This window comes from Bombina bombina, chromosome 3, assembly GCF_027579735.1.
Source record: "Bombina bombina isolate aBomBom1 chromosome 3, aBomBom1.pri, whole genome shotgun sequence".
NCBI classification, from domain to species: Eukaryota; Metazoa; Chordata; class Amphibia; order Anura; family Bombinatoridae; genus Bombina; species Bombina bombina.
Window position 1 is genome coordinate 536,446,151 of NC_069501.1, and position 123,390 is coordinate 536,569,540.

Genomic DNA, 123,390 nt, shown 5'->3' on the forward strand with positions numbered 1-123,390 from the left:
CAAACTGAGATACTAACAAGGGTAGCACAGCTTCTTATGTAATTTCCCTAGTTTGTATATCAATTTGATTATAAGCATCATTGTATGGCTGTAGGTAGAGACCCAGGGAGGAAGAGACCTTGGGCGAGATTACATATGCGGCGTCGCCCGCAAAAGCCGGTGACGCCGGTGTTTAGTCCGGTTTTGCTATCACATATACAGCGCCGCGTTTAAATGCGGTGCGTATATTTCACCCGTCGCCCGCTAATTTTACTCCCATAAGCTAACATAGAACCGCATTGCAAGTTGGTATCACATATTCAGCGCAAGGATTTACGCTGTGAAAATGAAGAAATTTTACTCCATTTTCACCTCGCCACACATAGGCAGGCGCAGCAAGCCTTACGCTGAAAATGTGAGCACCGTAACTTCCGTAACTCCCTTAAAATATAACCTAACACCTAACGCATGCTCAATATCTACCTGTCAATCACAATCCCCCACCGCAATAACTAATAAAGTATATTAACCCCCTAATCCGCCAACCCCACATCGCAATATGCCTAATTAAACTATTAGCCCCTAATCAGCTCTTCACCCACATCGCAAACTACCTAATAAAGTATATTAACCCCTAATCCGCCAAACCCCCACATCGCAATATGCCTAATAAATTAATTAACCCCTAAACCGCCAACCCCCCACAACGCAATAAACCTAATTAAGCTATTAACTCCTAAACCGCCAACCCCCCACTAAGCAAATAACTAAATAAATTACTAAGCCCCCTAACCTAACACCCCCTAAATTAACCCCAATTACCTTAAAGGGACAGTCAAGTGAAGAAAAAACTTTCATGATTTAAATAAGGCATGTAATTTTAAACAACTTTCCAATTTACTTTTATTACCAATTTTGCTTTGTTCTCTTGATATTCTTAGTTGGAAGCTAAACCTAGGAGGTTCATATGCCAATTTCTTAGACTTTGAAGGCCGCCTCTAATCTGAAAGCATTTTGACAGTTTTTCACCACTAGAGGGTGTTAGTTCATGTGTTTCATATAGATAATATTGAGCTCAGGCACGTGAAGCTCCTAGGAGTCAGCACTGATTGACTAAAAATGCAAGTCTGTCAAAAGAACTGAAATAAGGGGGCAGTCTGCAGAGGCATAGATAGAAGGTAATTACAGAGGTAAAAAGTATATTAATATAACAGTGTTGGTTATGCAAAACCGGGAAATGGGTAATAATTTGGGATTATCTACCTTTTTAAACAACAAAAATTCTGGTGTTTACTGTCCTTTTAAATTTAAAAATACTAAATTACAATTAAAATAAAATACCTAACATTACTTTAAAAATAAAAAAACTGTTTAAATTAATCTAAAATTACAAAAATAATAAACCAAATTATCAAAAATAAAAAAATTAAACCTAATCCCTATGAAAATAAAAAACGCCCCCCCAAAATAAAAACACCCCTTAATTAAAAGGGCATTCAGCTCTTTTACAAGTGCCCATTAAATCCCTAATCTAAAAAATAAAAAACCCCAAATATAAAAAAAAAGCCTAAGTCTAACTCCCAGATAGGTACTCACGGTTCCTGAAGTCCGGTGGTGAAGTCTTCTTCCAAGAGGCAACATCTTCTTCCATCGCAGCAACCTTTTCTATCTTCATCCAGGACCACGGAACTGAAGACCGGTGACCGCGGAACTGAAGACCGGCGACTGCGGAACTGAAGACCGACTAAATATTTAAATTCAAGTTACGTGTTTAAATATGGTGTACCTTGCATTCCTTTTGACTGATTTGAATCTTCAAATTCAAATCAGCCAATAGGATGAGAGCTACTGAAATCCTATTGGATGTTCAAATCAACCAATAGGATTTCAGTAGCTCTCATCCTATTGGCTGATTTGAATTTGAAGATTCAAATCAGCCAATAGGAATGCAAGGTATATTCAGTGTCCGCGGTGATCGTACAAAGAGGATCCTTCACGCTCCATAGCTCCGCGGTCGCCAGTCTTCAGTTCCGCGGTCCTGGATGAAGGTAGAAGAGGTCGCCGCGATGGAAGATGTTGCCGCTTGGAAGAAGACTTCACCGCCGGACTTCAGGTACCGTGAGTTCCTATGTGGGAGTTAGACTTAGGCTTTTTTTTTTTTTTAGATTACGGATTTAATGGGCACTTGTAAAAGAAGAAGACTTCACCGCCGGACTTCAGGAACCGTGAGTACTTATCTGGGGGTTAGACTTAGGCTTCTTTTTTTTCTAAATTAGAGATTTTATTAGCCAGTAAAAAAACTAAATGCCCTTTTAAGGGCAGTAAAAGAGCTGAATGCCCTTTTAAGGGCAATGCTCATACAAATGCGCTTTTAGGGGCAATGGGCAGTTTAGGTTTTTTAGTGTTAGTTTTTTTTATTTTGGGGGGTTTGGTGGGTTGGGGGGTTACTGTTAGGGTGAATTAGTAATTTTTAAAGGTAAAAGAGCTGTTTAATTTAGGGCAATGCCCTACAAAAAGAGCTTTTAAGGGCTATTGGTAGTTTAGTATTAGATTAGGGGGTGTTTTTATTTTGGGGGACTATTTTATTTTCATAGGGATTAGGTTTTTTTTTGTTGATCATTTTATTATTTTATGTAATGTTAGACTTTTTTATTTTTGTAATTTTAGATTAATTTAATCTTAGTTTTTTTCTTAAAGTACTGTTAGGATTTTTTATTTTAATTGTAATTTAGTATTTTATGTAATTTTGGGTTAATTTAGGGTGTGTTAGGTTAGGGGGCTTAGTAATTAAATTAGTTATTTGCGTTGTGGGGGGTTGGCGTTTTAGGAGTTAATAGATTAATTAGGTTTATTGCGATGTGGTGGTTGGGAGGTTAAGGCAGTTGCGCTGAAGCCTGCGCTGGATATGTAATCTCGCCCCTTGACGTGGTTCTGGACTTAAATCATTTGGCTAAATGCTGTAACAAACTCTTCCATGTTTTCTTTTAATCTTGTTGTGTGCTTGTAAGAGAGTGCCAGACTTTCTGTGTGGTGTGTTTATAATTTTGTTTTGTAATTTTCCCTATGGGCTTTGCACCCAGGCTGGTTAGGGGTTAACTGCCTGAGTTGCTGGGAGCTGTACAGCTGTCTCTAAATGCTGGTGACATGGGATGTGTACCCAATCCAGTTTGAGAGTGTAGTCCATTTCCGTGTTTTATATAAATTTATCATGATGATTATTATAGATTCTGTAAAAAAAAATGATATATATATATGTATATGAATGTGTGTGTATATATATATATATATATATATATATATAATATGGATTATTTAGAATTTATTACAGTATCTATAATAATTTTTTAAAATAATTATTAATTTTTAAAAATATTTTATATGTAAAAGTTAAATAACGCAATGTAAGATTAGTAATTCTTCATGTGCGCTAACCCAACACCGCGTTAGACCTACATTGCGAAACACGAATCGCGTTACGCATATTTTACATTTCTATGTTTTTCGCATAGAAAAAAATTTAAATTGTATTTTTAAATATATATGTCTATATATATCTGATAATGTTCATGTAAAATAGATATCTATAGCTATATATCTATTTATAGGAATATATACAGTATACAGGTATATGTATATATTATACAGATATAAATAGAAATATGTATTTACAAAAAAAAATGATAGTGTTTTGTATGTGAAAAACATTGGAATGTGAACTATTCATAACTCTTGTTGGGTTAGCGCGCGAGTGATAGGTGTTAGGCTTTTATCTTCTGTGCCCGCCATTGACTTCTATGAGAAGAATGTGTTAACACGGTCCTGATATTTGGTTAGAGCGTATCGGGCTTTGCTTGTGCACAAACTTTTTACTTTCAATTTTTAATATGTATGCAACCTAATGTCTACAAAAAGATTACTTTTATTGAAGTTTACGCTTGAGCGAAAGCGCTTAATATCACACCAGTTGTAATCTGGCCCTTGTTGTCTTATAAATCTACTATATCTGCTGTATGTCTGTATATTTTATACTTACAATGCTTTTTAATCCAGGGAAGAGTGATGCAGATAGTTTGCTCAAAATGGAGCCATGATTGATTACCATATATAGTAGTATTGACTGTGTGAACATTCCATAGCTGAATAGCACCTCCTGAAATATGGGCATTGGATACATTTTTTATTTTTTTGTGTGAAAGGGAAATCAAAAAGTTTAGGATTTGGCAGACAAGGGACCCTCTTTTAGCACTTACACGTTTTGTGTAAAAGTAATCAGTTTACCCTCCTGGTTGTAGGGTAGCATGTACATAGCAGTAACTATGCTTTATTTTATTTCCACACACAATCCAGCAGCCCTTACAAACTTATTTGCTGGTAAGAGAAGCTAAACACTGGACATTTAAAGGGACATGAAACCCACATAGAACATACAATTTTAAACAGCATTCCCATTTACATCTATAACCATATATGCTTCTTTATCTTGATATTCTTTGTTGAAGGAATAGCAATGCACTACCGGGAGCAAAATGTACACATTGGGTAAATTGATGACAAGATATATGTGCAGCTAGCTCCCTAGTAGTGAATTGCTGCTTCTGAGCCTATCTAGGTGTGTTTTTGAACAAAGGATACAAAGAGACAAAGCAAATTTGATAATAGAAGAAAAATGGAAAGTTGTTTAATATTGCATGTTTTATCCTGAATTATGAAAATGTAATTGTGATTTTGCTGTCCCTTTATTAAGAGTCCAGTTTTTCTATAGATATTTTTACTGGTTGGACAGTTGAATAATGAACAACAAGCAGTCCTAAATTCAGATGACAACAAAGAAGAATATAGAGATGCACTCAAACCTGAGACCCAGAACAAAAGCTGGAAAAACTTCCTTGCTTTTCCTTCTAAACTCAGGCTGCAGTCCTTTTAAGCACACTATGGGGTATATTTATCATAGTAATCTCCAGCTGCAGTGAGCAAAGTGACTTTTATTTTTGATACAGGGTCAAACACAGCAACGTTTCGTTCTAACAATAAACCCTTTTTTCAAGCTTATTGTTAGCCCGAAACGTTGCTGTGTTTGACCCTGTATCAAAAATAAAAGTCACTTTGCTCACTGCAGCTGGAGATTACCTTCTTATTTGATTCATTTGGGCTTGGTAAGCCCCCTCTGTGCTTTTGTGAGTAGTGGGTGCTGTATTCATTTCTGCTTGTTCTAATAGTATATTTATCATAGTCCCAGCGGACATGACACAATGTAGCGTATCATGTCTGCTGCACAACGATAAATGCCGACAGCATACGCTGTCAGCATTTATCATTGCACCATTGGCCGCTAGCAGGGGGTGTCAATCAACCCGATCGTATTCGATCGGGTTGATTTCTGTCTGCAGCCTCAGAGCAGGCGGACAAGTTTTGGAGCAGCGGTCTTTAGACTGCTGCTTCATAACTTCCGTTTCCGGCGAGCCTGAATTTCACAAAGGAGAAATTTCCTATGACATATAAGTCTGATCCTGCCAGATAATAGTCCAGCCCAAAAATACCAGGCAAATTTCCTCTAGGGCATGTGTGCAAGGTGTCCATATCTGGTTTCCCCTTTTACTCTTAGGGAGACCTAAGAGTATTTGCATAGAAAAAAGAAGAATATAGAGATGCACTCAAACCTGAGACCCAGAACAAAAGCCGCTATGGGACTCCTTGCTCATATGCCTTAGAGGGATGCAACTGCACCTCACTGATGAGGCCCAGAAAGGCCGAAACATACATCTAGGGGTTATTGTTGTCTCTTGTTGGCCTGGATTACAAGTTGCGCGGTAAATCCGTTGCAAACACACCACATGCAATGTGGCTTTAACACAATCTCCATTGCGCCACCATTACAAGTTTCAAACAAACTTTCTTTTCATGTGCGTTATACTGTGGTAACCCGCATACCGCACATAAACCAAGTTCCGACTTGGCATGCGCATGCACGTATTACCCCATAGAGATCAATGGAGAAAAAATGTTGGGGAAAAAACATTGCATTTTCGTATTCACCATTGGATTCTATGGAGAAACATAGACTAACATAAGCCCCTAGTCTAATAACCCCTAAACCGCCGTCCCCCCACATCGCCAACACTAAATAAAGCTATTAACCCCCAAACCACTGCCCCCCACATCGCCAACACTAAATAAATTCAGCGGAGCATCTTCTCCAATCTTCATCCAGGCCGCGCTCCATCTGTTATCTTCATTCCGGTCGTGGCGGCGAAGTCTTTTGCAAAGTCATCAACGACGTCAGTCCTCCTCTTCAGAGCATCGAAACAGAGCTCCTCTTAATGTGGTCTCCAGCAGCACACTGAAGATTGAACGCAAGGTACCTCTTTTATATAAAAACATCTATCATCCTATTGGCTGATATGAATTTGTCAGCCAATAGGAATGCAAGGGTACCCCCATATAAAAGGGGTTGGGGGAAACAGATAGCAGACTTTTCTGCTTAAGTTATGACTAGCCATATTTCTAACAAGACTGTGTAATGCTGGAAGGCTGTCATTTTCCCCTCATGGGGACCGGTAAGCCATTTTCTTAGTCTCAAACAGAATAAATGGCTTAATATGGGCTTTTAAAACTGGTAGACACTTTTATGGGCAAAATCGATTGCTTTATTTGAGCTTTTTATACATGTTTATGTTTGAAATTCACACTTATAAGCTTGGGGAACGTTTTTTAACGTCAGGCACTGAGTTAGACACCTTTCCAGTCAGGAGGGGCCTTCCCAGTTGTAGGCTGAGCCTCATTTTCGCGCCATTACTGCGCAGTTACTTTTGGGAGCAAGACATACAGATGCATGTGTGTGGATCTGAAAGTAGTTGGAAAGGTTCCTAGAAGGCTTCATTTGGTATCGTATTCCCCCCTGGGTTTGGTAAAGTCGCAGCAAAGGCTGTAGCTGGGACTGTAGAGGGGTTAAAACTGTAACCGGCTCCGGTTTCTTTATTTTAAGGGTTAAAGCTCTGAAATTTGGTGTGCAATACTTTTAATGCTTTAAGACACTGTGGTGAAAATTTGGTAAATTTTGAACAATTCCTTCATACTTTTTCACATATTCAGTAATAAAGTGTGCACTGTTTAAAATTTAAAGAGACAGTAACGTTTTTGTTTTAAAACGGTTTTTGTGCTTAATTGACAAGTTTAAGCCTGTTTAACATGTCTGTACCTTCAGATAAGCTATGTTCTATATGTATGAAAGTCAATGTGTCTCCCCCTTCAAAATTGTGTGATAATTGTGCCATAGCGTCCAAACAAAGTAAGGACAGTACTGCCACAGATAGTAAAGTTGCCCAAGATGATTCATCAGATGAAGGGAGTAGACATAGTTCTACATCATCTCCTTCTGTGTCTATGCCAGTTTTGCCCACGCAGGAGGCCCCTAGTACTTCTAGCGCGCCAATGCTTATTACTATGCAACAATTGACGGCAGTAATGGATAACTCCATAGCAAATATTTTATCCAAAATGCCTGCATATCAGAGAAAGCGCGATTGCTCTGTTTTAAACACTGAAGAGCAGGAGGGCGCTGATGATAATTGCTCTGTCATACCCTCACACCAATCTGAAGGGGCCATGAGGGAGGTTTTGTCAGATGGGGAAATTTCAGATTCAGGAAAAATTTCTCAATAGGCTGAACCTGATGTTGTGACATTTAAATTTAAATTAGAGCATCTCCGCGCACTGCTTAAGAAGGTGTTATCTACTCTGGATGATTGTGACAACCTGGTCATTCCAGAAAAATTATGCAAGATGGACAAGTTCCTAGAGGTTCCGGTGCACCCTGACGCTTTTCCTATACCCAAGCGGGTGGCGGACATAGTGAATAAGGAGTGGGAGAAGCCCGGCATACCTTTTGTCCCCCCTCCTATATTTAAGAAATTATTTCCTATGGTCGACCCCAGAAAGGACTTATGGCAGACAGTCCCTAAGGTCGAGGGGGCAGTTTCTACTCAAAACAAGCGTACTACTATCCCTATCGAGGATAATTGTGCTTTCAAAGATCCTATGGATAAAAAATTGGAGGGTTTGCTTAAAAAGATTTTTGTACAGCAAGGTTACCTCCTGCAACCCATTTCGTGCATTGTTCCTGTCACTACAGCAGCGTGGTTCTGGTTCGAGGAACTAGAAAAGTCGCTCAGTAGAGAGACTCCGTATGAGGAGGTTATGGACAGAGTTCACGCACTCAAGTTGGCTAATTCTTTTATTTTAGATGCCGCTTTGCAATTAGCTAGATTAGCGGCGAAAAATTCAGGGTTTGCAATTGTGGCACGCAGAGCGCTTTGGCTAAAGTCTTGGTCAGCGGATGTATCTTCCAAGACAAAATTGCTTAATATCCCCTTCAAGGGTAAAACTCTCTTTGGGCCAGAATTGAAAGAGATTATCTCAGACATCACTGGGGGAAAGGGCCACGCCCTCCCACAAGATAGGCCTTTCAAAGCCAAGAATAAGTCTAATTTTCATTCCTTTCGCAATTTCAGGAATGGACCGGCCTCTAATTACGCATCCTCTAAACAGGAGGGTAATGCTTCACAAACCAAACCAGCCTGGAAACCGATGCAAGGCTGGAACAAGGGTAAGCAGGAAAAGAAGCCTGCTGCTGCTAACAAAACAGCATGAAGGAGTAGCCCCCGATCCGGGATCGGATCTAGTAGGGGGCAGACTCTCTCTCTTTGCTCAGGCTTGGGCAAGAGATGTTCAGGATCCCTGGGCACTAGAAATAGTCTCTCAGGGTTATCTTCTGGAATTCAAGGAACTACCCCCAAGGGGAAGGTTCCACATGTCTCACTTATCCTCAAACCAAATAAAGAGACAGGCATTCTTACATTGTGTAGAAGACCTGTTAAAAATGGGAGTGATACACCCAGTTCCAACGGCGGAACAGGGAATGGGATTTTACTCAAATCTGTTTGTAGTTCCCAAAAAAGAGGGAACTTTCAGACCAATTCTGGATTTAAAGATCCTAAACAAATTTCTCAGGGTTCCATCGTTCAAAATGGAAACCATTCGAACGATTCTACCTACAATCCAGGAAGGTCAATTTATGACTACCGTGGATCTAAAGGATGCGTATCTACATATTCCTATCCACAAGGATCATCATCAGTTCCTAAGGTTCGCCTTTCTGGACAAACATTACCAGTTTGTGGCCCTCCCATTCGGGTTAGCCACTGCTCCAAGGATTTTCACAAAGGTACTCGGGTCCCTTCTAGCGGTCCTAAGACCAAGGGGCATTGCAGTAGTACCTTACTTGAACGACATTCTGATACAAGCATCGTCTCTCTCAAAGGCAAAGGCTCACACAGACATCGTTCTGGCCTTTCTCAGATCTCACGGATGGAATGTGAACATAGAAAAAAGTTCCCTGTCTCTGTCGACAAGAGTTCCTTTCTTGGGAACAATAATAGATTCTTTAGAAATGAGGATTTTCCTGACAGAAGTCAGAAAGTCAAAACTTCTAAACGCTTGTCAAGTTCTTCATTCTATTCCACATCCTTCCGTAGCTCAGTGCATGGAAGTGGTAGGGTTGATGGTTGCAGCAATGGACATAGTTCCTTTTGCGCGAATTCATCTAAGACCATTACAACTGTGCATGCTGAAACAGTGGAATGGGGACTATACAGACTTGTCTCCAGTGATTCAAGTAGATCAGAAAACCAGAGACTCACTCCGTTGGTGGCTAACCCTGGACCACCTGTCCCAGGGAATGAGCTTCCGCAGACCAGAGTGGGTCATCGTCACGACCGACGCCAGTCTAGCAGGCTGGGGCGCGGTCTGGGAATCCCTGAAAGCTCAGGGACTATGGTCTCGGGAAGAGTCTCTTCTCCCGATAAACATTCTGGAACTGAGAGCGATATTCAGTGCTCTCAGGGCTTGGCCTCAACTAGCAAAGGCCAGATTTATAAGATTCCAGTCAGACAACATGACGACTGTTGCTTATATCAATCATCAGGGGGGAACAAGGAGTTCCCTGGCGATGAGAGAAGTGACCAAAATAATAGAATGGGCGGAGGATCACTCCTGCCACCTATCTGCGATCCACATCCCAGGAGTGGAAAACTGGGAGGCGGATTATCTGAGTCGTCAGACATTCCATCCGGGGGAGTGGGAACTTCACCCGGAGATCCTTGCCCAATTAACTCAATTATGGGACATTCCAGACATGGATCTGATGGTGTCTCGTCAGAACTTCAAGGTTCCTTGCTACGGGTCCAGATCCAGGTATCCCAAGGCGACTCTAGTGGATGCACTAGTAGCGCCTTGGACCTTCAACCTAGCCTATGTGTTTCCACCGTTTCCTCTCATTCCCAGGCTGGTAGCCAGGATCAAGCAGGAGAGGGCCTCGGTGATCTTGATAGCTCCTGCGTGGCCACGCAGGACTTGGTATGCAGACCTGGTGAATATGTCATCGGTTCCACCATGGAAGCTACCTTTGAGACAGGATCTTCTTGTACAGGGTCCATTCGAACATCCAAATCTGGTCTCCCTCCAGCTGACGTCTTGGAAATTGAACGCTTGATTCTATCAAAGCGTGGGTTTTCAGATTCTGTGATAGATACTCTGGTTCAAGCCAGGAAACCGGTAACTAGAAAAATTTACCATAAAATATGGAAAAGATATATCTGCGGGTGTGAATCCAAGGGATTCTTATGGAATAAGATCAAAATTCCTAAGATCCTTTCCTTTCTACAAGAAGGTTTGGATAAAGGATTATCAGCGAGTTCTCTAAAGGGACAGATTTCTGCTTTATCTGTCTTGTTACACAAACGACTGGCAGCTGTGCCAGATGTTCAAGCATTTGTTCAGGCTCTGGTTAGGATTAAGCCTGTTTACAGACCTTTGACTCCTCCCTGGAGTTTAAATCTAGTTCTTTCAGTTCTCCAAGGGGTTCCGTTTGAACCTTTACATTCCATAGATATTAAGTTGTTATCTTGGAAAGTTTTGTTTTTGGTTGCTATTTCTTCTGCTAGAAGAGTTTCTGAGTTATCTGCTCTGCAGTGTTCTCCGCCCTATCTGGTGTTCCATTCAGATAAGGTTGTTTTGCGTACTAAGCCTGGTTTTCTTCCAAAGGTTGTTTCCAACAAGAATATTAACCAGGAGATAGTTGTACCTTCTTTGTGTCCGAATCCAGTTTCAAAGAAGGAACGTTTGTTACACAATTTAGACGTAGTCCGTGCTCTAAAATTCTATTTAGAAGCTACAAAAGAGTTCAGACAAACAACTTCTCTGTTCGTCGTCTATTCTGGTAAAAGGAGAGGTCAAAAAGCGACTTCTACCTCTCTTTCCTTTTGGCTTAAAAGCATCATCCGATTGGCTTACGAGACTGCCGGACGGCAGCCTCCTGAAAGAATCACAGCTCACTCTACTAGGGCTGTGGCTTCCACATGGGCCTTCAAGAACGAGGCTTCTGTTGATCAGATATGTAAGGCAGCGACTTGGTCTTCACTGCACACTTTTGCCAAATTTTACAAATTTGATACTTTTGCTTCTTCGGAGGCTATTTTTGGGAGAAAGGTTTTGCAAGCCGTGGTGCCTTCTGTTTAGGTAACCTGATTTGCTCCCTCCCTTCATCCGTGTCCTAAAGCTTTGGTATTGGTTCCCACAAGTAAGGATGACGCCGTGGACCGGACACACCAATGTTGGAGAAAACAGAATTTATGCTTACCTGATAAATTACTTTCTCCAACGGTATGTCCGGTCCACGGCCCGCCCTGGTTTTTTAATCAGGTTTGATGAATTATTTTCTCTAACTACAGTCACCACGGCACCCTATAGTTTCTCCTGTTTTTTCCTCCTGTCCGTCGGTCGAACGACTGGGGTGGGAGGAGCCTAGGAGGGACTATATGGACAGCTTTTGCTGGGACTCTTTGCCATTTCCTGTTGGGGAAGAGATATTCCCACAAGTAAGGATGACGCCGTGGACCGGACACACCGTTGGAGAAAGTAATTTATCAGGTAAGCATAAATTCTGTTTTTTTTTGGGGGGGGGGTATTAGAATAGGAATAGTTTTTTTATTATTTTGGATAATTGTGTATGTTTTGTAATCGTAGCTTTTTTATTTTTTGTAATTTTAGTGTTTATTATTTTTTGTAATAGCAGTTTTTTTTGGTATTATTAGGTTTTATTATTTTATAGTAATGTTAGTTTTTTTTTTTGGTAATGTAGTTTTTTTTTGTATTTATTTTTGTAACGTAAGCAATGTTAGGTTTGTTTTAGTTTAAACTTAGGTTTTAATTTTGTTTCACATTTAAGTTTTTATTTATTTTAAGGTAGTTTAAACTTTAATTTCGGTGTATTTTAATTTTGTTAAAGTTAGGGGTTTAGGGGTTAATAGTTTAATTAAGGTATTTGCGACGTGGAGGGATGGCGGTTTAGGGGTTAATAACTTAATTTAGTGAGGCGATATGGGGAGACAGCAGTTTAGGGGTTAATAGCTTAATTTAGTGTTGGCGATGTGCTTTAGGGGTTAATAGTTTAATTTAGGTAGTTGTGATGCGAGGTGGTAGTTTAGGGGTTAATAGGTTTGTTTATTAGTTGTGATATAGGGGGATGGTGGTTTAGGGGTTTACAGGTTTATTTATTAGTTGCTATGCGGGGGAATTGCGGTTTAGGGGTTAACAGGTTTATTTATTAGTTGTAATGTGGGGGGATGGTGGTTTAGGGGTTAACTGGTTAATTTACTAGTTGCGATGCAGGGGGAAGGTGGTTTAAGGGTTTATAGGTTTATTTATTAGTTGCGATGCGGAGGGATTGCGGTTAAGGGGTTAATAGTGTAGTTTATTGGTGTTAGTGCACTTTGTAACATATTTTTGATGTATTTTGTGAAACTTTTTTGTTTTGCAAAACCCATAACTACAGGTCTTTGAATGCGGAATGGATCGTTGGGGTAAAGGCCATAACGATCATGGGAAAGCCATACCGCACAAGTTTTAATTTGGGCCGTTAAAATTAGATTTTCCTGGTTTTTCGTGGCTGGACTGTCATTTGGCAGGATCAGCCTGATATACTACAGGACATTTCTCCTTTGTGAAAGGCATAGTGTGCTAATAGAGATTGTACCTTGGCAGTTAGAGGGACTAAGCAAGGAAGTTTTTTCCAGCTTCTGTTCTGAGCCCAGTTGAGTGCGTCTCTCTATTTCTCTGTTCTAAACACAGATGACGTTTGTAAAATACCAGCTGGGTGGCAACCCTTCATCCATACTGGAGATCCACTGCCTAAGTCACTGTGCATCTAGGCTAGGTGCCACATCCTGCTTTTAGTATTACCAAGTTCACATCCAGCAGTACATTCCACCCCACATAAATTAGTCCTGGATGGGCAGGCAGTGCTAAGATTCATTCACTAGTGCATAATTACCCTCACAGTTTTAAGTTTGGCCACTTTGAAACAAGACTGACAGTGCCTCTGTTTAATTTATTTCTTTTTCTTTTTGGACTAGTATATCAGTAAAGAAAGTATTTGTTAGTCTAATTTACTAGTGACAACTATCTGTATTTTTTAAAAAAAATAAAATTATTGGGATTTTTTAAACTGTAACAAATATTCGCTATAGTATATAGAGGAAATAGAGACATGCTAGGTGCTAGCTATATACATGTTTGGGATCTGTATCTCAGAAGACATTCTTGTTTATAATTCATACAGTATCTTCTAATCTGTTCTCAATAATATGCCAAGAATAATATGTCAAGAAAAAATATAGAGCATCTATTTTAACCCTTTAAGGACACAGCTTTCAGTTTGCTCAATTGTTTTATGACGGAAAAATTCCGTCATATGTCCTTAAGAGGTTAAAGTCCATTTCCTGGATATGTTTTGCTATGGGTGACTTGTTTTGAATTTTATATTGCTTAAAGGAACATGAAACCCAAACATTTTCTTTCATGATTCAGATAGAGAATACAATTTTAAACAACTTTCCAATTGACTTCTATTATTTAATTTGCTTCCTTCTCTTGTTATCATTTGCTGAAAGGTTTGTCTAGGCAAGTTCATGAGCAGCAGAGAAACTAGGTTCTAGCTGTTGATTGGTGGCTGCATATATATATTGAATGTGATAAGTTAGAAACTAGTAGTGCATTGCTGCTCCTTCAACAAATTATACCAAGTGAATGAAACAGATTAGATAATAGAAGTAAATTAGAAAGTTGTTTAAAATTGTATTCTCTATCTGAACCGTGGAAGAAAAATTTTGAGTTTCATGTACCTTTAAGGTGTTTAATTTTAGAAAATACATACTTTTAATGCATTTAATCAAGCCTGTGGGATCCATTTATCAAAGTCTGGCGGACATGATACGCTGTAGAGTATCATGTCCGCCAAACATCGCTGAATACTGACAGCATACGCTGTCAGCATTTAACATTGCGCAACATCGTATAGGATCGGGCGGATTCATGTCCGCAGCCTCAGAGGCAGCGGACCAGTTAAGGAGCAGCGGTCTGAAGGCTTGCATGGAAACAGGGGCATCAGGGGTCATTCGGCCCTTGATAACTCTGCCCCTGTGAGTTAATCTTATAAAACAGATAATGGTATTTTTGGTTTTAAAAAAATATATATATATTTGTTAAATTATTTTTTATAATATATAAATAGAATTATCACTAACATTTTCAGTAAAACTAGGACTTTTACAAACGTATTTACTTTTTGTGAGCAGATTGAATGTCTTAAAGTGACAGTCTACTCTAGAATTTTTATGATTACCCATTCCCCAGTTTTGCATAACCAACACTGTTATATTAATATACTTTTTACCTCTGTGATTACCTTGTATCTAAGCATCTGCATACTGCCCTCTTATTTGAATTCTTTTGACAGACTTGCATTTTATGTTTAAATATTTTTTATTATCATTCACAATTTTAGTGATACATATACATCAAGGTTTGTGTAATACATTCCAGAACATATAAAAGATACAACATGTTCCCAGAGATGCCAAATCTCATATTCGTGGAACTCAAATATTCATAATTCTGACAACAGTATTCTGTAACTATGATGTAATACAGTACATTTATTATTACTAACCATCGTCATAAATATATCAGATATTAACTAAAGAATGAACAATGCTAGTAAATCCAGGTATTTGTGTGTGGGGGGAGGGTAGGGGGAAGGTGACAACAAAATAAAATCTAATAGTTTGCTCGTCAAGAAGATATTCCGCATTATACACCTAGGCAGCAGTAGTAAGGGGTATTTATTTAATCAACTTCACCCTACCAGTCCAGTAGTACCAAATCTGATTGACTGTGTCTCTATTGTTCAATATCCCAGATGCTAACTCATACATGTTATAAGTGTGTTGCATTTTATTATCTATTTCTGACCATGAAGGGATACCTGATTTCCAGTGTTTCGCAATGCAGGTTCTGGTGACTGTGCAAAGGATTCTGATAAAAGTACTGAGATATTTGTTGTATGCGACAATATGTTCGTGTAGCAGGGCCTGCTGTATTGTAAGTGTAAATTCTTTGTCTATTAGTTGGCTAATGGAGGACAGTCGTCTCCATACTGCTCTTACTTCCATGCAGTCCCACCACATATGTCTGTATCCACCTTCCCGCATCCTCTGTAGCACAATCTAGTGCCTTGTGGATACATATGTGCGGTTTTCACCGGTGTCAAATACCATCTAAAAAGTGTCTTCATAGTGTTCTCTTTCAGGTCCACACTCAGTAGACCTTTGTCCGCAGACTGAAATATTCGCTCCCAATCCTCTATCTCCTTAGATATATTCAAATCCTTTTCCCATGCTATCATTATGGAAGATTTAGACTTGTTTGGGCAAGATTGAATGGTCAAATAGAGTTTGGATATAGAGTGTTTGGTACGGTGGGGGCTGATACTATAAATTGCTAGGGTAGTAGGGGCCCTACTCAGATATTTTCTTAAAAATGATTGAAGGGAGGAACCTATTTGAAGATATAAATACCAGTCAGACTTGCATTTTAGCCAATCAGTGCTGACTCGAGAGTGAGCACAATTCAATCTATATGGCACACATGAACTAGTGCTAACTGTAAAAACTCTCAAAATGCACTGAGATAAGAGATTTATGCCCCTTGTTTCCGGCGAGCCTTCAGTTATGAAAGACCGCTGCTCCATAACTTGTGCGCCTGCTCTGAGGCCACAGACAGAAATCAACCCTAACGAATACGATCGGGTTGGTTGACACCTTCTGCTAGTGGACAATTGGCCGCGAATCTGCAGGGGGTGGCATTGCACCAGCAGTTCTCAAGAACTGCTGCTGCAATGATAAACTGCCGACAGCATTTATCGATGTGCGGCGGACATGATACACTACATCGTATCATGTCCGCTCGCACATTAATAAATATACCCCATAGAAATTAGCATATGAGCCAACTTAGGTTTAGCTTTCAACAAAGAATACCAAGAGAACAAAGCAAATTTGATGATAAAAGTACATTGTAAAGTTGTTTAAAATGCCATGCTCTATCTGAAGTCCCTTTAAAGATATATTATATAATATGGAGAAATACAGATCTAGTTTTAGATTTACTGTAGAATGTTTTAAATGGATATGATACTCAATCTTTGGTTTTCTGTTATAAAAGTATTTCAAAATGTATTGTATGAGTTGTCCCTCTCAGCCAATAAGCATTAGAATCCTGGGTCCCAGATGCACACAATCAGGCACTTCCGGTTAGTTTCAGCTTTAATTGAAATATTTAAATAATTGGTCTTTCATATGCACAATAGAACATTTTTGAGTAATTTGTCCATTTAACGGAACAAGGCGGTCAATGGAATTTTGGAGCTATAAAGCTACATCAAACTATTGCAAAGCACTGTGCACTGATGGTTTGACAGAGTTTTGACATCGTATCTCTCTGTGCAGTATTATTAAATAATCTTATACATTTTCAGTCTTAAAGCAAAGTTAAAGTACTTTTTTAATTTAAAAAAGAAAAGCAAAAAATAAACAGAGGTTCTGGTGCAGGAAACAAAAAAGTTGTTCTTATGTTCATGAGGCATGTAAGTGCCCACCAATCTTAGGGACCTTTCCTCACCAGCCAGTGATCATTTTGGCCATAGAGGTTGGGGGCAAACATGTATTTCCTATTAGTTTCAAAATAAAAATAAACAGATTTAAATTAACTTTTTTCATGAAAAAAATATTTTGAACATTTAAATAATCCACTTTCAAATGCATACTGTCCTTTGTAAGTTTAATGTCTGTTCAGGGATAGTTAATCAGTCTAATTTAAAGTGCCTTATATATGATTTTAGCTTGAGATCTGTTTATCTTGCTATTTAGAGTTTAGGATGTGAAGGAGAGACACCTACATTACTATATAATGCTATAAAATAAAGAGAGAATAAACAAAGGCTATGCATGATTTCTTTTCATACCGGCAAACTTTTAATCATTGACACTATGGGACTATATTTATCATCGGTCTGTTGGACATGATCCGCTCAGCAGATCATGTCCGACAGACATCGATAAATGCCGACAGCAATTTATCATTGCAGAAGCAGTTCTTGTAAACTGCTTGTGCAATGCCGCCCCCTTCAGATTCGCGGCCAATTGACCGCTAGCAGGGGGTGTCAATATGTCTGATCGTATGATATTGGGCGGATTGATGTCCGCAGCCTCAGAGCAGGCGAACCAGTTAAGGAGCAGCGGTCTTAAGACCGCTGCTTCATAACTGCTGTTTCCGGCTAGCCTGAAGGCTCACCCTGAAACGGGGCATCAGGGGCCATTCAGCCCTTGATAAATCGCCCCCTATATCTTCATACGAGAGATCACAGTCTGAACTAACAGCATATTCATTTGATTGAAATGATTTTAACTATTAAGTAGTTCCAAATATAACAATTTACCATATCAATTTTTAATTTTATTTTAAGCACAAGGAGATTAGTGGGTTAATGGTTTGTATAGTACATATTTATTCAACAGATTGATTTTATATGGCAATACAGTAAATTAAAAGAGAACATTATACATAAATATTATATGGAATGTAGAAATGTTTTTGGTATGTTTTTGCAATTTCATTTACACTTTTCAAGTAAAACGTAAGCTTTACATTTCTCTCCACTGTTTCAGTAGATAAGCCATGTACAGTGATGAGGCAACCATGGGCTTTTGTTTGATGAGTCCGGTTTCCTAGCTTCAAACCTCATATTTCCTTTGCATTTAGGAGCACAGCAATCCATGCTAGTACATACAGGTTTCAGGACCTTAGGTGGACAGTGAAATGCAGATTTTGAGATGAGAGGAACTGCGTATATCCTCTTCAAGAAGACTCATGCTGCTTCCTTGCTAGAAGTCTTGTTGCAACCATGCTGCATGCATCTCAGGAATTCCTTGCGGTTGTCCAGGATTGTGTCAAAGCTTTCTTGAAGTCTGTTTTGCTGATCCTTCACCCTCTGTTGAAGACATCTGATCCACCTCAAGAGAGCCAGTCGTCTGTACATTGTCAGCTGCACATGATGTTTCTCCTTCTCTTGTTCTTTAAGTCTCTCCTTGTCCTGTAGGCTCTGGAAAGCTTCTGAAAGTGTGATTGAGAGGGTGTCTGAGTCTGAAGAGGACTCGGCTTCCGAGTCTTCAGTCTCTGGATCATTTTGTGGAGTTTCTGTTTGTACAGGGGCATTGGTATCCTCAAATATTTTACCAGAAATACTGTCAGGACTATCTATGCTTAGTGAACTGCTGGCATATCCAATGTCTTCTAATGGTGAACCTACCCATGCATCACACTCTTTCTCTGTGTCTTCAGTCAAGTTATCTTCTCCTAGCTGCATTATCTCTGCCCCTTCTGGTGGACTCCTTACCTCTTCCTCTGATGAAGATACACTGATTCCCTCTGACCTGGCTGTCTTCATCTGCTCCATTGCTCTCTTCTTCATTAAGGTCCTGTTATCCTCCAAAGATGTCTTGTTATCTTCTGCCTTTATTTTTTCCTCTTCTTCATCCCCTAAGCTCTTCACTTGTCTCCAGTTCTCATTCTTGTCATATGCTTCCTCCAGGATGTTGAAATTGGTATCTTGCTTCCGTTCTTTGTCACTTGGAATTGGAAATGTCAAGCTTGCCATGGGCTTCACATCATGAAAGGGTGACTGGTGTGGAGTAGCCTCAGGTTTCTGTAAGGCAAACATCTTTTTCAGTTTCACTCTTTGACCTGTAAAACAAATAATATTTATGTTATGTTTAATAATGAATAATCCAAGGCTAAACAATTAAATCAACATTAAATTTCAGGTTTTTTATTTTTGGAATACATTTAAGATATTGCAGTCCTTAATTACAAGTGCCTATTTAACATGTTTCAAAAATAGTGGAGACGCCATTTTTTAACAAACATTTGGATACTTTTCTTGTTTAAAACTTTCTTCTACAGCATTTTATTATAATCCCCTTTCTGTGCTGCACATTGTCACCTACATTTTCCTCTCTATATAACACTTGAATTACAATTAATTTGCCAATCTTAGGCTCCAGTTTTCTGCTTTTCTATGTGTATTGTACAACCATTGTCACTCCTAAAGTTAAGCAATGGACAAGGGATCTGACTACCAGATTCAGAGCTGTCAAGACTATTATAAGGGTGTGGGTGTTATTGGGCAAATTCTTCAAATTCTAGGAGACTGTCAAAAATGAAGCCATTTAACCATTGCTTGTAGATAGTTAAAGTGATAGTCTAGTCAAAAATAAACGTCCATGATTCAGACAGAGCATGCAATTTTAAGCAACTTTCTAATTTACTCCTATTATCAATTTTTCTTTGTTCTCTTGGTATCTTTTTTTAAAAAAGCTGGAAAGTAAGTCTAGGAGCCAGCCCATTTTTGGTTCAGCACCTGGATAGCGCTTGCTGATTGGATGGCTACATTTAGACACTAATCAGCAAGCGCTATCCAGATGCTGAACCAAAAATGGGCTGGCATCTAAGCTTACATTCCAGCTTTTTAAAATAAAGATATCAAGAGAACGAAGAAAAATTGATAGTAGGAGTAAATTCGAAAATTGCTTAAAATTGCATCCTCTATCTGAATAAGAAAAGTTTAATTTTGACTATACTATCCCTTTAACTTGTACAATAATATTGGTACAACTTAGGAAACCATATTAACATACTGAATATAAGGTTTTAATAACATTTTAAGTACAAAATATCCTCTTGTTATTTAAATACTTTGTAGCAGACTTTCAAAATTAATGAGTTTATTTATAGAGTAAGTGGCCATTTCTCAGGAATAAAATCATTTCAAATCAAACAATATCACTGTAACAACAAATGAATCCATCCTAATATGTAATTATCTGTATTACTTGATGTATATATGTGATTATACTTAAAGGGACACTGAACCCACATTTTTTCTTTCATGATTCAGATAGAGCATTACATTTTAAGCAACTTTCTAATTTACTCCTATTTTCTCCAACATAGGTGTGTCCGGTCCACGGCGTCATCCTTACTTGTGGGATATTCTCTTCCCCAACAGGAAATGGCAAAGAGCCCAGCAAAGCTGGTCACATGATCCCTCCTAGGCTCCGCCTACCCCAGTCATTCTCTTTGCCGTTGTACAGGCAACATCTCCACGGAGATGGCTTAGAGTTTTTTAGTGTTTAACTGTAGTTTTTCATTATTCAATCAAGAGTTTGTTATTTTCAAATAGTGCTGGTACGTACTATTTACTCAGAAACAGAAAAGAGATGAAGAATTCTGTTTGTATGAGGAAAATGATTTTAGCAACCGTAACTAAAATCCATGGCTGTTCCACACAGGACTGTTGAGAGCAATTAACTTCAGTTGGGGGAACAGTTTGCAGTCTCTTGCTGCTTGAGGTATGACACATTCTAACAAGACGATGTAATGCTGGAAGCTGTCATTTTCCCTATGGGATCCGGTAAGCCATGTTTATTACGATTGTAAATAAGGGCTTCACAAGGGCTTATTTAAACTGTAGACTTTTTTTGGGCTAAATCGATTGATATTAACACTTATTTAGCCTTGAGGAATCATTTATTCTGGGTATTTTGATTTAATAATATCGGCAGGCACTGTTTTAGACACCTTATTCTTTAGGGGCTTTCCCAAAGCATAGGCAGAGTCTCATTTTCGCGCCGGTGTTGCGCACTTGTTTTTGAGAGGCATGGCATGCAGTCGCATGTGAGAGGAGCTCTGATACTTATAAAAGACTTCTGAAGCGTCATTTGGTATCGTATTCCCCTTTGGGTTTGGTTGGGTCTCAGCAAAGCAGATACCAGGGACTGTAAAGGGGTTTAAAGCTTAAAACGGCTCCGGTTCCGTTATTTTAAGGGTTAAAGCTTCCAAAATTGGTGTGCAATATTTTCAAGGCTTTAAGACGCTGTGGTGAAAATTTGGTGAATTTTGAACAATTCCTTCATGTTTTTTCGCAATTGCAGTAATAAAGTGTGTTCAGTTTAAAATTTAAAGTGACAGTAACGGTTTTATTTTAAAACGTTTTTTGTACTTTCTGATCACGTTTATGCCTGTTTAACATGTCTGAACTACCAGATAGACTGTGTTCTGAATGTGGGGAAGCCAGAATTCCTATTCATTTAAATAAATGTGATTTATGTGATAATGACAATGATGCCCAAGATGATTCCTCAAGTGAGGGGAGTAAGCATGGTACTGCATCATTCCCTCCTTCGTCTACACGAGTCTTGCCCACTCAGGAGGCCCCTAGTACATCTAGCGCGCCAATACTCCTTACTATGCAACAATTAACGGCTGTAATGGATAATTCTGTCAAAAACATTTTAGCCAAAATGAACCCTTGTCAGCGTAAGCGTGGCTGCTCTGTTTTAGTTACTGAAGAGCATGACGACGCTGATATTAATATCTCTGAAGGGCCCCTAACCCAATCTGAGGGGGCCAGGGAGGTTTTGTCTGAGGGAGAAATTACTGATTTAGGGAACATTTCTCAGCAGGCTGAATCTGATGTGATTACATTTAAATTTAAATTGGAACATCTCCGCATTTTGCTTAAGGAGGTATTATCCACTCTGGATGATTGTGAAAATTTAGTCATCCCAGAGAAACTATGTAAAATGGACAAGTTCCTAGAGGTGCCGGGGCTCCCAGAAGCTTTTCCTATACCCAAGCGGGTGGCGGACATTGTTAATAAAGAATGGGAAAGGCCCGGTATTCCTTTCGTCCCTCCCCCCATATTTAAAAAATTGTTTCCTATGGTCGACCCCAGAAAGGACTTATGGCAGTCAGTCCCCAAGGTCGAGGGAGCGGTTTCTACTTTAAACAAACGCACCACTATTCCCATAGAGGATAGTTGTGCTTTCAAAGATCCTATGGATAAAAAATTAGAAGGTTTGCTTAAAAAGATGTTTGTTCAGCAGGGTTACCTTCTACAACCCATTTCATGCATTGTCCCTGTCACTACAGCCGCATATTTCTGGTTTGATGAACTGCTTAAGGTGCTCGATAGTGACTCTCCTCCTTATGAGGAGATTATGGACAGAATCAATGCTCTCAAATTGGCTAATTCTTTCACTCTAGACGCCTCTTTGCAATTGGCTAAGTTAGCGGCTAAGAACTCTGGGTTTGCTATTGTGGCGCGCAGAGCGCTTTGGTTGAAATCTTGGTCGGCTGATGCGTCTTCCAAGAACAAGCTACTAAACATTCCTTTCAAGGGGAAAACGCTGTTTGGTCCTGACTTGAAAGAGATTATCTCTGATATCACTGGGGGTAAGGGCCACGCCCTTCCTCAGGATCGGCCCTTCAAGGCAAAAAATAGACCTAATTTTCGTCCCTTTCGTAAAAACGGACCAGCCCAAGGTGCTACGTCCTCTAAGCAAGAGGGTAATACTTCTCAGGCCAAGCCAGCTTGGAGACCAATGCAAGGCTGGAACAAGGGAAAGCAGGCCAAGAAACCTGCCACTGCTACCAAGACAGCATGAAATATTGGCCCCCGATCCGGGACCGGATCTGGTGGGGGGCAGACTCTCTCTCTTCGCTCAGGCTTGGGCAAGAGATGTTCTGGATCCTTGGGCGCTAGAAATAGTCTCCCAGGGTTATCTTCTGGAATTCAAGGGACTTCCCCCAAGGGGGAGGTTCCACAAGTCGCAGTTGTCTTCAGACCACATAAAAAGACAGGCGTTCTTACATTGTGTAGAAGACCTGTTAAAAATGGGAGTGATTCATCCTGTTCCATTAAGAGAACAAGGGATGGGGTTCTACTCCAATCTGTTCATAGTTCCCAAAAAAGAGGGAACGTTCAGACCAATCCTAGATCTCAAGATCTTAAACAAATTTCTCAAGGTCCCATCGTTCAAGATGGAAACCATTCGAACTATCCTTCCTTCCATCCAGGAAGGTCAATTTATGACCACGGTGGATTTAAAGGATGCGTATCTACATATTCCTATCCACAAGGAACATCATCGGTTCCTAAGGTTTGCATTCCTGGACAAACATTACCAGTTCGTGGCGCTTCCTTTCGGATTAGCCACTGCTCCAAGGATTTTCACAAAGGTACTAGGGTCCCTTCTAGCGGTGCTAAGACCAAGGGGCATTGCAGTAGTACCTTACCTGGACGACATTCTGATTCAAGCGTCGTCCCTTCCTCAAGCAAAGGCTCACACGGACATTGTCCTGGCCTTTCTCAGATCTCACGGCTGGAAAGTGAACGTGGAAAAGAGTTCTCTATCCCCGTCAACAAGGGTTCCCTTCTTGGGAACAATTATAGACTCCTTAGAAATGAGGATCTTTCTAACAGAGGCCAGAAAAACAAAGCTTCTGGACTCTTGTCGGATACTTCATTCCGTTCCTCTTCCTTCCATAGCTCAGTGCATGGAAGTGATCGGGTTGATGGTGGCGGCGATGGACATAGTTCCTTTTGCGCGCATTCATCTAAGACCATTACAACTGTGCATGCTCAGTCAGTGGAATGGGGACTATACAGACTTGTCTCCGAAGATACAAGTAAATCAGAGGACCAGAGACTCACTCCGTTGGTGGCTGTCCCTGGACAATCTGTCTCAAGGGATGATGTTCCACAGACCAGAGTGGGTCATTGTCACGACCGACGCCAGTCTGATAGGCTGGGGCGCGGTCTGGGGATCCCTGAAAGCTCAGGGTCTTTGGTCTCGGGAAGAATCTCTTCTACCGATAAATATTCTGGAACTGAGAGCGATATTCAATGCGCTCCAGGCCTGGCCCCAGCTTGCGAGGACCAGGTTCATACGGTTTCAATCAGACAACATGACGACTGTTGCGTACATCAACCATCAGGGGGGAACAAGGAGTTCCCTAGCGATGGAAGAAGTAACCAAAATTATTCTTTGGGCGGAGTCTCACTCCTGCCACCTGTCTGCTATCCACATCCCAGGAGTGGAAAATTGGGAAGCGGATTTTCTGAGTCGTCAGACATTGCATCCGGGGGAGTGGGAACTCCATCCGGAAATCTTTGCCCAAGTCACTCACCTGTGGGGCATTCCAGACATGGATCTGATGGCCTCTCGTCAGAACTTCAAAGTTCCTTGCTACGGGGCCAGATCCAGGGATCCCAAGGCGGCTCTAGTGGATGCACTAGTAGCACCTTGGACCTTCAAACTAGCTTATGTGTTCCCGCCATTTCCTCTCATCCCCAGGCTGATAGCCAGGATCAAGCAGGAGAGGGCGTCGGTGATCTTGATAGCTCCTGCGTGGCCACGCAGGACTTGGTATGCAGATCTGGTGAATATGTCATCGGCTCCACCTTGGAAGCTACCTTTGAGACGAGACCTTCTTGTTCAGGGTCCGTTCGAACATCCGAATCTGGTTTCACTCCAGCTGACTGCTTGGAGATTGAACGCTTGATTTTATCGAAGCGAGGATTCTCAGATTCTGTGATCGATACTCTTGTTCAGGCCAGAAAGCCTGTGACTAGAAAGATTTACCACAAAATTTGGAAAAAATATATCTGTTGGTGTGAATCTAGAGGATTCCCTTGGGACAAGGTTAAGATTCCTAGGATTCTATCCTTCCTTCAAGAAGGATTGGAAAAAGGATTATCTGCAAGTTCCCTGAAGGGACAGATTTCTGCCTTGTCGGTATTACTTCACAAAAAGCTGGCAGCTGTGCCAGATGTTCAAGCCTTTGTTCAGGCTCTGGTTAGAATCAAGCCTGTTTACAAACCTTTGACTCCTCCTTGGAGTCTCAATTTAGTTCTTTCAGTTCTTCAGGGGGTTCCGTTTGAACCCTTACATTCCGTTGATATTAAGTTATTATCTTGGAAAGTTTTGTTTTTAGTTGCGATTTCTTCTGCTAGAAGAGTCTCAGAATTATCTGCTCTGCAGTGTTCTCCTCCTTATCTGGTGTTCCATGCAGATAAGGTGGTTTTACGTACTAAACCTGGTTTTCTTCCAAAAGTTGTTTCTAACAAAAACATTAACCAGGAGATTATCGTACCTTCTCTGTGTCCAAAACCAGTTTCAAAGAAGGAACGTTTGTTGCACAATTTGGATGTTGTTCGCGCTCTGAAATTCTATTTAGATGCTACAAAGGATTTTAGACAAACATCTTCCTTGTTTGTTGTTTATTCAGGTAAAAGGAGAGGTCAAAAAGCAACTTCTACCTCTCTCTCTTTTTGGATTAAAAGCATCATCAGATTGGCTTACGAGACTGCCGGACGGCAGCCTCCCGAAAGAATCACAGCTCATTCCACTAGGGCTGTGGCTTCCACATGGGCCTTCAAGAACGAGGCTTCTGTTGATCAGATATGTAGGGCAGCGACTTGGTCTTCACTGCACACTTTTACCAAATTTTACAAGTTTGATACTTTTGCTTCTTCTGAGGCTATTTTTGGGAGAAAGGTTTTGCAAGCCGTGGTGCCTTCCATTTAGGTGACCTGATTTGCTCCCTCCCTTCATCCGTGTCCTAAAGCTTTGGTATTGGTTCCCACAAGTAAGGATGACGCCGTGGACCGGACACACCTATGTTGGAGAAAACAGAATTTATGTTTACCTGATAAATTTCTTTCTCCAACGGTGTGTCCGGTCCACGGCCCGCCCTGGTTTTTTTAATCAGGTCTGATATTTTATTTTCTTTAACTACAGTCACCACGGTACCATATGGTTTCTCCTATGCAAATATTCCTCCTTAACGTCGGTCGAATGACTGGGGTAGGCGGAGCCTAGGAGGGATCATGTGACCAGCTTTGCTGGGCTCTTTGCCATTTCCTGTTGGGGAAGAGAATATCCCACAAGTAAGGATGACGCCGTGGACCGGACACACCGTTGGAGAAAGAAATTTATCAGGTAAACATAAATTCTGTTATCAATTGTTCTTCGTTCTCTTGCTATCTTTATTTTAAAAGCAGGAATGTAAGTCTTAGCAGCCAGCCCATTTTAGGTTTAGCACCATAGATAGTGCTTGCTTACTGGAGGCTTACATTTACCCACCAATAAGCAAGCATAACCCAGGTTCTCAACCAAAAATAGGCCAGCTCCTATGCATCACATTCCTGCTTTTTAAATATAGATAGCAAGAGAACGAAGAAAAATATATAATAGGAGTAAATTAGAAAGTTGCTTAAAATTGCATGCTCTATCTGAATCATGAAAGAAAGAAAAAATGGGTTTAGTGTCCCTTTAAAGGCAGAGGGTCACAGTCAAAATGTTTTTAAAAAATCACCCATTTTTTTAATTTTTTCCAAATTAATTAAAGTTTTATTTTGACCATATGGGCCTCCATTACATATGCAGATTTTACGCGATTTTGGTATTACATATACGATGTAGCATACAAGTTGCGCGCGTATATTTCACCCTTCGGACATATTTTTTTTTACCTATAGACTAACATAGAACAGACGCGCAATCTGGTATCCAATATACAGCGTAAGGACTTACGCGCGCAGAATTCAGCAAATCTACTCCATTCTCATCTCGCCACAAATTGCAGGCGCAGCAAACCTTGCACTGACTAAAAAACCAACGTAACTCCCTGGAAGCCTTAACAAACACATACATTTAAGCAGCATCTCAAGGTTAAAGGGACAGTAAACTATGATATTGATTTTTAAGGTTTATTTGTGTATTTGAAATAGTTTGAAGCCACAACATAATCAAATGGATTGAGCTTGTAGGTACTTTATCACATTGTGGACATATACTTGCTTATTTACTTTATATTTCTTCTCAAAACAATCAACAATACTTGGAGGAGAGAACAATGGGAAATCATAATTGTATTACCTTCATCTCTTTATATATGGGTTTATATATGAATTTTGAATAGCATAATTATGTGTCGCATTTTTATATGAAATTGCGGTTCATTTTTACGAGTGTTAGCCTAATTTGCATAAAACTACTCTTTATTGACACTTTCCGTGGATAAAATACTGGCGTAAGTTACTTGCGATGACTAAAATGTGTATTTGCGCACATTTCAGAAGATCGCCAGTTTGTCCTACTTACGCCAGTTTAGCATCTAACGGCGCAGTACCCCGATGTGCAAGGTAAAATTACGGGCGGCGCGGGTTCCCACGCTTGCGCCGAAACCTGCGCCATATATGTGATCGCGCCCATGATGTGCTAAACCCAAACACTCAGTGACACATTAGTAGCAAAGAGTTGTGAGTGCTTCAAGATGTATCCTACATTCAGTGTTTTCACTGATTAAACAAATTGCAACAATATATTCCAGCCATAATTAAACCCCTACTGGTAATTCATGCCAGTCGCAACTTGTGATTTTATGCAACTTGTTGGTTATGCAGAAGATATCATCTATGTATTGACACTTTTTTATTTTAGATTTTCAAAAGTTTTTCTTCTACCTCTCACACCCTAACACATTTGGTAACATAAATATAATATTCACAACAAATGTCACTTTACCATAAAGTACATGAGTAGTTATTAACTATAAACTCACAGAGTAATCTCTATGCTGTTCAGTCCTGTCTCTGCTTTTCAACTCTCTCTCTTATGTTCAACTGCTCTCTGATGTTTAAAGGGACAGTGTACTTGAAAATTGTTATTGTTTAAAAAGATCAATAATCCCTTTATTACCCATTCCCCAGTTTTGCATAACCAACACTGTTATATGAATGTACATTTAACCTCTGTGATTACCCTGTGTCTCAGTTCTTTTGCACTGAGATAAGAGGTGGCCTTCAACAGCTTAGAAATTGGTTTATGAGCCTACCTAGGTTTAGCTTTCAACAAAGAATACCAAGAGAAGAAGCCAATTTGAAGATAAAAAATAAATTGAAAAGTTATTTAAAATTGCATGCCCTAGCTGAATCATGAAAGTTTAATTTTGACTAGACTGTCCCTTTAATTGCTCTCTCTCTCTCTCTCTCTGCAGATCAACTCTTTCTGTGCTGCTCAACTTTCTCTTTGCTCGCAAGCTGCCCGCCTCAGATACCAATTAAACACCACCAAAAAGGTATGCAGACTTCTGCCACCCCCTTTTACCTATGTCCACCACTGCTATTAGTTGTAGATATTGCACACCATAGTGCTGCCATGGACATAAATAATACCAGCATAAGTGCTGTGCATAAATAATAAAAAAAAATAAACAGTCATGAAAAAAAATAAAAGCTCTGGGGACAAAGGGACAGTGTGTTAAAAAATTGGACAATCCCATTAAAAACAGGACGTGGTCACCTTAACCTAAATAAAAATGTTAGTACCTAAGTATAGGCCTTTGTGTCTAAAAAGATTATATATGCAAGTTTGCTTTTCTTGCAGGCTCATCCAAATTGGACATGAGCCAAACCAGCTATTTCAAATACTAAAATAAAGTAATTTCCAGTTCATTTAAAGGGACAGTCTACTCCAGAATTTTTATTGTTTAGAAAGATAGATAATCCCTTTATTACTCATTACCTAATTTTGCATAACCAAAACAGTTATATTAATATACGTTTTACGTCTGTGATTACCTTGTATCTAAGCCTCTGCGGACTGGCCCCTTATTTTAGTTCTTTTGACAGAGTTGCATTTTAGCCAATCAGTGCTGGCTCCGAGGTAACTCCACAGGGGGTGAGCACAATGTTATCTATATGGCACACATTAACTAATGCCCTTTAGTTGTGAAAAACTGTTAAAATGCATTCAGATAAGAGGCTGCCTTCAAGGGCTAAGAAATTAGCATATGAGCCTACCTAGGTTTAGCTTTCAACTAAGAATACCAAGAGAACAAAGCAAAATTGATGATAAAAGAAAATTACCAAGTTGTTTAAAATTACACGTCCTATCTGAATCATGAAAGTTTATTTTTGACTAGACTGTTCTTTTAATACCCTGCATTTGCTATAACAAGTCATTGGGTTGAACTTGCCAACATTGGGAATAAATTAAGGGGAAACGCATTAAACAATACAGTGTCCCTTTAATTCTTCGCAGAGAAGAGTAAAACATATATATATATATATATATATATATATATATATATATATATATATATGTATATATATATTTTTATATATACACACACACACAAACATACATGTAAAGTTAAACTTTCCATTTAAGGTTCACAGATTTTAAATACCATGGACATTTATAGGATAAAAAGGGGCACCTTGTAATCCCTTAAAAGAGGGATTCTTCATCAAAAAGGTAACTTTTTATTCTAAGTCCATAAAAAGTTCACCTATTTTTATATTATGAACCTTCTCATGAGCTGTAGTATGTCATGTCCTGTGTGTTTATTTTGGGTTCTCATAGAGTTGTCTTTCACAAGACACATCTAAGCCTTTAATGTGAAAGTCACATGAAGAATACGATTCAGAAATAGAAGTTCCAGGAATTAACAAGAAGATGCTTTGTCTCTAACACACAAGAAGCATTGACATCCCTGTTCTCAGAGATAACCAATCTGACAACAAGGGGGCTTCTGTTTACACAAGTCTTCCCGTAACTATTTTAACGCCCAGAGGAGCAATATGCCAATCACATGCTTTCCTCTATATTGTACACAATGCAATATTTATTTGCTGTAATATAACCAATTCTTTAGATAATTAGCTTTATTTGATTTTGGGAAAATATTTATACCTATCTCAATACATTTTTGACCTTCTATACAATATCAAAACGACAATGAGAGATGGATTAACACATCTATTTGAGTCAATTGCAGGCTAATATTTATGTATGCACTGGTTTATGAACTCAGAGATAAAGTGAGTTATTTCCTAGTATTGCTATTTCTAAGTATTTAGAAACAGAAAACAAGAATCCTATTTGGTCTCCTGAAGTTTAGGATCAAAGTATTCATCTCATGATGCAAATTCTTCTTAAAGCATAGTCTGACATCAGACAAACAACACAGCAGATTATCTTTACTACTTATCTGCTAAACACATTCTAGCTCTGTGTTCACAAATGTTTTAGAGAGAAGAGTTTAAAAGCAAGAAAAAAGAACGATGGGAGAATCTCAAAGCAATGGGAAATATGGAAACAAAATGTGTGTGTTTACGCATGTGTATACGTACAGTATATGCATTGTCTGTGGAAAAAATTGCAGCTGTAACAGATATATTATTATAGTGCACATCTCATATATGTCCCAGCATTCCTGGGACATATATGAGATGGTAGTCCATTCAATCCATCTTGCTGTACATAGCACATTATTATATAACTTCAAAATCTAAATTACTGGTGGGTGTTGCATAAACCGAGTGTAATATGTCAGAGCGATCTCAAAGAAGCTGAACAATTTGTAAGGAGCAGCTAGTAATATGGCATGTGCTTTAATTGACCCTAATATCTTTATACATTTTTTTTATTTAAATATTTTTATTTAAATTTCACGTCAAACAATTCCAAAATTGACAATGTAAGTACCATGGAATTCACATAGATGATAGGTAGATATCACTGGACAATCAGGTCAGTACTAGGATGGGTCAGGATTCTAAGCTATTGATAGTAATGTTTTTTCAGCAATTGCATCCCAAGGTTCCCAAATGTAATAAAATAGTTAAATCTGCTATGTAGATCTGTAAGCATGTTCTTCCATGCTACTTAGATATTATTTTACCAAATCAATTATACCTTTCCAATGTGGGGCAGCATGCTTTCTCTAGTTTATTGCTGTGGCTAGCTTCTTAGCCATCAGTATGTAAATCAAAAGATACGGTTTAGCTTTAGGGGTCTTATTAAGTGTGAGGTGGAGGAGGACCACCTCAGGGGGCAGAGCTCCCAGCAGGTCAAGAAGTGAGCAGAGATTGTTGACTTTGGTCCACAATGGTTGAATAACAGGGCAGCCCCAACAAATATGCTAAGTATCATCTATCCTGATTACATTCTCTCCAGCAGAGTGGTAAGGAGGCTGGGATTTTTTTATGGAGTTTAAGAGGAACCAAGTGTCATCTCATTAACAACTTATTGAATCATTTTTATAATGTTACACAAAGGATAGTAGTTTTGGTATAAATAAATGTGTCTCTCCACCTCTCCAGCACTAAGAGGGGAGATCATTTGGGAGCCTATCTATCAAGCCTCCCTGGGGGTTAAAGGCAGTGTAGGCACTGACAAAAAAAACATTAAGGCTCTAAGGCGAAGCAGGTCAAAATGGTTTTTGACTGTATGCTTATTTTAGGGAGGCCATACAATAGACCGCGTATGGGATGAATCGGAGACGGTTGTGGTGCCACCTGTTTATTGTGGTGTAGTTTATACCACAGGTTACTACATTGTCGAATGATTCTATTGTTAACTTGATGAAATATGGGGAGTATCTAGAGGAGATCTTTGAGTGTGACTAAGGCTGGGAGTGAGGCTTGTTCAAGCTCAAACCATTGCGTTGAAGGTAAGGAGGAGGCCCAAGCTGTAACGTGTGTGAGCATAGCCAAATCTTTATCTTTTTAAAACTAATTCATCTGTTTCTGTACAGCATATCTTGACAAACCAAGGTACCATTGTACATAAAAAAAGACCCTGGAGACATTTGCTATCCTCTTTACCTCCAGCATGGATGCTGGGGAAAGGTGCAGTGGTCACATCTGCTTCATTCCCCATTTAGGGGCATATTGTGGCAGATCGGGTAATGACTTCTAGGTTGCAAAGTGTAATCATGGCAGCAAAGCACACTCTTCTGCTTCCCCTTTAAACTTTCTGCCTTTTTCAGTCTTATAGTTTCTCTCAGTGGAGGTAAATATGTGGTATACTGTCTCTAGCAGGATATTTATTGGCTTCTGGGGTTCCAATATTTTATCTTTCTAACGGCCTACTAGAGTTTTAATGGGACTCTATTATCAATGCTCTAAGTCTATAAGCTATATCACAAATGTGGTTTTTCTTTTATTTATTTGTAAAGCAGCCTCATTTTGCTCATCGTTATGAATATAGTTGCATACTTCTATGGTAAAATAAAAAAAAATGCAATTACAATTATAATGGTTCTACCACTGAGTTGCCATCTGATATAGGAGAAAAGCTGAGGTGGTCCCAGGTGAGACAATAGACAAACAGGTTAGTGTAGTTTGTATGAATCCTTGAACAGTAGTGTTTATAGAGAATGCTTGAAGCTCTGAAAATTTGTGGCAAATCTTGAGGCGTAAGGAAGACAGTTACATGCAAAACTCCTGTAGGCAAGAATTAGGGGGGTAAAAATATTGGTCAGTAGAATATGTTTGGACAAGGGCAGATATATAGGGGAATACACTGTTATTGAGGTCTTGTAAGTTATGCTCAGGATTTTGTATTTCTTTCTTAAGGCTAAATTAAACCAATGGAGGGACTGGTAGAAAGGTGCAGCAGATGAGGAATTCATGATGGATTGCAAAGGGGATAGTTGCAGTAATCAAGATAGGCTATGGCAAGTGAGTGTATCATAATCGTTTCTGTGTCTTGTATAACAAAGTGTTGAATTTTAAAACAATTTTTATGATGAAAGGTGAATCAACTGGCAAAGGCCTAGATGTGTAGAAAAAATTAAAGTTGCTATGCATCTTGTACTTAAAGGGACACTCAAGTCAAAATTAAACTTGATTCAGATCATATAATTTTAATCAACTTTCCAATTTACTTCCATTAACAAAATGTGCACAGTCTTTTTATATTTACACTTTTTGAGTCACCAGCTCCTACTGAGCATGTGCAAGAATTCACAGAATATACGTATATGCATTTGTGATTGGCTGATGGCTGTCACATGATACAGGGGGAGTGGAAATAGACATAGCTTTCAAATTTGTCAGAAAAAAATCTACTACTCATTTATGGTTCATACTAAGTGCTAAATATAATCACGCACTTGAGTAACTCTTAATGCCAATTTTATTAAAATTACTTGGGTATTTTATTTTTTGCTCCTTCCTGGAAACATTTCTGTGGAAGCCCATGCCCTCTATACAGATAATGGTTTAGTGAATGTGCACTATCTACAGTATGTGCCCATGAATAGAGTTCAGCTTAAGTCAATTTCACCTTCTGCTCATGCACCACCATGTTATTATGTTCTTAAACCAGGTGCAACTACAATAGCATTCTTACTACTCACCATATTATTGCCTGTTTTTGTAGCTCTCGCCAGAGCAATTCCTTTATTTTAACCCTTTACAGGTGATGGTTGGTGAAGCTCTGTATTTTTTATTGTAATTTTTGGGGGGGTTTCCCACATTTACTGGAAAGATTATAGTTACATTTGTTTTACAATACAAATATGTTAGTAAAATTAAGCAGAAAAAATACAAACATTAACACAAAGTATTGAATCCCATATTGCAGTAATCAATTATCTAGAAAAACATTTAGGGTGTGATATTCAAAAGCTCCCCGGCATGGAGCGAAATTATGCATAATTTTGGGGATTTTTTTTAGACCTTATATTGTAATATGAAACCCTGTATTTTTTGTATAGTGAGATAAATAGCTTTCAAATTAAAATTTGTGTTTCTAACATTTTTTTAGGGACCTCTCCATGCTGACGAGATGTCTTAGATCATCTCACCTGAGCAGAGAGCTTTTGAATATCATGCCCTATGTGAGATGTCATCACAAAGAGTAAAGTCTATGTAAGACAAGTCTTAGGGCTAGATTTATTAATGTGCGGGCGGACATCGATAAACGCCAACAGCATACGTTGTCGGCATTTATCATTGCACAAGCTTTTCTAGTGAAATGCTTGTGCAATGCCACCCCCTGCACATTCGTGGCCAATCGGCCGCTAGCAGGGGGTGTCAATCAACCCGATCATATCCTATCGGGCTGATTGCTGTCCGCCGCCTCAGAGGTGGCGGATGAGTTGAGAAGCAGCGTTCTTAAGATTTTGGGCAAGCCGGAAAGTACGGGGGATAGATAGCAGCATCCGCTGCTTGGTAAATCTACCTCTTTTAGTCTTTTCTAATTATAAACATTGTACATTCTCCTCCACGTTTGATTCTAGGCTTGCAAGGACGTAAAGCATCAAATATTACACATTAACAGACAGCAAGTGACTTATAATCGTCCCAGAGGAAACATATGGAAAAATAATTACTAAAACGCTTTGTTGCAAAATAGTGATATTTCCCCAGTTTCAGTGTAAGAGACTAAATATTCCTCCACACTGAAACGGAAGGCAGAGAAGCTCTGTATTTTTACACTGAGCGATGCCCTCTTACAGCTCACATATTCTTGCACTCTATGACACAAATAGTAAACATTTACAGATCAGTGATGTTGTCTGATTTTTTTACAGCTGTATCACATGCTTTAGGTTAGCACACACAATACAGAGACAGAGGATTACTTTATTGCTGTTTTTATACAAAAAGTTACATCACATTTTTTTTTTAAAAAAGGCCACATGAACAATAGAGAGCAATGCATCTACTGCAACAATGTAAAGCTCCCGTTCTGTATCATACAGCTATCAAAAAGTCTGCAATGCCACTAATCTGTGAATGCCCAACACTTCTGTGCAAAAATACCTAACCTCTAAGATGGCAATGCCTAAGCTCTAAGATGGAAAGCTTGTCATACCAGCACCAGTAATGGGTTAAAATAAACAACTTTGACGAGAGCTGCAGGCGCAGGAGGTAAAACACAATTGTGAAAAGTAATACATATGCTATTGTAGTTGTGCACAGCAGTTTAAGATAACTTTTATAATGTGCATGTTTCAGGAATCAGAGCATGCATTATAAACAACTTTCTAATTTACTAATGTTATCTAATTTGATTGATTATCTTGGTATTTGGTATCCTTAGTTGAAAAGCATATAGGTTCAGGCACAGCAACATAGCTGATTGGTGGCTGCAAATTCAGGCTTCTTTTAATTGGCTGTACTAATGTGTTCAGCTAGCTCCCACTACTGCTTTGCTGCTCCTTCAATAAAGGATATCAACATAATGAAACAAATTTGAGAAAAGAAAAACAAATGGCAATGTTGTTAAAAAGTGTATGCTGTATCTAAGTTAACAAGTTATGATTTTAAATACATTTGTATTATATGGGGGTTTTGAGAGGTTTAGTTACACAGTAAGTTTAAATCATTTAAACAATTCACAGTAATATTTCTTTAAAAGGTGTTTTTTTTCTATATTTTACTCAAAACCCCCAAAACCAATCAGGAGTTGGCAAATGGAGTGGAATGTATTGCTGATTATACGGTAAAGAAGTCAAAACACTATTCTAATCAAATTATGGGGGCAATAGAATAGCTCACTCAAGCACTACACCGTGTCTGTGTGACACATTAAAACATTATAAAATGTTGTTTCAGATGACTAATTTCACTTTAAAAACTGTATACTATACTGTATTCTGTATGGGGTTCTAAATTAAAGGGACACTAAACCCAATTTTTTTCTTTTATGATTCAGATAGAGCATGCAATTTTAAGCAACTTTCTGATTTACTCCTATTATCAATTGTTCTTCGTTCTCCTTCTATCTTTATTTAAAAAGTAGGAATGTGATACATAGGAGCCGGCCCATTTTTGGTTGAGAACCTGGGTTATGCTTGCTTATTGGTGGGTAAATGTAAGCCTCCAATAAGCAAGCACTATCCATAGTGCTGAACCTAAAATGGGATGGCTGCTAAGATTTACATTCCTGCTTTTAAAATAAAGATAGCAAGAGAACGAAGTAAAATTGATAATAGGAGTAAATTAGAAATTTGATTAAAAATGTCATGCTCTATCTGAACATGAAAGAAAAAATTTGGGTTCAGTATCCCTTTAAAGGGACAGTCAAGTCCAAAATTTTTTTTTCATGATTTAAATAGGGCATGCAATTTTAAACAACTTCCCAATTTACTTTTTATCACCAATTTTGCTTTGTTCTCTTGGTATTCTTAGTTGAAAGCTAAACCTAGGAGGTTCATATGCTAATTTCTTAGACCTTGAAGACTGCCTCTAATCTGAATACATTTTGACCACTAGAGGGCATTAGTTCACATGTTTCATATAGATAACATTGAGCTCAGGCACATAAAGTGACCTAGGAGTGAGCACTGATTGGCTAAACTGCATGTCTGTCAAAAGAACTGAAATAAGGGGGCAGTCAGCAGAAGGTTAGATACAAGGTAATCACAGAGGTAAAAAGTATATAAATATAACTGTGTTGGTTATGCAAAATTGGGGAATGGGTAATAAAGGGATTATCTTTCTTTTTAAACAACAAAAATTCTGGTGTTAACTGTCCCTTTAATGCTGTAGTAAATTGTCATTTTAACATGAGAATGCTACATTGTTTCAATTTAGGTAACAATTTGACAGGATAGTTTCTTCACCAACAGGTACTTTAGCTGCTTCCTTAATTTTATACAAGAACACAATGCATTTATACGGACAATGAAATAAAAATAATAATTTTTCCTTTCATTATAATGATAAAGATTATTATTATTTTTTACCGGGTTTGCCTGTCAGCAGTATAAAATGCATAACAAAATAGGTACTTACAAAAGGGGATCCATTGAATGAAGTATAGTGATTAAACACATTTTTAGTTGCATATTTCTTTACTATAAGTTAATATTTAGATAATTTTCTGTAACACGATACTGTGTACTGACCTCTTGGTTACAAATCACAGTTCTGTAAATATTACATAATGTACACACATAGTTTCAGTAAAAGGAAAAGCTCAGTGTGTGTTCTGTTCAGGCGGAGGGAGGAGTTCATTCAGGTTCCTTCCTGTGTTGATCAGTGGTGCTGAAAGGACAGCTACTGCAAGATGCAGCGTAGAGTAAAAGGCATAATCCTTATAATATTACATCCTACCAATCTACTTAGAATTAAAGTCATATTTACTTCTTTATAAATATTTTAAACTTGGGACACAATTGTATAGACCATGCCTATACCAGTTAGCTTAGACTGTACAGTGTATAGGTTATCATAAAATATTTTAGGACATGCTTTCATCTCATGTTTGATGGAAAAAATATTTAAAACTAAGATAAAATGCAGAACGGCTACAAGCAAAAGACAGGGGATCAAGTTAAAGGAGTGGGGGAACAATAACTATAACTTGCAACAAGAGGTTAAGCAGAGCTAAAACTGTGGGTCCATGTTATAGTATCCCAGAAAAAAAGCAGTTCATATAATAGAGGAGTAAGTTCTGATCACAGATCAGTTAGTGAAACCTAAAAAATGTTCAGGAAGCCAAAGAGTTAACAGCTTTGGGCTAAACAAACAGCCTGCAGAAATCAGTCATGGCAAAAAGACCATTATTGATTGGGGATAAGGTTAGAACCACTAAACCTGTCTCTTATTGTCCTGTATGGTCATTGAAGTGAGAAGACATATATTTAAATAATAAATTGTTCAGTTAAAAATGATTAGAAATTCTAAATTAAAACTAAAAATGTATCTATATAGTGCTTAGCGTCCTTATTCAAACAAGAGATGCTTTTTGCATAGGCAGATTTTGCAAGCAGTTAACACCCTTCCTGGATATAATACACACAACATAATCAAAGCCAAGTGCTCTTACAATTCAAACAAACTATATTAGCTGCCCTTTCCCCAGAACCTGTAACATATTGAGACTGGATGTCCACCCTAATAGGATCTAGTAACAAACCTACCTACTGTGTGTATGGCAGGGATGTGCTCAGCTTATCTGTGTATCTTGGCTGCTCCTCCTGCTGCAGCTTTAGAGACGGAAATGTTTTCCACAGCAGTAGCAGGAAAACGTCAGCAGTTACACACTTCCTATGGGCTAAAGCAGTAGTATAATATAATATGCTGCTCTGCTCACATCAGAATACTGAATGCACACACACATATATGATGATGCTTTGTATTCTGTTTCACAGACACGTTCTATGCTCATCACACGGTGACCATATAACACATCTGTATTCTGTATTACCTGTATTACTATAATATTTAGGTAAGATAATTCTCTTTCATGTTTTTTTATTTTTGATTTCCCTGCGTCTGTATTTTTGCCACACTGGATACTGTCTTAGTTTCCTACTATAAGATTACCCCTTGGCTAAACTCTTGTTCGTTGTGTTATTTTTTTCTTTGCCAACAGAACTGTTAATGGTTAATGAAGCTTATCAAGTAATTTCTGTTGCCATGGAAAACAGTATCCAGTGGTGCCTGTATTGAATATCCTTTTTCAAATGATTGATCACCTGATCTTCTATGTTCCCATTCCAATCAAATAGAATTCTCTGCCTGTTTTAAAGGCATTCTAGACCAGTAGAAATCCTGTGATAACCTACCACAAGCTTTTCAAAGATATGCATGACACAATAATACTCCCTGCTCCATACACAAGGACACAGAATTCAGGTCAATCAGAAAACAGTTCCCAGCAGCTTTTCAAATTCTACATCCTTGACCTTTTGAAAAAAATTGGCATTGTTTAAGCAGCAAATCTTAAAGGGACACTGTACCCAAAATGTTTCTTTTGTGATTCAGATAGAGCATGCAATTTTAAGCAACTTTCTAATTTACTCCTATTATCAAATTTTCTTCATGCTCTTGGTATGTTTATTTGAAAAGCAAGAATGTAAGTTTAAATGCCGGCCCATTTTTGGTGAACAACCTGGGTTGTCCTTGCTGATTGGACAGCACCAATAAACAAATGCTGTCCATGGTTCTGAACCACAAATTTGCTGGCTCCTTAGCTTAGATGCCTTCTTTTTCAAATAAAGATATCAAGAGAACAAAGAAAAATTGATAACAGAAGTAAAATAGAAAGTTGCTTAAAATTGCATGCTCTGGGGGCGTGTCCGAACCGCGATCTTACATGGTCGCATCTTCTCTGAGCTCTCACTGATCACTTGTAACCCGCCGGTGTCAGGAGAGATTTTACAGCACAAAAGTATACCTAATTTGTCTATAAAGGCAAACTATCTATCAGTACCTGAAAATTTGAGAATTTTGAGCTGTTTTCGTGAAGTTTGAGCCAGACATCGGACGCAGAAGGCCTAGAGCGGCGGCTCACATATAGGTAACGCCACCCCCCTCGAACACTCGAGGGTATTTGTCCTAGCTGGGTGCCCACTACTACAGCCCGATAAATACATTCATCAGCTGATTCACAGCAACTTTACAAAGCTCGAACCACTAAGGATACTACTAAGGATACTACTCAGTCTCCCTGAAATTCTGCAAAATGGATGCTGGAGAAGAATTAGGGCTGCACGCTTGTTGCAACAGCAGATTGGAAAAATTGGAACGCTGTTTTCAAGACTTGATCGCTAGAGCACCATGGGACTTTCTGATACAAACCTACCAAAAGCGGCAGAGACTACATCAGCTGGCTGCAGTTAACGAAGTAGATATAATGCCGGACCTGCCGGAGGTTGCTGATCCCGTTGTGGTGCCGCCATTCTCATCCCCGACATTTACCCTGCAACCGCCTAGATCCACAGGGAGAGCTAAGAAAACGAGCAGCCTCGGCAGTGTGGAAGCAGCTGTTAAAAAGCCCAAGCAGCGGTCGGAACTGGACCCGAGCTCAAACACCGTTCTGGCAGAGTCGACCTCATCCGACATAGAACAAGGTATGGTGACTTTAGAGGGTTACATATTTACTTCTGCTCCTGGACAGGGGCCTGAGGAGGACATTCATTTGGCCCTAATCAATAAAAAGAGTCTCAGCCCTACGGGTGTTCATAAGCTTGGAAAAACCGAACGGAACTACCGGCTGGTTCACGCAGCTGGAAACAGATCTGAAAAGTTGGTGGGGGAACATGGCCCAAGATGTTTAAAACCTCTACTCAAACACCATCCTCAGGGTGATGGTGATCATATATGGGACACTGGTACAATATTCACATTTGTGCATGATAAGCCTGGACTCAAAAGTGTGGCGTGGATCTTTCCCTAGCTCATAGAGCTTATCAGATATTAAGGGAGAGTCATAAAGACACTTTGGACTGCTTGGATATTCAGTTTTATTAACTATAAATTGTTTGTTTTCAACCTTTTTTTTTTTCTTTTTTCTATATGCCTCAATGTTATAACACTGGAGGTAAGAAATAAGTCCTCAATACAAGATGACCATGCTTTTGATATTACACAGGGGTTCCGTTACATATCTATCACTAACATGGCCTACTTCCCGCGGTTTGCGGCCGAAACCGGGGAGGGGGTTAACTATGTCGCTGTAACATTAGTGGAATTGCCCTTGTCAAAATAAGTTCAGTCTGGTGAAAAATACGTTAATCACAATCATATCCATATTCCATTACGTATATCATTCTACATACAGACTTGAAGTGGTTAATTTCTGCTTAATCTCGCTTGGTGGCCATTGCTACTTTTATAGCGCCCTTCAATGTAACCGCATGGCCTCTGGGGGGTTTAGGGGGGGACCCTCGTGGCAGCCATATTACATAACAAAGACAAGATAAAGGTTACTAAGCATGAAATATCGTTATTTTCACATATACGACAGCTTTATTTTCCTCAGATCACTAGAACAATAAACCTCCTTTCTTTAATAGCTGAAAATCCCTAAGCATATACTTATTTACAACTTCCATCCATGGAATAAATTAAAGAACATATTAGTGATAGTGAATTGCCACTTAGTCTGCTCTTTTAGCTTTAACTTGGTGCATATCACCCTCTAGGTGTAGTTATAAAAGCAAGTCTGAAAATGTCAAGCAGCATCGATTTACTGTCTAAGATTTCCCAACTTATGCTGCTGACGTTCTATCACCTAATAGAGACTGGCTCGTCCCTTCTTTAAACGTTACGGTTCATGCTTAATTGGTTCATTTTTTTATTTCTTTGTGTTCATGTTGAAATTTGAGGGGTGGGTACCCGGTTAGGATCCTTGCATCTTCTATTCTTGGAACGTAAAACTTACTTGACATTATTATCTACAGAGATGCCATTTTTCTGTGTGTTTTGTGTTTTTGTTGATTTTTAAATCCCCATACGGAGTTATCTACATATATAGAGATCCAAGAGTGATCTGATGTGACATGAAGTGGGGTAAAAAATGAAGGGGAAGGTTACTTCATCGGTAATCATTTTCCTATTTTGCTTTAGGTGCAGTGTACACTTTCAGATATGACATATGTTTGTGATGTGTATTGTACCATGCAATTTTATGTTTGTAGATTTCTTTACCTTCAATAAAAATATTAAAAAAAAATAAAAAATTGCATGCTCTATACGAATCATGAAAGAAAAAATTTGGGTTCAGTATCCCTTTAACTGCTTGTTAGTTTTGAATTTACTAAAAATTTTATGAAAATACTAATCCCACACATCGTGAACTTATATTAATGGTTAGGTGACAGAAAATATTAAACTGCCATCATCCTTTTTGAATATAGTAGCTGCCATGTTTAATTATCACATTGTGCACATATCTTATGCTTCCATGAAAGTCTGTAAACATCCTTGTGAAAATTGAAGTAGTTTTTAAAGGACAGTAAAGTCAAAATTAATCTTAAAAGAGACAGTCTACTCCAGAACTTTTATCATTTAAAAAGATAGATAATCCCTGTATTACCCATTCCCCGGTATGTTATATTAACATACTTTTTACCTCTGTGATTACCTTTTATCTAAGCCACTGCAGACTGGCAGACTGCCTCCTTGTTTCAGTTCTTTTGACAGACTTGCATTTTACTCATAGATAACTCAGCGGGAGTGAGCACAATGTTATATGGCACACATGAACTAGCACTGTACAGCTGTGAAAAGCTGTCAAAATGCCATGAGATAAGAGGCTTAGAAATTAGCATATGAGCCTACCTAGGTTTAGCTTTCAACAAAGAATACAATGAGAACAAAGCAAATGTGATGATAAAAGTAAATTGGAAAGTTGTTTAAAATTACATGTCCTATCTGAATCATAAAAGTTTAATTTTGACTAGACTGTCCCTTTAAATGGATTGGACAGAGCATGTGATTTTAAACAACTTTAAAATCTATTTCTATTATCTAATTTTCTTATTTCTCTTGATATCCTTTGTTGAAATACCTAGGTAGGCTCAGGAGCAGCAATTCACTGTTAGAAAGCTAGCTGCTGATTGGTGGCAGCACATATATGCCTTTTAAAGATTGGCTTACTTGATGTGTTCAACTAGCTTCCAGTAGTGCATTGCTGCACCTTCAACAAAGGATACCAACATAATGAAGCAAATGTAATAATAGAAGTAAAAATAGAAAGTTGTTTACAATTGTGTACTGTGAAAAAAAAACATGTTTGGGTTTCATGTTCCCGTTCTAATTGAATTATATGATCAAAATGGCTTTGAGATAAAAGCTACAACTCCCCTGAGCTGCCATACAATGGGATAGATTCTTTAGCCTGCCAAGGGGGCTCACTGTTAATGAAAGGTTATGTAGACAATTCATTGAGGTTCATTTCACCTGTCTTTTGTAGCTGATATTCAGTGGGTTCTCCTGCCAGTAACATCAATAGTTAAAGGGATACTGAACCCAAATTTTTTCATTCATGATTCGGATAGATCATGCAATTTTAAGCAACTTTCTAATTTACTTCTGTTATCAATTTTTCTTCGTTCTCTTGATATCTTTATTTGAAAAAGAAGGCATCTAAGCTAAGGAGCCAGCAAATTTGTGGTTGAGAACCATGGACAGCATTTGTTTATTGGTGCTGTCCAATCAGCAAGGACAACCCAGGTTGTTCACCAAAAATGGGCCGGCATCTAAACTTACATTCTTGCTTTTCAAATAAACATACCAAGAGAATGAAGAAAATTTGATAATAGGAGTATGTTACGGTTGCCTCCAGGCTGGCTGGAAGTTGGACCGTAGAAAAGGATGCTCCTAGCGCTCACCAAAGAATCATCAGCACCATAGTCACTCTAACTGCTGCGTAGCCACCATAAGTAATGCAGACTCTATGAACCACCGCTGCTGGGCTGGTATCTCGCCGTCTGCTCTGCGCCCTGGACCTACGACCAGGCTAAAGTAGGTGAACCTCTTCCTTCAGTAGCAATCCCTGTAGCTAAGGGAGTATGAAAAACATAGCAATCCCTGTAGTGATATAAGCTGTATCCTACAAACATGAGTCAAAGCTTCAAGTTAGAGGGTCAACATAGGTCTGATGTGCTGGAGCACACAGCCTCCTTTTTATTGAGGTTACATGCAAACAGGACACTCTCAGGGGGAGGCATAAAATCCCCCATCACACATTTGATATTAGATAGAGAGACACTCCTTTTGACAGGCCACAACATTTACTTCAGCAGATAACATTACACACAATAAAACAATGCAGTCCACCTTATCAATACTAGTCTGATTAGACAATGGGAAAGTTGATCACTAAACCTAATTAGAGCTAATCCCAGCAGACTTGTATTTAGAATAGGTTTCTTGAAGCTGAACAAAATTTAACTCTTAATGGCACACAATGAAACTGAACCAAGTGGGAGAAAGCCAGGGACAAGTCATTTCACAGGTCTGGGGACATAGTCTTAAAGGGGGCATTGTTCACCAAAGTCACAATATGTCCCCAGACGGTTCCCAAAGGGCCACACACACCCAACAAAAGTCAATATACTCTCAGGGGCACAATCTTCCAGGGGCCATAGTCATGAGGAAGGAGGCTGGCAAATAGGCTTCTCCAAAATCCAGGGAAGCAGGGCAACCTTCCATTTAAAGGGCCAGTCACAAATAGCAGTTTGTAACATATCTCCCCTTTTGGAGGGAGACTAACAAGGCACCTGACCTTCTGTCGGTCAGTGCCTAAGTTAGTCTTGCAACCCACCCACAAATAAACACTAGCAGCAAAGCAGCCCCCCCACAACAAGTAGCACTGGCCTGTAGGTTCCAGGTTATAGGATGAAAGTGTAGCATCCTCTGCATTCCTGGCGCAGCTGGGCAAATAGCTGATGGTACTTGGGGGGCAGAGGCCAGCGGCACTCTGCCCTGGTGCCAGCGCTTCTGCTGGGGTGAGGGGTTTGCAGGCCAGTCCTGTAACAAGGGGGTCTGTAGGGCAGAGGCCAGCAGCGCTCTGTCCTGATGCCAGCTCTTCTGCTGGGGGAATTGGGGCATAGTCCTGCCCGGTAGCAAAGTGAACGTGGGGGTCAGTGGGGGTTAACATCTCCACTGTTAACCCTGGGCCCAAGTTAGGAGTTAGCTGGGGAGGGGGAGATTGGCTTACCTCCTCCTCCTGATACTCCGGCGGCCGTTGGGAAGGGAGGTCGATGCTCTCCTCTTCCTGTGGAACATGCTGCGGCTGGGGAGAGAGACCGGTTGTCTCCTCTCCCTGGAAGGCACACTCCGGCTGGGGAGGGAGGTCGATGCTCTCCCCTCCCTGTAGCTGGGTCTGTCGCTGGGGATCTGGGCCGCCTGCCCAGCATCCCTGTAGGGCCGGTAGAGAGACTGCGGTCCCATCTCCACCTGCCTGCTGGGGGTCCTCCCAGGACCAGTCTATGAGGCCTGCTGCCTCTGGTATCTCTGGTTGGGGTTGGGGAAGGAGACCGGTTGTCTCTTCCCTCTGCACAGTATACTGCCGCTGGGGAGGGAGGTCGCTGCTCTCCTCTCCCTGTGGAACATGCTGCGGCTGGGGAGAGAGACCAGGTGTCCATACCCTCAAACTCCACAGTTGGCGCTCAAAGGCTCGTGCCGCTTTGTTCTCCGTATCCAATTCCCGGATGATGCGACTGACTACCTCCTGCGCAGGGTCTGGACCATATCGGACTAGCCGCCTCTTTACCTCTGGAACGAAATCCGTGCTCTCATAGCGACGGATCCGGTTGAGGTGCTCTTCACATGGTTCTGACCAGTATCTTGTCAGCTCCATGCTGCTGTAGGTAGGGACGCTGCGCAGTGGCTAGCGTTGCCCTCAATTACTCTCCTACGATACCAGTGCTGTTGTGGTGCTGCTCCTTGCGCTAGGATGCCAATCCCACCGCTGCCGCCAAATGTTACGGTTGCCTCCAGGCTGGCTGGAAGTTGGACCGTAGAAAAGGATGCTCCTAGCGCTCACCAAAGAATCATCAGCACCATAGTCACTCTAACTGCTGCGTAGCCACCATAAGTAATGCAGACTCTGTGAACCACCGCTGCTGGGCTGGTATCTCGCCGTCTGCTCTGCGCCCTGGACCTACGACCAGGCTCCAGTAGGTGAACCTCTTCCTTCTGTAGCAATCCCTGTAGCTAAGGGAGTATGAAAAACATAGCAATCCCTGTAGTGATATAAGCTGTATCCTACAAACATGAGTCAAAGCTTCAAGTTAGAGGGTCAACATAGGTCTGATGTGCTGGAGCACACAGCCTCCTTTTTATTGAGGTTACATGCAAACAGGACACTCTCAGGGGGAGGCATAAAATCCCCCATCACACATTTGATATTAGATAGAGAGACACTCCCTTTGACAGGCCACAACATTTACTTCAGCAGATAACATTACACACAATAAAACAATGCAGTCCACCTTATCAATACTAGTCTGATTAGACAATGGGAAAGTTGATCACTAAACCTAATTAGAGCTAATCCCAGCAGACTTGTATTTAGAATAGGTTTCTTGAAGCTGAACAAAATTTAACTCTTAATGGCACACAATGAAACTGAACCAAGTGGGAGAAAGCCAGGGACAAGTCATTTCACAGGTCTGGGGACATAGTCTTAAAGGGGGCATTGTTCACCAAAGTCACAATATGTCCCCAGACGGTTCCCAAAGGGCCACACACACCCAACAAAAGTCAATATACTCTCAGGGGCACAATCTTCCAGGGGCCATAGTCATGAGGAAGGAGGCTGGCAAATAGGCTTCTCCAAAATCCAGGGAAGCAGGGCAACCTTCCATTTAAAGGGCCAGTCACAAATAGCAGTTTGTAACAGAGTACATTAGAAAGTTGCTTAAAATTGCATGCTCTATCTGAATCACGAAAGAAAAAATTTGGGTACAGTGTCCCTTTAAGAGCATCAATTAATGATATCTTGGACAGCAGACTTGGTTAGCTGGCAACACAGAAAAACAATAATTACAATTGTAACACTTTGGAAACAAGTTTGCAAATGCGTATAATTATTAAATATCGCTGGATAGAATGGAATTTACCTCAGCAAGGAATGCAAATGATAGCCTGACCATGGGTATTTAGGGATGTTTTTGAGATTTTTCATCTAATTCATAGCTCATCATGCGTGATTTAGAAAGACGTGATTGCACATGTGAAGTATTATCTCACAATCGTATCTATCTAAGTTAAAGCTGAGAAAATTGTCTCATGTTTTCATTTTATTTTATATTTTCATTAACTGCCTGGGAAATGCTTTGCAGTTTGTTTTTATGCTTTTATGAATAAACTACCCCTTTGCATATAGGGGTGATTATCTTTTTATGGTGCAGTGAGCTTTTAATTTGACCACTATACCGTCCATTTGACCACACACTATCCTTTGGATATTTCACCTGAATCATCTGATCCGGATCGCCAGAGTGAGCCAGCTGGGGGGCTCTGATCCATCCAACCTGTCTGACTTGCACTGTATGATAGTTCATTCCCCTTGTGAGTATACCTCTGTGGTGGGGATTACTGGGTCTGTTGTTACCTGACATTTGTTGGATTGTCTGCACCATTGGAGCGTCTTTTTCTCTTTTCTATATTCTAGTAATCCATCTGGTTTGTTCCAAGAAGAGCTGATCCTGGTGCCACATTACTACCCACGGCAGCCTCAAGGGGGCGCCTTTGTTTGTCAAGGACCATTGCTTATGGACTTATTTTGGTGACTGGGATGTGTACCCAGTTTGGTATGAGAGTACAGCCCATGTGTGTCTTGAGAAATTACAAAGGGCCTGTGTCAAACATTTTGTACTTCAGCGTGTTTGGTTGAAGGCAAGCATTGTGTGGCTGTGGGTTTGGGACCCAGGGAGGAAGAGACCTTGACATGGTCCTTGGCCTATCACCATTTGGCCAAATGCTGTAACTAACTCTTCCATTTTGCTTTTAATCTAGCTGTGTGCTTTCAAGAGAGTGCCAGACTTTATATGTGTTGTATGTATATATATAATGAACATGCAGCTATATACTAACTTGTGATAATTACAATGTGGCATAATTGGTTACTGGTTAATGTGCTTAACAAACCTTGACGTAGTCCTTGGCCTATCACCATTTGGCCCTATCACCATTTGGCCAAATGCTGTAACTAACTCTTCCATTTTGCTTTTAATCTAGATGTGTGCTTGCAGGAGAGTGCCTGACTTTCTATGTGTTGTGTTAAAAAAAAAAACATGATAGGGCCGAGGCATGTGTATTGTGGGTGTGTACATACACTCCATGTCAGCCACTTTGGCAAAGTAACCTCTGATGAGGGATGGACCCACCCACTAGAAGCATACACCCCTGGTCCCCACAGTAGTATAAATGTAAATCTTATAGACTAATACAAATATAAAGTAACAACTGTTGGGGAATCTTATATAAAACACCCTTATAGTGGTTCCTACTGGTGTTAAAGTCTAATGAATGTGATCTCCTAATTGTTAGAAAATATATACTATATTTACTACCTATAGTATATATAATATACATTGAAATTTGACTTACAATAGTGTTAAAATGCAAACAACAACAAAAACAAAAATAAAGCTTAAATCTGCGTGAAAAGGGCTTAGCAGCGAAGGGGTTGAAGTGGTCATACATCTGTCATAAATTGGTTTCTGGGGGCATATATCTTGGGTATTGTCTGTTGATGAATATACTGGCATAAACTGTTGACTAGGCTATGACTTTGGTATGGGTTCTGATGTGTAAAGCATGTGTATGTGGGCATTTTCAGGTGCTAACAATATTTATTCAATGTTCCCCAGAAAATTAAAAAAAAAAAATCTGTGGCCTTTATTTGAAAACGTTAGGCACCTCCTTGTTAAGAAATACAAATTTGCATTTAATTCTACCAAAATAAATACTCACACACATAGACACTCTGTGAAAAGATAAGAGACTTTAAATTATAACCCCATGTTCTGGTATTGCTCTGAAAAAGGCATCCTACCCGAGCTGTATTCTAGGTGAGATTTGATTTGACGTGACCATTAATACCCCTCTTTTTCTTCTGCTAATGCCTCGTGTTCTTGGCTTTCCATCCATCTAAGTAGTATCATCATTTATTTGTATGGTAAAGCAAATTTCAAGCAAAATTCTGTAGCGCTGGGTACAGAGAGAGGGGTATACAATGACAAGGATTTATGATAAGATAAAAAAACAGACTAAACCAATCTAGTACAGGAGGAAGAGGGTCCTGGTCCGGAGAACTTACAGTCTACAGGTTGAGGTTGCAGAGACATAAGGTTTGGGGTAGCTTGTCATATGGATTGTATTTGCAGTAGTGAGTCAAGGGAGTCAAGGCAGTTCATGATTTGTTTTGGATAGGATGAAAAACAGAGGAAAGATAGAAAGCCTCTCTGAATAGGTGCATTTTCAAAGAGCATCTGAAGCTATACAAGGTGGGAGACAGTCTTATGGAGCGGGGTAGATTTTCAGACAAACAAATATAGACAAATATTTGCTAAATGAGTATATCCGATTAACCTAATCCCAATACCAATGCTGTAATAATTTCTTTCTAAAATATACCTATACAAGGAGCTACTAATGTCCAACAACATTTCCAGATCCCACTCTAGTAAAATAAAATTCAGAAAATAGGCATTTATCAAGAAGTTTCTACAGAACAAAAAAATAATATGGTCACTCAACATAGAGCCTGACTCTAGGGGGCTGATTTAACATTGTGCAGGCAGACATGATCCGCTGTAGCGGATCATGTCCGTCGCACATCGATAAATGCCGACATACGCTGTCGGCATTTATCATTGCACAAGCATTTCTAGTGAAATGCTTGTGCAATACTGCCCCCTGCACATTCACGGCCAATCGGCCACTAGCAGGGGGTGTCAATCGACCTGATTGCTGTCCGCCGCCTCAGAGGTGGCAAACGAGTTAAGGAGCAGCGGTCTTATGACCACTGCTTCTTAACTTATGTTTCCTGCATTCGCAGCATAATAAATCCGCCCCTAGGCCTCTTATGAGGTCTTGTTCTAAGGTGGTTTGTCTAGTTTGTTTATATAAAAGCTTGTAACATACAACATTAAAGTGATGGTAAATCCTAGTGCTTGTGAAACGCTAGGATTTACTAGTGGAACAAATAAAGGGAACTTTCAGTCACGAAGTATAAAATAATTCATGCTAGAATTTCCTTTATTTGGCTGAAGCGTTCGCCGCACTAAGCTCCTCAGACAGCCCACGGCAGAACGCTATTTTTCTGTGAGATGACGTTTCCACCTCTAAACCAATAGCTGTGTGGGCCAGCTGGCGCCATGCTGGATAGTTAGCACGCTATTGGCTAAGATCATCTCACAGCAAAATAGCGTTCTGCCAAGGGCTGCCTGAGGAACTCAGTGCGGCGAATGCTTCAGACAAAATAAAGGAACTTTCAGCATGAAGTATTTAATACTTCATGACTGAAAGTCCCATTTATTTGTTCCACTGGTAAATCCTAGCGTATCACAAAAAATATCAGCATCTTTATTTTTTAAATAACTGCACAAAGCAGTTTTAAGGGGTTAAAGTGAGCTGATGTGGGGTGTAAAAAAAAAAAAGCCTTTACATTGCAGTCTATGGGGAAGAGCTACCCCCTTCGCAGCGTTTGGTTCTGTGCCGTGTCTATCGCCATCAGAACGATGCTCCTATTGCAATTGCGCTTTACTTGTAATACCAGCGCACATTTTCTTGCGCCGGTATTACTGAGTGTAGCGCAAATATCGCACTTGTGAAAGCACAATTTTGTGCTCTACTCGTAATTTATCCCATATTAAACTATTTTACAATATAATGGATACATATAACACTATATACACATGCAAAGTATATCCAAAATGTCACAGCTCAAACAGGATTATTATTAATTTACATTTTTAACTATTATATTGAAAAGTGTTCCCTCTAAGGCCACATCTTGTAAGTGGCCCAGCAGTGAAACAGTTAATTAGAGAACCATACCCTGCAGTTAGTAAACACTACACCCAAGGTATGGTTCCCTTATTAACCATTTCCCTGCTGGGTCGCTCACAAAATGTGGCCTTAGAGGTAACACTGATTGCGTTTCAGTTCACATATGTAAATTGTATTGTGATTTCACACTGTCTAAAGCAAGGATTGCAAACCTGTCCTCAGGCATCCGTAGCAGGCCAGATTTTCAGGATATATGAACTAGTGAAATAATGAGCTTATTAGAAAACATGTTGATTAACGTGCTCTCACCCAAAACAATCCTGCAAATCTGGCCTGTTATGGAGGCCTGAGGACTGGTTTGAAAACCCCTTGTCTAAAGGGATAATTTTCATTAAACCCTTGCTGTACATGGTGATGCTGCAGTTTTTAACATTCCGCTAATGGCAGAGAACCCTCACATCATACAGTCAAGTGTACCAAAATGCTTCTTTGTAACACAACCTTCATACAATGATTCAATCTCTTTAGAACATTTAACATGCACTTTCAATTTACAAAATGAGGCCAAAGTGTTTTATGTACAAGAGTAATGACCAACTTCCTAACATTTTGGTGCCACAGATCAATATATTAGCAGTCTTATAGGTCACATATGAATTCATGTCTATTAAACACAAACAATAACTTATATCTACTGTTCTCCCTTCCAACTGCCTCTTCTGCCCTTATTTGCCCACTCACCACAAGTCCCCAAAGCACAAATGGAAAATGGAATGTTAGTTTTGTTATTTTCCCCATGGGCTGCAAAAACTAGGGCTGAGGGCCGTATGTGTCTCATAGGCCGCTAGTCTACCATCCCTGTTGTACAAGATTCCATAGTTCTATAATACATTTATAAATATATATCTCCAGTTCAGAGGGCATTTCTCCCTCTACAAAGTCTTCTCTAACTCAGAAATTTTTTAACTCAGAAATTTAAAAAGGTTGAGTGTCCATATTCCAGTCTAGAGCTAATTTAATCAAAGCTGGCGAAGTTATAGTATTCCAGATTTGGTAAGCTTTAACCCTTGACTAATAAAGGTAAAGCCATCTTTTTATTTACAGAATTTCTTATTATAACATAAGAACTTGCAAAAAAGGTACATTTAACTTTAAAAAGCTGATTTACTGGGGGGCGTGTCCGAATCGCGTACCTGACAGGATGCACTTACTGCTAGCTCTGAAGGAATCCTCTTTAATCCGCCGATTTTGGAGCAACTAACAGGTAATTTCTTTATACAACCTTACAAATAACAGTTACCATGCAACCAGTGGCTACATTTCAACTTTTGAAAGCTGTTTGAATGAAAACCAGGGCCACAGTTTGGAGGATTAAGACCTATGGCGGCGGCCTACACATAAGTAACACCCCCCACTGATTCTCCGGGTCTACAGTGCCGGCAGCAAATACCTGCCTTACTGACATCTTTAATAACAACACATTGTCCTACTACCATTCTCGCAATTAGCACGATCCCTTGCCTACAATATAGCGCCCAGACGACCATCCCATCAGGATGACCATATGGGAAACAGATCTGGCTTTGCTAGGCTGGATAACCTGCTTCTAAAAATCTACCAAAGATCATTACCACTAGATCGAGTGGAGAACACTTTACCACCGCTGTTATGCATAAACACAGAAGATTCACTGCAAAACAGTGAAAGCCGTGTATTTCAAGATGGCGACTGGAGGACAATCACAAAGGAAGACAAGCTGCCGTCTGTAACAGTTCTTTCGACTCAGAAGGGGGAGCAAGATCCTGGTAAAGCACCACAAAGCAACCCCTATGGTAGAAAGGCAGTCTTGATTGACTTTAACTTACACACCGCACCACCAGTTAACAGTCCGCCATACACCGCATGGAAACTGGTCAAGACAGCCTCTGATTCTTTGGTCTCTAGTGAGTTTGTTAAGATTACACCAGACAAACAAAGAGTACTCGACTCCGAAACATCTACACCAACATCAGAGTGGAAATATCAGGTTGCAAAACCGACATCAACATACTGTGAGACTGTAATGGCTCCGTTCAAAAATACAAATCTCAGCAGGGCACGTTATGTCTTAAAAACAGCGCTCCGGCTTACCAATCCTAGTAATTCCCTTGGCGGATCTACCACTATCAAGCTGACCCACAGTAGTACCGTAACTCTTCTACGGCTCATACAAAAAAATACTAATAGTGCTGAAAACCTAGTCACCACATGGGTCGGGCACAAGGAAGCTCCCCCATATAAAGCCTTTATAAGTCTCTGCACATTACGATATCATCCTCCATAACGGTACATCTGTACCTTCTCATAACTGACATCGGTATTAGGAGAGCCATGTAGACAATGATAACATTCTCTCAGACAACCCAAATTGACAGTAATGCTTTCTTCCTTTTACAAAATAGTTCAAGTTTGTTGTAAATATATACAAAAACATATGTTCATTTCTTGTACCTTTTGAGATGTTATGGGCTTTGCTCTTTAATGGGAAGTTTTGGTTATACCTTTGAGCTGATCAATAGCATACTGTTTAGTTGTATGCTTTTATTGCCCATCTTTGTTTATCCATATATGTCATACACATGTTGTGTAAAGATTGTATTTTTTCCCTGGGAGAAACTGACAGTAACATATCTATAGTAGTAGCATTATTCTCACACTAAACCGTCATGCTCAAATAGTTTTAGTCACCCACCACAGCTCAAAAGTTTAGAGAGAGCCCGCTAATTAACAAGACGTAGAACGAATACTGACAGCATGTATGGTGTGCTTGCACCCTTCCCTCTTAGCGGCTCGCGGCCAGAGCGGCGTGGAGGAAGGGAGGCGCATATACAGCGTATAAGCTCATATCATATTATAAAATGAGCTTGCTTGCATACAGAGCGATTCATCAGGGATAAAGGACAATCGGTAAATTAAACATATGCCTTACCAGGCGGTGCTCAGTTGTTTAGACGTGAATAGACTGCTGGGCTCTCGTTCGGTAGATACAGGATACTTATTTTTATACGCCCAAATAGTCAGCCACGTGTTACAGACAATCTTTGCCTACTAAACTACTCAAGTGTTTGCAGGTCCCCTTCAGGTTAACTATACACCTACAATAATATACCCCATCCGCTGAAGCATACATATCTGGCCGCATACCTTTCATTACATGGGTTGTTTGATGGGATGTGTGGGTATAACACCTTTTTTTTTAAACTGGGGCTGGCTTATATTAATGTTATAAATTCATCCTATGGACATTGGGCTATTATAAGATGTGCAGCAATTGCAAATGTACTTAGTCTTTTCCTTCTTATTATGACCTTCCTCACATGTTATATCGGTAGACAATGCTAATGTGTAATCCGTTTATGTTTTTATGTTTTGTGAACAACATTGTCTATGGAATTGTTCTTTACAGCTAATTGCACTCAAAGCTTTTGAAAACATAAAAAAAAAAAGCTGATTTACTTAAAGGGACAGTCAACTCCAAAATGTTTATTGTTTAAAAAGATAGATAATCCCTTTATTACCCATTCCCCAGTTGTGCATAACCAACATGGTTATATTAATATACTTTTAACCTCTGTGATTACCGTGTATCTAAGCCTCTTCTGCTCTTCTGACAGCCCCCTGGTCACATGGCTATTTATTTATTATCTATTGACTTGCATTTTAGCCAGTTAGTTCTGTGTCATCCACAACCCACAGAAGACAGCACAATGTTATCTATATTAGCCACATGAACTAGCAGTCTCCTGTTGTGAAAAGCTAATAAAAAAAGAATGTGATAAGACGCTGACTGTAGTGGCTTAGAAATAGACAGAAATTTAGAGATTTAAAGTTATAAAGTATATTAATATATCAATGTTGGTTGTGTAAACTGTGGAAGGGGTAGTAAAGGCGTTATCTATCTTTTTAAACAATAACAATTTTGGTGTTGACTGTCCCTTTAAGAGCAGAGGGAGACTATGCAAAAGGATAAAAAAGGCAAGGTAGCACATTCATGTTAATACATGCACCTGTTCCTTCAAGGATATTAGAAGTGTAAACCACTGTCTTCAAACTGAGTCCACTTGTTTACAAATTAAAATAATATTTAAATAGCACCACTTGGCTGGGTTAGTATGTAACATTCTCCAAATGCGTTGTGGATCATGAGGCTTCTACACAAGGGTATTGTGTGATTTTTTTTTTTTTTTATCTTACATTAACTAAGTAATTTCAGATTTGGTCATGTTTACTTTATACAATTTTTGGAGCATCAGTTGAACTAATATACTAATACTAATATACTTATACTAATATAATGTTAAAGGGATATGAGACAATTTTTCTTTCAGGATTTTGATAGAACCTATATTTTTAAACAATGTTCTAATTTACTTATATTATCAACTGTGCTTAATTCTTTTGGTTTCCTTTGTTGAAGGGGCATCAATGCTCTGCTGGGAGCAACTGAACACATCGATTGAGCCCATGACAAGAGACATATGTGTAGCCACCAATCAGCAGCTAGCTCCCAGTAGTGCATTGCTGTTCCTGATTGTAACTCAGTATCCTTTTCAACAAAGAATACCATGAGAATGAAGCAAATTTGGTAACAGAAGGGATTAAATGCTAGCTCATGGGAAAAAGTAAATAAAAGTTTGAGCTCCAGCCTTACTGGAACAAACAGAATTTGTAGAAGTATTTATCAGTAAAAGCAAGCAAAATAAATAATGCATTTATGGTGCTCTCCAAAGAAAATTTTGCCAGTAATGAGGCATTATGAAGAAGCCAGGTGAAGGCAATTTAATACTTTATGATATTATAACAGTTTCTGTTATTTATAAATGTTACTTAGCTATCAAAACACACCTTAATTGCATAGTTTAACAAAAATAGATTTAAAGGGACAGGATACCCCCAAGTTTCATTCATGATTCGGATAGAACATACAATTTTAAACAAAGTTCAAATTCACTTTAGTTATCAAAAATGCTTCTTTCTCGTGTTATCCTTTGCTGAAGGAATAGCATTGCATTACTGGCAGCTAGCTGAACACATCTAGTTAGCCAATCACAAGAGACAAATGTGTGCAGGCACCAATCACTAGCTAGATCCCACTAGTGTAAAATATGTGCATATTTATTTTCAATAATGGATACCAAGAGAATAAAGCACATTTGCAGCCAGAAGTGATTTTAAAATATGAAAAAGGTAATGTCCACAGCACTGAAATATGCTTATCTCTTTATTTTCACAGACTTCAATGCATCAAGCAACGTTTTGGGTCTTTAACCCTTATTCATTATTTTAAAAGTGTCTTAAAATTGCATGCTCTATCTGATTCTTCCAAGTTTAATTTTGACTTTCTTATCCCTTTAATGAAAATATGTGCAACATTAATATTAGCTCATTTTAGCCAAGCGTTCAGTTAAAACATCCGGATGGTGTGCCCATGAATTAGGTCCTGGGGAGACATTTGATATTATATTATCATTTTTTATACACTTTAAAGGTATTTAAAAATATATATCAATTTATCTTCAAACACAGAGGGCTAAATTACCAGTGGAGCACAATCAATATTACAGGTGGTATCATGGGTAAAGCTTTTTTCTGTCCTTTAAACGTTTAATGGATAGCACAGGGAGCACCATAAGGGGTACATTTAACAAGCAGCGGATGCTACAATCTTCCCTGAAGTTTCCTGCTCGCCAGAAACTTAAGTTAAGAAGCAGCGGTCGTAAGAGTGCTGGCGGACTGCAATCATCCCGATCCGATCCGGATGATTGACACCCCCTGCTAGCGGACGATTTCACCAGAAATGCTTGTGCAATGTTAAATGCCCGCCCGTCATTTGATAAATCTACCCCTTAGTGTGATCATAGCGCTTGTTAAATGTTGTGTTGCGCTTGAGCACAATCCAAACTACTACTGTATTATAATTAAGTGCTTTTTGACATTTTTTTTAAAGCATTATTGATTACTGGATTGCATAACAAAGCACATGAAAATGCTTATGAAAGGTTAATTAAAGACAAATAGGTTTTGTGGCAGAATTAACGTTCTATGGTATATGACATTGGATGGGAATGGGTAAAAAATGTATGTGTGTGTATCTATCTAGCTAAATATGTGTGTGTGTGTATGTGTGTGTATATATATATATATATATATATATATATATACACACACACAGGCCACTTTATAACACCTTGCTAGTATTGGGTTGGACCCCTTTTGCCTTCAGAACTGCCTTACGTCTTTGTGGCATAGATTCAACAAGGTGTTGGGAACATTCCTCAGAGACTTTGGTCCATATTGACATGATAGCATCACGCAGTTGCTGCAGATTTGTCGGCTGCACATCTATGATGAGAATCTCCCGTTCCACCACATACCAAAGGTGCTCTAATGCATTGAGATCTGGTGACTGTGGAGGCCATTGGAGTACAGTGAACTCATTGTCATGTTCAAGAAACCAGTTTGAGATGATTTGAGCTTTGTGACATGGTGCATTATCCTGCTATAAGTCGCCATCAGAAGATGGGTACACTGTAGTCATAAAGGGATGGACGTGGTCAGCAACAATACTCAGGTAGGCCGTGGCGTTTAAACAATGCTCAATTGGTACTAAGGGGCACAAAGTGTGCCAAAAATATATCACCCACACCATTACACCACCACCAGCCTGAACCGTTGATACAAGGCAGGATGGACCCATGTTTGAGCCATATCTGACATGTATTTTACTATGCCCCACATAAAAGTCTATTGTGTTAGAGATTTTGCGCACTCAAGCAGATGTTATCATGTGTCCTTGATCAATAAAACATTAATTTGTACTTATCACACAATAGCACTTATATATTTGTATATAGCCCAGAGTGTTTGTGTGTAAGTGTTTGAGTGTATGCCTGAAAGGTTTTACTGTGGAGTATAAAATTGCTTCACTATCCTCTTTTGAGATTTTCAACATGAGATAAATGCCCAGCTAAGAGAAAAATAAGTTAAAACTTTCATAATTATGGAGAGCATACAAATTTAAACAACTTTCCAATTTAATTCTATTATTTAAGTTGTTTTGCTCTCTTGGTATCCTTTGTTGAAAAGCATATCTAAGTAGGCTCAGGAGCTGCTGATTGGTAGCTACACACATATGCCTCATTATTGACTCACCCATGTGCATTGCTTTTTATTCAACATATGATACTAAGAAAATGCAGCAAATTATATAATAGAAGTAAATTGGGAAGTTGTTTAAAATTGTATTCTCTATCTGAATCGTTTCATGTCCCTTTAATCAAACCAAAAACAGTGCATTTGACTAAAATGCTAAATGAAAATCTTATGCCAAGTATGTTTTGATATGTGTAAAGAAATCATTGCACAGTGTTTTAGACGCGTGTGACTATTCATGTTTTATCAGTCTAAATACATACACATCCTGAGTGCTACAAGTATATTCTTTTTTTGTGAAAAATTAATTGCTTTAGGAAAGCCATTTAGAAGCCACTGGATTGTCATTTACACCTATTTAGTGGTTTCCCAATTTCATGCAGTTTTTGTCCCTTAAGTTGCACCAATATCCTATGTTTTCCAGATTTATCATTTTGTATCAAAATAATGCCCTGTATAACAATTTTCATTTATCAACTTTGAGATCATAGTAACCATGTGATTTGTGTTGATGGTAACAGATTGGATATTTAGTAGGCAAAAGGAGAGCTATAAAACATTATTAGCTCATTTATACTTCAGTATTTTTACTATATCAGTTTCTCTAATAAAAACCAGAAAACTGACAACACGTCACAAAAATATCAAGAACCAAAGGGTTCAAGTTGTGAAACATAACAGATAGAATACACTGCATTTCTATGTCAGACAGGACAGAGGGCGTGAGATAGATTAGAGCAGCATTTTGTTTTTCTTATCAGGACCTTTTCTGGCTGCCATTTTGGTATCATGTGAGTCTTTTAAATGGCCATTAAAGTGTAAAAATGGAATACTCTAATGCATTACAGCATGTACACAAGCTATGATGTAACGCTATGTGTTTAACCTCCCAAAAGAGTTAAACACATGATTAAAGTCCCACACGGGTCCCAAGGGAAAATGCTGCTGATTCAATCAGCAATGCTAGCCGCACAAATCAACTGTGTGAATTAAACACACATAGGTAGATTTAATAAGCAGCGGATGCTGCTATCTACCCCCGTAGTTTCCGGCTCAGCCTTTTAGGTGGCGGACTGTAATCATCCTGATCAGATACAATCGGGGTGATTGACACTCCCTGCTAGTGGCCGATTGGCTGCGAATGTGCAGGGGGCGGCATTGCACAAGCTTTTCACATGAAATGCTTGTGCAATGTTAAATGCCAACAGCGTATGCTGTCAGTATTTAGCAATGCTGGGCGGACATGATCAGCTACCCCGTAGTATTACATTGTTTCTAGTGTTAACATTACATGCTATAACAGATTAGAACATGTCATTTTAACACCACTATAATGGCCTGTTACATTTTTTTAAATTTATGTTTCGACTGTTGTAAATTAGAATTTATATATCTAGAATCTGAGGAAGGGGTGAACACTCCGAAACGTCACAATAAAATTTGATGCTCTTAAATCCAGAGAGTGCGATTTCTCCAACATTGGTGTGTCTGGTCCACGGCGTCATCCATTACTTGTGGGAAATGTTCTCCCCCACAGGGAAAGGCAAGGAGAGCACACAGCAAGAGCTGTCCATATAGCTCCCCCTCTGGCTCCGCCCCCCAGTCATTCTCCTTTCCGCTCTGAACAAGTAGCATCTACCACGGGGATGGCGAGGAGTTTGTGGTGTTAGTTGTAGTTTTTTATTCTATCAAGAGTTTGTTATTTTAAAATAGTGCTGGCTTGTACTATTTACTCTATAACAGAAAAGTGATGAAGATTTCTGTTTAAGAGGGCTATGATTTTAGCACAAGTAACTAAAATCCATTACTCTTACCACGCAGGACTGTTGAAACAAGAGAACTTCAGTTGGGGGTAACAGTTTGCAGACTCATCTGCTTCAGGTATGACTAGTCTCCTTCTAACAACACAGGCTAATGCTAGATGACAGTCATTTTTCCCCTCAGGGGAAACGGTAAGCCATTTTTCTTTCACCTCAGCAAAAAAGATAACAGGCTTCCCCTTTTTGTTTTTTATGCTGGTAGACACTGTTAGGGGCTAAATCGATTGGTTTTTATTACAATATTATACCATTTGAAATATTTTATCAGCTCACATACACTTGGGAACGTTTTTTATTGATCTGGCTTGTTTTAGACACCTAAATCTAGTCAGGAAGGCCCCTTCACTCTAGTGTGCTGAGGGAGGAAGCCTCATTTTGGCACTTCAGCTGTGCAGTTGAATTTCAAGGCAGTGCATGCAGATTCATGTGAGAGGGTCCTGTGGTTCAGAAAGTGACTCCAAAGGGCTTTTTTCTGTGAATGGTGACCCCTAAGGAAGGTAAAAAGCTGCAGCAAGGCTGTAGCTGGGATTGTGGTGTGTAAAAACGGTTAAATCCAACAATTAGCTCCGGTTTGCTTGTTTTAAGAGCTAGAGTCTCCATATTTGCTGTGCAATACTTTCTAAGAATTAAGACACTGGGGTCCACATTTCAGAAAAATCGGATATTGCCTTCAACGTTTTTTGAACATTCAGAAATAAATGTGTCATTTTATTATTTAAAGAGACAGTAACGTTTTTGTTTAAAATCGTTTTTATTGCATTGTTTGCCTGCCTAAATCTGTTTAACATGTCTGTTCCATCAGATAACCTATGTTCTGTGTGTATAGAGACAAATGTGGTTCCCCCTTCGAGTGTTTGTGATAATTGCGCCATAGCGTCCAAACAAAATCAGGACAGCTCTGTTATTTTTCATAATGTTGCCCAAGATGATTTATCTAATGAAGGTAGTGGGGATAGCTCTACATCCTCTCCTTCTGTGTCTACACCAGCTTTGCCCGCGCAGGCGACACCTAGCGCGCCAGTGCTTATTTCTATGCAACAATTATCAGCAGTAGTGGATAATTATATAGCAAATCTTTTATCCAAACTGCCAGTTTTTCAGAGAAAGCGTGATTGTTCAGTTTTAAATACAGATAAAAAGGATGAACAATCAGACGCTGACGATGCCTTATCTATTTTACCCTCACATCAATCGGAATTGGCTGTGAGGGAAGGGCTGTCTGAGGGTGAAATTTCAGACTCAGGAAAAATTTCTCAACAGGCAGAACCTGATCTAGTGGCATTTAAGTTTAAGCTAGAACATCTCCGTGCTTTGCTTAAGGAGGTATTAGCTACTCTGGATGACTGTGATTCCATGGTAGTACCAGAGAAGTTGTGCAAATTGGACAAATTTTTAGAGGTCCCAGTGCACGACGACGCTTTTCCAATACCTAAGAGGGTAGCGAACATAGTGGAAAAGGAGTGGGAGAAGCCAGGTGTACCCTTTGCCCCACCTCCTATATTTAAGAAAATGTTTCCCATAGTAGACCCTAGAAGGGACGCATGGCAAACGGTCCCGAAGGTTGAGGGAGCTGTTTCAACACTAGCGAAGCGCACAACTATTCCTATAGAGGACAGCTGCGCTTTCAAAGATCCTATGGATAAAAAATTGGAAGGATTGCTTAAAAAGATTTTTGTTCAGCAAGGGTTCATCCTTCAACCAGCTACGTGTGTTATTACTGTCACTTCAGCGGCGTCCTTTTGGTTCGAAGAACTAGAAAGGTCGCTCCAGAAAGAGACTTCCTATGAAGAAGTCATGGACAGAATTCACGCATTAAAGTTAGCTAATTCCTTTATATTGGATGCCGCCTTTCAAATAACGAAATTGGTGGCGAAAAACTCAGGTTTTGCTATAGTAGCGCGGAGGGCGCTTTGGCTAAAATCCTGGTCGGCAGACGTGTCGTCCAAGACTAAGTTACTGAATATTCCTTTCAAGGGTAAGACCCTTTTTGGGCCGGAATTGAAGGAAATTATTTTAGAATCACTGGGGGTAAGGGCCATGCCCTCCCACAGGATAGGCCTTTTAAGGCTAAGAACAAGTCTAATTTTCGTTCCTTTTCGCAATTTCAGGAACGGACCAGCTAATAACTCCACTGCCGCTAGACAAGAAGGTAACGCGGCCCAGCCCAAACCCGATTGGAAGCCCATGCAAGGCTGGAACAAGGGTAAACAAACCAAGAAACCTGCTGCTGCTACCAAGACAGCATGAAGGGGTAGCCCCCGATCCGGGACCGGATCTGGTAGGGGGCAGACTATCTCTCTTCGCTCAGGCTTGGGCAAGAGATGTTCTGGATCCCTGGGCACTAGAGATAGTTTCCAAGGGATACCTGTTAGAATTCAAGGGACTTCCTCCAAAGGGAAGGTTCCACCTGTCTCGCTTATCTTCAGACCAGATAAAGAAACAGGCATTCTTACATTGTGTAAGAGACCTATCAAAGATGGGAGTGATAAACCCAGTCCCCTCCGGGGAACAAGGTCTAGGGTTTTACTCAAACCTGTTTGTGGTTCCCAAAAAAAGAGGGAACTTTCAGGCCAATTCTGGATTTAAAGATATTAAACAAGTTCCTCAGAGTTCCATCCTTCAAGATGGAAACCATTCGGACAATCTTACCAACAATCCAGCAGGGTCAATTTTTGACTACCGTGGATCTGAAGGATGCGTATCTGCATATCCCAATCCACAAATCTCATCATCAGTTCCTGAGGTTCGCCTTTCTGGACAAACATTACCAGTTTGTGGCTCTTCCATTCGGTTTAGCCACCGCTCCCAGAATTTTCACAAAGGTGCTAGGGTCCCTTCTAGCGGTCCTAAGACCGAGGGGCATCGCTGTAGCACCTTATCTAGACGACATCCTAATCCAAGCGTCGTCTCTTTCCAAAGCGAGGGCTCATACAGACATTGTGTTGGCTTTTCTCAGATCTCACGGGTGGAAAGTGAACATAGAAAAAAGTTCACTGTCACCGTCCACAAGGGTTCCTTTTCTGGGAACAATAATAGATTCTGTGGAAATGAAGATCTTTCTCACAGACGTCAGAAAGACAAAGCTTCTAAAAGCTTGTCGAGTTCTTCACTCTATTCCTCAACCCTCCATAGCTCAATGCATGGAAGTAAAAGGACTAATGGTCGCAGCAATGGATGTGGTTCCTTTTGCTCAAATTCATCTAAGACCATTACAGCTGTGCATGCTCAATCAGTGGAATGGGGACTATACAGACTTGTCTCCCCAAATTCAAGTAGACCAGGTAACCAGGGACTCACTTCTCTGGTGGTTGACCCAGGATCACCTGTCTCAGGGAATGAGTTTCCGCAGACCGGAGTGGGTCATCGTCACGACCGACGCCAGCCTCTTGGGGTGGGGCGCGGTCTGGGACTCTCTGAAAGCTCAGGGCCTATGGTCGCGGGAAGAGTCGCTTCTCCCGATAAACATTTTGGAACTAAGAGCTATATTCAATGCGCTCCTGGCTTGGCCTCAGCTAGCGGAAGTCAGGTTCATAAGATTTCAGTCGGACAACATAACGACTGTTGCGTACATCAATCATCAGGGGGGAACAAAGAGTTCCCTAGCGATGAAGGAAGTAACCAAGATAATCCAATGGGCAGAGAATCACTCCTGCCATCTATCTGCTATTCACATCCCAGGAGTAGACAACTGGGAGGCGGACTATTTGAGTCGTCAGACTTTCCATCCGGGGGAGTGGGAACTCCATCCGGAGGTCTTTGCTCAGTTAACCCAATTATGGGGCATTCCAGACATGGATCTAATGGCGTCCCGTCAGAACTTCAAGATTCCTTGCTACGGGTCCAGATCCAGGGATCCCAAGGCGACTCTAGTGGATGCATTAGTGGCGCCTTGGTCGTTCAACCTAGCATATGTGTTTCCACCGTTTCCTCTCCTCCCCAGGCTCATAGCCAGGATCAAACAGGAGAAGGCCTCGGTGATTCTGATAGCTCCTGCGTGGCCACGCAGGACTTGGTATGCAGACCTGGTGAATATGTCATCGGCTCCACCATGGAAGCTACCTTTGAGACAGGACCTTCTAGTACAAGGTCCATTCGAACATCCCAATCTAGTTTCTCTGCAGCTGACTGCTTGGAAATTGAACGCTTGATTTTATCCAAGCGTGGGTTTTCAAATTCTGTGATTGATACTCTGGTCCAAGCCAGAAAACCTGTGACTAGAAGGATTTACCATAAAATATGGAAAAAAATATATCTGTTGGTGTGAATCCAAAGGATTCTCCTGGAGTAAGATTAAAATTCCAAAGATTCTCTCCTTTCTCCAAGAAGGTTTGGATAAAGGATTGTCAGCTAGTTCTCTAAAAGGACAGATTTCTGCATTATCCGTCTTGTTGCACAAACGACTGGCAGCTTTGCCAGATGTACAAGCTTTTGTTCAGGCTTTGGTTAGAATCAAGCCTGTTTACAGACCCATGACTCCTCCTTGGAGTCTAAATTTAGTTCTTTCAGTTCTTCAAGGGGTTCCGTTTGAACCTTTACATTCCATAGATATTAAGTTATTATCTTGGAAAGTTCTGTTTTTGGTTGCTATTTCTTCTGCTAGAAGAGTTTCTGAATTATCTGCTTTGCAGTGTGATCCACCCTATCTGGTGTTCCATTCAGATAAGGTTGTTTTGCGTACTAAGCCTGGTTTTCCTCCAAAAGTTGTTTCCAACGAGAACATCAACCAGGAAATAGTTGTTCCTTCTTTGTGTCCGAATCCAGTTTCAAAGAAGGAACGTTTATTACACAATTTAGATGTTGTTCGTGCTTTAAAGTTCTATTTAGAAGCAACAAAAGATTTTAGACAAACCTCATCCTTGTTTGTCGTTTACTCTGGTAAGAGGAGAGGTCAAAAAGCTACTGCTACCTCTCTCTCTTTCTGGCTGAAAAGCATTATCCGCTTGGCTTATGAGACTGCCGGACGGCAGCCTCCTGACCATATCACAGCTCACTCTACTAGGGCTGTGGCTTCCACATGGGCCTATAAGAACGAGGCTTCTGTTGACCAGATATGTAAGGCAGCGACTTGGTCTTCTCTGCACACTTTTGCCAAATTCTACAAATTTGATATTTTTGCTTCTTCGGAGGCTGTTTTTGGGAGAAGGGTTTTGCAAGCCGTGGTGCCTTCTGTTTAGGTAACCTGATTTGCTCCCTCCCTTCATCAGTGTCCTAAAGCTTTGGTATTGGTTCCCACAAGTAATGGATGACGCCGTGGACCGGACACACCAATGTTGGAGAAAACAGAATTTATGCTTACCTGATAAATTACTTTCTCCAACGGTGTGTCCGGTCCACGGCCCGCCCTGGTTTTTTTTTTTTAATCAGGTTGAAATTTTTTTTCTTTATACACTACAGTCACCACGGCACCCTATAGTTTCTCCTTTTTCTCCTAACCGTCGGTCGAATGACTGGGGGGCGGAGCCAGAGGGGGAGCTATATGGACAGCTCTTGCTGTGTGCTCTCCTTGCCTTTCCCTGTGGGGGAGAACATTTCCCACAAGTAATGGATGACGCCGTGGACCGGACACACCGTTGGAGAAAGTAATTTATCAGGTAAGCATAAATTCTGTTTTTTGTTGTAAAACCCTGCAATTCTCTTGGTGAAAATTCAGCGGATTTACCTTTTGATTGATTTAGACCACATTATGGCTCATGAAAATGTATCGGCAAGGTCACAAATAGAGGTGAGTCTGAGGTGTGCCACATTCATTTTGGCAAAACAAAGGATCTTTGGTCAAAGGCAACAGTCGTAAATTGTTTTGGCATCAACATATTTATTCCCGTATATATGCACTGAGTTGATTTATATTTGTTTATACATTGTTTTGCTTTGAAAATGCTCTATTTGAGTTTAAATGGACAGTAAAGTCAAATTTAAGGGGTAAATTTATTAAAGTGCGGACGGACATGATACGATGTAGCGTATCATGTCCGCCGCACATTGATAAATGCCGACAGTATATACTGTTGGCATTTATCATTGCACCAGCAGTTCTTGCGGACAGGTTATGGAGCAGCGGTCTTTCATAACTGAAGGCTCGCCGGAAACAAGGGGCATAAATCTCTTATCTCAGTGCATTTTGACAGTTTTTTACAGTTAGATAGCACTAGTTCATGTGTGCCATATAGATTGAATTGTGCTCACTCTTGAGTTATTTATGAGTCAGCACTAATTGGCTAAAATGCAAGTCTGACTGGTTTAGACCGCTGCTTCATAACTTCTGTTTCCGGCGAGCTATCAAGCTCTGACCCCTAAGTCAAAACTGATTAAGCAAATTTGATAATAGAAGTAAATTTGAAACGTATTTAAAATTGCATGTGCTATCCAAATCATGAAGAAGAAAAAAAGGATTTCAAGTCCCTTTAAGGTCTGCAACATTTAGGCTCAGTTTCCAAAATACTGTGAGAAATGAGGTTAAAAAACTATCTATATGGAGATTGGGACTTAAAAAGAAAACAAACCATTTAAAAAATACATTATTATTTATGTGTCATCATTCTGGATTAGAACAACTATTCTTTGTTGTTGACATGAACATTTGTTTGGAATTATTTGTAACAGTGGCCTAGAATCTAGGCTTACCACTAAAACAGACTATAAAACATTTTTCCTACTTGCCAAAAATGAGTGATAATTTAAACCAGTATTACAATTCTATGGTTACACCATTAATTAATGCTATTACAGCCTTTGATAATTGTTATATTGATAGATGTATGGCAACATCTAGATTTCCTGCTTCTGATACTCATATTCTGCACAAGGGATTTTTTTTTGTCCTCCTCTCCAGGGAGAAATAGCAAATTGACATAATCAACAATTGGTGCATTGCTTAACCCAAATAAAAACAACATCTTTGCCTCATTTTTAGCTATATTGGCAGACTTACATATTATATATTGATGATATATTATATATTGATATATTGATGTACCCATATATTATTAACACGGTTGATAATAAATTATAACCAATTTTCTAAGGCATCAAAATGCAAAAAATCTAATATGTATATGTTATGTTCTAATACATTATTTCTTTATCAAAAATATAAGTTGAAATTTATGTTTATATGTGTGTGTGTATATATATATATATATATATATATATATATATACATATTTTTTTTTAAATCAAACTTGGAATTGAATTTGTTTGTTCAAATATGTATATATATGTAAAGTAAGCCTGAAAGGAATTTAATGTAGTCTTGCAATATGATGACAATCCAGCCAAGTCCAAACATTTAAAACACATTCAGCTAGATTTCGAGTTTTGCGTTATGGGTATAACGCTGCTTTTTCCCTAACGCCGCTATTACAAGTCTTGCAAGTATAGGTGTACTGCACACTTTTTTGGCCGTCACGCAACGTCAGTACCGCACTTTTAAAAAGTCCTTTTTCAATGGGACTTCCATAGCGCCGGTATTACGAGTTTTGCCTGGGAGGCCAGAAAGTGAGCGGTACAGCCTATAACCACAAGATTCGTACCGCCATCTGAAAGTCAGTAGTTATGAGTTTTATGCTACAAAGCTGTAACATAAAACTCATAACTAAATTGTTAAAAAGTACACTAACACCCATTAACTACCTATTAACCCCTAAACCGAGGCCCTACCGCATTGCAAATAATAAAATAAATTATTAACCCCTAATCTGCCACTCCGGACATTGCCGCCACTTAAAAAATGTATTAACCCCTATTCTGTCGCTCCCCTACATCGTCGCCGCTATAATAAAATTATTAACCCCTAAACTGCCGCCCTCCAGCATCGCAAACACTATTTAAATATTATTAACCCCTAATCTGCCATCCGCCTACACCGCCTAACTAATTCCTAATTAAAAATAAATACAAACTTACCTGTAAAATAAACCCTAAGCTAGCTACAATATAACTAATAGTTACATTGTAGTTAGCTTAAGTGTTATTTTTATTTTACAGGTAAGTTTGTATTTATTTTAACTAGGCAGACTAGTTAGTAAATAGTTATTAACTATTTACTAGCTACCTAGTTAAAATAAATACAGTTACCTGTAAAATAAAACCTAACCTGAGTTACACTAACACCTAACATTACAGTAAAATTAAATAAATTAAATTAACAAAATACATTTATCTAAATTACAAAAAATAATAAACACTAAATTACACAAAATAAAAAAAGAAATTATCAAAAATAATAAATAATAATAAATTACTCATAATCTAATAGCCCTATCAAAATAAAAAAGCCCACCCAAAATAAAAAGAAAACCCTAGCCTACACTAAACTGCCAATGGCCCTTAAAATGGCCCTTTGTGGGGCATTGCCCTAAAGAAATCGTCTCTTTTACCTGTAAAAAAAAAATACAAATGGGGGGCGGAGCCAGCAGTGAAACAGTACAGTCGCACATTACAACAGCTCCGTTGATAACACATGTAAAAATCAATCTTAGAGATGGTTCCTGCACAAATACTACCTTACTGAGGACTGCTTGCTTTGGGTGACCTACGTATCCAATCCTACTTTGAGTTTTACTAAATTGATGAAATTTCACGACCCTAGTGCGTTTCTTGTTGACAAGCGGCTCTGAAATCGGCCATCTTGGGCCCATCGAAACTACGCTATTCTCTAACCTGGTGCCTACTACTATCTTCCACTATGACGGCCGCGGAGCAAATCATTGAGGAAATACGCACTTTCATAGAAGGGTGCTATAGCATGATTGAGTACTTATGCACCTTGGCGCCCCAGCAAGTAGAGGACAAGCCGGCAGATCATAATAGCCACATGCCTATCTGCATGGATGCTCCTGGGGGAGGTGGCGCTTTGGGGCCCCGGCGCTCTTCATCTCCTGAGCATAACATTTTGGATTGCGAGGGGATTGTGATGTCTCACCTGAGTTGGAAGGACCCTGAAGTCGGGACATTTACGGCAAGATGCCTACTACCTTCAGATGGTGTAACCCTCACCTGCTTGTCACCAGACGTGATAAAGTGCTCCAGTCTAACATCGTGACAAGTATCTTCTACTGAGCCTAACAGCTGTGTGTGGGACCTACCGCATACAGTTCAAGCAGCCCGAGACAGCTCTTACTTCATCCCTCACCCGCCTGTCACCCTCACCCGCTTGTCACCAGCCATGATAAAGTCCTCCGGTCTAGCACCACGACAGGTATCTTCTAATGAGCCTAACAGCTGTGTGTGGGACCTGCCGCATACAGCTCAAGCAGCCCGAGACAGCTCTTACCTCATCCCATTAGCAACTCTCTCACCATCGGACTGTTTCGCCCGATCCTGCTTATTTGCAGTAATCCACAACCACAAAACAGCAGCCCAGGGACTTGCAGGTCCTCTATCAGATCCGGAACTAACGATCCCCAGAGGAATTGGCTAGGCAAACTTTCCAGCAAATCACTAAGCCCTCCATGCTTTGTGTGGACATAGTGGAGATATATCTTTAACTTTTGGTCATGGCTAACTCAGCTATATATACCTGTTATCACAACACTAGCAAGATCCTGACTCTCGACAAGCACTGTATTGTCTATGTAATTTCTATGAGGTTTAAATGTGGGAGGCAGTCATTCCCATTTTTGTAATGCTATCCTTGTCATTTTATTTATATAAATTATGCATTAACCTAGTTAAATGTCCTATAAAAGTATAAGGTTGACTGGGAGCCCATACATGAGTAATGTGCTGCTGGTTTTGAGTGGGGCTATTAGATTTTATTTCAGACAGTCACTATGCATGTCATGTTCTTGTTAAATGAGCCAGTTGCAGCAATTTTGGCTATGCTGATCTGCACTAACATGGTCTTAACTACTCCGCTCAGTTTTGTTGTCCTATGAATCTGGCAATTACAACCTGATTAAAAAATTGAGTCTTCTAGTTTGACTTGTAATCAGAATTATAACTAGCAGTTTATTACTATACATTTGATAATGCATAGAATGTAAGTGGATTCCCTTAAAGTAACTAGATGACTGTACTGTTTGTTGGGTTCATGGGCACATCCTTAACTCACTAGACTTTGTTTAACCAGTATGCCTCCAGTCTTCATCACTTTATTACAATGTATATGCAATATGTTGGGTCTTTGGAAGATTCCCCTTAAATCTGCTAGTGTGAGTTGCCGTGCTGCTATCGGCCGAAGCAGCATGGCTTTAAATGATTTAGTACAAGGGCGTATCTCTATGGCTTAGTTAAATCTGGAACACTCCTTTCCCTTACTCTCTCATATGGCCAGTAAATGCGCCTTTCTCGGACTATAGGTGTGGAGGAGTATGGTAATTGTTATTTAATGTTAAGGCAATGCTAGCGTTTGTTTATAGTTAGCGTGACCTTTGAAGACTGCAGCCCTACACTCTCATGTATATAGTTTGTTGGTAACTTATCTACATTTCGAAATGTTATAAACCCACAGTTTGGCAAGACATTATCTGTGGTTTGCTCCCATCTTACCTGAAGTTATTTGCCTAGAATATATATATTAATTTTACCTATTCGTAAACAATTGCAAGTGCCTCTTCCTCTACACTGTTTACTAACTATGATCTGGGAAATATTATTGTGTTGAACCCCTCATGTACAACTTCATTACCAGATGGATAATTTTTATCTTATTTAGTGTTTTAAGGGGGTTTACTATGCAGACATAATCCTAGCGTTTAACTGATGTCCCCATAGCAACCATTGGATTTTTGGCTGCCAACACATGGTATATGCTTGATATCCCTTACTTCACATATATTAGCTCTACACAAATAGTTATTTACCTAATCTAATATATTTATATTGTGCAGGTTCACCATACCTGTCTATAGCCGGTACCTAACATTTAAAAATTCAACTTACCACCTCCCCCCCCCCCCCTCATAATAATATACCTCCTAATTTAGGAGGTCTAACTACGCGGCTCATCTAGCCTATGCCGCAACCTAATTACTGTTTTCTATTAATAATCCCTGTGGTTCTGTATGATGTTGACCTTGGTTATCATATTTAGTGTCGCAGGATTGCTCGAGTTTCTAGCATAATTCTACTTATATCTTTTATCATACTATTTACATAAGCTTATAAACCCAAATGTGACCATTCAAACTGCTAGTTCTAATCTATGTAAAATAGAGAAAAAGAGGTTCCAGTTTTTTCCATTAGATTTATTTTTGTTGGGAATTTTATCCTTCTGTGTATATGGAAGTCGGCATTTTGAAATGTAATATGTATGTTTGCTTTCATGATATGTCGTTTCTTATAAGTTGTATTGTTTTCGCACAACCTCAATAAAAATTATATTAAAAAAATAAAAAATAAAAAATACAAACAACCCCCAACAGTAAAACCCACCACCCACACAACCAAAGCCCTCAAATAAAATCCTATCTAAATAAACCTAAGCTCCCCATTGCCCTGAAAAGGGCATTTGGATGGGCATTGCCCTTAAAAGGGCATTTAGCTCTTTTACATTGCCCAAAACCCTAAGCTAAAAATGAAACCTACCCAATAAACCCTTAAAAAAACTTAACCTAACACTAACCACCGATGATCCACTTACAGTTTTGAGCTCGCATTCTGTTGGCTATTCCAATCAGCCAATAGAATGCGAGCTCAATCCTATTGGCTAATTGGATCAGCCAATAGGAAGAAAGCTCAATACTATTGGCTGATTGCAACAGCCAATAGGATTTTTCCCCCTTATTTCTTTTTTAAGACACAATGAGTCCACGGATCATCTTAATTACTAATGGGATATTCACCTCCTGGTCAGCAGGAGGAGGCAAAGAGCACCACAGCAGAGCTGTTAAATAGCTCCTCCCTTCCCTCCCACTCGAGTCATTCTCTTTGCCTACCTTAGTGATAGGAAGAGGTAAAGTGAGGTGTTAGAAAAGATTTTTCAATCAAGTGTTTATTATTTTTAAAGTAGTGTCAGAGAGTGCTGCTTTGTTCTAGGGTGTAGCCATAGTCCATATCAGTCTCTTCAGTAGAGCTTTTGGTGGTTTTAGAGTTATAGAAACTGGTGGGACATAATTCTCACTGCGCCTCCTATACATAGATACTGCCCTTCTCCTAACAGCCTAAGCAACATTAACTCAGGCTTTATGGATTTCCACAGGGCTATGGGAGGGAGAGGACCTCCTAAACCTGCTGAGCTGCCCTGCTGTCGGGCAGATTTTAAAGGTAAGTACTGCCTTTTTTATTCTGAGTCTGATGGAAGAGAATATTCAGGACAGAAGAAGTGTGGCACTTGAGTGGGACATATAGCTCCTATTTATATATGTAAAGGGGATCCTAAGTGACAGCATAGTTTTAGCAGTAGAGGGGTGTCTACTTGGTGTACTAACATCAAAGACCTCATGATATGGTATTTCTATTTGCCCCCAGGCTTACTATGAAGGGTTCAGTTTTCTCCCGGTGGCCTATCTTTAAAAATATTATGGCGACCAGGAGATAGTGAGTGGCAACGCCCACGATGGGCGGGGTTATTTTTGGCGCCTTTTGTGAGCGGCGCAAAGTTAACCTGGGCTCTTTTATGATAATCTGTATGACAGTTGCAAGGATGGCTATCACGCCCACGAGGGGCGGAGCTATGTAGCCCAGTGCTGAAGTTTGTCATTTATGCGGTTTCCGTATAGCGCTACAGCAAATGCGCTCCGGATCTGTAGAGGCTCATGATATGTTAAATGTGAATGAGCTGTATGTCATTTAAGTATCGGCACCTCAGCAAGTTATTCACTGAGGTGTAAGCGGGCATTATGCGGTTCCGGATAGCGATACAGCAAATGCGCTCTGGATCTGTAGAGGCTCCTGATGTGTTAAATGTGAATGAGCTGTATGTCATTTAAGTATCGGCACCTCAGCAAGTTATATACTGAGGTGTAAGCATGGCACTTCGTTATTTTGCTCGTTAATCTTGCTTATTTCTCACTGACAAAATAAAATGTTGCTGTTTAAAATTTAAGGTGACAGTAACATTTTTTATCTGATAATCTCTATTATAACAATTTCTACTGTTTATTTGTTTAATTCATGCTTGTGACTTTGAAGGTGCACACAAGGAATAAAGTTGCTTTTAAAACATTTAAAGAGACAGTAATTTTTTTTTTTTTATTGAAAATCTGAACCTACTCCTTCCAAGGCATTGGCTGTTTAGGAGTCTGTTGACTATGGTCAATCTATGCCACAAATTTCTCCTATAGTGCCCCACAAATTTTTATGGCCCACATGCAGTGCCCTGCACTTCCTCTCACTCTGCACCTGGAGTTGCTCTGCATTTCATACATTATATGTTTTTCCCACAAGGTAGAAAACATTTCTAAGGGAATTATTTGCAATTATTTAGAAAATAGAAAATTGATTGATTCAATAATTGCTATTGCGAATGGTTTTTCCCTGTTACCTGAAAGAGGAAGATAATTCAGGATTATCTGAGAGAGAATTATCAGACTCAGATGGAATAATGTTTTTATTTGATGCTGAGGTTGTTGTATTCCCTGAAGTTTACAGTGGAAGATAGTTAGGTAATAGATAAGAGAAACATCTCAGACTTCGTCTGGGTAATTCTTTTGTCTGATATTAAAGTGGTTTTCTGGATCACCTCCATTTTCTACCTAAGGAGCGGTGTTAATTTCGTCGACTAAAACTAGACTAAAATGAGTATAAAACTAAAGAAATTCTGATGACTAAAATACGACTAAAACTAAAATGGTATTTTAGTCAAAAGACTATGACTAAAACTAAATCAAAATTACATTTTAGTCAAAAGACTATGACTAAAACTAAATCAAAATTACATTTTAGTCAAAAGACTATGACTAAAACTAAATCAAAATTTGCTGACAAAAACATTTTATGCAAGATGTTATAATCAATCTATATCTAATTACTGCTCTTTTGTCAAATTTACAAAACTTAATTTTATTAAATTTTAAGATAACAGTTACATCTGTTAAATCTGTATTGCATGTTCAAACCTTAATACCATAAATAAAAACAGGTTAATAAACCTTTACTCCAGGAATATATAATGAGTTTAGAAGTTCTATAGCAGTGCTAATACCGTTGCCAAATTTTTTTGAATCTGTGAACAATCAATTGATTCTTCCTATAGAAATAAGCATAACCCACGAGTATGGGTTTAAGTTATGCTGTGCCTGTGCTAGCTGCAGAAACTTTTTGTTGTGTTGAGTAACTTGCTACTTGTTTTAATTATTAACACAGAACTGTTAAAGTTTTTATATTGAGTAATATGTGCAATACAGCCAATACAGTTTACAGATTTGTTTTTTTATATTTTAAAGTTGCACTTCTGTTTGTTTATGAAATTTTATTTAATTTGAAGTTTAATAAAGATGTTATATATAACAACGGCTAAATCTGTGTCTGTATTGCATGTTTAAACCTTAATAAAAAATATAGGTGTTATGTTTACTCCTGGAGTATATAATCAGTTTGCAAATTATAGAGAAATGCTTAAATAATGGATTACACTTTAACTAAACCCCTTAGATTTTAGTTGACTAAAATCTACTGGAGATTCAGTCGACTAAAACTAGACTAAAACTAAAACAATTCAGATGACTAAAATACGACTAAAACTAAAATGGCATTTTAGTCAAAAGACTAAATCTAAGACTAAATCGAAATTTTCCGTCAAAATGAACACTGCTAAGGAGGTTTTAGTTACCCTAAAGGGCTCCGGTATGACTGGCCCTTTTTTTCTCTATCTCCTATATTTGAAAAGTAAGCAAGTAAGGAGGCTTGGCAAACTGTCCCGAAGGGGGATGGAGCTGTTTCCATCTTAGCTAAGGGAACTACTATACCCTTAGAGGATAGTTGTGCTTTCAAGAATGGAATGGAGATCTAAAGATTAGTGGGGTTAATCAAAAGAATGTACACCATGGCTTATAATGGTAGCCAGCTGTGTTCATTGCTACCATCACTAGTGCAGCGACATATTGGTCTGATGCTATTAGGAAAGAATCTCCCCTGGATGAAATCCAGGATAGGATAAAAAATTAATTTTTTATTATTATTATTATCAGGTATTTGTAGAGCGCCAACAGATTCCGCAGCATTGGCTAATTCCTTTATTACGGATGCTTCCCTTCAAATTATCAATCTGGGATCAATGATTTCAGGTTTCTCGGTTCTAGCTCGCAGAGCCTTATGAGTAAAACCTTGGTCTGCGGATGTATCCTCTAAGTCTAAGCTTTTAGCGATTCCTTACAAGGGAAGGACCTTGTTTGAACCTGGCTTGAGGGAAATTATCTCTGAGTTTACCGGAGGTTAGGGTCATTTTCTCTGTCAGGATAAGAGAAACAACCAAAAGGGATGACAGAGTAATTTTCGTTCTTTTTGAAATTTCAAGGGAAATTCTTCCTTTTCCTCCTCCAAGCAGGATCAGTCTAAACCTTTTTGGAGACCCGATCAGTCTTGGATTAAGGGAAAATAATCCAAGAGGCCTGCTCTTGAATCAAAGACAGCATGTAGGGTCTGCCCTCGATCCGGGATTGGATCTTGTAGGGCAGACTCCTTCGCTCAGGCTTGGGTTCGAGATGTTCAGGATCCCTGGGTAACCGAAATAGTGTCACAGGGATACAAACTAGAGTTCAGTTTCTATTCCAATCTGTTCGTGGTTCCCAAAAGAGAGGGAATTTTTCAGGACAATTTTAGATCTTGAGTCTAATTAAATTTTTCAGAATACCGTCCTTCAAGATGGAAGCTATTCGTTCCATTCTTCCTTCGATCCAAGAGGGTCAATTTATGACAACAGTGGATTTAAAGGAGGTGTACCTGCATGTTCCCATTCACAGGGATCATAACAATTTCCTAAGGGTTGCCTTTCTGGACAAACACTTCCAGTTCGTGGCTAATCTCTTTGGTCTTGCCACAGCTCCCAGAATTTTCACATTGATGACATCTTAGTCCAGGCACCATCCTTTCATCAAACCAGATCCCACAGGGACTGGGTGTTAGCCTTCCTGCGATCTCATGGGTGGAAGGTAAATTTGGAAAGGAGTTTTTTGGTCCCAAATACAAGGGTAATTTTATTGGGAACCATTATAGATTCCATATCAATTAAGATTTTTCTGATCGTAGTCAAGAAATCAAAGAGTTACGATACATGTCTAGCCCTTCAGTCCACTTCTCGGCCATCAGTGGCTCAGTACATGGGGGTAATCGGACTGATGGTGGCGGCAATGGTCATCATTCCGTTTGCTCGGTTTTCTTCTCAGACCTCTGTAGTTAAACATGCTCGGGCAATGGAATAGAGATTATGCGAACTTGTCTCTTCAAATACTTCTCAGGAAACAAGGGACTCTACAATGGTGGTTGTCACTGGATCGTCTCTTCCAGGGAACCTGCTTTCACAGTCTATCTCGGGTGACTGTGACGACAGATGCCAGCCTTCTAGGGTGGGGAGCAGTCTGGGGCTCTCTAAAGGCTCAGGGCACATGGACTCAGTCAGAGTCTGTTCTACTCGTACACATTCCAAAGCTATGAGCGATCTAAAATGCTCTTCTGGCCTGGACCCAGTTAGCATCGGTACAGTTTATTAGTTTCTTTTACAAAGATATGACGAGTCCACGTATTTCATCCTTACTTGTTGGATATTAACCTCCTCTAACAGGAAGTGGCAAAGAGCACCACAGCAGAGCTGTATATATAGCCTCTCCCTTCCCCTCCACCCTCAGTCATTCTGTTTGCCTGTGTTATACTAGGAAGAGGTAAAGTGAGGTGTTAGTTTTAGTTTCTTCAATCAAGAAGTTTTTTTATTTTCAAATGTTACCGGCGTGTACTATTTTCCTCAGGGGGATATGGAAGACGTTCTCTGCCCTGAGGTTGATGATCTTAGCAGACAAAACTAAGATCCACGTTGGTTCCCACAGGGTGCTGAAGGTAGTGTAAGAAATCTTCAGAGTGGAGAATAGCTGCATGCTAAGCATTGAGGTATGTTCAGTCTTTTTTCTGAGGAGACCTGTTATATCAGAATGGCTGACATTTTATTCTTTGCTATAAAAGGGGTTAAAGTGGACCTGGTTTTAAAAGAAAAGGGTATTACTTTAAAATCCTTTATTTAAACGTTTTTGTGACATATTGGCTGTTTGTAAAGGACACTGGGAGAGGCAGCTTATTATTTTATTTTATTTTATAAAGGGCTGCAGCATTATGAGGTTGTTTTTTAGGGGGACCACTTGGTGTTTTTTCCTAACCGCTTCCTATGCGGTATTATGGTTTCGTTTGTGATCGCCCTTAATGGGCGGGGCCTATTTTCGCACGCTCCGACGCACAGTACATTTTGGCTCAGTAGGCAACAGGCATAAGCTCCGGTTAGGCCTAAACTTATGCTCTGATGACCGGATCGTGGTAGAGTTGTTTTTCAAGTACTTTAAGGGCAGGTAGGCGCCACAGCCGATCTGTTGCGAGGTGCAGGGGTCATTTTGTCGAATAAATTGTATTTTTTCATTCTAAATGTCCTCATAAGGTAATTTTTGCCTATTGCTCTTAGGTGCAATAATTTTTGGGCACATTAAATATGTGTTTCTAATTCGTTATTTAACTTTTATAGCAGTTTTGGAAAAATTGTATACTTTTTTATTTTTTAAAGGCGCAGTACATTTTTTTTAAAAAATTGTTGAAAGTGTTGAACAACTTTTAAGATTATTGTTAGTCTGTTCAACATGTCTGACATTGAGGATACTAATTGTTCTATGTGTTTAGAAGCCATTGTGGAACCCCCACTTACGTTGTGTACCTCTTGTACTGAAAGGGCCTTACAATGTAAGAAGCATATTTATTTATTCATCAAAGTTTTCTTTTACAACCTACGGCTTGCATTGTTCCAGTAACTACTGCAGCAGCTTTTTGGTTCGAAGCTCTAGAAGAGTCTCTGAAGGTTGAGACTCCATTAGATGATATTCTGGATAGAATTAAGGCTCTCAAGCTAGCTAATTATTTTAGTACTGGTGCTGCTTTTCAAATTGCTAAATTAGCAGCAAAAAATGCAGGTTTTGCCATTCTGGCGCGTAGACCGTTATGGCTCAAATCTTGGTCTGCTGATGTGTCATCAAAATCTAAGCTTTTAAAGGTAAGACCCTATTCAGGCCTGAATTGAAGGAGATCATTTCTGACATTACTGGAGGTAAAGGCCATTCCCTACCTCAGGATAAGTCTGTTAAAATGAGGGCTAAACAGAATAATTTTCATTCCTTTCGAAACTATAAAGGAGGACCCTCTGCTTCTTCTTCCTCTACAAAGCAGGAAGGGAATTTTGCTCAATCCAAGTCAGTCTGGAGACCTAACCAGACTTGGAATAAAGGTAAACAATCCAAGAACCCCGCTGCTGTTTCCATGACAGCATGAAAGGGTGGCCCCCGATCCAGGACCGGATCTGGTAGGGGGCAGACATTCTCTCTTTGCTCAGGCTTGGGCTAGAGATGTTCAGGACTCCTGGGCACTGGAAATAGTGACCCACGGGTATCAACTAGAATTCAAGGATTTTCTCCCAAGGGGGAGATTTCATCTTTCACGATTATCTGTAGACCAGATAAAAAGAGAGGCGTTCTTACGCTGTGTAAAAGACCTCTATACCATGGGAGTAATTTGTCCTGTTCCAAAGCTGGAACAGGGACAGGGGTTTTACTCAAATATTTTTGTAGTTCCCAAAAAAGAAGGAACTTTCAGACCCATTTTGGATCTCAAGTGTCTAAACAAATTTCTCAGAGTCCCATCGTTCAAAATGGAGACTATACAAACAATCTTACCAATGATTCAGGAGGGTCAATATATGACTACCGTGGACTTGAAGGATGCATACCTTCATATCCCTATTCACAAGGATCATCATCGGTTTCTTAAGGTTTGCCTTCCTGGACAAACATTATCAGATTGTGGCTTTTCCTTTCGGTCTTGCCACAGCACCCAGAATTTTCACAAAGGTTCTGGGGTCTCTTTTAGCGGTTCTCAGACCGCGGGGCATAGCAGTAGCGCCTTATCTGGACGATATTCTGATTCAGGCGTCGAATTATCAATTGACAAAATCTCACACGGATATAGTATTGTCTTTCCTGAGATCTCACGGTTGGAAAGTGAACATAGAAAAGAGTTCATTAGTTCCACGGACAAGGGTTCCATTCTTAGGGACTCTCATACAGATTTGGTAGACATGAAAATATTTCTGACAGAGGTCAGAAAGACAAAGATTCTGAATACTTGCCGAACACTTCAGTCCATTCATCGGCCATCAGTGGCTCAGTGCATGGAAGTCATTGGATTAATGGTAGCGGCAATGGATATAATCCTGTTTGCCCGCTTTCATCTCAGACCACTGCAGCCGTGCATGCTCGGACAGTGGAATGGGGATTATGCAAATTTATCTCCTCAGATAAATCTGGATCAAGAGACCAGAGACTCTCTTCTTTGGTGGTTGTCGCCGGATCATCTGTCCCAGGGGACTTGTTTCCGCAGACCCTCGTGCGTGATAGTGACAACGGATGCCAGTCTTCTGGGCTGGGGTGCAGTCTGGAACTCCCTGAAGGCTCAGGGTGTTTGGACTCAGGTGGAGTCTCTACTTCCAATCAATATTATGGAACTGAGAGCAATATTCAATGCGCTTCAGGCGTGGCCTCAGTTGGCTTTGGCCAAATTCATCAGGTTCCAGTCGGACAACATCACGACTGTGGCATATATCAATCATCAGGGGGAACAAGGAGTTCCTTAGCGATGATAGAAGTATCCAAGATAATCCGATGGGCGGAGACCCACTCTTGTTATCTGTCGGCAATCTACATCCCAGGAGTAGAAAATTGGGAAGCGGATTTTCTAAGTCGTCAGACTTTTCATCCGGGGGAATGGGAACTCCATCCGGAGGTATTTGCCTCACTGATTCTCAGATGGGGCAGACCAGAGTTGGATCTAATGGCATCTCGACAGAATGCCAAGCTCCCAAGATACGGATCCAGGTCAAGGGATCCACAGGCCGAATTGATAGATGCCCTGGCAGTGCCTTGGAAGTTCAGCCTAGCTTATGTGTTTCCACCATTTCCTCTCCTTCCACACATGATTGCTCAAATCAAACAGGAGAGAGCTTCAGTAATCCTGATAGCGCCTGCGTAGCCACACAGGACTTGGTATGCGGATCTAGTGGACATGTCCTCTCTGCCGCTGTGGAAACTTCCTTTGAGACAGGACCTTCTCATTCAAGGACCTTTCCAACATCGAAATCTAACTTCTCTGCAGCTGACTTCTTGGAGATTGAACGCTTGATTCTATCTAAGCGAGGATTCTCTGATTCGGTCATTGATACTTTGATACAGGCTCAATAGCCTGTTACTAGAAAAATATATCATAAGATATGGCGTAAATATCTTTATTGGTGGGAATCCAAGGGTTACTCATGGGGTAAAACTAAGATTCCTAGGATTCTGTCTTTTCTCCAAGAAGGATTGGGGAAAGGGTTATCAGTGAGTTCTTTAAAGGGACAGATTTCTGCTTTGTCAATTTTGCTTCCCAAACGTTTAGCAAATGTACCGGATGTTCAGTCTTTTTGTCAGGCTTTAACTAGAATTAAGCCTGTATTTAGACTTATTACTCCTCCCTGGAGTTTGAATTTAGTTCTTAGAGTTCTTCAAGGGGTTCCGTTTGAACCCATGCATTCCATAGATATTAAATTGTTATCTTGGAAAGTTCTGTTTTTAGTTGTTATTTCTTCTGCTCGAAGAGTTTCCGAGCTTTCAGCATTACAATGTGATTCGCCTTATCTTATATTTCATTCTGATAAGGTGGTTTTACGTACCAAACCTGGATTTCTTCCTAAGGTTGTTTCAAATAGGCACATTAATCAAGAAATTGTTGTTCCTTCATTGTGTCCTAATCCTTCTTCCAAGAAGGAGCGTCTGTTACATAATCTGGACGTGGTCCGTGCCCTGAAGTTTTACTTACAGGCGACTAAGGATTTCCATCAATCATCTTCATTATTCATTGTTTATTCTGGAAAGCGTAGGGGTCAGAAAGCTACGGCTACCTCTCTTTCTTTTTGGCTGAGAAGTATCATCCGCCTGGCATATGAGACTGCTGGACAGCAGCCTCCTGAAAGAATTACGGATCAGTCTACTAGGGCTGTGGCTTCCACATGGGCTTTTAAAAACTATGCTTCTGTTGAATAGATTTGCAAGGCTGCGACTTGGTCGTCCCTTCATACTTTCTCCAAATTTGTCAAATTTGATACTTTTGCTTCTTCTGAGGCTATTTTTGGGAGAAAGGTTCTTCAAGCAGTGGTTCCTTCTGTTTAGGTTCCTGTCTTGTCCCTCCCTTTCATCCGTGTCCTATTACTTTGGTATTGGTATCCCACAAGTAAGGATGAAATCCGTGGACTCATCATATCTTTGTAAAAGAAAAGTAAATTTATGCTTACCTGATAAATTAATTTCTTTTACGATATGACGAGTCCACGGCCCACCCTGTTATTTTAAGACAGATTTATTTTATTTTTTGTAAACTTCAGTCACCTCTGCACCTTTTAGCCTTTCCTTTTCTCTTCCTAAACCTTCGGTCGAATGACTGAGGGTGGAGGGGAAGGGAGGTGCTATATATACAGCTCTGCTGTGGTGCTTTTTGCCACTTCCTGTTAGCAGGAGGTTAATATCCCACAAGTAAGGATGAAATCCGTGGACTCGTCATATCGTAAAAGAAATTAATTTATCAGGTAAGCACAAATTTACTTTTTCCAGTCGGACAACATAACGTCAGTGGTTTAAATCAATCATCAGGGAGGAACGAGAAGTTCCTTGGCGATGACAGAGGTATCTAAAAGACTTCAGTGGGCAGAGGCCCATTCTTGCTGCCTGTTGGCGATCCACAGTTCAGGGGTGGACTAACTGGGAGGCGGAGTTCCTGAGCAGGCAGACCTTTCATCTGGGGAGTGGAAACTCCATCCGGAAGTGTTCTCCAACCTGATTCTCAAGGGGGCTCCCAGGCAGAACTGATAGATGCTCTGGTGGCCCCTTGGATCTTCAATCTAGCATACCTGTTATCCTCCGGTTACTCTTCTTCCTCGAGTACTTGCTCGAATCAAACAGGAAAGGGTCTTGGTGATTCTCATAACACCAGCCTGGCCTTGCAGGATTTGGTATACAAATCTGGTGGAGATGACATCTCTTCCACATTGGAGATTTCCATTGCGGAAGGACCTTCTGATTCATGGGCCTTCCTTCACCCAAATCTAGTTTCTCTGAAGCTGACTGCTTGGAGGTTGAACGCTTGATTTTAATCCAAGCGGGGGTTTTCTGATTCGGTCATAGAGACCATGATTCAGGCTTGTAAATTTGTAACTAGAAGGATGTACCATAAGATTTGGCGTAAATATGTTTATTGGTGTGAATCCCACGGCTACTCATGGAGTAGAGTTAGGATTCCTAGGATTTTGTCTTTTCTCCAGGAAGGTTTGGAGAAAGGTTTATCGATGAGTCCCCTAAAGGGTCGAATCTCAGCTTTATCTATCTTATTTCTCTAATGTCTGGCGGATGTCCCAGATGTTCAGTCTTTTGTCAGGCCTTGGTCAAGATCAGGCCTGTGTTCATACCAGTTACTCCTCCATGGAGTCTCAATTTAGTTCTCAATGTTCTTCAAGGGGCTCCGTTTGAATCTATGAATTCCTTAGATATAGGTTGTTGATATAGGTTAGGTTGTTATCTTGGAAAGTTTTGTTTCTTGTTGCTATTTCATCTGCTTGTAGAGTGTCAGAGCTCTCGGCATTGCAGTATGTGTCTCCTTACCTTATTTTTCATTCGGATAAGGTAGTTTTTTGTACATAATTTGGATTTCTTCCTAAAGTAGTTTCTGACCGGAACATTAATCAAGAGATTGTTGTTCTTTCCTTGTTTCCTAATCCTTCTTCTCAGAAAGAACGGCTTCTGCACAATTTAGATGTTGTATGTGCACTAAAAATATACCTACAGGCGACTAAGGATTTTCGTCAGTCTTCTGTCTTATTTGTGGTTTTCACGGTAAATCGTAAGGGACAGAAAGCTACGGCTACTTTTCTTTCTTTTTGGGTGAAGAGCATCATTTGTTTTGCATATGTGACTGCTGGACAGCAGCCTCCCGAGAGGGTTACGGCTCATTCCACGAGGGTTGTTGCTTCCTCATGGGCATTCAAAGATGAAGTTTCTGTGGAACAGATTAGCAGGGCTGCTACTTGGTCCTCTCTTCACACTTTTTCCAAGTTTTACAAATTTGACACTTTTGCCTCGGCTGAGGCTGCTTTTGGGAGAAAGGTTCTTCAAACAGTGGTGCCTTCCGTTTAGATTCCCTGTCTTGTCCCTCCCGTATCATCTGTGTACTCTAGCTTGGGTATTGAATCCCATTAGTAACTAAGATGATCCATGGGCTCATCGTGTCTTTAAAAAGAAAAGAAAATGTATGCTTACCTGATAAATGTATTTCTTTTTCGACACGATGAGTCCACGGCCCGCCCTGTTCGTGTAAGACAGGTTGTTGGTTATTATAAACTTTAGACACCTCTGCACCTTGGCTTTTCCTTTCTCTTCCTAACTTCGGTCAAATGACTGGAGTGGGAGGGAAGGGAGGAGCTATTTAACAGCTCTGCTGTGGTGCTCTTTGCCTCCTCCTGCTGACCAGGAGGTGAATATCCCATTAGTAATTAAGATGATCAGTGGACTCATCGTGTCAAAAAATAAATAAATTTATCAGGTAAGCATAAATTTTCTTTTCCTATTGGCTGATAGAATTCTATCAGCCAATCGGAATGTAAGGGACGCCATCTTGGAACACGTCATTTAAAGGGAAACTTCGTTCTTCGAAAGCCATCGTAAGAAGAGGATGCTCCGCGCCGGATGTCTTTAAGATGGACCCACTCCGCGCCAGATGGATGAAGATAGAAGATGCCGTCTGGATGAAGACTTCTGCCCGCTTGGATGAAGACTTCTGCCGGCTTCGATGAGGACTTCTGCCTGCTTGGATGAAGACTTCTGCCGCCTGGATGAGGATGGATGTCCGGTCTTCAAAAACTGTAAGTGGATCTTCGGTGGTCAGTGTTAGGTTTTTTTAAGGGTTTATTGGGTAGGTTTTATTTTTATCTTAGGGTTTTGGGCAATTTAAAAGAGCTAAATGCCCTTTTAAGGGCAATGCCCATCCAAATGCCCTTTTCAGGGCAATGGGGAGCTTAGGTTTATTTAGATAGGATTTTATTTGAGGGGTTTGGTTGTGTGGGTGGTGGGTTTTACTGTTGGGGGTTGTTTGTATTTTTTTTTACAGGTAAAAGAGCTGATTTATTTGGGGCAATGCCCCTCAAAAGGCCCTTTTAAGGGCCATTGGCAGTTTAGCGTAGGCTAGGGTTTTTTTTATTTTGGGAGGGCTTTTTTATTTTGATAGGGCTATTAGATTAGGAGTAATTCATTTTTATTTTTGATAATTTCATTTTTTATTTTGTGTAATTTAGTGTTTATTATTTTTTGTAATTTAGATAAATGTATTTTGTTAATTTAATTTATTTAATTTTATAGTAATGTTAGGTGTTAGTGTAACTCAGGTTAGGTTTTATTTTACAGGTAACTTTGTATTTATTTTAACTAGGTAGCTAGTAAATAGTTAATAACTATTTACTAACTAGTCTACCTAGTTAAAATAAATACAAACTTACCTGTGAAATAAAAATAAAACCTAAGATAGATGCAATGTAACTATTAGTTATATTGTAGCTATCTTAGGGTTTATTTTACAGGTAAATATTTATTTTTAAATAGGAATTAGTTATTAATAGTAAGTTTTATTTAGAATTATTTTAATTATATTAAAGTTAGGGGGTGTTAGGGTTACGTTAGGGTTAGGATTAGACTTAGGGTTACGTTAGGGGTTAATATATTTTTTTAGTGTTAGTGATGTGGGAGGCCAGAGGTTTAGGGGTTAATAACTTTAGTATAGTGGCTGCGGCGACATTGGGGCGGCAGATTAGAGGTTAATACATTTATGTAGGTGGCGGCGACATTGGGGGCGGCAGATTAGGGGTTAACAAGTGTTAAGTAAGTGTCGGCGATGTCAGGGGTGGCAGATTAAAGGTTAATAAGTGTAATGTAGGTGGCGGCGACATAGGGGGCGGCAGATTAGGGGTTAATAAGTGTAGGTAGGTGGCCGCAATGTCGGGGGTGGTAGATTAGGGGTTAATAAGTGTAATGTAGGTGTTGGCGATGTCAGGGGCAGCAGATTAGGGGTGTTTAGACTCTGGGTTTATGTTAGGATGTTAGGTTTAAACATACATTTTTTTCCCCATAGACATCAATGCGGCGTTACGGAGCTTTACGCTCCGCAATTGCAGTTGTTAGGCTTTTTTTTAGCCGGCCCCATTCTTGTCTATGGGGAAATCGTGCACAAGCAGCTCAAAACACTGCTTGTATTTGTATTTGTTTTGCAAACCTGTAATAGCAGCGCTATTAAAGGTGAGCGGTGTAAATAACTTGCAAGTAATTAGCGAGCCAGCCATAACGCAAAACTCGTAATCTGGCTGACAATTTGCTGCAGTTGTTTTTCAATGGTGAAACTCCACCCACCACTTTATGTGGAGGATCCAATCTGGATTTGCAGACAAAAGGGCTAGACATGGTCATATTGCTATAAAGTGTATTGTTTTGCAGTCTGTTATCTGTTACATATAGGGAGTAAACAGGGTTAGCCTTAAAGGGACACTGAACCCAAATTTTTTCTTTCGTGATTCAGATAGAGCATGCAATTTTAAGCAACTTTCTATTTTACTCGTATTATCAATTTTTCTTCCTTCTCTTGCAATTTGTATTTAAAAACGAAGGCATCTAAGCTATTTTTTTGTTCAGACCTCTGGACAGCACTTTTTGATTGGTGGATGAATTTATCCACCAATCAGCAAGAACAACCCAGGTTGTTCACCAAAAATGGGCCGGCCTCTAAACTTGCATTCTTGCATTTCAAATAAAGATACCAAGAGAATGAAGAAAAATTGATAATAGGAGTAAATTAGAAAGTTGCTTAAAATTTCATGCTCTATCTGAATCACAAAAGATAAAATTTGGGTTCAGTGACCCTTTAAGAAATCTACAGCATTTATTTAAAGCCTGAGGATTTAAAAATCTTCAGAGCTAAATTACATTGTAAGAGGGCAAACTAAATAATTAAAGTACATTGCAAAGACATTCAAGGGGGTCAATTTATCAAGCTCCGTACGGAGCTTGATGGCTCGCCAAAAACAGAAGTTATGAAGCAGCGGTCTAAAGACTGCTGCTCCATAACTTGTCCGCCTGCTCTGAGGCGGCGGACAGAAATCAACCCGATCGAATACTATCGGGTTGATTGACACTCCCTACTAGCAGTCGATTGGCTGCAAATCTGCAGGGGGCGGCATTGCACCTGCAGTTCACAAAAACTGCTGGTGCAATGATAAATGCAAACAGTGTATACTGTCGGCATTTATCGATGTGCGGCAGACATGATACGGTACATCTTATCATGTCCGTCCGCACTTTAATAAATTTACCCCAAGGTGTTTACTGTCTCTTTAATCTCCCTGTTTAATAAAATAAAATAAAACAGTATTACATCATACTTTCATTATTAATTGGACATGCCACCCACATTTTTTCTTTTATGATTTAGAAAGAGAATGCAATTTTAAACATCTTTCTAATTTACTTATATTATCTAATTTGTTTTATTCTCTTGATATTCTTTGATGAAAAGCATATCTAGATATGCTCACTAGCTGCTAATTGGTTGCTGCACATCGCCATGTGCATTGGTTTTTCTTCAACTAAGGATATCTAGAAAATGAAGCAAAATAAATAATGGGAGTAAATTGTAATGTTGTTTAAATTTCTATTCTCTATCTGAATCATGAAAGAAAGATTTTGGGTTTAGTGGCCCTTTAATTTTGTCTACTTTAGCTGTAAAATAAATCTGTAAATTGGGTCTGTTCTTTCTTCTCTAAAAGACAACCGAGAGCGCTTACATCATATTTAAGAATGGAAGAATTTACCTGAGCATGCAACATTCTACAAAGTGATTGGTTAGCTGAGATTACAAGCTCATTTACATCTCTATCTAATGTGGCAAAGCAAAGGAGACCATGAACATGAATTCCACCAGGCTTTTCAATAGAAATGTGCCTGAAGTGGTTTTGATTTGCAAAATAACAATGTTAAATGATTTGAAAACATTTAGGCTAGATTACAAGTGGAGCGATAAATTGTTATTGCACAAGAGAGCTAACTGCGTTTAAGGGAAAACATAAGTGCTCCGAGGTTAGTATTACAAGTTGAAAGTAATAAGTTAGTGTGCAAGTGAAAGAGTCAGACACGCTAACTTCAGGACTTCAGATATCTCAACATTGTAACTTCCCTCTCCCCATAGACTTCTATGGGGCGCAATAAAGAAATCCTTATCTGTTTGTCATTTGCGTGCTAACCCGAAGCTGCGCTACACCAACTGCACTAACGCCGAAGGTGTGTTAGGAATAATTTACATTCCTATGTTCTTCATTTAGAAAAATTTCTATGTATATATGCATATTTTTTTGTAAAATATATATCTATACCAAAGATTTTCAAAGTCTTAGACAGTGGGCCTCCCCTTTGGTGAAACTTGTTAGATGAGCTTAATCCCCCCCCCCCCCCTCACACCCACACAAGCAATAGATGTTAGTAAATTTGCAGGAGACTTACAAACAGGAAAGAATTTCAGAAGTTGTTACCATTAATATATCTTGGATATATATAAAGGCCTCAGAGGAAGTGTAAACGAGAAACCACCTCCAATGTGGACTGCAAACAATATTGATTATCCACTCTTAATAAATAAAGACAAACTCATACATATGTATGTATTGGGTACTTGTAAAGCGTGGCTAATCACCCGTAAGGGTCTCAAAGCGTTGCTCATTTTATCGACCAGCTCATTTTATCAACCTCGGAAAGATGAAAGGCTGAGTGGACCTCAACGAGGATCGAACCTGCAACCCTTGGGTTGCTACAGAGCTCAGCCACAGTGCCTTAGCATGCTGAGCTATCTGTCCGGCTACACACATACACACAAACTCATACATTCACACACACAAAAACTCATACATACATACATACACACACACACACCCAAACTCATACACACATACATACACAAACTCATATATATACATACACACACACACACAAACTCATACATACACACACAAACTCATACATACACACACAAACTCTTACATACATACACACTCACACACACTACTCTGACATACACACACAAACTCATACATACAAACACACACAAACTCATACATACACACACACACAAATTCAAATATACATACATACACACACAAACTCATACATACACAAAACAGAGGCGGAGAGTCTACCTCCACACAGGAAATATGATTGCCCCATTGAGATATTCCCTGGGTCAGAAATCCCTATAGGGCACATATTTCCTCTATCTGACACTGAACTCACACACCTAAAAACGTATCTAGATGAAAACCTTAAAAAAGGCTTCATCCGTCCATCCACCTCGCCCGCAGGAGCCGGTATATTCTTCGTTAAGAATAAAGACGGTACCCTTAGACCTATAGTCGATTACCGTCAGTTAAATAAAATTACCGTAAAGAACCGCTACCCTCTACCCCATATACCAGAACTAATTGAGAGATTGGAGGGAGCTAGGTTTTTCACAAAGTTGGATCTAAGGGGTGCATACAACCTTCTCCGAATAAGATCTGGGGACGAATGGCTGACTGCGTTTCGAACTCGATATGGCTTATTCGAATTCGTAGTCATGCCATTCGGGTTGTGTAATGCGCCCGCTGCTTTTCAGCACTTAATAAATGATCTATTTAGAGACCTCCTCGATGTATACATCGTCATATATCTTGATGATATTCTCATCCATTCGAAAACATTAGAACAACACATACTTCATGTGAGACAAGTTCTATCTCGGCTTAGAAGCAATTTCCTATATGCAAAAGCCGAAAAATGTGTCTTCAATTCACAGTCCATATCTTTCCTTGGATATGAAATATCCCCCTCCGGAATTTGTATGGAGAATAAAAAAATTGATGCTGTATTGAACTGGCCTACCCCAAAAACAAAACGCCAAGTACAATGCTTTATGGGATTTGCAAACTTCTACCGCAAGTTTATTAAAGATTTCTCAAAGTTAGCTATCCCTTTAACCACACTCACTAAAGCCAATATCCCATTTAAGTGGACACAAGATTCCCAGTCAGCTTTTGATACACTCAAACAGAAATTCACCTCTGCACCCATTTTACGTTTTCCTAACCCAAAACTCCAATTCATACTAGAGGTTGACGCATCCAACTTTGCGATAGGAGCAGTATTGTCTCAAAGAGACAACCTAAACAAACCTTTACACCCAGTAGCTTATTATTCCAGGACACTAAATACCTCTGAACGAAATTACCCTATCGGGGATAAAGAATTACTCGCAATAAAGCTATCCCTGCAACATTGGCGTCATCTTTTAGAGGGTACAACTTACCCTACTCTCATTTACACAGATCACCGTAACCTTCAATACTTGAAAAGTACTAGAACACTTACCTCTCGACAGGTTAGATGGAATTTGTTTTTTTCACGATTCAACTTCCTTATTACATATCGCCCTTCAGCAAAAAAACAGAAAGCTGATGCTCTATCTCGCATTCCATCAGAGTCCATGTCTCTACCCTCTGAACAAAGTATCATACCTTCACAAAACTTTCTTTGTTTCACTTACGATACCTTACCCATTGTCCATAAGGAACAACAGATGGATGTTACAAAACCTCTACAGGTATTACAGTTGAACTCAGATGGTTGTTATTATCATGGCTCCTGCTTATACATTCCACCTATACTTCGATTATCATTTCTCAAGTCAATACACGATTCCCCGCTCGCGGGTCACCCTGGTACAAAATAAAACTCTGGATTTAGCAAAAAGATTCTACTGGTGGCCAAATATGACTACCGATGTTTCTCAACATGTCTCTACCTGTACCATATGTACCGTTTCAAAGAGGAAAAAACAACCTCCTTATAGTCTCTTGTTACCTCTACCAACTCCAAAGAGACCCTGGTCAGAAATAGCTCTCGACTTTATAGTCGATCTACCTCTCTCCTCAAAGAACAACACGATCATGGTTGTAGTAGATCTTTTCACAAAGATGTGCCACTTTGTTACATACAATAAGCTACCCACTTCGATAGAAACAGTCCATCTTCTCATCTCTAATGTTATCAAGCTACACGGACTGCCAAAGACTATTGTGAGTGATAGAGGCACCCAATTCTCCAGTAAACTCTGGTTAGAATTCTGTAAACTTTTTCACATCAACAGACGGCTCACAACAGCCTACCATCCCCAGACTAATGGACAGACTGAACGCTGTAATCAATGGCTAGAACAGTTTTTAAGGTCTTTTTGCTCCACTGAACAACATCTTTGGGCAGACCTATTACCATATGCCGAATTTTGTTATAATAACACCCTACATGCTACCACTAATCAAACTCCATTCTACTCAAATTACGTATTGAATCTTCAATTGAAAACGCTAAGAAGGTTTACAAACAGTACTATGATAGACGAAGGACTCCTCCACCGAAATATGATGTCGGTGATTTGGTATGGCTCTCTACAAAAAATTTGAAAATGAATACTCCTTGCAAGAAGTTATCTCCACTTTATGTGGGTCCTTATCCGATAGCACATGTTGTCAATGAGAATGCTGTTCGTCTCACCTTACCTGATACTATGAAGATCCATCCGACATTTCATGTCTCTCTGCTTAAACCCTATCGTGCTGTGAGGGATTCTTCCACACCTACTTACCTGCCTCAGGTTTCTGTTGACCCGAATATGGAATATGAGGTCCGATCCATCAAGGATTCCCGAAGGTTACATGGTGCTTTGCAGTACCTGGTCAGCTGGAAGGGTTACCCTCCGGATGATGACTCCTGGGAACCCGCTGTTAATATTTCCGCACCCAGGTTGGTTTCTCGTTTTCATCAAAGACACCTGGACTCTCCTGGACCCTGAACTCCGGAGTCGCTCCCTTGAAGGGGGGATCCTGTAAGGATTTGTCTTAGCCATCTACACTATCCTTACGTAATACTGTTCCTTTAAGATTCATTGCCTCTCATTCATATCTCCACCCTATTTAAGGCACACCTATGACATTCATTCCTTGCTTAGTATTGAAGTTATCACTACAATATCCTAGCCTTGATTTGTGTGAACGCTGTTCACTTATTTTTGCCGCAACCTTTATCCTCCAACTTTATACTGCTGACCTGCATTACTCCTGTGTTCCTCTTTACTCATCCCCCTTGGATTCCACTTAAGCTGCTATTTTCACTAGGATCCTCCGGCTATTGGAAGCCGCTGTTACCTGAACCCTGATCCGCTCCTGTTTCCACTCTCAGCGCTACTACAGAGCTCCGCAACCATCGCGGTGACGTCACACGCCGGCTGCTCTCCCGCTTAGCAAACTCCTGTCACCAGCTCTTCAGAACTAACTGTAAGTTTGCAAACTTGCCTACTGCCTCACAATACCGGTTGACTTCTTTCACCCTTGCCTCAGGTATATTGCAAACTCTGTTACTATCTATGTCAGTGTTCCGGTTCTTTTGGCACATATCCAGATCTTGGTTTAATGCTTACTTCCAGTCTGTCATTACCATAATGTGTTTTACAAAATCTAAATTGTTACCTTATCATAATGTCAAACGCCATCCATTGCTTTATATTTAATTATTTATCATTCTTACATGTAAGATTCTATCTATCCTCCCCATATTTCCTTCCTAAGGAATAATTAGCATATATTTCCCTGCAGTCTTCAGTGTACCCACTTCAACAGGCTGCAATAGGGTTAATACTGCTAACCACTTCCTATACATTAATTACAGCCTGCTGATATATGAAACCCACCTTCACACACTCTGTGACTATTGTGGCTTTCAGTATCTTCTTGCTACATTCATATACTTATATATTGTTGCCTATTTACTATCTCAGCAGTTGTGATTCAACTATCCTATTGAATTACACTATCTTTATTTTAGTTAATCCAAAAGCAGTGTGACATATATAGTGACCGCCAAGCTCTTCTAATCAATCTAATCTTCTAATCAAAGACTTTTTAGTCATTTTAGTCGTTTTGAAACGACCGCAAAGATATACCTGTCTAATTAGTCGTTTTTAACGACCGCCAAGTTTCAGCATCAAAAGGACCCACCAGTTGCTACTAGCAACCAAAGGAAAAAACCGTGTCTTTAGTCGCTACATCGCGACCGCACAGCCTGCACAATCTGAGGATCACCTATCCCTATTGTTACATTAAGAAACAATTAAGTCATTTATTTTGACCGCCAAGTATTACACTTATTCCCCCAAGACTTCCACATTCTTTGCGGAATAGGGGCTACTACAGAAACGCCGTACGTAACCGGCATCAGTGACGTCACACCGGTCACGTAGGAGCCATAAAAAAGGCGCATTCAATACCATCTGGTAACGCCAAGCCGTACACAACGCGGCCTCTATCCGACAGTTACCTTGCATCTATACTGGACATCTTAGGAGACACATTATTGCTCCACTGTTGCTAACATCACTTTGAAAACGCAAGTATTTTATACTGCAATTAGTTCTTTTTTATCATCTTTTACTATTAGTAACGAATAAGGGAGACGTCCCTGCACTTTTAGATACATATGTTTTTATATTTGCCTACTACTTGACATATTGTTTTAGACTTCTGTTTTAATAAATTGTATCTATATTTGTACCCTCTTTGCATCTTTCATTCTTTTAGTTGACTATATTATATTAATATATATATATATATATATATATATATATATATACTGCTATTATCCCCATATAATTTTTAGTACTGGTTACCTACACAGCACTCACCACCATTCCTAATATTAGGTTTTACATTCATACTACACGCCGTCACATTGCTTTATTTATAGATCAACAGTCTCCTGTCAAACCCCTCGCTTTTAGCGCTTAACTATCACTTGTTCTTTTGCTCTCAAAAAGTTTGGGGCCATTAAATCTCCAGTACTTCAGGGGTTTGTCTGAATGAGGTACAGTGATCTCTCCCAGGTAGGCTTCCAGCTGTAAAGTAGCAGCTTTTGGAGCACTGCTCTGATGTACAATAATACAAATAACAGCAATTTGTATTGGCAGAACAGAAGTGAACAATTTTTAGTTAAGTCTTCACTCCAGCTTAAAATGAAATGGGAACATGCAGTTTGAAAAACACCACAAGATGGCGTATGGGTAGGAATAGGAGGTACAGGTATCGGTTTAAGTATCGGTGCATTTTCATGAGTACAAGTACTCATGCAAATACTTGGTATCGGCACCGATACTAGTATCGGTGCAACCCTAAAAATATATATACTTTGAGCCCTTCCCAATCAAATACCTTGAAACATGCAATATCATTTGTAATTACTTTTAATATGTTTTTAAATACTATGGGGCCGATTTATCAAGGGCCGAATGGCTCCTGATGCCCCTGTTTCCTGGAATAGTCCGCATGCTGGAATCAAATGGAGCAGGAATGTTGCCTGGAATCAACTTCACCCAGCAGTGATTCTAACCTTCTCCCAGCTGATGAGTGGCAAAAACCACGAAACAGTCTGTCCTGGGATGGTTATGAATCACTGTACTAACCCTAGCTAAGTTTATAAGCTGTGTGAACAGCGATACTTTGGCGTAAATGGAACCAGCTGAAAAGCAGACTGAAGTAAAAAGGTGTGTCATTGTGTACTTCATTTGCATATCTTACCCAGAATCCTTTGCTGCATTGGAAACAATGTAATTCGGAGGTTTTCTGTGGGAAAACAAGCCTCTGGGCCTGTCTAGATTTGATAATGAACTACACAATGAGTTATTTTTTTCTATATTTTGTGCGTAGTGGACGATTTTAAACTCGCCTTTTATCTCCCCCTAATTTAAAATGTTGTTGTATTCTGCCTGGAATCAACTTCACCCAGCAGTGATTCTAACCTTCTCCCAGCTGATGAGTGGCAAAAACCATGAAACAGTCTGTCCTGGGATGGTTATGAATCACTGTACTAACCCTAGCTAAGTTTATAAGCTGTGTGAACAGCGATACTTTGGCGTAAAGGGAACCTGCTGAAAATAAAAAAACAAGGCTATATTAATGTTTAAATGGAGTGATGGCAAAAAGGCTAAAAATTATCTGGACTTTTGAGCAAGTTTTAGACTGCAATGCTCTGCCCTTCAGGGGTTAATGTGTTTTACATGGTTTTTGTGAAATGTTTTATCCCTTACACTTCATGTCTCAGGGCACATTGTCATGGGCCAGATTACAAGTGGTCACAATAAGCAATATCGCTGGTCCGCACATGCCTTGTTATTACAAGACCATGGTAAATTACATTTACCACAGAAGGGTTAGCGCAGCCGAAAACCGATTTAGTGAACATGCTAAGTTTTAGGTTGTTCTAGAGCCAAAGCCGAAACTGCCCTAGAATATTAAGTCTCACTCTTTCTCTTTCTCCCTCTCTCTCTCTTCTTCTCTCTCTCTCTCTCTCTCTCTCTCTCTCTCTCTCTCTATCTCTATCTTTCTCTCTCTTTCTCTTATCTGTTTATACTATGGGGGTAGTTATCAAGCCGTCTACTTTTCTGCCTTCGCCGGCCCAATACGCCCGCCTAAGCTCGCCTACCTTCGCCGCCGCGGACCTTGAATACGTTCGCCTAAGTTATCAAATAAAGCTGTCAAAAAGCCGCGGGGCGATGAGCAGCGGACTGTGAGAATTATCACTCATCCGATCTCGCTGCTCTTCGGCTTTTTCCCAGCTTTATTGCTAGCCTGTCACTAAGCACTCACACTAAACTACACTGTTCTATCCCTATACCGGCGCCCCCGGAGCCCCCCGCAACTAAATGAAGTTACTAACCCCTAAACCGCCGCTCCTAGACCCTGCTGCAACTCTGATAAATGTATTAACCCCTAAACCGCCGCTCCCGGACACCGCTGCCACCTACATTATACCTAGTAACCCCTATCCTGCCCCCCCTACACCGTCGCACTCTATAATAAAGTTATTAACCCCTAATCTGCCCCCCTACACCGTCGCCACCTATAATAAATTTATTAACCCCTATCCTGCCCCCCACTACGCCGCCGCCACTGTAATAAAATTATTAACCCCTAAGTCTAACACTAACCCTAACGCCCCCCTAACTTAAATATTAATTAAATAAATCTAAATAATATTTCTATTATTAACTAAATTAATCCTATTTAAAACTAAATACTTACCTTTAAAATAAACCCTAATATAGCTACAATATAAATAATAATTATATTCTAGCTATCTTAGGATTTATTTTTATTTTACAGGCAACTTTCAATTTATTTTAACTAGGTACAATAGCTATTAAATAGTTATTAACTATTTAATAGCTTACCTAGCTAAAATAAACTGAAATTTACCTTTAAAATAAATCCTAACCTAAGTTATAATTACACCTAACACTACACTATACTTTAATAAATTATTCCTATTTGAAACTAAATACTTACCTGTAAAATAAACCCTAATATAGCTACAATATAAATAATAATTATATTCTAGCTATCTTAGGATTTATATTTATTTTACAGGTAACTTTGTATTTATTTTAGCTTGTTAGAATAGTTATTAAATAGTTATTAACTATGTAATAACTACCTAGCTAAAAGAAATACAAAATTACCTGTAAAATAAATCCTAACCTAAGTTACAATTAAACCTAATACTACACTATCATTAAATTAATTAAATAAACTACCTACAAATAACTACAATTAAATACAATTACATAAACTAACTAAAGTACAAAAAAATAAAAAAGCTAAGTTACAAAAAATAAAAAAATAAGTTACAAACATTTTAAAAATATTACAACAATTTTAAGCTACTTACACCTAATCTAAGCCCCCTAATAAAATAACAAACCCCCCCAAAATAAAAAAATTCCCTACCCTATTCTAAATTAAATAAAGTTCAAAGCTCTTTTACCTTACCAGCCCTTAAAAGGGCCATTTGTGGGGGCATGCCCCAAAAAGTTCAGCTCTTTTGCCTGTAAAAGAAAAATACAACCCCCCCCCCAACATTAAAACCCACCACCCACATACCCCTAATCTAACCCAAACCCCCTTTACAAAAACCTAACACTAATCCCCTGAAGATCATCCTACCTTGAGTCGTCTTCACTCAGCCGAGCAGCGATGGAACCGAAGTGGACATCCGGAGAGGAAGAAGTTAATCCTCCAAGCGGCGCTGAAGAAATCTTCCATCCGATGAAGTCATCATCCAGGCGGCGCTGAAGAAGTCTTCGATCCCGGCGATGTCATCTTCCAAGAGGCGCTGAAGAGGTCTTCTATCCGGGCGATGTCATCTTCCAAGCCGGGTCTTGAATCTTCCTCCCGCCGACGCAGAACCTCCTTCTTCACCGACGGACTACGATGAATGAAGGCTCCTTTAAGGGACGTCATCCAAGATGGCGTCCCCTCAATTCCGATTGGCTGATAGGATTCTATCAGCCAATCGGAATTAAGATAGGAAAAATCTGATTGGCTGATGGAATCAGCCAATCAGATTGAGCTCGCATTCTATTGGCTGTTCCGATCAGCCAATAGAATGCGAGCTCAATCTGAGCTAAAAGTGCCGAGCGTACCTGCTAGTCATTTGATAACTAGCAAAAGTAGTGAGATTGTGCCGCACTTGTGTGCGGAACATCTGGAGTGACGTAAGAATCGATCTGTGTCGGACTGAGTCCGGCGGATCGAAGCTTACGTCACTAAATTCTACTTTTGCCGGTCTCGAGCCTTTGATAACTAAAGCGAATCAGCCTCGCCACAAATACGTTGCGGAATTCCAGCGTATTTGAGGTTAACGGCTTGATAACTACCCCCCTATATGTATATATATCTGTATATATTGATATAGGTATATATATATATATATATATATATATATATATATATATATATATACACAATATATATATATATATATAACAAAAAATCATATATATAGAAATATCTATTTAAAAATAAAAATAAAAATTTTCTTCTATTTGAATTCATAGGAATTTAAAATATTACTAACGCATCTTAAGCAAGGTTGATCAAGTGTTGAGTTATCGCATGAGCGATAACTAATAGTTTTTTTGTAGCGTGCACCATAGAAGTCTATGGGGAGAAGGAGTTAGCACAGTTACAATATTCAAAGTCTTTTACTTGTGTGTTAACTTTTTATTTTCAACTTGTAATGCGTGCGCTAATATGGCTGCACTAGTTTTTTACTTTGAGCGCAGTTAGCGCTCAAGCAAAAAAAAAAAAAAAATTTGCAATCTGGCCCCATTTTGGCAAAGAGAGGTTGTGATAAATAAATAAAAAATAACACACATTTTGTATCCTTTTGCAGAAGACTTCTGTTGGTATTAGAACTACCAGCACTACACAGAGTTTATTTCTTTGAACAAAGCAATCAGCCACTCAAAGAGGGAGTGACTGGTGTTAGTAATATCATGTAATTATCACATAATACTGTAATGTTATGTTAGTATATCTTTAAATATACCTATCCTGCTTTAGCACCAGCTGAGAAGAGGTTAACATCTTAACAAATGGTCCCTCTGGGTAATAATATTTTGTCCCTCTTTGGGAATGCCTTTTCTGCTCCTAATTTCGGGACATGTCTGGGACAGAGGACCATCCCCATATGCTCACAATTAAGGAGCTTTGACCGGAGTCAGGAGAAAGGGAGGGGGCTGTTTGGGAAGGAGATGAGATGAGGGTTGAGGGGGCACAGGGCCAACTATTGTTTATTTTAATTTCTTTGGATCTCCTTAAGAGATGTGTTTCCTCTCCTTCTGCTTTTATTAAACTCAGATGGAAGGTTCAAAGGAAATCTTACATGACACTATAAATATATTTATAATTAAAGATGTTTTAACTGTTACACGCAGGCATATGCACACAGACTCACATTCATACTCATATGCTCACAAGCATGGGCAAACATGCAAATACACGTTTATTCAATGGCAAAAAAACATGTTTGTTCAACTCCATTCAGTGCACAGAAGTGCATATGTTCATATTTCTATTTTCAATTAGCTTAAACTTTATTCATTGCATCAGTTTATTGACATGTTCAGTAACACCATCAATTTCTTTGAGCTCTATTAATTGCATCAATTTATTATTGACATGTTCAATGACGTCATCAATTATGTCATTGTCACATGGCTTATAACCACCCATAGCACAGCTGATTCCATTGCACAGTAATAATGCCCCCAGCAATGGCAACAGCTATAACTGACACTACTCCATGCAGCAGATAACCAACAGTGCGTATCCTCACATTTCATTAAAAAAGGGTCATTGTGCTATTTTTTGTTTCATCTGAAAAGATGGAAATTTAAAATATATTGCAGTCTTTTTTATTCTGAAGTATGTATATACCTCTGCAAACTGTCATTAGCCAACTGTTTCTTGTAACGTCTGTGAGATTTGTTACTCTCTACCAATAGAGAAGTGGAAGTTTTAAAGGGTCAGTCTACACCAGAATTTTTATTGTTTAAAAAGATAGATAATCCCTTTATTACCCATCACAGTTTTGCACAACCAACACAGTTATATTAATACACTTTTTACCTCTGTGATTACCTTGTATCTGCAGACTGCCCCTTATTTCAGTTCTTTTGACAGACTTGCATTTTAGCCAATCAGTGCTGACTTCTAGGTAACTGCATGGGCGTGAGCACAATGTTATTTATATGGCACACATGAACTAATGCCCTCTAGTTGTGAAAAACAGTCAAAAATGCAGTCAAAAAAGAGACGGCCTTCAAGGGCTAAGAAATTAGCATATGAGCCTTCCTAGGTTTAGCTTTTAACTAAGAATTACCAAGAGAGCAAAGCAAATTGATGATAAAAGTCAATTGGAAAGTTGTTTAAAATTACATGCCCTATCTGAAACATAAAAGTTTAATTTTGACTAGACTGACCATTTAAATACAATAGAGCTGCATAAGCAACAATTACATATTAAATAGACAATGCTGTAGAACTTACTCTAATTTAAACAAAGCAATAGATTTTTCAGGCAAATTTCAAAATGTACTTAAACTTGTTGGCCCACTGTATCATGTGACAGCCATCAGCCAATCACAAACTCATATAAGTATACACTGTGAACTCTTGCACATGCTCAGTAGTAGCTTGTGCCTCAGAAAGTGTAAATATAGAAAAGACTTGCACCAACTGATAATGGAAGTAACCTTTGTCTGAGTTTCAAGATTGCGGTTCATATGGATTGAATTTAAAACATAACTTTTATTAAACTATGTATTAAAATAAATGGAATGGACAATACATTTAAAAACCCAGGAATGATTCAACTAATAAAGGAATTCTAAACAGAGTTGTACTTAACCATGTAAATAACTGCTATAATGTCAATAGTACTTATTAATAACTAGACTGGGATTTCAACCGATTCTATGCGTTATCAAGTTCTAATACTAGTGGGAGTAACCCACAAGATTGTTAAAACATTCATATATACAGTAAGTATTCTTAAGACAATATCAGGCTATGTAGTGTGGTGGTTATGGTATCATGAGGTATACCATGTACTTTAATATGGGGTTCAGTGTAATATTGATGCTCATTCAAAATTATCCACAAATGGGTACACTGAGCTGATTATTGGTTGACCCCTATAATGATATTTATGTCTCAATTGTATAAACTTTATAACTGATAACTTTATTCAGTAAGCTGAAAGTAGACCCTGAGTTAATAAATTGTTAAACACCTTTATATGGGTGTCATCAGTCTACTAGTGGTTACCGTAAAAATATTCAAGAATCTGGCTGATATACAAATTGCTATAGTGTCTTTATGGTTCTTTAAGTCTCTGAATTATTCCAAGTTATGGTAGACCATTAAGTATTCAATGCAGCTCTAATAGCACAGCAAGTTGATTGCTGATATGCCTTATTGTGGAACTAGAGATAGTATATCCCTATTCATCTGATATATATATATCAGATGAATAGGGATATACTATCTCTAGTTCCACAATAAGGCATATCAGCAATCAACTTGCTGTGCTATTAGAGCTGCATTGAATACTTAATGGTCTACCATAACTTGGAATAATTCAGAGACTTAAAGAACCATAAAGACACTATAGCAATTTGTATATCAGCCAGATTCTTGAATATTTTTACGGTAACCACTAGTAGACTGATGACACCCATATAAAGGTGTTTAACAATTTATTAACTCAGGGTCTACTTTCAGCTTACTGAATAAAGTTATCAGTTATAAAGTTTATACAATTGAGACATAAATATCATTATAGGGGTCAACCAATAATCAGCTCAGTGTACCCATTTGTGGATAATTTTGAATGAGCATCAATATTACACTGAACCCCATATTAAAGTACATGGTATACCTCATGATACCATAACCACCACACTACATAGCCTGATATTGTCTTAAGAATACTTACTGTATATATGAATGTTTTAACAATCTTGTGGGTTACTCCCACTAGTATTAGAACTTGATAACGCTAGCAGGCCCATTTATCAAGCTCCGTATGGAGCTTGAAGGGCCGTGTTTCTGGCGAGTCTTCAGACTCGCCAGAAACACAAGTTATGAAGCAGCGGTCTAAAGACCGCTGCTTCATAACCCTGTCCGCCTGCTCTGAGCAGGCGGACAGGAACCGCCGGAAATCAACCCGATCGAATACGATCGGGTTGATTGACAGCTCCCTGCTGGCGGCCGATTGGCCGCGAGTCAGCAGGGGGCGGCGTTGCACCAGCAGCTCTTGTGAGCTGCTGGTGCAATGTTAAATGTGGAGAGCGTATTGCTCTCCGCATTTAGCGAGGTCTTGCGGACCTGATCCGCAGTGTCGGATCAGGTCAGCAAGCCCTTTGATAAATGGGCCCCATAGAATCGGTTGAAATCCCAGTCTAGTTATTAATAAGTACTATTGACATTATAGCAGTTATTTACATGGTTAAGTACAACTCTGTTTAGAATTCCTTTATTAGTTGAATCATTCCTGGGTTTTTAAATGTATTGTCCATTCCATTTATTTTAATACATAGTTTAATAAAAGTTATGTTTTAAATTCAATCCATATGAACCGCAATCTTGAAACTCAGACAAAAATTCCAGATTAAGGAATTAGAGTGCTAACCAAGTGTACATTTTTTTGGAGATTTTGATCCCCAAATTTTGTTCTAAGTTTACCAGTACACAGCACTTAATAATGATACTATAGACATAAGTGGGATAGAAGATTTTCTCATCTTCCCCCAAATATAATTACTATATAAAAGTATCAATAACTATATTCCTTATTTACAATCAGTGGTGCCATTGGGCCCTCCTTTGTTCTATGATAATGGAAGTAAGTTGGAAAGTTTCTTAAAACTGCATGTTTTATCCTTAAAACTTTATCTTCTATCCTCAAAACTGCATATGCTATCTGAATCATGAAAGTTTAATTTTGACTATAACACCCAGTGAGCATTAAAACAGCAGCTTCTTGCATTTCCTGCTAGTTTCAATATAAACTTTGAACAGTTTTTAATTTATTTTGATGCATCATGCTTTTTTAATATTTAAAGTGATATTTAACAGTATGAGATTGTAATATAAAATGTTTAATTATGTGTAGTTAAAAAAAACTTTGAAATATACTTAATTATTTAGTTGTCCACGCTTTCCTGTAATTTAACTCTGAACATTGCTGTTTTTCTATATTCCTCTAAGTTTCTATAAAGAAAGTAATGGATGCTGCCATGTTTTTATTTAAGTTGGTCTTTATCTGTTTCCCCTACTGAAGACAATTAGGGACAGATATAAAACAGGCAATAAGAGACTGTCCAAACATGGCTATGTGGAACATAGAATAATCTAAAAGGAGATAAATAAAAAACTAGTTCAAACATAGCGGCACCCATTACATTATATTTCATGGCACCATTTCACTGCCAAATGCGATCAAAACAAAAAAAAAATTGGTACTTTTTTCACAAACTTCGGGTTTCTAGCATTGCACTACTGGCAGCTAGGTGAGTGAACACATCTATTTAGCCAACCACAAGAGACAAATGTGTTCAGGCACCAATCAGCAGCAGCTCCACTAGTGTAGGATTTGCACATTTGAAAATAGAAGTTGATTTAAAAGTAAAATGACATGCTCTATCTGAATCATGCAAGTTTAATTTTGACTTCCCCATCCCTTTAAGTTTTTGCACTTACTCAGTTCATATATTAATCAATGCAATTATCTCCTTGCTTAAAAATAGAGATTAAGTCACACATTCAAACTATGACATTTATACTCAATTAATCTTGTATCATCAGGTTGTTTAGAAATATTAATTATAAAGCTATGCAAAATAATAGGAAACGTTTAGTAGCCATGTTTAAACATATGGGGAACCCCTCTGAAAACTCAGTGAAAAGCCTGTTTCTTATAGTTTATATATTCACCTATCCATGTTTTTGAAAGTCATCATTTTCTTTGACATCATATTTGTAACGTGGGTGTCTTAACTGCTTCAAATTACTTTTGTTATAATGGATTATAATATAATAGAAAAGAGAGAAAAAAAAACACCAGCGTTTAATGCAAGTGTTTGCCCAACAAGATCTAATTAATTGTCAATCAAATCTTGTAGGCAAGTTTTCCATAAGTGTTAAAATTACAACTGTTTGACCCCTAGGCACACAAAAAACCTTGTCTAATACATTTGGCATCTATTGTATTTAGATGTCATGCCTATATACTAAGATATGCTCTGATTTTTGCAGACTCATGATGCACCAACCTTCAACTGCAATCACCCACAGACAACCAAGTTCAATTTACCCCAATCACTAGTACCATCCAATTGAATTAGCCCCTGTCCACTGTATCTTCAAGCACAATTAAAATCTGCACTCTCAGATCCAATTGATATTATAATCTACAATAAATGAACTCCATAGAACCCAGAACCCAAGTCAAAGTATCTTTCAACTTCATATATCCCTCAAATATAAAATGTTGGTAAATTAATTTGTTATCTAACAGATATTGGCATGAACTCCAGCTGCTTTATCCAGCCACATATTGTAACCCTTTCCCTACATGTTTATTAAAGTGTTCAGGCTATATAAAACATAATGTGGTTAAAATAAAACTGGTTTATGCATTTACCCTGTTTAACCCACATACCTCGAATATTCTCTTATTTGAGTAAATATAACCCAAACTCTTTGGATAACAAAGGTGCCCATGGTAATAACTCCATGGAACCTAGCACCTAAGTCACTAAGTCCTTGGATACTGTACCCACGACGATCTCCTGCAAAAAAGACACTTCCAATTCAAATACTCCCACCCATCACAACCCCAAATACTATTACTGCATTCCTCTTACACAATACCTCCTACACTAAGGATCCAACATGAACCCTCAACTCAAGACCAACTTCTAGACAAGAGATCTCCCAAAAGTAGACTATACATAGCACAAAGAGCCTCTAGCACACTGCACCTTCCCTTGGACCCCCTGTAACAATCTAATTTAAAAAATAAAATAAACAAAATGAATGATTCCACAATGCAATTTTCACCCTCAAGGACTAGCAACCATGGAAAAAAACACGAAGGAGAAGGAGTGATTACTCATGAGCCCTTCCCTAATTCTTGATTGGTTCTTTTTTTAATCAAATATTGAAGGCCCTCATGGACTGTGGAATGAAAGATAAAGGGCCAGATTACAAGTAGAGCACTAATTTATAATGCGCCCGCAAACGGGCAAATTTGCCCATTTGTGGGTGCGAGATAAATAACCAGCCATTACAAGTGGCCGGTTATTGCTACTGTAACCAGAGATCAGATCTACAGTAGTGTGTATTTTATTAAAAAAATAAAAATTGTTGCATTTTTTTAAAATAACTTCACCAGGCATTTTTTAGGGGCTAAAGTTGGCGGTGTGGGGTGTTAGAAGAAAAGAAAACAGCACTGAAAGTGCCTTTACATTGCGGCCTACGGAATTGTGTGTTGCCAGTAAATATATATGCATATATTCATGCCGTGTCTGACAGCATAAGAACGAGGCTCCCTTTGGAGCTTGCGTTCGCATTGTGCTGAGCTTGTGATACCAGAGCAGATTTGCATGCGCTGGTATTTCTCAGTGTAGTGTAAATAACACTTTTGCGAAAGCGATATATTGCACTCCACTTGTAATCTAGCCTAAAGTAGGCACATAGATTTGGGGGGGGAAATCTAGTGTGTGTGTTCATATATGTGTGTTTAGGGGGGAAAAAGGGTGGAAGTCATGTGTGTGGGGTGGTCTGGTAGGGGAGTTGTCATGGTTAGGAGATTGGTTTGACAGGTATTCATAGTACAGTAAGTCCTATAGGTGTGGGTCTTAAAGGGACACAAAACCCACATTTCTTCTTTCATGGTTCAGATAGAGCATGCGATTTTAAGCAACTTTCCAATTTACTCCTATTTTAACTTTGTATTTGTTCTCTACCTATCATTATTTGAAAAAGCAGGAATGTATGCATAGGAACCTGCCTATTTTTGGTTCAGCACCTGGGTAGTGCCTGCTGATTGTTTGCTAAATGCTTAAAATTGCATGCTCTATCTTAATCATTAAAGAAAAAATGTGGGTTTTGTGTCCCTTTAAGCATTATTGGAATGGTTGTCTGTCACTTTGGTACAGGAAATCTGTTTGTGGGTTTTGTTAGTAAGTGGTTGGACTTTTTTTTTCGGAACCTGGGGCTGCGAATTAGTGTGGCTGACGGCCTGGGGTGCAATGTGTGCATTAAAATGTCTGATCTGATTTGTTTAGCGCCAAAGTATTCAGGCTTCCTCTGCTAATATGCAACTCCCACTGTTCCTTTACAGAGCTACACAGTCACTGGGCTATATATGTAAATTATGTAAAAGAAGTTAGGGAGTGTGGAACTCAGAATACTTGAATAGTTGGTAGTTTAAATTGAAGATTTCAGAAACAGCAAGTTGAATATAGGCCCAATGCAGAACACTAAAGTCTTATTCAAGTTTCAGAATACTTTAGTAGGTTGCAGTAACAAAGTCCAGTGGATACTGATACCTGAATTGTGCAATACACCTAATGGTATAGAGGGTGAGACTGTCATAGGGTACCAGGTAGATACAGCAGGCACAGCTGGTTTGAGAAAGGCTGTTATTGATATAGTAGACACAGGATCGGCAGCAGGCACAGGATACCCAGCGGATACTGTTGGTGAGACTGTCATGGGATACCAGGTAGCTACAACAGGCACAGCTGGTTCGGGGAAAGCTGTCACTGGTATAGTAGACACAGGATACTGAGCAAGCACAGGATACCCAACGAGTACTGTTGGTGAGACTGTCACGGAATACAAGGTAGGTACAGCAGCCACAGCTGTTTTGGGGAAAGCTGTCACTGGCATAGTAGACACAGGATACTCAGCAGGCACAGGATTCCCAATGACTACTGTTTACGAGACTGTCATGGAATACCATGTAGATACAGCTTCAGAAACAAGGAGAGCATACGCAGGTACAAAGTAAGTATGCTTGGTCTCTGGAACAAGGTGAGCATACACAGGTATCGGGTAAGTATGCTTGGCTTTCAGGAGCCAGGAGAGCATATGCAGGTACAAGGCAGGTAAGTAAGCTTCAGGAACAAGGTTAACTTACAGTAACTCAGCCCAGAGTGATGTGCCTTGAACTGTGTACTGATAAACTGATAGCTGACGTTTGGAACAAAAGTTTTGACTATTCCTTTGTCTGCTCCTTCTGCTGAGACATTTGGTTGGCATTGAACTTTTGATTGGCTGTTGACTATTTTTCCGGATATTCCCTGGGGGTTGATGTTTTTTTTCTGTTCATCTGGTGTCAAATTTGGCCTGTTCCTGACATCCTGACAATTTGATTGTCTTAGAAATGAGAGATCACCTGTTAGGACTATATTCAGGGTTTAATAGGTACAGCAGCTGTCTTCATATCTACACCTCATCACATGAGCCTGCAACTTCTGTCAGCCTTATGCACACATGGGATCTTAGATCAAGCCCTACTGTCTGAAGTCCTTGTGTATTTTATGCTCATTTAGGACCTCAGATTTTACCAGTCTACTAAGACTCTATGGCTGATAGGTACTTCCATCCTCCAGCACCCTAGAACTGTCATTGCTTCTCCTACTTTACTAATTGTTTTTTAAATAAATAAACTTTATACAGGAGATGGTTCTTATAAAATGTACTGCATTTTGATCAATTATTATTTTTACTTCCCATGGACCCGATGGTCAAAGATTCTCTAGTTTGGAAAGAAATTATAGTGCAGACTTCACAGGGACTGAACTCACCGAAATTCTACATGAAAAAGGGTGGAAGCTGGAAGTCTCAAAGGGATAAGAGATGCCTTCCATAGAAATTAATGAGACTCCCTGGGATAAAGTTAACAGCTTAGCACCTGGGACTGATATAAAATCTCAGTTTGCAACCAATACAAATTAAACTGAAATGTTTTCACTACAATTTAACTTGTTTTTTGCCTCTTGTTTAGTAATTATTACTTTTTTTTTGTCAGTTAAATGTCTATTGTGATTTTTGTGCAAACTTCACCTGCATACAGCTAGCCTATTCTTATCAGTGACATAGACAAGTAAGACTGATGCTCTTCACAGCCCTCTGGTAGATCTGGTAACATAATTATGGCACTTTGTAGAAAATGGTGCCTGCTCCTTTAAGAAAACCGCTAACTGCTCAGTGCAATTTGCAGTTCAATAGAGGACACTCGGGTTAAGCAGGGGAGCCTGAGGGGAAGTGTGTATTTATGCTTGGTGCACATTATTTAACTTTATTAGAATCAAAATGGCTTTAAAGTCTTTCCCAAAGCACCTACTTCTCTCGTGCCGGTAGCTTCCCGAACTTTTTATTCCACAAGGAGCTACTCCAGGCCTCAAAAACAGCTCAGGAGTGTGTGGCACAGTGTTTGGTGTACTTCGTTTTTCACACATGGCTTCTCCATTTTGGCATTATTTTTGTTAAATAAATCATCACACAATGTAATATGTCATGTGTTGTTGTTCATCTGAGGTTGTATTTACTTAATTTAAAAACCTGCTAAGGGCCAGATGATTGTTATTTTGTCCTGATACATAAAACCATAGAATCCAAAGAGCGTGTACTTTCTTTTTCATTTGATGGTTTATATATATATATAGTGCCCTCTCCAAATTTTGGCACCCTTTGGTAAATATGAGCAAAGAAGGCTGTGAAAAATGATCTTTATTGTTTAACCTTTTGATCTTTTGTTAAAAAAATACACACAAATAATCTCATGGATGTCAAATAATTGCAAACACAACACAGGTAAATCCCCTAAACATTTTTAGTAAAATATATGTGGCACACAGAATTTTTGGCACCATTTTAGTCAATATTTTGTGCTACCTCACTTTGCCAAGAAATCAGCTCTGAGTCTTCTACTATAATGCCTTATGAGGTTAGAGAATTAATGGCAAGGGATCTTAGACCATTCCACCATACAGAATCTCTACAGATCCTTCAAATTTCGAGGTTGATGTTAGTGGACGCTCCTCTTCATATCACCCCACAGGCTTTCTATGGGGTTCAAGTCAGGGGACTGGGATGGCCATGGCAGGAAATTGACTTTGTTGTCAGTAAACCAATTTTTTGTTGATTTTGATGTATGCTTTGGATCATTGTCCTGCTGGAAGATCCAACCACAGGCCATTTTAAGCTTTCTGTCAGGTGTTCATTTAATATCTGTTTGAGTCCATGATGTCATGTAACCTAACAAAATGTCCATGTCCTCTGGCAGACAAAACAGCCCCAAAATATTAAAGAGCCACCTATTTTAACCATGAGCATGAGATACTTTTCCATATGGCTACCTTTCTGTGTACACCAAACCCACCCATTTTTTTTGCCAAAAATCTCTATTTTGGTTTTATCTGACCATAGAACCTGATTCCATATGAAGTTCCAGTTGTGTCTGGCAAACTGAAGATGCTTGAGTTTGTTTTTGGATGAGAGCAGATGCTTTTTTTCTTGAAACCGTTCCAACCAACTTGTGGTGATGTAGGTGATGTCTGGTTGTAGGTTTAGAGACATTTTGACACCAAGATGCAACTAACTTCTGCTATTCTCCAGCTGTGATCCTTGGAGATATTTTGGCCACTCGAACCATCCTCTTCATAGTTTGTTGAGACACAATATATACACACGTCCTCTTCCAGGTTGATTAATTTGCAGTTGAATGGAACTTTTTAATTATTGCCCTGATAGTGGAAATTGGCATTTTTAATGCTTTTGCTATTTTCTTATAGCCAATTCACATTTTGTGAAGCTCAACAACCTTTTGTTGCATGTCACAGCTATATTCCTTGGTCTTACCCATTGTGATGAATGACTAAGGGAATTTAGCCTATGGGGCCTATCTATCAAGCTCCGAACAGAGCTTGATGCCCCATGTTTCTGGCGAGCCTGCAGGCTCACCAGAAACAGCAGTTATGAAGCAGTGGTCTAAAGACCGCTGCTCCATAACCCTGTCCGCCTGCTCTGAGCAGGCGGACAGACATCGCCGGAATTCAACCCGATCGGGTTGATTGACATCCCACTGCTGGCGGCCCATTGGCCGCGAATCTGCAGGGGGCAGCCTTGCACCAGCAGCTCACAAGAGCGTATTGCTCTCCGCATTCAGCGAGGTTTTGCGGACCTGATCCTCACTGTCGGATCAGGTCCGCAAGACCTATGATAAATAGGCCTCAATGTGTTACCTCATATTTATACCCCATGTGAAACAGCAAGTCATGGTTAAACAATTTCCTGTTCCTAGTCACCCAGATGTACTGAAAAAAGGTAAAATAAAAATACTTTTTCCCATATGAATTCATAGGGGTGCCAATAATTGTGGCACACATGTATTTTACAAATATAATTTTTTTTGGGGATAAACCTGTGTATTTTTTAAACAAAAGATTAAAAGGTTTAACAATAAAGAAAATTTTTCACAGCCTTCTTTGCTCATATTTACCAAGGGTGCCAATATAAGTGGAGGGCACTATATATATATATATACATACATACATACATGCATACATACATACATACATACATACATACATACACATTTATATGTATGTATCTCTATGTTAAAGCCCTTTGCAGCTTTTTTTTCTCTAACACCTGCTCGCGCGCTAACTCAGCTAGAAGTAAGCTTTTTGCGTGCATCAGGTAATGCGCATATTAGAAGTTGAAAGTGAAAAGTTTTTCGCATGAGCACTAACCCGTAGGGCACTAGAAGCCAAACTTTGAATATCTTTGAGCCCTTATAACTTTTTATTGCAATTTTTTAAGATTATGTTATTATGAGGGTAACTGTACTTATAAATGTATTTTTATGTGTTTTGTTAAATGCACATTAAATTCAATTGCACTCAAGCAAACGCGTTTACTCGCTACTTCTAACACTCGCAAAGAGCCGTGATAAACCCCTTTTCGCAACTGTTACCGCGCCACTCATAGGGATCGATTTATCAATGTCTGGCGGACATGATTCGCTGTAGCATACGCTGTTGGCATTTAACAATGCACAAGCAGTTCTGGTGAACTGCTTGTGCAATGCAGCCCCCTGCAGATTCACGGCCAATCGGCCGCTAGCAGGAGTGTCAATCAACCCGATAGCATGAGATCGGGCGGATTTTTGTCCGCAGCCTCAGAGGCAGCGGATGAGTTAAGGAGCAGCGGTCTTAAGACCGCTGCTTCTTAACTCCTGTTTCCGGTGAGCTTGATGGCTCGCACGGAAACAGGGCGATTAGGGGCCATTCGGCCTTTATTAAATCGGCTTCATAATCTATCCCTATTGGGAGTACCTGGGCTTGGGAAACATGTAAGATTATTTAGTCCGGAATAATGTTTATTGTTTGAAAAATGTACTTTTGTGTTGTAGTATTTATTTATATTCTCTCTGTTTTGTATCTTTAAAAAAAGAGCAATGTTTTACTATTTCTATCAGTAATCAGCAATTATTTTGTACTTTTGGAAATGCTACAAAATTGATGAGTACAGGACAAAATAATTTGCTAATATAAATGTGCAGACTGCTAGGTCCTACTGCCAAGTTCAAATGTGCATTTAATAGCATGATACAGTTGCACTGAGAGGAAAATTTGAATTTAAAGAATTACTACATTTGTCACAGTAATGTTTCAGATTATTTTTTCTTGCTCATGGACAAAGGTTCTTTGAAACACAGACCAGTTTAACATCCTGCATACACTATTATATTTGAAAGAAACATTTCTGTTATGAGCGTGCTTTTATTCTTTCTCCTCATTGATCAATTACACTAACACTTTTAGCTAGATTACAAGTGGATTGCACTCATACATATAAATAAATATATATATATATATATATATATATATATATATATACAGTATATATACAGTTATATATATATATATATATATATATATATATATACACACAGTATGTGTGTGTGTATATATATATATATATATTAACCACTTAAAGGGACAGTCTAGGCCAAAATAAACTTTCATGATTCAGATAGAGCATGTAATTTTAAACAATTTTCCAATTTACTTTTATCACCAATTTTGCTTTGTTCTCTTGGTATTCTTAGTTGAAAGCTTAACCTAGGAGGTTCATATGCTAATTTCTTAGACCTTGAAGCCCACCTCTTTCAGATTGCATTTTAACAGTTTTTCACCACTAGAGGGTGTTAGTTCACGTATTTCATATAGATAACACTGTGCTTGTGCACGAGAAGTTATCTAGGAGCAGGCACTGATTGGCTAGACTGCAAGTCTGTCAAAAGAACTGAAAAAAGGGGCAGTTTTCAGAGGCTTAGATACAAGGTAATCACAGAGGTAAAACGTATATTATTATAACTGTGTCGGTTATGCAAAACTGGGGAATGGGTAATAAAGGGATTATCTATCTTTTAAAACAATAAAAATTCTGGTGTAGACTGTCCCTTTAAGTGTTTTTTGGCCATAGTAGTGCGGCAAGACATTGCTATTACAACCTCTCTCCAGGTTACATGGTACATGGTATGTCGCTGGTCGTTAAGGTGTTAAAATGCATTGGTGTCAGTAGGTAAAGGTTAATGTATGAGAGAGCTTGTAGAGAAGAGTGAGTGATAATACAAGAACTTATAATGTTTATGGATATGTTGTTGGACTGCAGCATTTTTTGAAACATGGCTCTTCTCCTGTATCAATTTATATTGTAAAGGCTCTATTCATTTGTACTGTCTTTTTATTTGTATCACTATGTATTTGTCCTGTATTGTGAACACGCTTACTCACAGCAATACATAATACAATAAGCTTTACAAGTAAAACCTAATAATAATATAGTAACCGTTTCAACATTGCATTAACTTTGGCAGCCATTTTAATAAGCTTGAGTTTATAAGACAGTCTTACTGCTATGTGGTAGCCATTCCCAGAATCCCATTCCTTCTCAGTTCAATAAACATCTACAGCTCCCTCGCTAATATATTCCAGACTGGAAAACACTTTAGGAAATTGCTAGGGAAATTGAAAGGAAAGGGGTTTTATTTAAAGGACAACACACTGCCTTTATCTGTTTAAATACCAGAGCCTAGCAAAGTGTTTCTTCAAGATACTGGGCTTATCCCTTTATCCATCAAACAACTTAAAGGAGCATGTTACTCAACATAAATTCTGATTTATCCATATTGAAACTGTGAGAAAGAAAATGTTATACGATGCATACCTAAGTTTTTCTTTACTCAAAGGCCTCTAGTTATCAAGCCGTCAACCGCAAATACGCTGGAATACCGCAGCGTATTTGTGGCGAGGCTGATTCGCCGTAGTTATCAAGCCCTACAGCCCGGCAAAAGTAGAATCTAGTGACGTAACATACGATCCACCGGACTTCAGCCAATCGGATTTTTCCTACCTTAATTCCGATTGGCTGATAGAATCCTATCAGCCAATCGGAATTCGAGGGACGCCATCTTGGATGACGTCATTTAAAGGAACCGTCATTCGGCGTTAGTCCGTCGGCCGAGGAGGATGTTCCGCGCCGGAGGTCTTCAAGATGGAGCCGCTCATCACCGCCAGAATGAAGATAGAAGATGCCGCTTGGATGAAGACTTCTGCTGGATGGAGGACCTTTTCTGCCCTAATCGGATGAAGACTTCTGCCCGGCTGAAGGACCACTTGTGCCCGCATCGGATGAAGAGTTCGGCCCGGTTGGGTGAAGACGGCTCAAGGTAGGGTGATCTTCAATGGGGTAGTGTTAGGTTTATTTAAGGGGGGATCGGGTGGGTTTTAGAGTAGGGGTGTGTGGGTGGTGGGTTGTAATGTTGGGGGGGTTATTGTATGTATTTTTTTTACAGGTAAAAGAGCTGATTACTTTTGGGCAATGCCCCGCAAAAAGCCCTTTTAAGGGCTGGTAAAAGAGCTGGTTACTTTGGGGCAATGCCCCGCAAAAGGCCCTTTTAAGGGCTATTTGTAATTTAGTTTAGGGTAGGGAATTTTATTATTTTGGGGGGCTTTTTTTATTTTATTAGGGGGCTTAGATTAGGTGTAATTAGTTTAAAATTCTTGTAATTTTTTTTTATTTTCTGTAATTTAGTGTTTGTTTTTTATTGTAATATAGTTTGGTTTATTTAACCCCTTAATGACCAAGGACGTACGCCACACATCCTCAAAAAAATTACAGTTATTGACGAGGACGTGTGGCGTACGTCCTTGGTCTGGAAACAGCTGGAAGCGATCTTGCTCGCTTCCAGCTGCTTTCCGGTTATTGCAGTGATGCCTCGATATCGAGGCATCCTGCAATAACCCCCCTTGGCCATCCGATGCAGAGAGAGCCACTCTGTGGCCCTCTCTGCACCGGACATCATGGCCGGTATCGGTGGGTGGGAGCAAGTCTGGGAGGCTGGTGGGCGGCCATCGATGTGCCGAATGAAGTGGAGGGGGCGGGATCGGGGGCGGGACAGACGGGAGCGCTCACGGGAGCGCGCGCGTGCACGGGGGGCGGCGGGCGGGCGCATACACGGAGCGGGAGGGAACCGCTACACTGCAGAAAAATAAAGGTTAATAAAAGTAAAAAAAAAAAAAAACATTTAAAAAAATAAATAAATCATCTAAGGGATCTGGAAGGGGTGGGGGGTTGATCTGGGGGGGGGGGGAAGCTACAGTATAGAAAAGGGCAATTAAATTAAAAAAAAACACTTTTTTTACTAAACTGGGTACTGGCAGACAGCTGCCAGTACCCAAGATGGCGCCCATTAAGGCAGAGGGGGAGGGTTAGAGATCTGTTTGGTGGGGGATCAGTGAGGTTGGGGGCTAAGGGGGGATCCTACACAGTAGCATATGTAAATATGCTAAGAAAACCCCCCAAAAAAACCAAATATAGCTTTTATTTTAGTACTGGCAGAGTTTCTGCCAGTACTTAAGATGGCGGGGACAATTGTGGGGTGGGGGAGGGAATAGAGCTGTTTTGGAGGGATCAGGGGGTCTGATGTTTCAGGTGGGTGGCTGAGCTCTACACTAAAGCTAAAATTAACCCTGCAAGCTCCCTACAAGCTACATAATTAACCCCATCACTGCTAGCCATAATACACATGTGATGCGCAGCGGCATTTGGCGGCCTTCTAATTACCAAAAAGCAACGCCAAAGACATATATGTCTGCTATTTCTGAACAAAGGGGATCCAAGAGAAGCATTTACAACCATTTGTGCCATAATTGCACAAGCTGTTTGTAAATAATTTCAGCGAGAAACCTAAAGTTTGTGAAATAGGGAACGTTTTTTTTTATTTGATCGCATTTGGCGGTGAAATGGTGGCATGAAATATACCAAAATGGGCCTAGATCAATACTTTGGGTTGTCTACTACACTACACTAAAGCTAAAATTAACCCTTCAAGCTCCCTACAAGCTACATAATTAACCCCTTCACTGCTGGGCATAATACACGTGTGGTGCGCAGTGGCATTTAGCGGCCTTCTAATTACCAAAAAGCAATGCCAAAGCCATATATGTCTGCTATTTCTGAACAAAGGGGATCCCAGAGAAGCATTTACAACCATTTGTGCCATAATTGCACAAGCTGTTTGTAAATGATTTCAGTGATAAACTTAAAATTGTGAAAAATTTTACGTTTTTTTAATTTGATCGCATTTGGCGGTGAAATGGTGGCATGAAATATACCAAAATTGGCCTAGATCAATACTTGGGGTTGTGTACTACACTACACTAAAGCTAAAATTACCTCTAAAAGCTCCCTACATGCTCCCTAATTAACCCCATCACTGCTGGGCATAATACACGTGTAGTGCGCAGTGGCATTTAGCAGCCTTCTAATTGCTAAAAAGCAATGCCAAAGCCATATATGTCTGCTATTTCTGAACAAAGGGGATCCCAGAGAAGAATTTACAACCATTTAAGCCATAATTGCACAAGCTGTTTGTAAATAATTTCAGTGAGAAACCAAAAGTTTGTGAAAAAATTAGTGAAAAAGTGAACGATATTTTGTATTTAATCGCATTTGGCGGCGAAATGATGGCATGAAATAAACCAAAATGGGCCTAGATCAATACTTTGGGATGTCTACTAAAAAAAATATATACATGTCAATGGATATTCAGAGATTCCTGAAAGATATTAGTGTTCTAATGTAACTAGCGCTAATTTTTAAAAATAATGGTTTGGAAATAGCAAAGTGCTACTTGTATTTATGGCCCTATAACTTACAAAAAAAGCAAAGAAGATTTAAACATTGGGTATTTCTAAACTCAGGACAAAATTTAGAAACTATTTAGCATGGGTGTTTTTTGGTGGTTGTAGATATGTAACAGATTTTGGGGGTCAAAGTTAGAAAAAGTGTGTTTTTTTCCATTTTTTTCCTCATATTTTATAATTCTTTTTATAGTAAATTATAAGATATGATGAAAATAATGGTATCTTTAGAAAGTCCATTTAATGGCGAGAAAAACGGTATATAATATATGTGGGTACAGTAAATGAGTAAGAGGAAAATTACAGCTAAACACAAACACTGCAGAAATGTAAAAATAGCCTTGGTCCCAAACGGACAGAAAATGGAAAAGTGCTGTGGTCATTAAGGGGTTAATTGTATTTTATTTTAGATCATTGTAGTTAATTAATTTAATTTATTTAATGATAGTGTAGTGTTAGGTGTAATTGTAACTTAGGTTAGGATTTATTTTACAGGTACTTTTGTAGTTATTTTAGCTAAGTAGCTATTAAATAGTTAATAACTATTTAATAGCTATTGTACCTAGTTAAAATAAATACAAACTTGCCTGTAAAATAAAAATAAACCCTAAAATAGCTACAATGTAATTATTAATTATATTGTAGCTATCTTAGGGTTTATTTTATAGGTAAGTATTTAGTTTTAAATAGGAATAATTTATTTAATTATAGGAATATTTATTTAGATTAATTTAAATAATATTTAAGTTAGGGGGTGTTAGGGTTAGATTTAGATTTAGGTTTAGGGGTTAATTCATTTAATATAGTGGCAGCGGTGTAGGGGGGTAGATTAGGGGTTAATCAATGTAATGTAGGTGGCGACGGTGTAGGGGGGCAGGATAGGGGTTAATAAATGTAATGTAGGTAGCGGCGGGCTCTGGGTGCAGCGGTTTAGGGGTTAAACAATTAATTTTTTTGCAGCGGGGTCCGGGATCAGCAGGATAGGGGTTAATAACTTTATGTAGGTGGCGGCGGTATAGGGGGCGGCAGATTAGGGGTTAATAGGTATAATGAAGGTGGCGGCGGGGTCCAGGAGCGGAGGTTTAGTGGTTCATATAATTATTATAGTGGCGGAGGGGTCCGGGAGCGGTGGTTTAGGGGTTAATAACTTTATTATAGTGGCGGCGAGGTCCGGGAGCGGCGGTTTAGGGGTAATATATTTATTATAGTTGCTGCGGGGTCCGGGAGCGGCAGTTTAGGGGTTAATAACTTTATTATAGTGGCGGCGGGGTTCGGGAGCGGCGGTTTAGGGGTTAATATATTTATTATAGTTGCGGCAAGGTCCGGGAGCGGCGGTTTAGGGGTTAATAACTTTATTATAGTGGCGGCGGGGTCCGGGAGCGGCGGTTTAGGGGGTAATAAGTTTATTTAGGTGCAGGGGGCTCCCGGAGCGGCGGTTTAGGGGGTAAAACTGTATAGTTTAATGTGGGTGCTTAGTGACAGGCTAACAAGAAAGCTGCGAATGGAACATTATTGCTCTGAGAATCGTCTCAAACCATTTTAAACCCTGACACTTGTAGTAAGGCCATGTGTTATCCGTGCACTCCGACTGGCATTAAAGGGACACTGAACCCAAATTTTTTCTTTTGTGATTCAGATAGAGCATGACATTTTAAGCAACTTTCTAATTTACTCCTATTATCATTTTTTCTTTGTTCTCTTGCTATCTTTATTTGAAAAAGAAGGCATCTACGCTGGACAGCACTTTTTTATTGGTGGATAAATGTATCCACCAATCAGCAAGAACAACCCAGGTTGTTCACCAACAATGGGCCAACATCTAAACTTAGATTCTTGCATTTCAAATAAAGATACCAAGAGAATGAATAAAATTTCATAATAGGAGTAAATTAGAAAGTTGCTTAAAATGTCATGCTCTATCTGAATCACGAAAGAAAAAATTTGGGTTCAGTGTCCCTTTAACTCATTTATAACTGGTTCTATTTGGCCTCATCAATAGAAATATGCTAAAAGGCTTTTATACATAGGGAAACAGATTACAACACGGCATTGCCCTTTATTTTATAGAGACCAAACGTTATACGGTACTTATTTCCTGCATATCATTTTTTAGTCTAATCTTTGCTTTTAATACATCATTATATATGAATAAATCATGATTTATTTACTGCTTAATGTCTTATGACCGCTGCTTCTTAACTTATGTTTCCGACGAGCCTGAAGGTTAGTGTGGAAACTGCTGAATTTGCAGCATAATTAATCGGCCCCAATGGGAGAAGAAGTTAATGAAGTTGTGATATTTTTTTTGCGCATCGGTTTAACACCTGTGCGAAAACTTTTTATTTTCAAACTGGTAATACAAGCGCAACCCGACTTGCGCAAAAACCCTCAGTCTAGCGAAGTTGACTTGCAAGTGGGAGCGCTAAATAGCGCTCCACTCGTAATCTAGTCCATAGTAATGCACTTCTGTTTCATGGCTAAATATAGCTGGTTATTGCATTTTTTTCCATTTAATACAAACCCTTAAAGAGACACTGAACACTTTTGTGATTCAGAAAGAGCATGAAATTTTAAGCAACTTTCTAATTTACTCCTATTATCAAATTTTCTTCATTCACTTGGTATCTTTATTTGAAATGCAAGAATGTAAGTTTAGATGCCGGCCCATTTTTGGTGAACAACCTGGGTTGTTCTTGCTGATTGGTGGATAAATTCATCCACCAATAAAAACGTGCTGTCCAGAGTACTGAACCAAAAAAACGCTTACATGCCTTCTTTTTCAAATAAAGATACCAAGATAACAAAAAAAAAATGATAATAGGAGTAAATTAGAAAGTTGCTTAAAATGTTATGCTGTATCTGAATCATGAAAGAAAAAATTTGAGTTCAGTGTCCCTTTAATATAGTAACACTCTCAAAGTGTATAAAGGGAAAAGAAACCCTATTTCAATATTCAAATAGGACATACAATTTTAAACAACTTTCCAATTTACTTCTATTATCAGATTTGCTTCATTCTCTTGGAATCCTTTGTTGAAGGAGCAGCAATGCTCTACTGGGAGTAGAACATATAGAGTGAGTCAATGACAAGAGGCATAAATGTGCAGCCAACAATCAGCAGCTAGCTCCCAGTAGTGTATTGCTGCTCCTGAGCCTACCTAGGTACCTAAATAACAAAGCAAATGAGATAATACACGTCATTTGGAAAGTTCTTCAAAATTGCATGCTCTATATGAATAATGTAAGTTTAGTTTTGACTTTACTGTCCCTTTTAATGTCATTTTAATGCAGAATTACTATCCTTCTTTCCAATATATCCCTTTGAAAGATCAAGGGTTAAATTAATACGGGTTTCTATTAAATTATTGTTTATATACTGTATATAGATCTGAGTACCTGCTATTTATTTAGAGCTAATGTATCTAATAACTACACATGTACATGGCGAAAAAATTCGGTTCGGTTCGGATCAATTCAGATTTTTTCGAATTTCGGTTCGGAGCGATTCGAATTCGGAAAAATTTGAACCAATTCAGTTCGGATTTGTTTCAGATTCATTCGGATTCGAATAAATTTGGTTCGGATTTGTTTCGGATTCATTCGGATTCAAATAAATTTGTCTGGATTTGGTTCGATTCGGTTCGGAATTTCGGTAAGTGTTAGGTGGGATTAGACTAGTATTATGTACTGTACATTAGGTGTAACCCATAGCAGAGTGATATAACCTAATATACTGTACAATACTAGTGTAATCCATGGCCATCCGAATCTACCGAATAAATCCAAATAAATCCGAAGTAATTCGGATTTATTCGGTAGATTCGGCACTATTTTAATTCGAAGATTCGATTCGATCCGAATCTCAGAATTTTCCGAATTTCCGAATCGAACCGAATCGCACATGTCTACTAATAACAATGCCAGTAGGGCTTCTAATATATTGGAGCCTACCTAGGTACCTAAATAACAAAGCAAATGAGATAATACACGTCATTTGGAAAGTTCTTCAAAATTGCATGCTCTATATGAATAATGTAAGTTTAATTTTGACTTTACTGTCCCTTTTAATGTCATTTTAATGCAGAATTACTATCCTTCTTTCCAATATATCCCTTTGAAAGATCAAGGGTTAAATTAATACGGGTTTCTATTAAATTATTGTTTATATACTGTATATAGATCTGAGTACCTGCTATTTATTTAGAGCTAATGTATCTAATAACTACACATGTGCATGGCGAAAAAATTCGGTTCGGTTCGGAGCGATTCAGATTTTTTTCGAATTTCGTTTCGGAGCGATTCGAATTCGGAAAAATTTGAATCAATTAGTTTTCGGATTTGTTTCGGATTCAGTCGGATTCGAATAAATTCGTCTGGATTTGTTTCGATTCGGTTCGGAAATTCGGAATTTCGGTAAGTGTTAGGTGGGATTAGACTAGTATTATGTACTGTACATTAGGTGTAACCCATAGCAGAGTGATATAACCTAATATACTGTACAATACTAGTGTAATCCATGGCCATCCGAATCTACCGAATAAATCTGAAGTAATTCGGATTTATTCGGTAGATTCGGCACTATTTTAATTTGGAGATTCGATTCGATCCGAATCTCCGAATTTTCAGAATTTCTGAATCGAAAAGAATCGCACATGTCTACTAATAACAATGCCAGTAGGGCTTCTAATATATTGGAGCCTACCTAGGTACCTAAATAACAAAGCAAATGAGAATACACGTAATTTGGAAAGTTCTTCAAAATTGCATGCTCTATATGAATAATGTAAGTTTAATTTTGACTTTACTGTCCCTTTTAATGTCATTTTAATGCAGAATTACTATCCTTCTTTCCAATATATCCCTTTGAAAGATCAAGGGTTAAATTAATACGGGTTTCTATTAAATTATTGTTTATATACTGTATATAGATCTGAGTACCTGCTATTTATTTAGAGCTAATGTATCTAATAACTACACATGTGCATGGCGAAAAAATTCGGTTCAGATCGATTCAGATTTTTTCGAATTTCGGTTCGGAGCGATTCGAATTCGGAAAAATTTGAATCAATTCGGTTCGGATTTGTTTCGGATTCATTCGGATTCGAATAAATTTGGTTCGGATTTGTTTCGGATTCATTCGGATTCGAATAAATTCATCTGGATTTGGTTCGGTTCGGAAATTCGGAATTTCGGTAAGTGTTAGGTGGGATTAGACTAGTATTATGTACTGTACATTAGGTGTAACCCATAGCAGAGTGATATAACCTAATATACTGTGCAATACTAGTGTAATCCATGGCCATCCGAATCTACCGAATAAATCCAAATAAATCAGAAGTAATTCGGATTTATTCGGTAGATTCGGCACTATTTTAATTCAGAGATTCGATCCGATTCTCCGAATTTTCCGAATTTCCGAATCGAACCGAATCGCACATGTCTACTAATAACAATGCCAGTAGGGCTTCTAATATATTGGAAGTCAGATATAAAGCTACCAACATATTAGGACCAGTAAATACAGTAGATTTGCATAATAAACACATGCATGCTAAAAAGACAATGCAATAGCACTTAGTCTAAACCCCAAATGAGTAGTAGATTTTTTTTCAGACAATTTTTAAAGTTATGTCTATTTCCTCTCCTCCTGTACCATGTGACAGCCATCAGCCAATCACAAATGCATATACGTATATTCTGTGAATTCTTGCACATGCTCAGTAGGAGCTTGTGACTCAAAAAGTATAAATATAAAAAGACTGTGCACATTTTGTTAATGGAAGTAAATTGGAAAGTTGTTTAAAATTGCGGCTCTATCTGAATCATGAAAGTTTAATTTTGACTTGAGTGTCCCTTTTAACAGATATGCAGCAGTTAAGAAGTTAATTTTAAAGCCTTTGAAGACAAAGTTTGTATTAGCAACACAAAGCCTGGAGGGCCTAAGTCTTTGTGTCAACTATAATTGACAAACAAAAATCTTTCTGTGTGTTGTGTTGAAGAATGACTACAGACAGGACACACCCACCTTCCTATCATTTTCCAAAAATCTGCACCCCATACTCACATGATTCTCCTGTGATCAAGTTCAAAACATTAAATTCCAACCTCTAGGGCAGAGATTCCAGAGTCCTTCTCTCGCCACCTTCTCTTTCAGTTGTACACAGGGAGGGGTTAAATTGAGCGGGCTATGTTAGCTTGTTTTCAGCAGCCGGTCACTGTAAATACATACATATGTAGCACATGTATAATATTTGCTGTTGTATAAATATATACTGTTATGCATTATGTGCACTTTCAAAGTTTGTTCTTCAAATTACACAGTCACTCCGCTAAGTGTGTAGCAGATATATTTATGCACTGTTCTGCATTATGCATACGCTAAATAAATGTTGTAAAAGGATACATATCAATATATCTGCCGTTATTCAATTGGATTTATATTATATAAGTAATGGGTTGTGGTGTACTGTCTTCTTTGTACACATTTAGTCACTGTTCTGCATTACATAGATAAGTTGAAAGCATTACTGTACAGCTGTATTGAGTAAAAAAAAAAAAGGAATGATTGTTATTTCAATAATTCCCAGGCAAAGATGAGTAAATCATGTTTTTCTGTTTTTTTTTTTTTTTTTCTAAAAACCTTCACTGTATTTGATCTTAGAAATCATGTTACACAACACACATTAATTTGTGTGTTTCATACAAAAATCTGCATATTACCAAAAGTAAAAACAGACTTAAAGGGACAGTCTAGTCCAAAATAAACTTTCATGATTCAGATAGGGCATGTCATTTTAAACAACTTTCCAGTTTACTTTTATCACCAATTTTGCTTTGTTCTCTTGGTATTCTTAGTTGAAAACTAAACCTTGAAGTTTCATTAGCTAATTTCTTAGACCTTGAAGGCCGCCTCTTATCTGAATTCATGTTGACAGTTTTTCACCACTAGAGGGTGTTAGTTCATGTGTGTTGTATAGATAACATTGTGCTCACACACGTGGAGTTACCTAGGAGTCAGCACTTATTGGCTAAAATGCAAGTCTGTCAAAAGAACTGAAATAAGGGGGCAGTTTGCAGAGGCTTAGATACAATGTAATCACAGAGGTAAAAAGTGTATTAATATAACTGTTGGTTATGCAAATTTAAGGAATGGGTAATAAAGGGATTATCTATCTTTTAAAACAATAAAAATTCTGGTGTAGACTGTCCCTTTAAATTATTAAGAGCTCCTTTACGAACAATATTTTTTTTTTGTAAAATGTAGGCAAGGATCAAAAATAAGGATTAATAGATCATTGGACATTTGATACACGTGGCAAGAATGTTGGTATTAAATGGAATGAAGCCTGCTTTTGTTAGTCAGATGATACTTAAACGGATATGTTACCCAATATAGTTTCTTAATTTCTCTGGTGCAACTGAGAGAGAGAAAAAGTTTTATTTTATATATATATATATATATATATATATACTTGGGCTTTATTTTATTTAAAAGCTAAGATCAGCTGACCAGAGCAGAAGGTCTGTGGGCAGTTACCAATCAGCTACTATTTTTACTGTCATCTGCATGCTAAGAAATGCCAAGTTTACCATTTGCGTTACTGTGAGCTTGTGGGATTTTGTACAGAATCTCATAGAATTTCATCATCTTAAACATCCTTGAAATGAGGAGGAAAATAAAGCGACAGTGGGCTTGATTTATCAAACTGCAGATGCATAAGGGAGCCTGCAGCTGAAAGCTAAGACAGCTGTTTCTTATCCACTCCACCAGCTCTGAGCTGGTGGTTTAGGATCACTCCTGTCCTCAGGCCTCACTAACAGGCAACATTTTTAGGATATCTGAACTAGAGCCAAGGTGAACCAATCAGCTGTTAGTAAACATGGTTATTTTACCTGCTCTCATCCAAGTTAATCCTGAAAACCTGGACTGTTGGGGAGGCCTGAGCACAGGTTTGAAAACCAGTGCTCCAGACTAATCTGACTGGGGTGATTGACAGGCTCTGCTCTTTTGCAATTGATTGAGCAAGAGCAAGGGGCGTCATTGCAAAAGTGGCCACTTGTGCAGTGATAAATGTTTGCAGCACAACAATGAAAAATAGCCGTGTTCATAGGCGGATAGGTTCTATGATAAATAAATGTAGCCAAGATGCATGTTCCCTTGTAAGTCCCAGAACAAACATTAGGACTTGATGCTTAACCCTTTAAGGACACAGCTTTCTGTTTGCTCAATTGTTTTATGACGGAAAAATTCCGTCATATGTCCTTAAGAGGTTAAAGGGATATGAAACAGTGCTCCTTTAGTAAAAACAAATATGTTAAATCAAAGTAAACACGCACAAAAACAGATTTACTGTTTTTCTTGCACAATTAGCACTTAGATACTCTCACTGTAGCCCTTGCCCTCAGGGAGCTATGAGAGCTGACATGTTAGTATTCTGCCTCTTCTGAGCATGGGAAAAACTAACTTCCTGTTTCTATTGCATTCATTAAACACTAAGGCCTCTTTTTATCAAAGGTCTTGCGATCGGGTTGATTTCTGGGTTGATTTCTGGCGATACCTGTCCGCCTGCTCAGAGCAGGCGGACAGGGTTATGGAGCAGTGGTCTTTAGACCGCTGCTTCATAACTTGTGTTTCTGGCGAGTCTGAAGATTCGCCAGAAACACGACCCTTCACGCTCCGTACGGAGCTTGATAAATATGGGCCTAAGTACTAGATTATGAGTGAAGCAGTAGTTTGTGCTCATGTTCAAGTTTTAAAACCAATAGACTTATTTTTTTTTGCGTTCTGGGATTCACGCTCATATTACAAGTTGAAAGTAAAAAGTTTGTGCTCTTGCATTTGCAAAGTCATGGTAACAAATAGACTTTGAGAAGTTGCAGATGCAAAATCACATTTCCCCATCGACTTTGATGAAGCCGGAAAATTTTAATAGGCGCAAACGCAATCACGGTTATTTAAAAGCGCAACATAAGAAGATATTGCATATTTCATAATCCAATGTTCTGCACATAGCAGAATATGTTCTATGTATTCTTCAAAAGATTTTTAAATATATATTTGATGGATTTTTGCAAAAATATACATTTATACCCCTAGACAAGCAGTGG

General features: G+C 39.2%; 1 protein-coding gene across 2 annotated transcripts; it reads right to left on the reverse strand.

Moving 5' to 3' along the window:
• Positions 1-17,870: 17,870 nt before the first annotated feature.
• On the reverse strand, positions 17,871-120,367 carry C3H1orf216 (chromosome 3 C1orf216 homolog). 2 transcript variants are annotated; one of them, XM_053707003.1, is made up of 2 exons: positions 120,347-120,367; positions 17,871-19,170 (listed from the first exon to the last, which is right to left on the reverse strand). In XM_053707003.1, the coding sequence occupies exon 2, from the start codon at positions 19,145-19,147 to the stop codon at positions 18,296-18,298; it is 852 nt and encodes a 283-aa protein (XP_053562978.1). In that variant the 5' UTR covers positions 19,148-19,170; positions 120,347-120,367; the 3' UTR covers positions 17,871-18,295. The 2 variants fall into 2 exon arrangements, with proteins under 2 accessions (XP_053562978.1, XP_053562977.1); XM_053707002.1 differs by lacking the exon at positions 120,347-120,367 and adding an exon at positions 38,005-38,076.
• Between the last annotated feature and the right edge of the window lie 3,023 nt (positions 120,368-123,390).

Coding starts and splice junctions, on each gene's coding strand:
- C3H1orf216 (XM_053707003.1), bottom strand. CDS start 19,147: ATGTTTGCCTTACAGAAACCTGAGGCTACTCCACACCAGTCACCCTTT.